Source organism: Haliotis cracherodii, unplaced genomic scaffold (genome assembly GCF_022045235.1).
Source record: "Haliotis cracherodii isolate W230 unplaced genomic scaffold, xgHalCrac1.p SCAF_11, whole genome shotgun sequence".
Lineage (NCBI taxonomy): Eukaryota > Metazoa > Mollusca > Gastropoda > Lepetellida > Haliotidae > Haliotis > Haliotis cracherodii.
This window is the reverse complement of record NW_027266266.1, coordinates 44,532,930-44,677,108: the sequence shown is the minus strand read 5'-3', so window position 1 is coordinate 44,677,108 and position 144,179 is coordinate 44,532,930. Positions and strand designations below refer to the sequence as shown.

General features: G+C 39.6%; 7 protein-coding genes and 2 pseudogenes across 7 annotated transcripts in view; 5 read left to right on the top strand and 4 right to left on the bottom strand.

The window, feature by feature from the left end:
- Positions 1–17,591, top strand: part of LOC139455850 (uncharacterized) — a 20,296-nt pseudogene extending 2,705 nt beyond the window's left edge.
- Positions 17,592–26,780: 9,189 nt separating this feature from the next.
- On the bottom strand, positions 26,781–35,948 carry LOC139455849 (uncharacterized protein 5-like). The gene is made up of 4 exons (XM_071237395.1): positions 35,892–35,948; positions 30,792–30,882; positions 28,965–29,153; positions 26,781–27,241 (listed from the first exon to the last, which is right to left on the bottom strand). The coding sequence occupies exons 1-4, from the start codon at positions 35,946–35,948 to the stop codon at positions 26,781–26,783; spliced, it is 798 nt and encodes a 265-aa protein (XP_071093496.1).
- Positions 35,949–54,971: 19,023 nt separating this feature from the next.
- On the top strand, positions 54,972–55,874 carry LOC139455126 (protein starmaker-like). The gene has a single exon (XM_071236688.1). The coding sequence runs from the start codon at positions 54,972–54,974 to the stop codon at positions 55,872–55,874; it is 903 nt and encodes a 300-aa protein (XP_071092789.1).
- Positions 55,875–62,396: 6,522 nt separating this feature from the next.
- LOC139455848 (uncharacterized protein 5-like) lies at positions 62,397–73,817 on the top strand. Its single transcript, XM_071237394.1, has 4 exons — positions 62,397–62,453; positions 65,526–65,616; positions 72,052–72,240; positions 73,357–73,817. The coding sequence occupies exons 1-4, from the start codon at positions 62,397–62,399 to the stop codon at positions 73,815–73,817; spliced, it is 798 nt and encodes a 265-aa protein (XP_071093495.1).
- A 14,043-nt stretch (positions 73,818–87,860) lies between these two features.
- LOC139455846 (uncharacterized) lies at positions 87,861–104,534 on the bottom strand. The gene is made up of 4 exons (XM_071237392.1): positions 104,226–104,534; positions 100,907–100,997; positions 97,674–97,862; positions 87,861–88,321 (listed from the first exon to the last, which is right to left on the bottom strand). Exons 1-4 carry the CDS (start codon positions 104,532–104,534, stop codon positions 87,861–87,863), a joined length of 1,050 nt encoding a protein of 349 aa, XP_071093493.1.
- On the bottom strand, positions 101,987–103,631 carry LOC139455982 (polysialic acid O-acetyltransferase-like). Its single transcript, XM_071237504.1, has 3 exons — positions 103,627–103,631; positions 102,504–102,858; positions 101,987–102,019 (listed from the first exon to the last, which is right to left on the bottom strand). Exons 1-3 carry the CDS (start codon positions 103,629–103,631, stop codon positions 101,987–101,989), a joined length of 393 nt encoding a protein of 130 aa, XP_071093605.1.
- Positions 104,535–120,493: 15,959 nt separating the features above from the next.
- On the top strand, positions 120,494–124,781 carry LOC139455845 (sulfotransferase 1C4-like). The gene is made up of 5 exons (XM_071237391.1): positions 120,494–120,653; positions 121,404–121,733; positions 122,430–122,536; positions 123,738–123,885; positions 124,660–124,781. Exons 1-5 carry the CDS (start codon positions 120,494–120,496, stop codon positions 124,779–124,781), a joined length of 867 nt encoding a protein of 288 aa, XP_071093492.1.
- A 7,316-nt stretch (positions 124,782–132,097) lies between these two features.
- LOC139455125 (sulfotransferase 1B1-like) lies at positions 132,098–138,642 on the top strand (annotated as a pseudogene).
- A 4,299-nt stretch (positions 138,643–142,941) lies between these two features.
- The window catches only part of LOC139456537 (uncharacterized), an 18,569-nt gene continuing 17,331 nt past the window's right edge, over positions 142,942–144,179 (bottom strand). Inside the window, exon 9 of the mRNA XM_071238306.1 lies at positions 142,942–144,179. This exon is cut by the window's right edge and continues 1,488 nt beyond it. The gene's annotated coding sequence lies outside the window, so the exon portion shown is untranslated.

Sequence of the window (144,179 nt, the reverse complement as noted above, 5' to 3'; positions counted from 1 at the left end):
ATTACATCATGTTAAAAAAGTTCAGATTTCCTAAACGATACTGTACAAAAAGGGTTGTTGTTCAGAAGCTACAATTCTTTAACATTGCGTTGTCCAGAGTGCAGTTAAGTGACTCTGTGACAGTATTATATAATAAAAATGGATGTTTCTTTTCTTGAGCAGAGTACTTGTGGGCTCAATTAGTATATGCTATATTTTTCATTTTATTTAAATCCACAAATTTATAGGCTCCTGCTCTTCAGTGGGATATTTTCCTTCCAATAGGGGTTGAAAATCAGCCATGGTGAGGAGAAAGTTAACGAACGCTGAAAGATGGCAAGTGATAGGCATGAAAAATGCTGGCATGCCATGCAGGGCCATTGCAAGACAAACGGGTCGTCATCACAGTGTTATCAATCGTTTGATTGTCAAACATGGTCAAACCAATGATGTCAATGACAGGCATAGGTCTAGTAGGCCAAGAAAGACCTCTAACAGAACAGATAGACGTCTTTTCAGGATAGTCAGACGAAATCCATTTGCCACTTCAACAGATTTAAGACTGCAGTGGGTTACCTATCAGAGACTCTCGACGATGACCGTAAGGCGTCGCCTCAGAGCGGCTGGTTATAACGCCAGAAGACCAGTAAAACGTCCTCAACTGACATGCGTAATCGTCTGATAGGATGTCGTGCCCGTAGTCGATGGAATTTGGTAGTCCCTCATTTTGACAACCATTCTCTTCAGACAAGACCTGTTTACATGGACGACAATGCTAGACCACACAGATCTCGGGCAGTTTTGGCTTATTTGCGTCAAGAAGCTATTTCCACTCTTCCTTGGCCAGCCAGTAGTCCGGATCTTAATCCGATTGAGCATCTATGGGACATTCTTGGCCGGAAAATCAGACATCGTGATCCCCCAGTTCAAAATCTTGCTGGACTTGAAACCACACTTCATGGAGAATGGATCCGTTTGTCTCAGAGAAGCATTCATGGACTTGTAATGAGTATGAGGGGTAGGGTTGAAGCTGTGGTCAATATCCGTGGATCATACACACGTTACTGACGTTTCTGTCTTGAAATAGACTCTGCACTCCCTGATCTGGTCTGCTGATATCATGACAGTTACATGACAAAAAAAAGTTTTTCAATATTTTCTAATCCTTCAATTTCTGGTCTTCGGTAAAATTCCTTTCTGCTCATATTCTTTGGAACACAAGATAAACCTGCTTTGGGACACCTTTGCATCACATGAGGTGTACATATACAGCTTATAACAATCGTACATCTCGTTATAATAGTCATCATTAAGTGCCAAAAGTAACAGCTCACAAATATGGTGGGTGGCGCTTAACTTTTGTGCATGTGTATATATAGGCTTGTTACACCAGGCAGGAGCATTCACTTATGTAGCTGGAACATGTGGTACGTATATATATTTTAGAAATGACATGTCCTATGTATTGTTTCAGTGATGGAGATGGACCTAAGGATGTCAGACCAGGAGATAACATGTGAGTTGTACCCCATGAGTGTTCCTTATCCTTCATGATACTTCATTCATTTAAGTTTCTGTGTGACGTTTGTCAATACATAACTCCAGTGTAATATTTCTAACAGTAACTAGAAGCTTAGTTAACTTTCCGGTCTGTCCGTTTGTGTTATTGAAATAATTAGAGGAAACAGCTTACATTTATTTGTCATGGTATAGGTAAAGGTATCACGCAGCCAGATGAATTTGATTATAAATGATGATATATGTTTCAGTAATTTGACTTTATTGTGAATCGGAGAGAACTAATTCTTGTTCACTACAATGGCATGTATTTGTATCTTTTATGAATTGTACTCTTCACACAGGCCCTATGCTGGAATGGGACTCGGGTACGGCAACTGATATTATAAGCGTATCTGGGCATGTAATGACCAACACCCCACCAGCAGTCACTCCTGATACAGGATGTCGGATTGAAGGAACCAAATCATGTCTGGCATCCAGACCTCTGATGGTCCGAAACAGTCCCGGTCAGCTTTACATGTATCAAGTAAACCTTAGGTTCTCTTTACAAAAAGTGATACTGGACAATAAGACGGCACTGGAGAAAGCTCTGACCGCCTCCCCTGTAGATGCTGGCTGGTGTCAAGTCACTGGACTGAGTGTACGTGTTGCTACATGCTCAAAGCACAATCAGCAGCTGTGTCTCCGGGTGTTCTTCAACAATACCCTCCTCACTGATCACCCTCTCATTCAAAATACAGTTGGACAATCCTGTGACCTACAACTGGGTTTCTTGTTGGATGGCGCCAATAACAAAATCCAAGTTCTTAATGCTACTGATAACACAGTGTACACCACCGTCACAGATGTTGCTCTTGACAGACCCATGTGGGTCAAGATGTATACTTGTTGTCCTTCAACCTTAAAGTCAAGAGTGGAACTGATATCAGGCCACAACATCACTGGATCCTTCACCGACTACAATCGGTAGAATAGTCTCCAGCGTCAGCAATACACTCTACATGTACAACACAGAGTCTGAAACCAGGCCATACGTATACGAAGTTTGAAGTTTTCAGGGTAGTCAAACATGATCGAAGTATGAAACAGATGTTGCATGCACTGTAATAGCGATTGTTTTGCAGTTAATGTAAATTTTAAAACCTGTCGTACAAGAACGAAACGAAATATTAACTATGAATGAATACAAACACATGTCAAAAATGGTTAAATATGATTCTTAATATATTACAGGTCTGTGGCTGTTTTTTAGTCAATATCATTTTAAAAAGTTATAACAGAAAGGTACAGTATGGATAAGGTACTCTTTTATAAATGAATCTATTTATGCTAACACTGAATGCGTTTGAGGTCCATGTGTGATTAGAGCCAGCATGCATTGATCTTGGTCATTCAAAGATTTACGGGCTTTGTGAAGCGATGCATCCGAGAATAATACACTGTTAGTCCTACTATCAACATGTATCTTTTTAAACATGTATGTAAATTCTCATTTCCCGACGAGTGATCACGACATTACATTTTTGTGTAAGTTGCATCAATATCTCTTAAGATGTAACAATGTAACGTTAATAACGTACATATATAGGTGTAGAACAGTACTATACCTGCAAACAGACATGGGTATTTACATCAACGTTCCTACTGTAGATAGCTCTTTGTGGGATTCATCAAACGATAACAGGCTGCTATGTGAACTGTTGCAATGGTTAAACTAAGGGAGGTTCCCCGCGACTTAATGCTGTCCAGGTTGACTTGCAGACAATTGTGTTTTCACTGGAATATACCAATGATTTTGTATCTGCCATTCACAGCGTGTGTGTATTTAGTTGACATACTTTTTGTGAATAATTTAAAATTGTACATGACTTTTTGGAGTGTCAAATATAATTTCATCTGTTTTATTATATAGATTTCAGGTTTTATAATCTTTTCACTTTGCCTATGACTATATACCTTTTTTATTAAAGTTTGAAATGACATAAATGGTATTGATGCCGCTTGTTATCTTGGCTTGTTTTTTTTCACTTGGAATATATGCTTTTCTGTTTTGATAACATAGTGATATCAGTAAATGTGCCCTCGCGTATTAATAGTTTATTCTGTCGATTCCTGAATCAATATGTTTTGCGTCAGAACATTTATTTAAACCCAAAAGGGACCTCTTAACACGGAGAAACACTATTTTGATCTTGTCGTAATTTCTAGAAATGTTTTATTCTACCCCCCATGACTCAACACTGTTAGTATCGAGTCTGGGGCGGACAATCCTGTGATTGACATCGTGAGCATCGATCCACGCAATTGGGATACGATGGCATGCATCCATCAAGCATTCTCATAGTTGTGAGAACTATTATGGAAATGTAAAATGAATACACTTACCAAAGGAAAAAACTCGTAATTTCGAGAAATGTTTATACTTCCCACAATGATTCAGCACGACCAGTATCCAAAGGCTGGAATATAGATACTCAGTATGTGATTAAGTTCAGTATGTATACGTCTCCTATATGTCCAGTCTGTTTCACTTTTAGGACATTGAGGTAGCAAATTCATATTGTATACTTACGTGATTTGTTTCATTTCTCAACCCTACTTACGTTCAATGTAATTTCAAATATAATATAGAATTAGCATATCGAGAAATTGTTTGCTGATTCTTGTGTCCGTGATGTTCTCTCTATAATTGTTATATCATTCCGCTCGTCTCAATATATCAGATATATAAACAGATTTGATCTCATCAACATTTCGAAAGATGAATTGAATGAAGTTTTTACAAATACCATCTCATAATGAAGTTATAGTTTTATTAACATTATGATTTCATTGACATTTATTTTTGCAGAATTGAATCTTTTGATTTGATTTAGCTTGTTTACTTTTTATTCACTCACTTTATGGTAACGGACATGGGCATACACTCACTTATAGTGACCGCCAAATTGTAAAAAGCAAGAAATGTGTAAATGTGGTAAATCTGTAAATTCTCTACTCTCGACCAATGGGTTAGCGATCAATGGCCATTTTAGTTGACATTATAGTGAGTGAGTTTGGTTTTACGCCGCTTTTTGCAATATTCCAGCAATATCACGGCGGGGGACACCAGAAATGGGCTTCACACATTGTACCCATGTCGAGAATCGAACCCGGGTCTTCGGCCTGACGAGCGAACGCTTTAACCACTAGGCTACCCGACCGCCCAGTTGATATTATAAAATCAAGGTCGTATATATGTACGTACTTAGGCTTTGAAATTATTTTCAATAAACCATATTTGGTAGTATGCTGGATAGGTATAATTGATAATCCATGTTCCGGAATCTGGTATATTTAGGGAAATAAGTATCACAAGCATCGATAGGATACACTGTCGTTGAAAGATAAGTTACATTCAATAAGTCCATGCAGCGGGAGGCTATGGCACAGATTCAGTTTATTCGCCTTAGGATGGAATTGGAGGCATTCAGGTTGAGATGATGTTTTCCAGGTGCATGCACGATCATGGGGAATATAGGATACGTATGAATGAAAGTGAAGTTGATCTGGGAAATTGTCAGATACGAAAATGTTTTGTCATGATGATGTCACCAACATGTGTAAGTAAGAGCGCCCCTCGTGGGCTACTATCTGTAGAGTAGCATTCACACAGCCCCCTCGTGGGCTACTATCTGTAGGTTAGCATTCACACAGCCCCCTTGTTGGTTACTATCTGTAGAGTAGCATTCACACAGCCCCCTCGTGGGTTACTATCTGTAGGGTAGAATTCACAAAACCCCCTCGTGGGCTACTATCTGTAGAGTAGTATTCACACAGCCCCCTCGTGGGCTACTATCCGGAGGTTAGCATTCACACAGCCCACTCGTGGGCTACTATCTGTAGGTAAGCATTTACACAGCCCACTCGTGGGTTACTATCTGTAGAGTAGAATTCACACAGCCCACTCGTGGGTTACTATCTGTAGAGTAGCATTCACACAGCCCCCTCGTGGGTTACTATCTGTAGGTTAGCAATCAGACAACCCCCTTGTGGGTTACTGGCTGTAGTGTAGCATTCACACAGCCCCCTCGTGGATTATTATCTTTAGGGTAGCATTCACACAACCCCCTCGTGGGTTACTATATGTAGTGTAGCATTCACACAGGCCCCTTGTGGGTTACTATCTGTAGGGTAGCATACACACAGCCCCTCGTGGGTTACTATCTGTAGGTTAGCATCAACACAGATCCTAGTGGGCTACTATATGTAGGAGGGCATTCACACAGCCCACTCCTCGGTTAGTATCTGTAGGGTAGCATTCACATGAAACAAATGTCATATCAATGCATATTCCAACATAAGACTGAAACAATATCTGCACCACCATTACAATAAATAGGTTTATCCTCACATGGAACATATACAATATTAATATAATGATTCTTATGTACACAATTACTAACTAATTGACAGAAGAACACCTATACAAATATAGATACATACAGTAAGTGACAGTAAGCACAATCATCGCGGCCAGTTGACACAACAAAATACAGACGAATGGTTTCTCATGTTGTCTTGTTTGCACCGTAATATTACTGGGGTGCTTTCCAAAACGAGGCTAGCCGCAACTCACCCACTGATTCAATTACGATGCTCATTCAGTGATCATAAATACATGCCAGAATATTTGTATCATGTTCTTTCAAAGCTGACAAATAACATATTCAGCGACGAAATTATCACTCTGAGAACCCGAGGATTCCAGGCAGAATGTATCCTTAACATTTCTTGCAAAATGCGATAATGTTATTAGGACAGGGTGTGCAATATGTAACGTGGCTGATTGTGTTCCATCTTTGCTAGGGCTGGGACAAGTCCAAATTTACTACCCGGGTACTCGGTTACTATGAGTAGGGTAGCATTCACACAGCCCTCTCATGGACTTCTATGTGTTGGTTAGCATTCACACAACCCCCTCGTGGGTCACTATCAGTAGGGTAGCATTCACACAGCCCGCCCGTGGGTTACTATCTGTAGGGTTTCATTCAAACAGGCCCCTCGTGGGTAGCTATCTATAGGGTAGCATTGACTCGCTGACACAATTACGATGCTCATTTAGTGATCATAAATACATGCCAGAATATTTGTATCATGTTCTTTCAAAGCTGACAAAAAAAAACATATTCAGCGACGAAATTATCACCCTGAGGACCCGAGGATTACAGGCAGAATGTATCCTAAACATTCCTTGCAAAATAGGATAATGTTATTGGGACAGGGTGTGCAATATGTAACGTGGCTGATTGTGTGCCATCGCACCTCCACTGACTGGATCGTTGCTAGGCTGGACGAGTCCAAATTTACTACGCGGGTACCCGCCCCCTATTACCCTACCCTACCCGGGTACCAACTCTAGGTCTCAGGAGATGTCTCAAAATGTCCGATTGGGAACAATTTTAACATAGACCTGGCAAAACGTATGTCGATACATTTATCAAACAATCCGGTCATGCATACACTGAAGTTGACTTAAGTTATATCTTTATTCAACCATATGAAAAATCAGAAGGAATAGGTGCATAGTCAGAAAGAAAGCGAACATTAATGACTTGTAGTGTAGCCATAGAGTTCCAGATAATTGTCGTCATTAGACAATATATCACGTTACTAACCATGTGTCCGGGTAGTCCTGTGGGTACCCGGAGCTGCTCAGTACCAACATGATCCGGGTACCCGAGTTACCCGTCCCAGCCCTAATCGTTGCTCATGCTGTCAACCAATAGAGTGCCCAACCCGGATTCGATTATTCGATTATTTGCAGGCGTGTTCAGCTGCGACGTCTACAAACACGACTACGTCTTGGTGTAGAGAGTGATGCGGCATTTATAACAATCTCGGAGTTAAAATCCATATGACCACTAGATCAATACTAGTTATTGGAATAAAAGCGACAAAATCCTTTCCACAATCACAAATATAAAATACCAATGCCAGAGAATAAATAACCAGTCTAGATTATCCACCGAAACAGATCCATTTGGCGTAAAGGGCAAACTAACTGTGAAAGTTGTGTGAATGGACCACTGAAAATCAGTGATGACACCAGGAGTAAGCATGCCCTGCCCTACCGGAAGCCATTCTCACAATTTGAATGAAAAGGTAAGTATTTATTATCTCTCCCAGGAAATATCCACCAACAGCAGTGTCCACTGTACGATTCCGACTATATCATAAGCATGTGTTTATGAACCACGATCAATTAGTGACGATACCATTTGTTCGCGAAAAGGTAGGCGTATCCTGTCCCAACGGTGGCACCCAAAACAAACACATGCAAAGGTAAGTCAAGTATTCACGTGTTCACATGTTCATCCAGTCATGTTGTTGTTTTACTCTATACCCCATTTTCGTATTTTTCTTAACCATGCATTGCTGGAGTACAAAGTTCATCTGTTCATCTGTTTGTTTTCATTTCAATTCTGTAAAGGGGCGGAAGGGAAGGCTAGTGGTTAAAGCGTTCGCTCGTATAGCCGAAGACCTCGGTTCGATTCACGACATGGGTACAATATGTGAAGCCCATTTCTGGTGTCCCTCGCTGTGATATTGCTGGAATATTGCTAAAAGCGGCATAAAACCATACTCACCCACTCACTCACTCACTGACTTCAATTCTGTAAACAGCTGAAGTTGAAGGGACCTACGTCAATACCTCGAGTTATCTGAGGTTCGACACAACCGAAAATAACGGATAAAGACCAAATACAGAAATCAAGCTTTTACTTCGAGACAAGCGTTAGTTCGACACAACGGTGTTTTAACTGTATTTCATTGTTAAATGAATGGAAGTTTGTGTTGCAAACTGATTTGTTGATAAACCTTGCCCATTTGGAATGGAAATCCTATTGACTCGTCACTGTTTAACGAGACATCCATTAAGACGTCAAAGAGATATGGCAATGATGAGTTCAGGAACGCGGTATATTCCTTACTTTCGTTATTTATATTGAAGGCACTGACAGCCCAGTCATCCACGATGCTGTACGCAGCTGTGCAGAATTGCGCCTCTTGGGTTTGCTAGGATCCGAAGATAACCATCACTTGTGTGGAATTAGAATTAACAAACTATTCACCATAACTTATGTAAACAACAGAAATTACGGAAGAATTTGTATTTGAGTCTGTGAATTGGTTGATATTTAATTTGAAAAACGTGTTCAATACCAGTACAAATACAAAACCTAAAGAAATTAAAAAGGGTTTTGAATCATGCTCTTCTTAAAATTCACAGTACAGTTGGCTAAAGCACAAACCCAGTTGTATTTGTCAAGGTATATTTCCCTGGGTCTGAGTTAACCTTCGATCTTGACCACAACACCTGCAGCACCAGCTTCAGATCCGCAGTTGACGATGTTCCACTTGTGTTGCGACAACTGATGCTCATCACCTTCCAGAGTACTAGCTGGCATGTCCTCAATAACGAGCCTGTCATTCTTAAAATGACCCCTCTTGTTCTCAGATCTGAGCAAAGTCAGTTTCTCACGCTGTCCCTTATTACAAATAATTACCAGAAACCGAGAAAAAACAATGAAAAACGTGAAAATAGCAAAAAGTACCCTATATTTCCAATAAAACTTCGTTTTAAAGGGACGATATGTACGATATTAATCCTTAATGTAAAAAAAACTAATTGTTACATTAAGGGTTGTGGGTTGTTACTCTTAATGTAATATTTTTTTATATTAATAGTTAACGCGTAAACCTTAATGTAACATTTCTAAACATTAAGACTAATTTTTACATTAAGGGTTGAAACACACGTCCCACCTGCACGAACGCTATCGAACCAATACATGCATGATCTTCCCAAACAATCACTATCACTTCTCTACAACCGGACAAAAATTGTTGACTTGTACCAATAGAGTTCCATAATCATAAGAAAAATCTGCCAAAAGCAGAGTCCATTTATTGTAAGATGCAGACTAAGGAAAGACTTCTGCCCGTGCGCGCGCGCACACACACACACACACACACACACACACACACACACACACACACACACACACACACACACACACACACCTCCACACACACACACCTCCACACACACACACACACCTCCACACACACACACACACCTTCACACACACACCGCCTAGAACAAATGTAATTAAAAGAGCTGAACACATATATAATTTTTGGAATACGGGTGGCAGTCTTTTTCCGACGAAATCATGCGCGGATGTTCGCAAAAAGGCGGCGTCACAAACTCATGCAAAGGCAAGTAAATTGTCCACCTAAAACGGGGACATATGGTACAAGTCAAGGGAATTGCACCGAACAAGCATTATTAACCCTATAATCTAGCCGTCCACACAATTACTATCCACTCAAATAAACACTCTCAATTCATAGAAGAAGCAAGGAAACGTACACGTTATGACTGTCATTAAAAATAGAAGTTACTTGAAATCAGTGACTGTGTCGTATGTTTCAGCAACCCCCTTGTACGTTAAATACAAAATGACTGTTGAATACACTGTCAGAGTTACATTTCGTTACAATATAGATATCCTAGTTCAATGTAGCGATGAGTGGTAATGTCCTAATGACCCAAATGTATATATTTAAAATAAACAAAATAAACCCTTTCTTCTCTGTATTTATTTAATCGAATTCCTGACGGAAAACGCCAAAAACATCAGCAAGTGCCAGCATATCCTGAGAGAGAGAGAGAGAGAGAGAGAGAGAGAGAGAGAGAGAGAGAGAGAGGGAGGGAGGGACTTTATTTAGCTCTTTATCTATTTATTATGACCCATTGAGTGTGACTGAGAAAGACTGTGAGACTATATGAAAAGCATGCGTTTATGAATCACAATAAAATAGTGTTAGATGTCATGATTGATTCTATGTTTGTATGTGTGTAGAAAGAATGCTCACGGACAATGCTTCTTATTTACAATTTCGATAAACAGTATGTAATATCCGACTTACGGGTGTTATTGAGTGTTTGATCCGTGGGGACATCGGTTCCATTTGAACAAAAGTAATTCTCACCACCTACAGGTGGCGGGTACACCCTGGATTTGGGGGATCGCATCCATGCTGCTCCAGTGTACGACGGGGACCATATGATCATGAGTAAGTTCCATTTACTGACTCTACAATCACAATACGTCCTCGACAGAAACGCGAGTGAGACAAATTTACGTGGGACACTGTTGGTTAAATGCTTACCTCAGTGTTATTGATAAAGAAGTATCCTCGCCATGTACTCACTATGATGTAAATACCTCCGAGGCCAAAGCCACATTCATAGCAAACTAAATTTAGGATGTGCAGTACTTCAGAAAGACAGCACCTTTTCTCTAATTACACTTTTGTGCCCCAATCAATTTTATAAGCGGGCTATTTTACTGTCGTTATCGGGTAAATTTGATATATTAGAAGATTATTGCATTCATACATTGGGTACTGACTTTTAAACCATTTTAAAGGCTTTCCTTTTTTGTCTGATTTGCTTTTTATTTTTACTTGCGGCTTTAAAATATGTACTTGATCATGAAGCAGGCTCCTAATCATCACATTTACATTACTCACTTTTCTCTTGTCTATCATTATTTGTTGTGGTCGGCGCAAATATATCTTTAATGATCGCCCTAAAACTGAACATCAACCTACCTACACATACACACATTGTCATTCGTCACTGAATGCTGCTCACCTGATGACACTGGTCTAAGGGGGGCAACTCTGCACAGTTAATTGCAGCACTGAGCAACCTGTGCCGGAACACCCAACGGGATCAGACATTAACAACCACCCCTTTTTCACATCTGACATTTTGTATGCGCATTGCCTACCAAGATAACATTTTGAATTTATTGTTCAAGTAAAAATAATAATGTTTTGTAGACAGGGATTTTGATTTTATTGGTAGATTGGGCCTCCTATCACTGAGATAAGATACAAACATGAGTTTATTTTCATCTTTTTGAAACAGCGACACGTCTGTTCATCTGAAAGAGGCGATATTGTGTAGATATATAACGCCCTGTGCCAGCCAGACACACACGGAGTGATCGAACTACACTGTTTACGGCTGACCAGCTTTTCTGTTGTATGAGACTGCACATGAATCACGGATTGTCCTTAAAACGAAAGTAGCTACTGCGCGTGTACGGAAAGGTGTTGTTCGAGTCCTGTCTGTGTACGTGTATATAGACGCCTTCTGTACAAGCTCTCTCTTCTGTCATTTCTCGTACGGTAAGTACGTTAATCGGTCTTTCTGTGATCGATTATGTTTGTTTAGGGATTACACAATGTTTGTGATGTAGCAATGGATTTTGTTATGTGCTGGAATAGTGAGTTAGATTAATGTGAATCTAGAGTTACTTCCTGGTTGTTATCAACACCTCAATGATATAGGCCCCCCTGACCCACGTCAAAGTCTAATACTCTATCTTCGTGTTGTCAGAAACATCGACACGAGAATGCCATGCGACCTTTTTTCGCTTTTCATGAATTGCCTTTGAAATAGAAATAAAATAAATTAGTCATGTGTTAGATTTTCTGTTTGACCAGTACTTTAATAACTTGTTTTTAATATCTAGTTACTTCCTGGTTCCTATCAATATCTGAATGGTACAGGTCACCCTGGTTCCCGTCAAAGGTTGTTTGATATATGGAAAGTTCATTTCAGTTCATATATCATGATCATTATGTCTTTTCCCAGACAAATATGTTGGATCTTGTCTCAGTAGCTGCGATCAAGGAACTTCTGACAGAGTGTCCAATATGTACAGAACACTTTGATGACGCAACACGAATTCCCCGTCGTATGCCATGTTGTGTACAGTCCATATGTCAGCCCTGTCTGGAAACCTACACTAGAGGTGCTGCAACCCTATCCTGCCCCATGTGTCGACAGCGACATAATCTGCCTGGTGGGGTGAAATCTCTGCCCAAAGAGACTCTCATCCTGAAGACTCTGGACTACCTCAAGATCCAGAAAGGTCTCCATCTTCCATGCACAGATTGCCCTGACAAGGAAACAGCTGTATCACAGTGTGACAACTGTGGGGTATTTCTCTGTTCACTCTGCTTGAATGCTCACAGAAGGAATATAACAACAAAGGCACACACTATAAATACCTTTGATGAGATGAAGGGCCGTCCTGTGCAGAGCTTCCGTCGTCTACATCAGTGCAGTCAGCACCAACACCCTCTAGAGTTCTACTGCCACACTTGTGACAAGGTCGTCTGTGTGTCCTGCACTGTAGTAGATCACGATAAAGGGAAGGGGCACAACGTTGTGTCTGTGGATGAAGCACACCAAGAATGGTCAAAATCCTCAGATGACATTTTTGTCAAGATGAAAGAGAAGTCAGAGAGATTGGGAAAAGCAGAAGCAGAATTAATGCAGATGATAGAAAATATCGAAATGTCAAAGAGGGTAGCAATAGATGATATCAACAAATCCTTTGACAACCTGATAAGTGAACTGAAGCAACGAAGAACAGTTCTGCTATCGGATGTTGAAAGAAAATCTGCTCAGAATCTTAAGCTGACAAAGGATGCCTTGGAGTCAACAAGAGATTTGCAGACTAGAGTTTAATCTTCCACTGATTACACAAGACAAATGAGAAGTAAAGCTGACAAGAAAGAGGACCTGCAAGTGATGGGGTCATCAACTGCCTCCTTGCGAGCCATGTTGGGGGAGACGCTACAGAAGGTGCCCTTTGTCAGGACTGGCGTCAACTTTGTCCAAGCAAATATAAAACATCTTCGGGATAATATCAAGGCATCAGGAATGGTCAGATCAGTCACGTTCTCCCCAACAGAGAGGCCGAATGATATGAAAGATACTGCAGTGTGTAACGCCCTAATTCTGGAGCCTGCAGAGTTCCCTACAGGTAGGTAGTAGAAAATTAGAACATATCTTATGTCTTATCACCCAAATGTTGCCAGTTAGTGCATCCAGCCTTTGTAGTATGAAAAACGTAATGTGATTGGTTCAATCATATTGGATTTTGTATACTAACTGGTGCCCCAGTTATCTGAGATGTTTCAACTTGTAAAACAGTGTTATATATCTAAGCTCTTATTTGACGATGTGCATGCACATGGGTATGTGTGTGCTTGATCTAGTCCGGGCCAATGACAATTGAAAAGTACTAGCTTCCTCAGATACGGTGCCACAGTTGAACATGAATATCCCACTCACACACAGCATACTGACTTCGAGCCGACCACTGTTTCCGTCCTCTTTAATGTTGAGCGCAAGTCTGGGTAACAGGAAGTAGAATCCTGTGTAAACTCCTTCCCCTTTACACTATGACATCATTCTCCCACAATCCACCTTATGTTGACGACACATTGTCTCACCCCGATACTGGTTACTTCATCACTATACTTTCTTCTTGCATTTCGCTGCTCTTGGTATCTTCGCTATCATCTCTATCCTTCACATTTCGATTATATTTCCCTGCCTTGCCTAATGTCAATCTTCAACTGTCACTGTCCATTTCCGTGTATGTATTATATTATAACAATGAATGTTTCGCTTCTTGAGCGGAGTACTTGTGTGCTCAATTAGTATATGCTATATTTTACATTTTATTTAAATCACCACATTTATAGGCTCCTGCTTATCAGTGGGATATTTATTAATATCACTATTGCTGCTCGCGAGACTAGTCGTCCATCGCTTGTGCTGCTGCTGCTGGCAACTCCAATAGCCCATTTGAATACCTTTGCTTAACTACCCACAATTCCTGTCTCACCGAGGCCTTTAACCAAACTTATTCTTCTCTTGTTTCTTCGGCCTGCCTGGGCAACATGTCCTTACAGACCAGTTCGGGGAGGGTGTGTTTCAACAATCCAGTGATATCACGGCGAGGGACACCAGAAATGGGCTTCCCACATTGTACCCACGTGAGAATTTGAACCCGGGCCATTGATATGGAGAACGAACTCTTTAATCACGAGGCCACCACACCGCCCCTCTTGTCGAAGAGTAGTATACATAGGCTTGTTACACCAGACAGGAGCATTTACTTATGTAGCTGGAACATGTGGTACATATATTTTTTGTAGAAATGACATGTCCTATGTATTATTTCAGTGGTGGAAATGGACGGGAGGATGTCAGACCAGGCGATAACATGTGAGTTGTACCCAATGAGGGATCCGTATCATTGATGATAATTAATTCATTAACGTTTCTGTGTGACGATCTTAGCGCTAAGATGATCGTAGCTCCCACACTTTAACATAGGCTTACAATAGTCGTAGTGCTAAGATTGCTTTGTGCAAGTGGGCCCAGATCACTCAAAGTGAACATTTCCGATACAAATCATTCGAAAACTCCGTGATCGAAGTGTGCCTGATTTCTGATTATGTGGCCCAAAATATCCCAAAGGTGAACAATAACATTCCCTATCTCTAGCGTAAAACGCTGAGTAGATCACGGTCGTCTTTTCATATTCCGGTGGTGACCTTGCCCTTCGTTCGAAGCTGTCACTGACCTGCAAGCAGACTTAAGCGTGTTGATTTTCACGTCTTCAGTAAAGGGTGGTACAGTAAACATGAATGTCTTTGGCGAACACTCTGATTTCCTTCTTCCAAAATGGTACGGACATGATAAAAGTTCAGCTGATAGATCAAAGAAACCGAACCATTTGGAGTGCACAGTATATACATTAAGTACATATTTATAGATATTTGCCATCTGAATAAACTACAAACGAAAGAGTTAGAAATGGTATTAAACTACTAGGCTGTCATATGATATTGTGGGACGTGATATCACAAATGGTTAAGTATAGTTATATGTATATGAAATGATATAATGTGACATGACATGATGTGATATGATATGAAGTGATGTGGTGTGAAATGATGCATGAGGGGATATGATGCAATATATTATGTGTATTATAGAAATTGTGTAAATAATGTTTTTTTAGTGTACATATTATATGGCTTGCGGTCTTCCAGTGTTGAATAAATATTGATTGATTGATATGAAATAAATTGGCATGGAATGACATGGCATTATATGGTATGATATGATAAGATAAGATGGGACAAGCTATGACATTGCTAATGTGTTGTGTGATATGACATGTTGAAATGTGATACAATATAGTTGTGATATATGGTACGATGGTATGTATAGTATGTTATGATAATGTTATATGAAATAATACTATATAATATGATCTTATAATAATGATACAATATGATATGATGTTATAGAATATGTTGTATGATATAACAAGATGTGATATGGTAATATAGAAATTATGAAATTACAGGGTATGGTATTGTACTGAATGTGTGAAATTATGTGACTGCGTTGAAATGCGAAGTGGAATGACGTGAGGTGATCTGGTGAGATATGTACATAAATTGTATAAAACTGTATATTCTTCAACTTGTACTATAGGCCTGTGGCCTCTTCAGTATGTGAAATAAAGAAATTCGAAAAAAAAAAATTCGAGTGCACAGACGGTCCACAGACGGGACCCTGACTGTTGGTCCGACATTCAAAGCATGGTGCTAATGTGACTTTTCAAATTTTCGAATACAACTGCAGGCGCATGTTGTTGATGCGTATGCATAGGAATTTAAACAATGCCCATGTTTGGGCATATATCAATATTCATGCGGGACCAGATTTTGCAACCGGTTACAGTTTGGTCTGTCAACGGACAAAAGTTGTTATGTATTTACACTTACATACATATTTAACGTGGGTAATAAATAATCTCGTTAGATACCAATTTTACCTAACTCGTGAACTTTCTATGATATCTGACCTCGCTTTTGCTCGGTAATAGAAAGTCCACTCGTTTCGTAAAAATGGTATCTAACGAGAATGAGTGTAGTATTCTCTATACATAACTCCAGTGTAATATTTCTAACGGTAACTGGAGGCTTAGTTCACTTTCCGGTCTGTCCATTTGCGTTATTGAAATAATAAGGATCCACAACTTACATTTATTTATCCTTTGTCATGGTACAGGTAAAGGTGTGACGCAGCCAGATGAATTTGATTATAAATGATGATTTATGTTTAAGTAATTTGACTTTATTGTGAATCGGAAACAGTGAGAACTAATTCCTGTTCACTAGAATGGCATGTATTTGTATCTATTATGAATGTTACTCTTTACACAGGCCCTATGCTGGAATGGGACTCAGGAACGGCTAGTGATGGTATAAACATATCTGGACATGTAATCACCAACACCCTATCAGCCGTCACACCTCCTGATACAGGATGTCGGGTTCAGAGAATCAACTCATGTCTGGCATCTAGACCTCTGATGGTCCGAAACAGTCGCGGTCAGCTTTACATTTACCAAGTAAACCTTAGGTTCTCTTTAAAAGAAGTGATACAGGACAATGTGATGGTATTGGAGAAAGCTCTGACCGCCTCTCCTGTAGATGCTGGCTGGAGTCAACTCACTGGACTGAGTGTACGTGTTGCTGCATGCCTAAAGCACAAGCATCAGCTGTGTCTCCGTGTGTACTATAATAACACCTTCCTCACTGATCACCCTCTCATTCAAAACAGAGTTGGACAATCCTGTGACCTACAACTGGGATTCTTGTTGGATGGCGCCAATAACAAAATCCTAGTTTTTAACGCTACTGATAAAACCACTGTTACAGATGTTGCCTTTGACAGACCCATGTGGGTCATGATGTTTGCTGATCTTCCCTCAACCTTAGAGGCAAGGGTGGAACTGATATCAGGCCACTACATCACAGGATCCTTCACTGACTACAATCGGTAGAATAGTCTCCATCATCAGCAATTCACTCTGCATGTACAACACAGAGTCCAATGTCTGAAACCAGGCCATACGTATACGAAGTTTGAAGTTTTCAGGGTAGTCAAACATGATCGAAGTATGAAACAGATGCTGCATGCACTGTAATGGCGATTGTTTTGCAGTTAATGTAAATTTCAAAACCTGTCGTACAAGAACGAAACGAAACATTAACTATGAATGAATACAACATGTCAGGAATGGTTAAATGTGATTCTTGATACACTTAAAGTCTGTGGCTGTTATTTTAGACCATATCAATTATCGAGGTTATAACAGAAAGGTACAGTTTGGATTAACTACTATTTTATTATTGAATGTATTCATGCTGGCTGTGAATACACTGTACTATCGTTGGCATGCATTGATCTCGGTCATTCGAAGATTTATGGGCTTTGGGAAACGATGTAGCCGAGAATAATACACTTTTAGTCTACATATCAATACACTGTTAGTCTAAATATCAAGAGATTTGTTTTTTTACAAGTAGTATGTAAATTCCCATTTCCCGACTACCGATTGATCACAACATTACGTTTTTGTGTAAGTTGCATCAATATCTCTTTAGATGTAACGTTGATATATGTACATATACTGGTGTAGAACAGTACTATACCAGCAAACAGACATGGGTATTTACATTAACGTTTCTACTGTTGATAGCTCGTTGTGGTATTCATGAAACGATAACATGCTGTTTTGTAAACTGCTGCAATGGTTAAACTAAGGGAGATAAGCCGTGAAATACTGCTGGCTAGATTGTATTGAAGGCAAGTGTGTTTACACTGGAATATAACAACGATTGTCCATGCTATTCATAACGAGTGTGTATTTAGCTGACATATTTTTGTGAATATCTAAAAATGGTACATGTGTTTATGGAGTTTCAAATATATTTAAAAGTATGTTCTATATATATTTTTTAGGTTTATAATCTGTTCATCTTGTCTTAGACCTTTTGGTCATGTGACAACCGTTAGGAATACCTTATCTATTTAAGGTTGAAATAATATAAATGTGATAAAATGTGATTGTTTCCACTTGGTATCGTGGCCTTGATTTATTCACTATTTGGAATATATGCTCTAATGTTTTGATAACATAGTGATAACTTGCCCTTGTATATTAATAGTATATTCTGTAGATTCCTGAATCAATCAGACCTATTTTGGAAATCCCAAAGGAATACATTTAACAAAGAGATAACTTCTTCTGATCCTGTTGTAAATCCTAGAAATGTTTTATACTTCCCATAATGACTCAACACGATCAGTATCCAAAGGCTGTAATACAGATACTCACTTGGTGTTTATGTTCAACATGTTGACATGTCCAGTCTGTTTCACTATAGGTTTGGTGTTTGTTGTTTAACGCCGCACTCAGCAATATTCCAGCTATATGACGGCGGTCTGTTAATAATTGCGTATGGACCAGACAATCCAGTGATTGACATCATGAGCATCGATCCACGCATTTGGTATACAATGACATGCATCAACCAAGTCAGCGAGCCTGACCACCAGATTCCGTTAGTAGCCTCTTTCGACAAGCATAGTCGCCTTTTACGGCAAGCATGGGTTGCTGAAAACCTTTTTTACTCTGGATCTTCATGGGTCTGATTAACTACAAAGACACTAAAGCAGCAAAGACATCTTGTATAGAAACATCAAGTGCATATTGTGTTGTAAGATAAAGGCGTTATAGTCTATCTATCTATCTGTCTGTCTGTCTGTCTGTCTGTCTGTCTGTCTGTCTGTCTGTCTGTCTGTCTGTCTCTGTCTGTCCATCCATCCATCCATCCATCTATGTTTACTTTTGGGAGGGGTTCATGTCATACTTAATACTGGGACGGGTCGCCAAAATACACCATTTTGTCTCTGCCTTTATTGCATGAAGCCAAACCGAGGCAGTTTTACAGTTGATATTCACTGTCATGCGACCTAGACAGGAAGGAGGCCTTGTGAGTATATTATTGTGTTATTTTAAGGATAAATATGTCGAATGGTTACTTCGTGTTTAATTGTAAATAAGGTTTGCTTTCGCAAAAATGTTGTACATTGCAGGATATTATATATATGTTCTTTTCCATGTTCATGACTTCTTGTAATATAATAAATTATAGTAGTCATCAAGTAGTTTGTCATGTTAGTGATAAGTGTGATTGCTCGTACTTGTGACCCCTAACTCGGATATTCATCACAGACCTTTAAATGGGACACCTCTGAACAAGGGGAACATGTGTAAAGAGGACATTTGAATGTTACTGTGATGGTTTTCAACTTTAGTGTGAAACAATGTTATATTGATATCTTGACCCTGTAGGAACAGTGTCTGTTCTCACTGTACTGCTTGTCTTTGTGAAACAAAGGGGAACTCGCAACACTATTGGATCTTTTGTATTATAATGCCATTTAACCTGATGTAAATATTGCTAGCTGTAATATATGTACATGTAATCAACCTAATGTTTGTTCGTTTTTGTTTTGTAATAATCTGGTGACTTTAACCGCTGAATTCTGTATGTCTCCAATTTTTTGCTATGGGCCGCACAAGCCTGACATGTTATTTGTTAGACAAATATAGCTTTCCAGGTTGTATTTGCTGTTGTATAGCACCCTTGTAGCCCTGGTGTTGCAGATTGGGTACCTCTGCAGCGTCATCATTGTTGACTCTCGATAGCCGGTGGGGATCAGGGGTGCGGAATACAATTATCACACCATGTCAAAAAAAGTTCTGGTACACTGAAAACCAATAAACGTCATGTGGACTCATTGTGATCTTATGAAGATGTATCTCAAGATGTTTCTAATTCTTGGCCAAGGTTTATAGTTATATCTAACTAAATCCTTTTGCTGTCTCCGAGGGCATTCAGAGTGTCTGTTGAGAAGTAAAACTTGTGACCCGTCTCAGAAATAGTTCACTTCTTGTCGAATGTGCACGGAGACAACAAGCTGTCAATCGGCTGGGTCTCCAACACTTTGTTAACACCCAGGTTGTTGTTTCAGTGCACAAGTTTCTGAACCCCTGTAAGAGGAATTGTTCCTAGCATCCCCTCGTGTCCTCAGCACGCATGTCTGATGCAACCAACTTTAGCTACAGGCCAGAGAGAGGAACCCCAATGGTGTGGCCGTGTCCTACAAAAAGGTCACCACTCTGTGTACTCACAGGGGCGGTCGGGTAGCCCAGTGGTTAAAGCGTTCGCTCATCACGCCGAAGACCCGGGTTCGATTCCCGACATGGATACATTGTGTGAAGCCCATTTCAGGTGTCCCCCGCCGTGATATTGCTGGAATATTGCTAAGAGCGGCGTAAAACCATACTGAATCACTCACTGAGTACTCACTGCGATGTAAATACTCCCGAACCATTGAAACATGATTTAATGAAAGTAAAGTACTTCAGAGAGAGCTCATGTTCTCTAATTACACTTTTGGGACTTAATATATTTTGATGTTTCACTTCAGCAAGCGTCGTTAGACTCCATTGGGGCAATTTGATATATTGTAGAATATTAATGTATTCATACATGTATTTATATTTTAACAGTTTTCCTTTTTTTGTTTGATCTACTTTTTTATGGCATGAGTACTTACTTTCAGAAATTTAATATTGTTTTCTTGCGGTTTTAAATATACACCAGATCATGAAGCAAACTGCTTAATCAACACATTATCAATACTCACATTGCACTTTTTTAAAGTGATTTGATGTGTTTGGGGGAAAGATACCTTTATCTAAGTAATAAGGGCGTATGGTCACATTGATCAAACAAAATGAAATACAGTTTTCGAGATAATAAGGAAATGTAGGTATATTTGTGGGTACCATCGGTAATGGTGACGAAGTTTTGATAAGTCACTTGCTTGGTAATTTTGCGATTTTCGTTTACACTATTTTGACTTGCAACACAAAGTAAATATTTCACCTGAACATTGCTTTTTTATAGTGTGTATATGTTTTTACTGTCAAAATGTGTAACATTTTCAAATTTATTAAAAGTGACTAAAAAACATTTCCATTTGTATTATTATGTTAACGAATTCCAAACATTTTGATGTTTAATGTCACCACCAAGAGACTGAAAATGTTACGTTGAAAAGTACATGTCTATGTTGTTTGGCTTCTAATCCTACATAATAATCTGTTGTGATGTTTGTAGGCCCTGTTGATCATCTTAATCAATCTGGACAGATTTTTTAGTCAAAATGACTGAAATATTTACACATTTTATAAATTGCCTGAGAGAATCACATTTTACAAATTGACGGTAATATATACACGCTTACAAAGGAAAAGACCTGTGAAAACAACGCCTATCGTACATTGAAGAATTTCCCAACCAAGACGTTGAGAAACAAGAACGAATCGGTTCAAATGAAGGAAAACAAAATGCAAATACCATAATTGCAACCTACCAAATTTATGTGTATAAATTTTAGGAGCTTCCTTGTTCGAGCAATGTATCCGTGAATATCCACACAAAAGAACAATATCCCACTCGCCTGCAGCTGTACAAAGACACTTATTCGATGTCACGTGTCTCTGTAACAATCAAATATTTTAAAAGATATATATCGTTTCGGGATATTATAACCCGTGTTCGTTTCTCAACTTATCACTTGGATTGTGTCAGGCATTCACATAGGTGTCAAGTCTCAAGGGTCGGCTGAGAAAGCCCACGTGACAACTATTTTCATAACGTCCACGGTTCCTAAAAAATCCATTAAGTGATAGATAACAATGATCAATCAATCAACGTATTATCAGTTAACCCTTTGAACAAAGTATGTTGTTTTTACATCGGCACTTCACGCCATGATATGAGTGTATTCCCTTTGTTTTAGTAAACCTAGACATGTAAACACTCACTTTTGACATATCCACTGTGCATGATAACAGTTATTAATCAATCAACGTATTTTCTGTTAATCCTTTGATGACTTGGAACGATCCGTTGATTTACAAAAAAAAGTAAATCAATTGATCATTCACCTCTTGCTGGTCTGCCACGTGCATATTACATAACACACATTTCACCTCACTTCAAACCTGGATTTAGATTGAATGATTACCCCAGACATAATAAATGCCAAATGGGAACCTTTGTCAGGTAATCTGTGTGGTGCTACCACTAATTGTACCTGTAATAAATTCATTAACTAAGCATCAAGTGAATGACGACAAATACACAAGTGTAGGGTTATACCAGAAAACGTGGATGACAACAAGGGAGTAGTAGTCGTATTATCGACGCAATCCGAAATCCGAAAATGCTTTCACTGCATAGATACTTTTTTTTAGTATTAAACTATAACCATCTGGGGTATTTCCAAATCCGATGAGCTCCGCCTTTCTTTTTGTCTGTTTGTTGATGAGGCTGAAGAAATTAATTTACATGCGCCCTTTGTCGAAATCTTTATAGATCACAGTTAACCAATCAGTGTTTATGCAAAAATTCGTAAAACAAATATTGCCTCCAGCCTCCAAGTGTATTTAGCTGTCCTTACAGACGGTAGCCCAGTCTCTGGTCACGCTCAGTTGCGTTGCGTATCATCCGGGTACTCACGGGGGAAAAAACAATAACAAAGGCAACAACCATTCCGGGGAATTGCGTTTGATCAGTGCCCCTTTAATTGTTTGATTGGCCTGTTTGAGGAAAAATAAAGGAAAATGTACAACTTTATTGATAACAACTTCTAGTTAATTGCATTTAGCGACGTTTTGATTTAGATTCTTACAGTTGTCAAACTGGACTGTTGATAGTGTTAACTGCCTCGTCTCCATGTAGACGTCTTACTAACTGTTTCATTGGCTTTCTAGAAGTTGGCAAATAATTTAGAAAAATGTACAACTTTATTCATAACAACTTCTGGTTGTCTCCAGCTTGATAACGTCGTAAGAATCTACATCGAAACATCGCTATATTTATAAACCAAAAGTTGTTATCAATTGAGTTGTACGTTGTTAGATATATTTGATTAAAAATCTGCATGTTAATTCCAAATAACTTAAGCGCAGCGCAACCAGTACCGGAACACCTATGGGAATGACAGTAACAGGGTTCTACGATGCCGAAATATGAGGTGCAAGAAACTTATTATCGTGGGTTCGAATCCAAGATTCGTTTTTATTATATTTCTAGTAGCCCCCTCGGAGTGAGCCGCAACCCGATCATTGTAGGTAATCAAGTCTGTGAAACTAAGTTAGAAATGATACACATAAGGAAGAGAAAAGAGAATTTATAAATGTCAACTTCTTTATTATGAGGAACACAACGTTTCGGAGTATATGCTTACTCCTCCATCGTGTGTGTGTGTGTGTGTGTGTGTGTGTGTGTGTGTGTTTCTCCGAGCCGACCAATAATTGTTTAGCCCCTTTATGCCGAGTGCCAGGCAGGATAACAACAAGTCCCATCTCTTTAGGTCTTTGGGTATGACGACCGCCTCCGTGGTCTTGTGGTAGAGCGTCCGCCCGGATAGCGGAAGGTCCGGGGTTTGCTCCCGGCCGCGTCATACAAAAAAACGTTGAAAGATTGGGCTTGTTGTTACCCTGTCTGGCGCTCGGCATTAAGGGGCTAAAACTGCGGCATGATATCTCAGTGAGCTAGCACTATACATCGGCATCAGTCCGGACTAGTACAAGCAGCCACACACATACACGTGCATGCACGTCGCTATAAAAGGGCAATAATCTTGGACGTGACGTTAAACCCAATTTCACCTCACCTCTTTGGGTATGACGCGGCCCGGAATCGAGCCCCGGACCTTCCGCTCCACCACCAGACCAGAAGGAGGCGGCCTAACTGCAGAAGACGAGTATCATGTGCTGAGGGTATGTAAACAATACGAAAATATGAGAGGACTATCTTTCCCTCGATATATTTTGTATAATCCATGTGTGGACAATTTTCAGTGTTTGTTTGTTGTTCAACGGCCCACTCAGTGATTTTCCATCTTATAACGGAGGTCTGTAAATAATCGAGTCTAAACAAGACAATCTATCAGTTTTTAATGTATATATTTATATTAATACTGGATGAGCGATATTCGAAATATATGACGGTGGTCGGAAAATAACTGAGTCTGGACCATATGATCTAGTCATTGACATCATGAGCATAGATCTACGTAATTGAGATACGATGACATGTCGTCAAGTCACCTAGCCTAACCACCCGATCCATTTAGTCGCCCCTTATGACAACCATAGTTTGCTAGGGACCTCTCGTATCCTTGCTCGGACTCCTCACGGATCCGAGGATGAAAGGATGAAACCTAGCTGCTTGAACACTAGCCCGGACTTGAAATGACGTGGCCAATGGAACTAACGACCGTCCACTCTCCCAGCAGACCCTCTGTCCTCCAGACCACTGAGACGTTCTTGTTTTTATGTGTAAGTTCCTATTTTGTCTTGTAATATATGTTGTTGTTGTTTTTTTAAGGTGAACAATTGACTTGCTATTGCATGTGTTTGTAACGGGTGCAACCAGTTGGGCAGAATACGCTCATCTTTTCACGAACACTTGGTATCATCACTACTTGATGGTGATTCGTGGACGCATGCTCATGGCATTAATGGTATATAACTAGGATGTAGAAGCAGGGGAAAACTCATGATTGGCTCTGATTGGAGTAAAGCAGGGTAGTGTATTTGCCCCAAATCTGTTTTGAATCGTCTTCGCAGTAACGACAAGCTTAAGACAAACGGGTGGGACCAAGGCGTCGAGCAGCCTTCATCGATCTCCATCAACTTCTAAGAGTGAGTGAGTTTGGTTTTACGCCGCTTTTAGCAATATTCCAGCAATATCACGGCGGGGGACACCAGAAATGGGCTTCACACATTGTACCCATGTCGGGAATCGAACCCGGGTCTTCGGCGTGACGAGCGAACGCTTTAACCACTAGGCTACCCGACCGCCCCTCAACTTCTAGGAAGCTGGAGGTGGTAAACCAGTTCACTTACCTCAGGTCCTCTATCACAGACAATCTGTCCTGAGATGCTGAGATCGACAGGCGACCACCACCTTCGCCAGACTGACAATGAGAATGTGGAAGAACATTCTCCACACCAAGGTTGCTGTCTGCAGAGACTGTGTCTTAAACACATAGGTGTTCGGCAGCGAGTCTTGGTCTCTCTCCTCTAGACAAAAAAAGGAACTCAGTACGTTAGCATCCTCGAAACTAGCTAAACTGATGGTGTCACAAACACAGAAGTTCTTTCCCACGTCACGATCCTTCGTCTCTTCTTCATGCCCCAACAGCACCGACTTCACTGGCTCAGCCATGTCCAACGCAAGAGGACGGGAAATCACCGCTGGACTTCGTGTACTGCGACCTCGCCTTCAACAAAAGGGAACCTTCAACTACGTTTGCAAGTTTGATTTGAGATCACTCGAAGTTGAGGCTCGGGGAATTCGCTGAAGAAATAAAAGACATGACTTTCTAAAGAAGATTTATCGATTTTCTTATATTTATTATTGATTTATCTCCCAAACGTCTACATCTGAGACAGTTGTGTAATATGTATGCGTGCAAGTAGTCTACGTGATGTTTTTCTGTGGATGCCATAACAGAGAAGTCTGATCTTTGTCGTCTGAATGTACATGATTTCTTCAAAAGTGGAATATTAATATCTCTATATGTATGTTGATTGTTTCTTCTTGTTCTGGATTGACAAATGTCTTTCCTCAAAGACGGTGGATGAATTTTTTTAAAGTGTACCTTTTACACACCCACAAGAAATCAATAACTGTTTTTGCACGATATCAAGTTCAATGTTATTATAATCTAACGAGGTATATGTTGGCAGAAACGTTCATCAAATATATATGTACAGCGCATATGGTGTCTGAGATATTGTGTCATGTGAAATAGCAAGAAATATATTATATTCCGTAGAATATAACGTTAAATGATGTAATACAGAGGAGAGATGAGGTGATATGGGGTTTAACGTTTGTTTTTTAAACCAGCATATATAATTAAAAACTTCCGGTACCTAGCCCCGGCAAATATGCCAAGATGTCCCAATGTTTATTCAATGTCATTCGTAGGGAATAAGCTCACTCACTATTTCCAATTACTTGGACTTGTGGGGAAGTCACCAAGCTTCAATAATGGTGAAATAACAAAAGGTTCACGCAACCTGTTGAGTTTTACATCATAGTGAGGCAAATAAAAAACTGACCTTGTATCAAATGTATTGATCAATCATGTATTATCGAAATAAAATTGTACATGTGCAGGACTTTCGTCAAGTATAACATAGAAGGCATCAGTGGTATCATCTTATTGTTTGATTGTTATTTAACGCTCAGCGAGCTTCATCTCCCGATTCCGTTAGTCACAAGTTAGGACAAGCACAGTGGTCTTTTACGGCATGCATGGGTTGCTGAAGACCTATTCTACTCAGGATCTTCATGGGTATTCAGAATACTGTACCTTGTTTGTGCTACTGCTCTCGGAATAGCCACAAAGCACGGTTCCTTATGTAGGCGCTAACACTAACGTGATTAATCACAATGGGACTACTTGGAACCCATTCCATAAAAGTCTGGTGTCCAACAATTTGTCCCTTGCCTACAGAGATGACGTCTTTCTTCCAACTGAGCCAAAATGGCCTATACTCATGGCAGGATAGTATGGACGGTTCTTTGGTAGAATCCATTAGTGGACACAAGAAGCAACGACGAATACAGGACAAAGTGTTTATCCATCCTCCGACAACAATCTCATAGGCATCAGTGTCGATTGTGTTGGGACGAGTGTGTAGGGCAATGTTGGCGTCGTTACAGGTCTTTACCAGAAACACAATGGACGAAGTACCACCGGTTATCTTCCTTAACCTACTCGCTGGTATCTGTTGGAAGGTGTAGGTGTTGCGAAATGGACTGTAGACTTTAACATAGGGTCCTGGAAAAGGAAGACAAAAACCATAAACTGCTTATAAGTATACATTGTTCAGATTGCTGCCCCATTGTCTCGGACGATATACGATGCAGTCGACACGTCAGCCGTTTCTATTATCTTCATCAATGCGTTCCTAAATCAAATACTACTGATTGAATAATTGGGAATCATCTCCAGAACTGAAAAGCCTTACAAAAGTCATACTGAAAGTGTGTAAAAATGTGGTGTCATCCCTGGATTTCTGTAATCTATTCATACATATGTCGTCGCTATGTCGCTTTAACGCCAAATGGAATCTGTTTCGACAGATAATGGAGGATTATTCTCATGTAGATATTTGGAGAAAACGAACTTTTCTACTTACAGATTAGCCTTGCCCAATTATGATTTGTGTATTATATAACACTAACACTGTAGCCCCCAATCCACTAATCAAACTCCCAGGATCTCCTTTTTAAGAGTCTAAGCCTGTTGCCTTAGGACAGTGACTGGGCTCCATTGAACTGAACGCGTAGTCAGACGGTGTTAGAATTCTCGAAGGCTACAGTTATATAACAGCAAACATATCCTTAATTGGATCTGGGTTTTGAATAAAACAAATAGACTACATAACGTTTCTGTCTGAAGATAAATTGTTCTTGTCAAAATTAACATCAGCTGTCTACCTGAAGACTAACATACCCAATTAAGGTAAAAAATGTATGGTACATATATTCCACATGATTTCACTGCCGCCTATGGGCTAAAAACGACAATCTAGGTCCGCAATCTAACAGTGAAAAGAGTTTACATATTGCAGCCGTAAATTGGAAGATTTTTGTGTTCCTTGAGATAATGCCAAATTCTAATGTGATTGATTATGTCCCATTTGTGGGGAAGTTTAAGTGCAAAGTATAGAGCAATTGTTCCAGCGACGTACAAGCATGACACTGCACAACTATTTCTATTGTATGTATTTTGAAATAATAACGTTAACCACCCGAAAAGAAGGTTGCCAAATATCAAGATGTCCGCAGTTTGCCACAATCTTTATCGATTTCTGACATAGATATTCATAGAATTATCTGACATTCGATACCATGCTGAGACATACTCCTTACATTTCAGATTGTTCATTTCAGAAAACTGCATACAGAAAACGATCACAAAGACTTGTATTTACGTGACTCGCCATGTCTAATATGTCAGGACCGCCTCCATGGTCTAATGGTAGAGCCTCTGCATGCGCAATCATATGTCCACATTGAATATCCATGGTTATTGTGTAAACTAAAACAATTATATTTTACTATAGTTCCTTTCTCTATTATGATATATCAGTGTTACACGAGAAGAGAGTGTAATATATACATCATGGTGAATTGATTTCATATTTACTGGGCAAAATTGTGCCAGTTTTGAGATTGTGAAGCTGGGAGCATGCAAATGTACACAGCCAATCTGACGACTCAGTTGTCCGTGCCATCACTTTGCCTGTTGAAGTTGCATGGGAGGCAGAGTTATGTCCCATTTTGTCGTGAGCCACCGGCATGTCATGTGAACAAAATGCTAGCAAATGAAGGGAAATAAATGAGTACATATCTGTTGTAATTGTAACTGTCATGTCATTCAAGGGTATGGGATGAGTTGGGTTTTCCCCATTCTCTGTCAAACATTACACATGTACTTCTAGGGGTATGCTATAGAATCGGTATGTGAACGAGGGTAAGTTAAGTAAAGGATATACCAGAGCAGTTAATCGAAGGTGTCGACCAACTGCCGTTCTTCATGCAAGTGTTGTTGACACTGAGGACGTCTCGAGGCACATCCAGGTAGTCGCTATGGCAGGTACAAGACCGAGTTCCCCCGATCAGTTTGGATTCGTAAGTGCAGGTTGCGTTCGGAACATCTGCTTCAGAACATACATAGACACCAACTGAGGAGAAGAACATAAACATATCTGATTGCCTATTAATACATAATATGATGTCGTTTGTAAAAACGATAACGGGTGTATCGAAATAAGATCAGTTATTGGCAGGACCAAACCCGAACGCGCTGGTTTCACTGTGTTAAACATCGAAGAACACGTGTCACTTCCGGGTTTGCTTGCTCATCAAGCTTTCAAGCCATGTTATAACTGAAATACTGTGCAAAGGGTCATGTAGTTCATGAAGTAATTTTTGTTTTAAGTGTGGCCTCTTTTCATATGGCCAATATCTCTTTGACAAACATTATGTTTCCTGCACAGATATCATGATTGCTGCACAAGAAAAATCACATTCACACATGCAAACTATTGTCTGATAAATTAATCATAATGATATTTCCAGAGAAATTCCATCGTAAGTTTGACTAAAATATTTATTAAATAAACGATCCTTTCAAGGTCCGTGGTTATGTAAGTTTGTAACATGATGTATTTGACATATAAATAATTAAGATATTGAACTTTCGAGACGATATGGAAACGAGCACATCTACAAGGGATAGATTTTCTCAAGAATAAATGTCTCTGAGAAGAAACTGGAATGTTTTCATCAACATCTTTTCATTTCTGTATTTTGTTTCTTCCTATCTCTTGTTGGTGGAGACACGTTTAATCAAAATATATGCTGCAATAATATCCTTCAATAAACAACAATCTATACATTGAGACATGATGACATGAAATCAGCCAGGGAATGCATTTGAAACATCCAATCCTCTAACGACAAGCATGGGATACTGGGGAACTACAATGTATTCTACTCTGACGAGCATGGGATGCTAGGGACTACAATGTATTCTACCCCGGCAAACATGGGATGCTTGGGACCTACAATGTATTCTACTCTGACGAGCATGGGATACTGGGGACCTACAATGTATTCTACTCTGACGAGCATGGACTACAATGTATTCTACTCTGACGAGCATGGGATACTGGAGACCTACAATGTATTCTACTCTGACAAGCATGGGATACTAGGGACCTACAATGTAGTCTACTCTGAAGAGCATGGGATACTGGAGACCTACAATGTATTCTACTCTGACGAGCATGGGATACTGGAGACCTACAATGTATTCTACTCTGACAAGCATGGGATGCTGGGGACTACAATGTAGTCTACTCTGAAGAGCATGGACTACTATGTATTCTACTCTGACGAGCATGGGATGCTCAGAACTACAATGTATTCTACTCTGATGAGCATTGGATACTGGAGACCTACAATGTATTCTACTCTGACAAGCATGGGATACTGGGGACTACAATGTATTCTACTCTGACGAGCATGGGATGCTGGAGACCGACAATGTATTTTACCCGACAGGAATGTCGTAAGAGGAGATCAGGCTCAGTGACTTGGTTTATTGCATGTTATCGCATCTCAATATCGATGCTCATAATGCCAGTCATTGGATTGTCTGGTCCGGACCTGTACCTGTCGCCATCACATACCTGCAATATGGTTCAGTGCAGAGTTAGACAACAAACAAAGAAGCAAAACTTTATATTCTTAACTGATACCATTGTAAATAAACGGTGGTGCTGAAACTTGGTTTAGGTTATTGAATAAGTGCTTACCCTCCGTACACATTGCCGCTTTTGTCACACGATGCACACTACATCGCCTTCCAGGGGGACAGGCGTGATCTGCACATGGGCCCATCAGTTCCTTTTGACAAGATATAGAAGTTGTTTTAGAAAAACAATCTCTGGGATCGCATCGACAATATTCAGGATCAAACATTTCCTAAATGATTTAGCAATTATTTAATGTATTGGTTTGTGATGGGTACTAGTTGATAGGGATTCATAAACTCATACTCACGATATATTTGGAATTGTACAATGGACTGCTATCAGCAGAATATTCTTATAAATATTAAAACGTTTTCGTCGCTTTTCGTACGTGAAAGCACGGAATCGGTTGAAAGTAACACGATTTAAAAAGTCGTTGACCACTGATTGGCATCAAGATGACTGCTAACAATAGACGTTTCAGAATGGAGTGGATTCGGCGTTAATGCATCATTGGCACTAAAGAAGGCCGAAGTTGAGTTTGGAGCAAATGGAGTTTGGGTCTACAATGCACCATATCAGTGCAGAGCGGTGGCACAGTTCGGACCTGGCAGCAACTACAACAGATCGATCTCGCCTGTCAATCATGCTCATGCGTCAGTTTAAGCCAACCAAAAGGCCGGGCCCGCTTTGCAGAATTGCCAGATTTATTTCTGGGGTCAAACGATGCCTGTGAACCTATGTGCCACCGGCTCGCGCAATTCATACACCCTATATCCATTACGCATCGCTGGGATTAGATGCTTAACTTTCCCAAAACCCAAGCTGTCGAGACCAATGTGTCCGTTAGGCATCACAACAAGGTGATGACTGACTTACATTTAACGTCGCATCGGCATTATTTCAGCCATATAGCGACGAGGCCAAGTTAATATATTTACAATTTGGGCCCATCAGTTCCTTTTGACAAGATATATAAGTTGTTTTAGAAAATCTCTGGGATCGCATCAACAATATTATGATCAAACATTTCCGGAGCACCTGTAGAATATAGAACCACAACTTCTCGTGAGGACGATCTCTGCCGTAGGTCACGTGTCAAAAACAAGCATCAGTTTTTGAGAGAATCCGTCGAACGCGAACTTGTTAGCCCGACAGCTAACCGACTGAGCTACGCCCACACTGTTAAACTAAGTGCAAATTTACCTTGTCATGCCTTTACGGAACTGAACAAAAAGGGTCGAATAGGTGACGGACACTTACGACGGTTACGGGTAGGCATGGTGGCTCGTGCCTTTAGTCCGCGGACACTTACGAGTGATCCCGATGCCATTTGGAACATTCGTCCCATTCCGCAATCTACAAGATTGTGAGGTGTGGTGAGGAATGTGCCGATATGGCAATAACTGAAAATGGCTCCTGGCGTCTGAAGTCGAACTCGCGCGTACGCATTAATGACATGGAATTTAATCATTCGTCGGGTGATTTTTGTGACAGAAAAGTGTGGTAGGGAACACTGTAAGGATAATGTGGATAATTGTAAGGAACGAGGGAGGCATAAGCATGGCTAGTGACGACACAAGGGTGAGTTCGCTTTTGAATCAGTACTGAATCTATGTAGCGTGGCCTAAATATTCGACACTGAATCATTTCATCCTCTTTCTCGACGTTTTTGTGTGAAGAATATTAGGAGCAGCTATAGAATCCATTATAGCCACTAAACGGGTACCTAACCCTAATGATCCGAAAGAGGTGATTGATCGTAAAGGAGATCCAAGGGCTGAGGATAGAGTAACCTACCCTAACACCGGCGACATTAGGATGTGTTCAGCACCAATATAATATTACTTAATAAACTGCATTCCTGTGCATAAAAAAAATAAAACAATGAATCGAAAAATATCATATATACATATTATTTCCCATTTCCCATTCCCATTTATCGGTGCCCGTCCGATGTAAACGGAATCGTGCCGTGCCCATCCGGTCACCGGCCGATGCCCAGATGAACACCGCCCGTTTCCTGCTCTCTATATAAGGAGCCCGCTCAGTGCCCGGCCGATCATAGTTCGTGTTCGACGACTGTATTACATTTATAAATTTGTGGAGTCTGAAACTTCGGAGATGAAGAGTGGAAAGGCAAAGGAAGCTTTGAGCTCAAGCGTAGTGCATACGGAGCCAGGCCAGTGTATGTGAAGGAACAGGCTTCCTGAAGACATTCTAAGGGTACTGTCACGTGTGTGAAAAGTCTGTGGTACTGTATTCTAAAGGTAGGCCACAGTTCCTAAATGATTTAGCAATTGTTTACTTTGTATTGGGTTGTGATGGGTACTAGTTGATAGGGATTCATAATGCTCATGATATATTTGGAATCGTACAATGGACTTATGAAATGTCTTATGAACATCAAAAGGCTTTCGTTGCTTTTCGTATGTAAAAGCACGCAATCGGTTGAAAGTTACAGGATTAATAAATCGCTGACCATTGATTTTATCATGATGACTGCTAACCACCGACGTTAAGAATGGAGAGGATCGGCGTCATTGCACGATTGTCACTAAAGATGGCCGAAGTTGAGTTCGGAGGAAATTGGTGCAAACATGCATCATAGCAGTGGACGATGGTGGCACGGTTCGGAGCTGACACCAAATACACCAGATCGATCTCGCCTGATAATCATGCGCATGTGTCAGTTTAAGCCAATCGAAAGGCCGGGTCCGCTTTGTGGATTTGCCAGATTTACTTCTGGGGTTAAATGTTGCTTGTCAACCTATGTGCCACCTGTTCCTGCCATTCTGACTCGCGATATCTGTTTTTACAAATTCCTTGTAACTCTTTGCCATACTCTGGACAGGAATTACCATTGGTACCTGCTCAAATTAAATTCTTTATAGAAAATTATTGTTGACCGATGAAAATGAGTTTCACATTCACTTGTAGATTTGTTTTGCTGGAGACATAATGTATCTATGACATTTTCATTACTGTTTTTCAACTTTCGATGAGACATTACCAAATTTGAAAGCATATTTTGGATGACAATCAGTCAGAATGAACTGATCTGAATCTGTATAGATGTTTGTTTGTTGATTAAAGGAAATGTTAATATCTAAAGAATAGCAGGTGTCAGACTACCTTCCAGATACCCAAATATAACATAATAGTTTATGTCATGATTCATTTATCATTAAAACAAACTGTAACTAGCCATTGTAGCAGAGAGGGGAAATAATTTACTGCTTTGTTTTATTAAGAATACTTCAAATGATATTCAATTGCAATAAACTATCTCTGTTTAAATTTCACCGGATATAAAACGCAGGCAATGTGGTAACTGTCGACGATCTGTTAATAGATTTCAAATGAATTCAAACTTGCCCATGGGCTTGTGTGTATTTCAAGAACATTATGATGGAAAGAAAAACATAAAATTAAACAACCCTGCCAACGCATTAACCAAAAAATATTGACTTTTCCTCGTCTGGCCTGACATGCGTTGCTCGAGGTACTGCACTTTTGACTTTAAGCAATCATGACTTCGTCACTGACTGATACACATAAACCACATTTTCAACAAACCATATACAATGTAACAGCTAATTTAAGAAATAACTCAGACCAAGCCATCCTTTCTTTAGATTTTGTGACAAATGACTATGTTCCATAATATCTCAAACCCGATTTATTGCTCACGTTCACGAGTTTCGCTGGGTGTGACACCAAGTGGATTAGCAAGAGTGGTTGTCCCCCACTTTCGTCAAATACGAAGAAGAATTATCGGCCGGAGCTGGATCGGTTTCAGGTGACACCTGACTTGGTGGTCTAGTAGCATGGGGAGTATAATTTCGAACGGGATTTCGCCCACAAGACACACGTCGTGTTTCAATGAATGTTTTAATGAACATTGGGGTACTGTTTTGAGCCAAACCAAGTTAAAACATCATTCTGTTGGATGATCTTGGATGTCGTGAGAGCTTCACAATCTGGAAGGGTGTCTGCTGATTGAAAAGGATACAGTCAGGATCCTCATTTAGAACAGTCCCGCTCATCGTCGGGCAAATACCGCACTATCGTATCTTTGAGGTTACATAGCAAACAAGTCAAGATCACGGATTTCCAGTCACTTGATACACTGTTGAGTACATATTCAAGTGAGCTACAGCTACACTATTATATATACCATTGCTGGGAATATTTTCACATAGATCTTCAGAAGAATTTCAACAGTAACAGTATTTGAATTGGGCGAAAATAGTTAAATACGTGGGTAGATGAAGGTCAAATACTGTATTTTTGTAAAAGATCAAACTTTCCACAAAACGCATAGTACCGAATTCCACACACAACTTACTTTCATTAGGATACTTGCAGAAATGGCTGAACAATGACAATTTGTTTGAAGCACCATTTGCTGGTATGACTCTTGCCAATAGAAGCGCAATAGACTATTTTCCATAATCATAAGCAATCTCTACTAAAAGCAGAGCCCATTATACGAATCCGAGTTTAAAGATTTCGAGACAACGACAGACGTACAGACTTGACATGAGCTCAGCTGACTTTCAGTTAGGTGAGCTAAGAAGAGCTGAATCGCATATGAGGTTCAATCTCTATTGTTGTTATGCTTAATGGTTAATTGACCACGTTTGTGTCGGGGGGGGGGGGGGGGGGGGGGGGAGACTTCAACCAAAGTCGGAGAAGACGTCAAACGTTAACAGACGAACAGGCGAAAGACATGGCACACCTTGTCAGAAGCTCATTGGACCTTCGCTCCAGATGAACACACAAAAGAGAACTGTTCTCACGTTTCAGTAATGGAACAACTGATGGAATAAAAAGAGTTAATATGCCTAATCACTGATTCGTCAAAGTAATGTTATTTTCTCCGAAGCTATGGTCATTTGGAACTTGAATTATCTATTTTCTTGACACAAATTTTGTAAAAAGATCTATTAACGCCACTGTCAATACTATTAAAACTACAGAAAGAAAGCGACACCAAGAATGTGCTTCTCACATGCGACCAACATGTATGAGGGAAATCGAAACCAGGCTTTCGGCCGGACTAGCTTTCACATTAACCACAAGGCTCCCAGGTCGTTCTATATTATGTATGGTAAATAAAACTACTTGAATCATTATGACAGAAGTATAAACATTTACCTTTGGCCACTGAGAAATATCACTATGTTTCCACCCCGGTTTTTCCACAAGGTCCATTGGTGCTGAATTACTGTCTTTCTTGTGCAGATGGCACAAATAAAGGGTAGGTTCGAATCCGAAGGACGAACAATCGGAATGAGACAGACATTCCACTGCACAGTCACGTTCGACAAAAACCCTTTCTTCAATGACGCCATAAAGGTTGTTTTCCAAATAACGGTTATCTGTTGTCATGTCTGCTTCGTTGATGCAAACTAAATGACCGGCTCGGATAAACATTACTGTCATGAGCAACATCGTAAGAGCCATATTCCACGAGCAGAGAAAATGAGTGCAATAAATCTCTGTGACGAGAGCTGCTTTGACTTTACTACTCAGACTAAGTTTACATTGTTCAATATCGATTTGACATTCCTGGCGTTGATTATGAACTATTTATTTCCTTGCCTTGACTTTTCTTAACGTCACGAGTGCCACGGGTGGGTAGGATACCTATTGTTTCCTGCAGCTTTCGTAAAAGGGCACGGGGGCACGGGTGGCACAGTCGTCTAAGGCGCCGCGAATCGCTGTGCAGAGTTGCGTCCCTTGGGCACGCCAGAAACCTATGTATTGTGGGTTCGAATACCGGTTCGCCCCGATTATGTTTCTAGGTTTGTCAGCACCAAACCAGCACTCGTGGGTTTCACCGAAGTGGTAAACGTCTGAAACCTGTATCTCTTCGGGCTTTCCTCCCACAGTAAGCTGACACCCCGTGATATAACTGGAATACTGTTAAAAGCGGCGTTAATTCAAACTCACTCACTCATCGTAAAAAGGCAGGGCAAACTACGTTACAAAAAGGGCACTTCAGCTTTGAAAAGGCAATCATGAAGAGCAACCTCCACGTTGTGAGTGATGAGTAATGCTAGTTGCTCATCCCCCGTACCTGGAAAACACAAGCAGTTAAATTCAGGGTATCAGGACCAATTTTGATAAATTACACTTATTTATTAATACAAGAATATAAGCTGTCAGCCATCTGTCTCCAAGAGACATACCTTAAACATTCAGAGACACTTGACCTAAGACAGTACAACTGTAATAATTTGTTTTCTCCTCCGGGCAATAAGGCGAATGGAACTATTTTAGTCAGACAGAACGTCATTCATAGTGCTGATCATTTAAATACTAATCTTCAGACTGTTGCTATCCGCCTTACATGAAACATTCACTTTGTGCTCTTTATATACTCAACAACAAAAGTACCCGTGACACCAATATTTTAGTGTATTTTTCAAACAAGTAAAGTTTGGTTTTCAATATTGTAGTACAAGTATGGAATCAAGTCCTTTGTGCGACGCCTGGTCCATTCCATTAGACGAAGATGTGTTGCTTGCATCGCAACCAGAGGTGGACACACACGCTACTGATTTGTAAATTGACATTTTGGCATGTTCATGTTATTTTTTATGAAATCACGCATCTTCAGTATGGCCAATTAAACCATTTGAACGCTGACAGGAGTCTTTTATCTGTTGCAAACCGAAATTGTTTCAGATTTGGTAAAAAACATAACTTTGCATTAAATCTTATTCAATGTCACAGGAACTTTTGTTGTTCAGTATACATACCACCTTCATCACCTCAAATTCTGATCTCTAGAATCTATATGATCAGCTCGGTCAGCCCTGCATCATCATGGGCGATTTAAATGGGAATAATTTCTAAAACAAAATAAGCGCACTTTTAGATATGTTTGATCACATATGGACGTCAGGTAATTTTCCACCTTCATTGCATAATGCCATTGTAGTCCTCATACCAAAACCTTGACGGGATCATGCAGATACCTCAAATTACCGCCCGGTATCTTTTACCAGTTGCGTTTGCAAAACCACGGAATGAAAGGTTAATAAGAGGTTAGTTTGGTGTCTTGACACCAGCAATGTTCTTGAAAATATTCAATGTGGTTTCTGGAAAAACAGAAGCAAACTTGATCATTCAGTACGGTTACAATCCTTTGTTATTGTCAAGATCACAGTGTATATATTTCTCTGAAGTTGGTTTGATTGTATGTGTTAGAGTGTGGTTTGACTGTTTGTAAGCTGTGAGCATTAGAGGTGTTTTGTAAGATTGCTTGGGTCAGGAGTGAACCTCTTTTGTTGTATGAGCTGTGTGATTGAATGGGTATTTAAAAAGACTTGTCAACTGAAATTCAGTGCAGTCAACGAGAATTCTAACCTTGGTTAGACGGTTTTGGTGCGTTATCCCAATCTTGTGGCGTAAGTTACATTTTATTTGAATATTGTTTATGCTTATATTCTTGTAGCTTGATAATGTATGTATTATCTATATAGTTTATATATATATGTAATAATAGAAAAGTAAACAATGTAGGAACATGTCTTTTCATAGTGAATTACGTCAATACATATGTTGAGATCTTGATTTGGCAGTCGTCGTTGTGTTGAAAACAACCACAATAATAATATCATCATGTACATTTACATTTGGTTATTCTAAGTTGTACTTGCTCAATGTATGTTGAATAACTCTATGCTTTTTTAGTTATACTGAGTATTGTACAGGCTTGATGTATGTTGAATAACCGTGTATAGTTATTCTGAGCATGCTCCACTGTTCATTTGTATGGTGAATAACTATGTGTGTACCGTTCGGGGTATGTAATACTCGATGTAAGGTGAATGGTCACTTGTATATAAACTTACGTGTAAACGTTTGTTGTATAGTGTCCCGGGACCCAGAGGGGCACCTGTATGAAGTATGAGGAGGCAGGGACAGTCATTTTATGAAGCCTGACCCCAGGACGACAGATGGCCAAGTACACAAGGGTGTTTACATCTAGATAGGAGCCCTGTGTGAGGCTCCACACAATGTTCAGTGCATAATGCAATCACGTGGAAGGAGGCGTGGCAAATGACTTTGTACATATTGTGTACATAATGAGAGAATATTAATTGTTGACATGCATGTATTGAAGTGTTAGAAGAATTAATGCCTTAAAGATGTTAATGTATTGAGATGTTGATGTTGAGATGTATTAATGTGTTCTGATATTGATGTATTGATGGATTGATGTTCTGTCATTGATGCGATGATATATTTATGTACTAGTCGAGATTTAGAGATAGATTATTAGTGCAAAATTAGAGTATGTGTAAGTAGGTGAAAACTGTGATGGATGTGAAGTGTATGTGAAGAGTGTGAAGAGTGTGAAGAGTGTGAAGGGTGATAGTGGAAGGTAGCTGAATGGGTGTGAGTGCGTTGGATACATCATTACCAACATAATTCTTATTTAATAAATATATTCTTAATCCATATTTGGGTTGTGTTATTACTCCGTGTTGTGACAGTTATAAATGCTATAGTAAATAAAGAACACATATTATCAATTTTCTTTGATCTGGAGAAAGCATACTACACTCCCTAAAAGCTTGACATTATAAAGGATTTGCATGTTTTTGACTTGAGAGGTTGTTTACCGCATCTTATATCACAATTTTTTACAAGAAATTTCAAGACCGAGTGGGTACAACCCTGTTCGACCATTAACATCAGGATCACAGTGTGTCCCACAAGGCAGTATTTTTTCGTTCACTTTATTTAATAAAAAAACTGCCCTGTGGGAGACCCGTGACGATCCGGGTTAGAATAGGTCTTCAGCAACATATGCTTGTCGTAAGAGGCGACTAACGGGATCGGGTGGTCAGGCTCGCTGAGTTGGTTGATGCATATCATCGTATCCCAATCAAGTGGATCGATGCTCATGATGTCAATCACTGGAGTGTCTGGTCCCGACTCGATTATTTACAGACCGCCGTCTTGTAGCTGGAATATTACTGAGTGCGGCGTTAAACAACAAACAAACAAACTGTGGGCAGGAACGAAATCCCAGAAACGCAGGAATCAAGTTTGACGAGCACAGTCATTCATCCAGCTACTCCTGCGACCAGTCTTGCTTGACTTCACCTGAGTTTTAATGTTCACATGACTTTGTTCTTCCTTTTGTTAATAAACCAAGCTTACAGAATGTTGCTCTGTTGTACTCCGACTTCAACTTTCGTCATGAATAAGTTGATGAACACTGGCTCTCCGTTCAAGAGCAACATACACAGCTTTTACACAAGGTTGACTGTCAAAAGACCTAACTAAATATAGGCCAGTGTAGATGAAAGGATGTTCGAAATTAATAAATTCAAGTACTGCGTTACCTTGACATAATACAAATATCTGTTTAACTTTATGCGAAGAGAAGACAGATTTTAGAATCTCATTCGTGTGGCCAAAGAAGCACAAGTAAGTGTAAGATCCTTATGGAAAGTGAGTGAGTGAGTGGGTATGGCTTTACGCCGCTTTTAGCAATATTCCAGCAATATCACGGCGGGGGACACCAGAAATGGGCTTCACACGTTGTACCCATGTCGGGAATCGAACCCGGGTCTTCGGCGTGACGAGCGAACGCTTTAACCACTAGGCTACCCGACCGCCCCCCTTATGGAAAGAGATGTTTTGATCCATGTTGTACTCAAAATTACACGATAATCAAGAACATAATCACAGTTACCTATACCTTTGTGTGTGTCTGGCTGAAAGTGTGTCTATGAGTGTCTGTGTGTGAGTAAGCGTGTGTTGATGGTCTTCCGCCGCACTCAGCAATATGGACAGCTTGTAAATAAACGAATCTGGACTACACAATTTAGTGATTGATATTAGGAGCAACGGCCAACGCCATCAACTACGGCTCCGAGCCTGATCACCAGATCCATTGAGTCGCTTCTTCGTCGCTGGGGACCAATTCTAACCCGGAATCCACCTCCCCTTTTTTTCAAAAGACGAAACAACACTAGGTCTGCTTCTGCTGGTCCCATATGACCCGACCCGTGAAGATTCCGGGGTAGAATAGGTCTTCAGCAACCCATGCTTGCCGTAGAAGGTGACTATGCTTGTCGTAAAAGGCGACTAACGGGATCGGGTGGTCAGACTCGCTGACTTTGTTGATGCATGTCATTGATCCCAATTGCGTGGATCGATGATCATGATATTAATCACTGGATTGTCTGGTCCAGACTCGATTATTTACAGACCGCCGTCATATAGCTGGAATGTTGCTGAGTGCGGCTTTAAACAACAAACCAACCAACCAACCAACCAACCAACCCATATGACCCACACCATACAGCTGCAACGCCATGTCACTTTTCAAAACAAATTAAAAAAGATCTATGAAATCAACAGACTGTATATTCTGAATTAAGGTTTTCATTTAACACATTAGAAAACTTTATAGCACTCCGATATAACTATTCCTGTACCTTTGACATTTCGTCTTCGTCACAGCGCACGGTAAACGCAAATAAGTGCTTTTAAACGGCTTGTACATCCTGAAGCAAAACGGTAATTTTCTTAGAGATACGTATTGTGAGGCAATGTAGATATGAGTGCTTTTTATTTTTTATGACTAGTCCCGTGGTTTAGTCGTTAAAGAGCACACTTTTATGATAACTAGTGAATCTCTTCTTACAATGTAACATTTGTGTTATATACATGTGTGTAAGTCGTCTTCATGTATTGGCTGACCTTTTTCTGTGAATGCAGTTACTGTAAAGTCTGTTCATCATCGTCTGAATGTATACGTACATGATTTTTTCAAAAGGTTAGTGACTATTTATGTCTCAATATGGAAATTTACTTTGTCTTCTTGTTCTTGATTTACATATGCCTTTTCTCAAAGACAAAGTATGGAACGTTTGGAAATGTACCTTGTGCACATCCAAATCACGTTTGTCGCCTTATATCAAGTTCAATGTTGTCTAGTTGTTGAAGCGGTCGTTCGTCACACCAAGACCCTGGTTCCATTCCCCACATGGGTACAACGTGTGAAGCCCATTTCTTGTGTCCCCCGCCGTGATATTGCTGGAATATTGCTAAAAGCGACAAGTAACTGTACTCACTCACTCAAGCTCAACGTTGTTATAATCTTCCGAGATAAATATTGCAAGAATACTTTCATCAAATAAATATGTACAACGCATATTGTGTCTGAGAAATTGTGTCATGTACAAACAATAGTTCATAGAATATAGTATTAAATTGTGCAATACAGGGTCGACAAATGTCATCTTGACTTCCCTCCTGCTGAATGTAAACGTTGTTTCAATAGCAAGGAAGGCGATGTGTAGTGAAATTGGGTTTGTTACATAAGTACTAGCGACAAGATTCTTTTAGTTCAATGCGAAAATTACAGATATTTGTTTAGTTTCGGTCACTTGCGTTCAGCAGTAACATCTATGCAACACAATAATCAGATTATATTTATAAAACTTAAAGTAATACACAGAATTTTCAACTAGTGTTTAGGAAGAGGCCTAATTTGAAGCACCAGAAGTTGCGCCAATATGTCACGTGTATCAACATAACAATGCACATAAGCAACTGATAAATAAGTAACGAAATATGCTAGATTCTTTGACCTACATTAGGCCTATCTAGAAAATATTGTACTTATGATAAACGGAAACTAAAATACTCATATTCCAAGATAACCTATGGATTTCCTTTTCTTTCATATAGTTTTCACAAAAAAATGTTTTTGATCATTAGATCCACACTTGTCCCATGCACTTTATGTTTTAAAAGTTTTAAAATAGAATCTAAGAACACTTTCCGTTTTGCCCACACCAATCCTTCATCTGCTGCTACGTTGAATATCCGTTTCCTCCAGTCCGAGAATCTACGATCTCTCCAAATAATTCGTCAAATTAGCTCAGACCAGAAGTATTGGTAGCACTGTTTTCGAATCGACGAATTTCTGCATCATGGTGGCCACACCATTCCCTAGCAGCGATTATCTGTGCTGTGTCACGCATGGTTGACAAAAGTAGTGAGAACAGACATATTCGCCTTCATTTGGTCCCACAATGAAATCTGTCTGTGACGCCTGATTCACTAATCCTAAGTTTCTGTTGCACTTGCAAGGGCGGGAAGAGATTTGTCATCTTGTTGATTTGAGTTGACGGTCGGAATGATATCATCGTGAATTGGAACTTTCTCCACTTTAGTGTCATTAATGTCATGATCGATATGACCAAAGGCTCCCCTGATTATCTCGAACAACTCTCCGTCAAATTAAGCGTCACACGAAAATGTTTTGTGGCTCATATTGAAGACAAGCGAATTTGCAAAGTTATTGACTGTTGTAAGCAGCAATTCGACTCCGATGCGCTCATGGGGCGTGGTTGCCAGGAGATCGCATGGTCAGAAAGGGGGAAAACAAAAAGTTCTAGAAAATAATCTGAAGAAATCTGCAGTGCAATCCAAAAATACCATGAACAGCCTGTTTTTTAATAAATGTATTCACGCAAAATGCAAATAAATTTATTAATTCATCCCAAGGACATAACCCTGATCACGTGGTTGGGTATTTCCAGGGAATCTTGTGAACAAGGCTGTGTGTATTCATTGTTGAAATCAATTGACCAGGACGGTTGTCGAGGCATTGACATTATGACAGATGTTCGTCATGGATGGAGAAAAAATGCATCTGAGAGCAACATTGTTGCTTTGAGCTGCGAAACCAAATACACTCTTCAAAAAAAGAAACGGACAGGTAGATCTTTTAGTAAATTCATTGAATCTCATAAAGTCGATATATTAAATTTAATATCACAGATACAATATGAAACTTTGGAGTCAAATGTTGTCGTTGTGCAAAGGCATTGAAAACTGTTCATTGTCATGTCACATAAGGCCACAAGGTTGCGCTGAACTCACTATCTCGTGTGACCGCCGCGGGCAGAAATCACGGCTGTGTTTTTCCTCGGGAATGACTTGATAAGTGTAAGAATTCTGTCCTGCTGAATTCTGCGCCATTCTGCTTGTAACGCGTTGGCAAGTTGTGGGAGTGTCTGCGGCGTGTACTGACGTTGACGTACACGTCGATCGAGTTCATCCCAGAGGTGTTCGATGGGGGTGAGATCTGGAGATCTCGACGGCCAGGGCAAGACGTTGATGTTGGCATTATGAGGGGTGTCTAACGTGACACGAGCTGCGTGCGGTGGAGCGTTGTCCTGTTGAAACAGCTCCCTATGGCGGTCAATGATTGGAAGCAGGTGAGGTTTAAGAATTTGATTCATGTAGCGATTTGCTGTCAAATTTCCTTGAACCACAACCAAGTCAGATCTCGTGGTGTAGGATAATACCGTATATATATACCGGATTGTTTCTGTAGTTAGGTTCAATCAACTACATACTACCTGTTTTAAGAGTTTATGTGTACATGCCAAAGTAGTTTACAAGAGAGGATGACCAGTGTTCTGTTTGTTTGTTGTTTAACGCCGCACTCAGCAATATTCCAGCTATAAAACGGCGGTCTGTAAATAATCGAGTCTGGACCAGACAATCCTGTGATTGACATCATGAGCATTGATCCACTCCATTGGGATGCGATGACATGCATCAACCAAGTCAGCGAACCTGACAACCCGATCCCGTTAGTCGCCTCTTGCGACAAGCATAGTCGCCTTTTACGTCAAGCATGGGTTGCTGAGAGTAGCCAGCCACCTGAATAATTTTGATGAAAATAATGATGAACTCCATGACAGAATTAATATGATCAAATATTTATCTGAATATCGTTTCGAACTATGTGAGGCTGTCCGTATTTTATCTGTGTTCTCCATCACCATTGCGACGTGAAATAATATAGTTTTCTTGACTCAATTTTTCCTTCCGCTGTGGAAACTTTTTCACCGATCAAATAAAAGAAATACCAGTAGATCAAGATCTACGTACTATCGCGCCGTCATAAAAGAACAGGTCTGCAGTTGTTTATTAAAAATTCGTTTCAAAATAAAAGCGACTCAATCTACATCATAAATTAATTTGTAGACTTAATTCTAGAACCAAGTGTTTTTAAACTTATTTTAAAATGTCATAAAATAGCTTACACAATTGTTGAAAGGCTTTTTTTAATAAATTATATATTTTATTTCGTCCGTCCGCTCTCTAGTCAGTTGAGGTTTGAGGTCAGAATCACATACAAAAAATATGGATGCCTAATGCAAATGACCCTTGTCACGCCAATCAACAGGGAATTTGGGTCAATGGGACCCGCAAAGTTTCACGGATCGAGTGACGGTGGCATCAGGAGATTTCGGACTTGATGTCACTTTGCCAACACACATTGCTACTAGGCAATGAAAACATGTGACGGAAACGGCAAAAAACTACTTTCAACACTTAAAAATATATTTGACAATAACCAGGGTTTTCACGATCGTTGTCATCCCGATTCCAGATGAAGGATGAACACGACGAAAATATGAAACACTGTTGAAATCACCGATTGCCGTGTACATGTATATTGTACGAAATGCAATTCTTGAACTGCAGATATACCGTACACCACAGGATTACGATAGGTGCCGTGATACCCATTATGGTGTTAAATTCATAAACACTGCTCTTATTCATCCCGACAAACGTTATTCGTTCTCGTCCAGAGAATAGCGCAGAACTAATTTGTGTGTTGGACTGGAATAAAAACATAAATCGTGGATATTCCGCAGTATTATGTTATGAAGAGGTGAAGAGGACCAGGCAGGTAATTATTGAAACCAAAGACCTCCGCGTTTGCTAAAAAGTCTTGGAATCGTTTGATTGACATTTATTACCATTAAAAATTACGTCCTTGTTGTCAAACGGTCCATGTGGGTGGGTGTTTACATGACGTCACCCGTTTACGCCAATGAAATTTGTGTTAGCATGACGTGATATTGACCTGGCAGATCACTCGAATAAGCCCCGCCCACTGAGAGTGCGATAGTTCCTACCGAAAATGTCTCCTTAAGGCCATTCGCGAGGTACAAGCTCACTCACAATTCCCATATTCTTGGAAATGTGAGAAAGTCAGATAACCTGAATATTAACGAAATAACAGTAGGTTCACGCAATCTGTCAAATGTACTGATAAATGTTTTAATATCGTAGAAATATGATCGAGTTATTTTCGTTCTTTTCATAAATTGTACATGTGCAGGACTGTCGTCAAATGTAAGATAATTTGCATCAATAGTATCAGCTTGTAGACTGATAAACATTTTCAGCAAGTGACCATTTTCGATCTTCACTGCATATAATCTTCCGTCAAACAGACACCGTACCTGTTACATATTCACTGGAAGGTGAATTTCAACTCAATGTAAAGTCATAATTTACCATTATTGTTCTCAGAATCTAGTACCTCATGTAAACTACTGCTCTCGGAATAGCCACACAGCATGGCTCTTTTTAAAGGCGCTGACACTAACGTGATTAATCACAATGAGACTACTAGGTACCCATTCTATACACATATGGCCTCCAACAATCAAGCCCTTGCCTAGATAGAGATGACGTCTATTTTCCAAAATGGTCTATACACATGGTAGTATAGTATGGACGATTCTTTGTAAGAATCAATACATGCACAATTGGATATAGAATATGAGGAGTAGATTGAGCCTGATACTCAAGAATTGGATGTAGGACACAGGGAGTTTTCTGAAAATGAATTATAGGTTCAGAAAAGTATAATGATTTAAGAGAGGCACCAGGAGTTTTTTTCCAAATAAAGCTAAATATATAACTGTAATAAAATGACTGGTACTAAAACATCTGACGCACAATATTGGGGATCGTTCTTAACCTGACATTTTAGAAAAGAAAGTGAGGAAGAGGGGTTGAAAAAAACCCTTTATAATACATGATATGTTTGATCTTTTCAGAATCATTTTAATTCAAAACAAGGGGAGTCATTTGGGCCCAGTAGGGGAGTTAGCTGAGCATAGAGGGAGTGTTTTGAGCCTGGCTAGGGGAGTCGTTTGAGCCTACTGCACCGGTTATCTTCCTAAAACTACTCTCTGATATCCATTGCTGATATAGTATACTCAGTTCAGACTACTGCTGCGTTGTCTCGCATGGGTTGACATTTTACATGTATATATATTTGGAGAAAATGGACTCTTCTTCTTACAGATTAGCCTTGTCCTTTTACGTTTTGTGTATTATATAACACTAACTGCACTGTTCCCATCACCAGGCCTTTCCCCACGATCTCCTTTCTAAGAATCACAGTCGTCCTTGTTACCATGTTGCATTGACTGGTCTCATGTCTAACTTAAGCGTAGACAGACGTTGACAAATTCTCGAAGGCTGCGATTGTATAACACTACACACAAAATTAATCGGTCCTGGGTTTCGTAAAAGACATATAGATGAGTACATGACGTTCCGTTGTGACGAAATGTTCCTCTCGTCAAACTTAACCTCAGGAGTGGAATAGTATGTAGACTTACATTCTTAATTATGACAAGAGTATATGGAACATATGTACCTTTAAAGGCAGTCGCCTGTTGGCTAAAAACGCCTTCCGTCTACGCAAACTAAACAGTGTAAACAGTTTACATATTGCAGAGACAAAGAGAGAGATTTGTACCCCTTTAATTGTTTTATTTGAGAAAATGCACAAATCTAATGTGATTGGTTATGTCCCATTTGTGAGGCGGATAAAGTTCAAAATATAAGGGAATTGTTCAAGTGATGATACAAGCATGACACACTATTCCTATTCCTACTTTAAAATAAGATTTACCACTCGAAAAGTAGGTTGCCAAATAACAAGATAATAGTTTGCCGAGATCATTACCTTAAATTATTCATATGGTGCCAATTATACTTAATTCATATGGCTCTTAACTCTCGTTCAAATGGCAATACGCAATGTTATATCTACGGCTGTACTATATTGGAAACAATAGTAGTAGATATTAGAATATAATATGATTTTATGAGACTGCTAATTGCGACCTTTGGTTTGGCAGTATATATGTCAGGCTAGTGGACTTCATCAAAGTGCGTACGTCTACTCCCTGTGCCATTTGAGGCTGCCTGCCTCATTAAGCTGACACGCGTGAAATACAATATGTAATTCAAATACCTTTGAAAGATTCATTAAACACATCTCTTTCTGTCATTATCAACGAGTACCTACCTACCTACCTACCTACCCACGTCTGAGACCTGCATCACTTCTAGCTTTCCTCCCACATAAAGCTGTCACGCCGCGATATAACTGGAATATTGTTAAAATCAGCGTTAAACCAAACTCACTCACTCACTCACTGGTATGTCATGTGAGAAACTAAAATACAAACATAGCAAGAGGGCGGGGAATAAAGATGGGTACATGTATGTTGTAATTGTAAATGGCTTGTCTTTAGGTGTATGGGAAAGGTTGGGGTTCCAGCATTCTGTATAGGTTATTGTAACATGATATAATATAAATGATTAAGATATTGAACTTTAGAGAAGATACGTAAACGGGTACATCTGCAATGGATTAATTTACTCAAGTATAAATGTCTCTGAGAAAAAAACGGCTACTCATGAACACCTATTCATTTCTGTATTTTGTTTCCTCCATCCCCTTGTTGGTATATATAGGTTTTGTTTTGGTTTGTTGTTTAACGCCAGACTCAGGTCTTCAGCAACCCATATAGCTGGAATATTGCGGAGAGCGGCGTTAAACAACAAACCAACCAACAACCAACCAACCAACAGATAATGAAGGCCAAAACGGCCGGTACATTAAACTTACATTTGTACGTGTTTATGGATGCGATCTAGTAATAATCGTTCATCTTAAGAACCGCACTGAGCTATCGTCTGCGGGCAAACAGGGTGTGGAAAAAAAACAGCTTTTATTCTTGATAGTTTACAAATTCATTATCACAATTTTTTCACTCATATTATTTTAGTATACCTGTTACCTGTGCACAAAGTTGATAAAGGTGATCGTTTACAAGACTGTTTACGAGTATATCGCGAAAAATTCAAAGGAAAATCAACCCTTTTCATAATAGATACGAGAAGAAACTGAGTGAATGACATGGCATTATATGGTATCATATGATAAGATATGATGGAACAAGCTATGAAATTGCTAATGTGTTGTGTGATATGACATGTTGAAATGTGATATAATATAGGTGTGATATATGGTACGATGGTATGTATGGAATGTTATGATATGATAATGGTATATGAAATAATACTATATAGTATGATCTTATTATAATGATACAATATGATATGATGTTATAGAATATGTTGTATGATATAACAAGTTGTGATATGGTAAAATAGAAATTATGAAATTACAGGGTATGGTATTGTACTGTATGTGTGAAATTATGTGACTGCGTTGAGATGCGAGGTGGAATGACGTGAGGTGATTTGGTGAGTTATGTACATAAATTGTATAAAATTGTATATTCTTCAAATTGTACTATAGGCCTGTGGCCTCTCCAGTATGTGAAATAAAGATTGGACTAACTGAGTACTACAGGGCCAAGACATCACTGATGAATTTGCAACAAATCAATTAGAACTTGCAATACAACATTTCCAAAATGAACTTCTACAGTGAACATCCAACACTGATCTACTGTCATCAAATGGTAATTTGTCATTTTTGCACCATTTTTTTGCATGTGAAACAAGGAGGCAAATACCCCAGAACAAACATTAGGAACTAATCTGAGACTATTGAAAATCTCAAATGACTAGCTGTCTTCTTGAAAAAAAACAATACTTTTTGGTAAACATGTGTAATAAAGTAATAATTATTTGTCTGGCCTCAATTTAGACAATAGTTAATGAGATACTTACAGTCATTCACAGTCTAGTATGAACTTACTTGGATTAAGTCATGTAAATATTGGCAAGCTTGTTTTTCATGCTTTGTCCTTAATTTGTGTAACTGAATGTTACCCTTTTTTCAACTCTACTTTTGCCAATTTCCTTTGAACTCCTTTTACTTCAAGAGAAATGAAAACCTGTGTGATGATGAGCAGGTATGTTTCTGATCTTTGAGTTCAATAATATTACGTGTAACCTAACCTTCGCAACTGCACTAATATGTTTGGTCTGGCCCCAAAACACTTTTTTGGAATGGATGTAATCTGGATAACATTGATAAGGGAGATAATCTGATTTATATCGATGTTTTACTGTTAATAAATGTTGAATTTGAAATTCAATTGTGGATTTATTTATTATCCCCTGCTATGAGGTGGGAGGGGGACATATGAATTAGTGCTGTCTGTCTGTCCATTCACATGAAAAATGCCAAACTACTGGAGGTGTTTTTTCAATAAATGTTGGCCATTTTCGTCATGCAAAAATATTCTTATCTTTCATTGCTATAGATGCATCTATACTGATAAATTGCAGTGGAGACAGTGGGTTTATACCACATCAACTGGACACATAATAATACACACATCCTTTTACACAAGTCAAACATTTTGGTACACAATCACATATGTACATATAATCACATATAATACACATATTCATTCATGCATCCAATTCACACCACGGTTCATAAGATGTATCATCTTACTGAAGGTATGTTTTAGTCATTCGTCAAAACAAGCATCGGGTATGGGGACTAAATCTTCCATTCCATATATCAAATTGATTTATGAAAAGAATGACGGGCATATGTAATTTCTGACATTAACACAGTCCATTCATTAGGAATGTGGGGGCACGGGTGTCCCAGTCGTCTAAGGCGCCGCGATTTGTTGCGCAGAATTGCGTCCCTTGGGCATGCCAGAAACCTATGATTGTGAGTTCGAATCCCGGTTCGCCCCAATTATGTTTCTAGGTTTTTTAGCACCATACCCGTGCTCGTGGGTTTCACCGAAGTGGTAAACGTCTGAGACCTGCATCACTTCGGGCTTTCCTCCCACATTAAGCTGACACGCCGTGATATAAATGGAATACTGTTAAAAGCGGCGTTAAACCCAACTCACTCACTCACTCACTCATTAGTAAAGTTGACATTGACATTGGAAATTCCCATACAATCAGGGGGTTTATGATGCAAATTAATTATGTCCTTCCTATCAATTCCTATGTTGTGAAGTACTACGCATGCTGTGATAATTCGAGAGGTACTCGGGTGATGTAAGCCCATTAAGTAAGCAAGAAAATCGCCGCTTTAAGATGCCAAAGCTTCCTATTAAAACTGTGGTTCATGCATGGATTTGCAGTGGTAGGCTGAATCCCCTAGCAAAAACCCTTTGTATGTGCCTGTAACATACAAAAACAAGAACATATGACATATCAAATTCTGTCACCCAAATAATGATTGCAATGGCAGGGGAGATACTTGATAGACATGATCACACTATACACATGGGAACTTAAGTGTGTCACATCATAATGCTTTATGTCTGCAAAAGATGCCAGTATATAGTGAATGGTGTTTTTACATTTCTTCATGAAAACATTGTAACATGCCAGCTCAAGTCATATTTAACAACGTCAGTGGTTATATATATATGATCATAATACATTCTGACATGCCCAGCTTTGAGAAATAACCACAATATGGTACTTCAAGTTGTATTTTTTATTTAATGGTCATTTGTACCCAAGTTCACAGCAACTACAAAGTCTTGTAATCAAATGTGATACCTACCATTTTCAAATGCAACACGGATTCTGCTATCGCTGAATATCCTGCTGTCATGTACACTTCCTGGCCATTTTGCTTCACAGTTGATAAATCGGTGTTCTTAATCACGGATGACCTAAAAGGAAGCAGAGGACAGCTTTTCATTGGTATTGAAATATAATTTCATTTGGAAATAAGGACATAAAATTCCGATTATTTTTTAGGTATCATGTAATCATACTGAAAACCTTTTTTGTTGGTGTAAAGATATACATAATCTATGTGAACCTTTAATATACGTACCTGAACATTCAGATTTTAAGATAGCTTTTACGATTCAGGTAGTCACCTTTATTCATCTTTGGGTCTATGATTCTAACAAATGTGCCCTCTACACACCCTAGCACATTTGGAAATCCTGAAAAATGTGTCTTGGGGAATTATATTTGTGTAAAAAAGTTCACCCACCTAATTAAGGCTAAATAAAGTGAACATGATATGCAACAGCATAATTCTTGTAGATATTTCTCAAATATGCATGTAAAATTTAAGCTTTTTGAATACACTTACTGATATGATCAAGGGAAACGCATAATACTTTTGGAAATGTCAGATAGTTCAAATACTTGTTAATGATTTATTATTTTATAAACATACCAAACATTCTTCATTTTTATTGGTTAAAACGATGATGGTGGATGATAATCTTATACACAAAGACACCCATATTTCTGAACCATGACAAATGGCAAAAATCATGGCATGGGATGACTGACCACAGGACCTTGGCGATACCAATATCATCGAATAGAACAAACATGTGATCACAAATAAAGAAGATATTGGTGAGTTGTGATTGAAATTTACTGACAAAAACATCATGGTAACCCAGGTACTGTTTTTTACCTTAGACAATACCTAAAAAGGAATGGAGCGGCAGAATTAAGTAAACGAGTTACTTGACGTGTCATGTGAAAATGTCCTTAAAGTCTCTACTTGACGTGACACGTGAAACAGATCAGTAGCGGATATAACCGCCACGTGCCGGGATGACGTATTCCACCCTATGTCTCATGCCTCCAGTCAGACGTTCGAATCGCAAAGTGTAATAAACTTGGTGAATGATGCTGAAAGTGTTCAATTGGCACCCGTATCTTGCTTATAAGTTCAATTAGGAACACAAACGGTATTAACGTTAAGATTGGTCGTCATCATATCTACTTCGGATGTAAAGTTGACCTAACATTGGAATCGTTTCAAAGTGTAATGATTATTACAAAACGGGTTGAGAGTCTTACTGTAAAGTGAAATGCACATAGCAACCCGTTTTGTAATAAAGTTGCAAAGTGTAATACTTATTTCAATACGGGTTGAGAGTCTTATTACAAAGTGAAATGCACATAGCAATCCGTTTTGAAATAAAGTTGCATAGTGTAATAAACTTGGTGAATGATGCTGAAAGTGTGTAATTGGCACATGTTCTGAAGGAAGTTTAGTTCCAATGCAAAGTGGCATTTGGAACTGGTTGTTGTTTTGCATTTGGAGTCGCTTTGCTTTCGGGAATAACTTGATTGGAAACAGTTGTTTCTTTCAGTCTATATCACGGGTCGCATAAACGCAACTTCTGGTTTGTCCAATGAGAAAGCTTTATGAGTTACAGTCGTGTCTTTCAGCCAGATGAGATTTGGCCGTCGTTGCAAGAGGTTGACTCTCGTAGCTCCCATAGCATAGTCAGATGCGACCTGGTTGTTGAAATGAGAGGTTGTTTATTGACGCTCTCATTACTTGAAAAGATGCAATTTGGCTGTTAACGTTAGAGTTTATCTTGTCGCTCTCAATTTGGTAGTCGTAGTGATAGATTGTTGTCTGTAGCTATCACACTTTAGATATTCGCGAGTTGGCCGTTAATTTCACCACAATAGTTGACTTTTATAGAAATAAATTCTCTCTCGTGCCCAGGATATAGTTGTTGTCATTACCAGGATACATTGGTATTGCTTGGGATAGTGTTTGTCTGTCATTTCACATTGCTTAACTTCCAAGTTGAATCACTGAACGTGCGGCCCGTGAGCGAGCAAATCTATTGTGTTTTAGTGGAAATGTTCAAAAAGCTGTGAGAGAGAGGCTACGCTTTGAAAAGAGTGCTGCAATACTCTTATGGCCACACAGAGAAAAACTGTCATTGAAGACAGTAAACGGTAAAGATGTTTTACTATATGCTGGAAACACGTTAAACAAAATAACTTACAGGGTATGGTGAAAAAGGGAAGAAAGGACATGAAAGGCGGCGGAGCTCGTTCAGTTGCATATAAAATGAAGGGAAAGTACGAGAGCGTCAGCGAGAGAAGTATCAGGAAGGTTTTGGGAAAAAGCAAAAGCCATGGTGAAGTGCATGCAGAGGTTAACAATAAACCTCCGTTTAAATTTGTTAGGGGAACGAGTTCAAATTGACCTGATGGCAATGGGTGAAGTTGAATCAGATTGGAAATGCTTCAAATACATTTTGACTGCAGGAGATGTGTTTTCCCGCTTTCTGTTTTGTAAAGCTTTACAGAGAAAGTCTGCGAAACATGTTGCCAGCGCTCTTAAAGAATTGTTTTACGAGCATGGATGGCCAGACAGTATCCAGTGTGATAATGGTCCTGAGTTTTTAGGGGATGTTGATCATTTGTTCAATAGAAAGAAAATCATAATCTTCAAGAGCACGCCTTACCATCCACAGAGCTAGAGAAAAGTTGAACGCCAAAAAAGGATAATTCGGAAGAAAATTCGCCATGAGTTGTGCAGGCGGGGGAAGAAAGGTTTTTAACTGGAAGGCAAATCTACAAGAAACTGGAAATAGTATAAATCATCAACCGAAGGATAAAGTCCCTTCACCGTGTACTTTGGACGAAACGGAGAGAAATCGGCTGATGAGATCCAAAGAATAGCAGGTCACGCTTCAGAGAGATGCAGCCGACGAACTTTTGGATGGATAATGAAAAAAAAATGAATGTTCTGTATATGAAAGAGGTGCCCGCGTTCTGGTTAGATATCCATTTGGGAAAAGAGTGCCTTACAAGAGGTACGTTCTCAAAGGACGAGTTCTCAAACAAGGGCGTCGTCTAGCAAAATATAAAGAGAATTTTAGAAAGCCAGATGGAACAATGGTTACGCAGTGGGTTGCAGTTGAAAATCTGACCAGCAGGACATTGGAAGAGGAGAAAGCAAGGCAAGTCAAGTCCTATGCTTTATTCCAGAAGAAAGAACAAATTCGACAACACAAACACAAGTATTATCTGAAACTTCAGAATGAGGAAGTCACTCCTTTGACAGACATATCACATGACTCATTTTCAGACAGCGAAGTCGAAAATTTGAATTTTTTTGTTGGAAATAAACACATTCTTGTCACTGATGACCCCAAAGAAGTTGTCGGCAATTGCCAATTTGAGGCTGTGAGTCATCAAATCAAACGAATTGGTATTCACAGAAGCGGCATGCAGCTGAGATAAATGGCAATCGATCACATTCAACAGAATAAGATTGATTATGCATCTTTTGTGTCAGGGTCCATAGACACGTACTTGGACAAAATGACTGACCAAGCAACTTTCGGTGACAACATAACATTAATTGCTTTAGCAAGAGAACTGAATTGCCAGTTTATTGTTCTTAACTCGCAAGGGCCATTGCACCACAGAGTCATTTCAAACACAGGCATCTTTGATCAGGATATGGTGAACTTTACTCTCGGCTTCTACCCTGAGATACACTATGTTTCAAAAGAAATTTCACATTCCGCTACATTTCAAGACATTTTTGAGTCATTTCATTCGGAGAAAGCGACAGGTGAATATGACAACATTAATCATTGTGACAGTGATGCTGACAATCTCAGTGCAGACACAGAAGACAAGTCTGTCGTGGATGAAGAAGTGGATGAGGAGGACAAATATGAAAAGGATACTGAGGTAGATGAATCCAGTGATGTTAGTGAAGGCGAATCATGGGACAAAGATGTTGATGGAGATGAGTACAGTGACAAAAATGTTGTAGGAAATGAGGGTGGTAGCCAATATGTTGATGGAAGTGGGGATGAGTACAGTGACACAGATGTTGATGGAAATGAGGGTGGTAGCCAATATGTTGATGGAAGTGGGGATGAGTACAGTGACACAGATGTTGATGGAAATGAGGGTGGTAGCCAATATGTTGAAGGAAGTGGGGATGAGTACAGTGATGCAGCAGATGTTGATGGAAATGAGTACAGTGGCAAGGATGTTGGTGGAGATGAGAACGGAGACAAACATGTTGGTAAGGATAAGTACTGTTTCAAAGATGTTGGTGAAGAAGAGTACAGTGATATAGATTTTGATGGAGACAAATGCTATCGCAAAGATGTTGGGGGAGATGAATACAGTGACAAAGTTGTTGATGGAGATGAGCATGTTGGTGAATATGAGTACAGTTACAAAGATATAGAAGGAGATGCGTAATTTGATACAGATGATGGAGACGATGATGCATTGAATGACAAAGAAGATGTAGACGAGACTTGCAAATGTGAAAAAAGTTGTGATGATCCTGAAGAAAAGTTGTTGGGGCAAGTTGAGGTCCGAGATAGAGATAATGGCATCAATATTGTGGATGTTGTAGAAAGCAAAGACGAGGATAATGATGGGGGAAGTAGCAGAAATTGTGAGGTCTACAGGGAGGAGGATAGAGTTCAAGTTCCGGCTTTACCCTACCTAGCTCTCGAAAGAAGAGTAATCCATGCTGTCAGGTTATCGCCTTTAATGCGCTATACTTTACAAATGGTGAGTCCGGCCTTTGCTGAAATTGTGAGGAGCGTTGGATATCCTCAAATTTACCTCCAACCATGCCAAGCTATTAGCATACCAAATCCAGTCAGCGTGGCGAGACTAGCCCGTATTTATGGACGCCAGATCTAGAGTGGCCTTCTGTTGAATGTTAGACAGCTGTTATTGGATGCAGGAGGCAGATGGTACAGGGCATGGTTATCTCTAAGGGAAGTTGGGTATGGATGGTACGACGTTGTTAACGTGGCGTGGAGGTAGATAAGTCCTGAAACAGCATCCTCGTGTTTGAAACCAAAAGATGATAATTAAAAAAACAACAAAGTAAAATGTTTAAAGATAATGATAAAAAACAAAACAACAACAACAAAAAAACAAAAAACTTGCCAGATGGTTTTCGACCTTGACGTGGTTGGCAGGCTTTAATCTAACAGAAAACCATTTAGAAACAATAGAGACACTCAATACTCCGTAGTAAGTAATGTGAAATTCAAAATAACTACCTTTATCACAAAAAGTTATTGTGTTTTTAATACAATACTAGTACATGTTACAGTTTTACAAAAGAAATTGTCATATATTATTATTGTCACTTCACATCACTTATATACCAAATACATTATTGATTGATCTTTCCATGGAAACTCTTTGTAATTCATTCCCATGTAACAAAACGAGGGGTGCTTAACTTTTTTTACTGTGTATATGTTAACTATAACACATAAGATAATATATATATATATATATATATATATATATATATATATATATATATATATATATATATATGAACTTATAAGAAAGATATGGGTGCCAATTGACCACTTTCAGCATCAGTTTATTACACTTTGCAAATTTATTACAAAACGGGTTGCTATGTGCATTTCACTTTGTAAAAAGACTCTCGATCCGTTTTGTAATAATTATTACACTTTCCAACTTTATTACAAAACGGGTTGTCATAAACCACTCCTGGTGCAATGCTGCTTCCAGTTGGCGTCAATCTTGTACAGGAGGATCTCGTGCCTGTATGCGCCGCCCCAGAATATCCCAAACATGTTCGATTGGGGTTCAAATCTGGGCTCATTGCATTGGCCCTCATGTACTCCACGACTGCATGAGAACGATGAGGCCTGGCATTGTCGTCCATGTACTGAGGTCGAGTAGCAAGAGGGTGGTTGTCAAAATGGGGAACGACGACTGGCCTCAAAACGTCCGGATACACCGAGCCCCTATTACGTTGCCCCTGTATCATGCGAGATACACCCCCAAATCATTACCGAGCCCCCGCCGTATGCAACAGTCGGTTGAATCTTCCTGGGGGTGTAGGCTGTCTTTTGGTGCTTCCAAACTCTTGATCTTCCATCAGTGACGTGGAGCAGAAAGCAACTTTCGTCTGACCAATGGATCCGTCTCCAAGTTCTCAGATTCCAGTTCTGTCGCGCAGTACACCATGCTAAACGAACAGCTTGGCGGTGATCTCTCAACAATGGACGCTTTATGACTCGTCTAGCCCTCAGTTCTGCTTTCAGTCGGTTCCTGATCGTTCTGGTGCTGAAAGGACGATTGGGCAACCACAGCTATTTCAGACGAGTACTTGTTAAAAAGGGTTCTCGGCGTATGAGATGAATATCCCTGTCTTCGCGATGTGTCGTCACAGGTGGTCTTCCGGATCTGAGACGGCCCTGTACATCACCGGTCTGAACATGTTTCTCGACAAAACGGCTTACGACAGTGTGATGATACCCCAAATTCCGGCCAATGGCATTACAAGACATTCCTGCGTTATGCATGCCGATTTGCCATCTTGTGGCGTTTGATAATCGCCTTCGTGCCTTGGCCATGGAATAACTTTAAAACCGAGCTTAAGAAAGCAATTTTAACGTTTGGATATACTGCTTTTAGAGATACTCGAGGGTAGCATGCTGCACGGGCATACCATGCATGGCACGTGAGCTTTTGTCACGCATGACTGATTATATCATCTCGAGAAAACATAATTCTTCCCGTAATTATATCTTTCATGACTGTTACAAATATTGGGACCAAACAATAATGAAATATATTAGGGTGTGCTTAACTTTTTTCTTTGTGTATATATTGATTCATTACTGAACATTTTACACTTTACAAATTCAGAATTAACATTAACATTCATTAACATTCATCATTTTAACGTGCAATTATATTTAAAAAATGCTTGAACTTTCGAAATTTTATATGTATCTAATTTACTTGTTGAGCAGTTAACAGTAAAAACAAATCATCTTGGACTATTCATGAACATTCTAATTTTAGTTGGTGTTCAGTTTCATCGCAGTCATCACAAGTTTCATTTTTTCTGGACGATGGATCATTGGTAGCCATGGCAACAACAGGGGCGAACATTATCTTCGATCCTATCAATTGTCGCCAACGTTGTGCTGGACTTTCAGACCTAATTACTGGCGGTTCGTTAAGTGCTATGGACTTATAATTTTCGGGGGCACGGGTGGCCCAGTCGTCTAAGGCGCCGCGATTCGCTGTGCAGAGTTGCGTCAGTTGGGCACGCCAGAAACCTATGATTGTGGGTTCGAATCCCGGTTCACCCCGATTATGTTTCTAGGTTTGTCAGCACCATACCCGTGTTCGTGGGTTTCACCGAAGTGGTAAAGTCTGAGACCTGCATCACTTCGGGCTTTCCTCCCACATTAAGCTGACACGCCGTGATATAACTGGAATTTCGTTAAGTCAGAGGTCTCATAGCCTTGCAAACATATGTTAAAACATTTGTAACACGCAGTGGGATTGTGAACTGACAGTTGCTTAAGACTTGGTGGTGAATATGGGCCTCTGAGCAGGTCTAGATACATCCCTTGTGACATGGAGAGTTTGTTTGATTGTTGTTTAACGCCACACTCAAAACTATTCCAGCTTTATGACGGCGTCTGTAAATAATCAAGTCTGGACCAGACAATCCAGTGATTGACATCATGAGCATCGATCCACGCAATTGGGATCGATGACATGTTTCAACTAAGTCAGCGAGCCTTGACCACCCGATCCCGTTAGTCGCCTCTTACGACAAGCATAGTCGTCTTTAATGGTAAGTATGGGTTGCTGAAGACCTATTCTACCCCGGATCGTGACATGGTGTGAACAAGCCCAATCACATGTTTCAGATGCCCAGATATAACAGTTTTTGTTTTGATTCATTTGTCATTAAAACAAAAGATAATGACCAATGTAGCAGAGAGGGGAAATAATTTACTGCTTTGTTTTATTAAGAATTCTTCAAATTACAATAAATTACAATAAACTAACGATGTGTCTTTCAGAGTATTGGTTTAAAGTGCACCAGATATAAAACGTAGGCAATGTGGTAACTGTTGACAATCTGTTTAATGAATTCTAACTTGCACATGGGTTTGTGTGTATTTCCATAACATTACAATGGAAAGTAAAATGCAAGATGAAATTACCCTGTCAACGGATTTATAATAAATTATTGACTGATCCTCCTCCTGCCTGACACGAGTGGCTCGAATTAATGCACTTCTCAATTTCAGCAATCATGACTTCGTCACATACTGATACCATTACATCTCACTTAAACCACATTTTCACAAACCATGTAAAAGCTAATTAATTAAATAACACCCAAACAAACGCCCCTCTCTCTTTAGATTTTTTGAAATATGACTATGTCTTAAATATCTCAAACCCCATATCTTGCTCACGCAAATCAACGTTTCGTCAGGTGGAGTAACAGGGGATCAACTCCTGACTATATTTTTGTGTGAGTGGCCTCTTGTACGACCACTAGCGCTCATTTGAGGGATATTTCTGTATCCATCCTTTCCAGCAACCTATACCTACTGTCAAATTGCACAGGATCTTTGAGACATTCGTTCAGTTTAACTTTTCTTTTTTGCAGTTTCGAAAGTTTCTATTGCTAAAGCTTTTGAAGTTGATTCTGGTGATGTTGATAGGGATGCTTCTTGCGTTGATATTAGACCTGTAACATTGTCAGATCAACTGACAACTAACAATGAACTGATGCTGTTTTAACCGTGTGAACTGTTTAAATTGCAGAAGCATGAGACTGTCCTGTTGTGTTGGCAGATGCGACCACTTTTTCTTGTTTCCTGGCTTCAGGGTAGCTGATGTTTTTATCTAATAAATAATATTTAATTTTCTGTTCAGTGGATTGAAACGTGTATTCACTGCAATCAGTTGAAAATGACATATGATCACCGTCACAGTTAAAGCATTTCAGAGACTGAGTAAATTCTGCAGGAATGGAAGTACGGCTGGTGTAAGGACCTGTTTGATATAGCCGTTAGCGTTGAGGTTACCGTTTATAACCACCAGGTCGGTCTTGGTGTCACCGCAAATACCTCCCCAGATCATCACACTGCCAACGCCATGGGGGTGCACTTCCTGAACGCAGCAACGTGACGTACGTTCGCCTCTACGCCGGTAAACTCGCAATCGGTCGACAGCACTGAAAACCTGGAACCTACTCTCATCGGTAAACAGCACTCTGTCACAATGTCGTCTTTGCCAGCGTTGCACTGTACGAGCCCACCTCAATCTGTTCAGTCTATGTTGTCGGGTCAAGGTCATTCCCTTCAAAGGTCGTTAAGCTCTCAAACCAAAATGGCGGAGACGTCGGGCTACAGTCCTTCGGCTGACGGTGTCTTGGAAAGCATTTTGTGCTGATGACGTCACAGTGAGGAATCTGTTACGTAGGTGCAACATACTCAAATAGCGGTCTTCGTTGGGCGTGGTTACTCGTGGTCTTTCACTTCGTGGTGTCTGATGTCCGGCCAGTATCTCTAAAACGTTTCACCAGTCTCTCGGTGGTGGTTTTGTGACAGTTCATGATTTCTGGAACTCTGGTCTGAGTTTCACCCATCTGCAACATTCCTATTGCTCTCTCTCGCTGCTCAGAAGTCAAACGTGGCATTCTTGTAGGTGAAATCTAAACGATTCAATGCTACAGAAGGTTTCTGTGCACAATTTATACCTAAATCTAGCACGAAATTTTCCTTATGCATTTTTGACAAAAAAAGGGAAAAAACGTATTTCTCCGAAAATCATGTGCTGCATATACGCCACGACCCCTAGGAAATAATTGGTGCGTTTGGGAGAATGTTTTTATATGGTATCGAATCATGGTTTTAGGTTTTGATCAAAACTGTATCAATGTTTATAAAACCAGCGTTTCTTTTGCCCGTGAGTTTACATGTGTTACCATCATGATCAATTTGACCACATCTGAAGCAAGTAGCTTTACGTGCACATGAATTCTGCACATGTCCAAATTTCTGACATTTAAAACAGCAAGTAGGTAGATAGGAGGTCCACAGGCATGGAGAAACTACAAACTTATTGAGACTTGGTAGAACTGTTGTGTCGAAAGTCAAAAGATAATTAAGTGATTGAAGAAAACGTCCTCGCTACGATAAGTGAATCGTTTGACTTCAATGACACCTTGACTGCGAAGTTTCGATTCAATTTCGTCGATGGTCTCGGATTATGCATTTACAGAAATTGAGTGTCATGTGAGCAGAACAGCCACCAGGTATGTCAGCCAACTTAGTTGACGTCATCAAATTTTGATTGCTTGTGTTTACCTAGTACGTGGGAAGAGCAACTAGCGTCACCTGGCACTCACAAAGTGGAGGTTGCTCTTCATGATTGCCTTTTCAAAGCTGAAGTGCCCTTTTTGTAAAGTAGTTACCCTGCCCTTTTTGGAAGCTGCAGGAAACAATAGGCATCCTGCCCCACCCGTGGCACTCGTGACATACAGAAAAGTCAAGGCAAGGCAATAAATAGTTAATAGTCAGCGCCAGACACTGAAAAATCGATATGGACCAAACTAAACTCTGAGAAGGCAGCATTAAAATTATAGCAGCCCTCGTAACATATATCTATTGCATTCATTTTCTTTGCTCGTTGAATATGGCTCGTATGATGCTACTCGTGACAGTAATGTTTATCCCAGCAATTCGTTTACTTTGCATCAACGAAGCAGGCCTCACAACCGATGACCATTTCTTGGAAAACAACCCGTATGGCGTCATTGAAGAAAGGGTTTTTGTCGAACGTGACTGTGCAGTGGAATGTCTGTCTCATTCCGATTGTTTGTCATTCGGATTCGAACCTACCCTTTATTTGTGCCATCTGCACGAGAAAGACAGTAAAACAGCACCAATGGACCTTGTGGAAAAGCCGGGGTGGAAACATAGTGATATTTCTCAGTGGCCAAAGGTAAATGTTTATACTTGATACTTGATATATATGTCTTTATATACTTCAAGTTGATTCATGTAATTGTTTTTTCCATACATAATATAGAACGACGTGGTAGTTTGAATTCATTTGAATATCTATAAACACATTGTCAACAGTTACCACATTGCCTACGTTTTATATCTGGTGTACTTTGGACCAATAATCTGAAAGACACATCGTTAGTTTACTTTAATTGAATATATTTGTTAATAAAACAAAGCGGTAATTATTTCCCCTCTCATTAACAGTTTGTTTGATAAATGAATCATAACATAAACTATTATGTTTTATTTGGACATCTGGAACATGTGATTTGGCTTGCTCACACCATGTCACAAGGGATATGTCGAGACCTGGGTCCACTTGCACAAAGCGATCTTAGCGCTGCAACTATTGTTATTCCTTAAGATCGCGAACCTTCAGCTACAATCTCCATCCACTTGCAAAAAGCGATTGTAGGCTAAGATCATCGTGAGCTACAATCGAAACTTACAATTGGTCCGGATTGGTCACATTAGTTTCAGTTATTTTGTCTTTAGTTTACCTAAATTTATTTATAAAAAAACACAAGTTGAAGTGCAAAATCATTCATGTTTAAATCTGAAATTGAGTGGGCGGAGAAGAGAGGGTTTTAATATAACAAAAGAACACATTACAAGTATTCATCAATCAAGTAAATACACATGATGAGACATTAGAAAAAGTGAAAAAAAAAATTCAATATAATTAATACCCAGAGAATATATATAAAACAACTGCTTTCTCAAAGTATTATTTATTATTCTTATTTTCCGCCCATGTATTCCCCCGTCTTTCTGTTTTGAAAGGTATCCATAACATCCTTTGTTATAGCGACGAAATGAAAATCGATGACGATCATACATTTACGTGTTATGTTACTACGACATATCATTATTTTTTATTCTTATTTTCATAAGACGTATGTCACTAAATCTAGAGCCAATTTTTGAATGAATGTATTCGTATTTTCACACTTTAATAAAACATGAGTAGTTATTTCTCTTGTTGCAATATCAAACAATTCCTAAATCACGACAGTATCAATGCCGAAAAAAAAAATGTTATCATTCTAGTTATCGTTTCCCTCAAATAATTTGGACTTTTCTTAAAACTGTGCAAGGTGCGATGGAGGGAGGTCATGTTGTGTGTCGGTACCGGTTCCACTTATTGTATGCGCAGCAAGCTTTGCGCGTTTGCAGTAAAAACAAATGTAAATTAGATACAAATAAAATATCGAAAGTTCAAAAAAATTTCCAATATAATTGCACGTTAAAATCATGAATGTTAATGATTAAAAAGATATCATTGTTTTTTTGCGTATGGGTCGTCCGCGTGCCTGTAGGACATTAGTGCGAGTAGTATATGTTTCATTTTCCGAATCAGAGAAAAACATACATATGACAAGTGTTTCGTATACATATGTAACATAATATATTTAGATGGATTTCTTAGGAAGGTTGACACCTGCTATTCTTTAGATATGAACTTTTCCTTAAATCAACTAACAAACATCAATACAGATTCAGATCAGTTCATTCTGACTGATTATCATCCCAAATATGTTTTAATGTTTGGTAATGTCTCATCGAAAGTTGAAAAACAGTCAAAAAGACATTATGTCTCCAGCAAAACCAATCTACAAGTGAATGTACGGTGAAACTCATTTTCATCATAATCATTACCAAATCTAGAACAATTTGAACATAACCAACATCCTTGAAAAACACAAACCCAGATCAGTCGTCAATGATTTTCTATGAGGAATTTAACTTGAGCAGGCACCGAGAGTAATTCTGTCCAGAGCGTGGCAAAGAATGAATGTGTGAAAACAGAAGCAGTGTTGAAGACAAGTTGTATATGTTTATTATTTTAAAAAGAAATATGTCACACAGCAAGAGCCAAGAACAAGCTAAGTTTTATACCAAGTGGATGTTGCATTTATTTGAGTGTTGATTTGCCTGGTCCTGCAGCTAAATCATATTAATAGGACTTTGATTTACCTCATTTACCTTATCATGCAGGAAGCAGAGGTACTGTAAGTCCCCATGATCCCGAGTGAGGTCGCCTAGCTTTGGTTACTGGTGGCCTATAGCCCGTGTTTTAAAACTGTATATATAATATTGTTCTGCTAAAATATGTTTCATAAATTGTTTCTAAATATAGTATGCTCAAATATGTTTCACAACTTGTTTTAAAATAAAACTTTGCATAAATATCTAAATTGTAAATATATTAACTTGGTCTCGTCGCTATATGGCTGAAATAATGCAGATGCGACTTTAAATTTTAACTCACTCACTCACTCACTCACTCATTTACCTTGTTGTGATGCCTAAGGCACACATTGGTCTCGACAGCTTGGGTTTGGGGAAAGTTATGCATCTAATCCCAGCGATGCGTAATGGATATAGGGTGTCGGAATTGCGCGAGCCGGTGGCACATAGGCGCACAGGCATCGTTTGACCCCCGAAAAAAATCTGGCAAATCCACAAACGGGGCCCGGCCTTTTGATTGGCTTAAAATGACGCATGAGCATGATTGACAGGCGAGATCGATCTGTTGTAGTTGCTGCCAGGTCCGAACTGTGCCACCGCCGTGCACTGATATGGTGTATGGTTGACCCAAACTCCATTTGCTCCAAACTCAACTTCGGCCTTCTTTAGTGCCAATGATGCAATAACGCCGAATCCACTCCATTCTGAAACGTCTGTGATTATCAGTCATCTTGATGCTAACCAGTGGTCAACGACTTTTTAATCGTGTTACTTTCAACCCATTGCGTGCTTTTACGTACGAAAAGTGGCGAAAACCTTTTGATATTTATAAGAAAATTCTGCTGATAGCAGTCCATTGTACGATTCCAAATATATCGTGAGTATGAGTTTATGAATCCCTATCAACTAGTACCTATCACAAACCAATACATTAAATAATTGCTAAATCATTTAGGAAATGTTTGATCCTGAATATTGTCGATGCGATCCCAGAGATTTTTTTTCTAAAACAACTTCTATATCTTGTCAAAAGGAACTGATGGGCCCATGTGCAGATCACGCCTGTCCCCCTGGAAGGCGATGTAGTGTGCATCGTGTGACAAAAGCGGCAATGTGTACGGAGGGTAAGCACTTATTCAATAACCTAAACCAAGTTTCAGCACCACCGTTTATTTACAATGGTATCAGTTCAAGATGTGATCATGTTTCAATGGTAAAGGTATATTGAGTTAGTCATACATGCGCGTAGAAAGTCTGCCTGTATGCGTTGAAGTCCATATACAATTAGGACTTTTTGAAGTGACGGAAATATGGTGATTCGCATTGATCCACCCAATTGAGATGCAATAACATGCAATAAACCACTTCACTGAGCCTGACCTCCCGATACATTTAGTTTCCTCTTATGACAAGCTTGTCGGGGTAGAATACATTGTAGGTCGCCAAGATCCCATGCTTGTCGGGGTAGAATACATTGTAGGTCGCCAGGATACCATGCTTGTCGGGGTAGAATACATTGTAGGTCGCCAGGATCCCATGCTTGTCGGGGTAGAATACATTGTAGGTCGCCAGGATCCCATGCTTGTCGGGGTAGAATACATCGTAGGTCCCCAGTATCCCATGCTTGTCGGGGTAGAATACATTGTAGGTCGCCAGGATACCATGCTTGTCGGGGTAGAATACATTGTAGGTCCCAAGTATCCCATGCTTGTCTGGGTAGTATACATTGTAGGTCGCCAGGATCGCATGCTTGTCGGGGGAGAATACATTGTAGGTGCCCAGTATCCCATGCTTGTCGGGGTAGAATACATTGTATGTCGCCTGGATCCCAAAAGAATTGCTAAGCAGTTGCAAAAGAAATTGCTCAGCAGTTGCTAAAATTTGCTAAACAGTTGCTAAAGTTTGCTAAACAGTTGTTCAAATTTGCTGAGCATTTGCTAAAGCTTGCTAAGCAATTGCCTAAGCAGCTGATGGGTCAGTTTTTTATACAAGTTTAGAGTGCTTCGTTTCCGCTAACAGTTTTCTGACTATCTTGCTCCAGCTTGGTAGTAATAACATCCTTTTCGCGTAGACATTCCTCAAATTTCGGTCTTTGCAATGAAACAGGGCAACCCATTTGGTCTGGTTTCTGAGATCTTTCAGGACAGAGTTGTATTTTGAGTAAGCACCCAAACGGTATTATCCATAAGTCATCCGGAGAATGCTAAATATGGAAGCATATCTTTCTTTTGGGTAAGTTCTTTACTCGCACTACAGTGGTCTATTTTGAAAAGGGTTGATTCTCCTTTGAATTTTTCGTGACATACTCATAAAAAGTCTTGTAAACGATCACCCGGATCAACTTTGTGCACCCTGGGACATTTCATTACCATATCTCTTGATAGGTATGTTTTATTAACGTTTATAGTCGGGTACAGAATAATAATATTGGCGAAAAAATTGTGATATTGACTTTGTAAAATATCAAGAAAATACCCATTTTGCCGCAGATGATAGCGCAGTGCTGTTCTTAAGGTAAAAGATTATTACTAGATCACTTGCATAATCTTTCATTTTGTGTATTAAGTTGCGCAACCATAATCACGTACAAATACATGTTTAATTTACCAGCCGTTTTTTGCCTTCATCATTATCTATAGAGTAACATCCTCAGTAGCATTCTTGACTCTGAAGATCCGGGATAGAACAGGTCTTCTGCAACCCATGCTTGCCATAAAAGGCAACTATGTTTGTCGTAAGAGGCAACTAATGGGATCGAGTGGTCAGGCTCGCTGACTTGGTTGATGCATGTCCTCGATCCCATTTGTCTGGTCCAGACTCGATTATTAACAGACAGCCGTCATATAGCTGGAATATTGCCGAGTGTGGCATTAAACATACAAAAAAAACACTAGCATTCTCTTTTCTCCTCCCACTACCGTGTAGTTGGTCATCATCTGTGGGACCCGTGAAGATTCCGGGGTAGAATAGGCAACCCATGCTTCCCGTTAAAGGTGACTATGCTTGTCGTAAAAGGCGACTAATGGGATCGGGTGGTCAGGCTCGCTGACTTGGTTGATGCATGTCGATCCCAATTGCGTGGATTGATGCTCATGATATTAATCACTGGGTTGTCTGGTCCAGTCATATAGCTGGAATATTGCTGAGTGCGGCGTTAAACAACAAACCAAAAACAAACCATCATCTGTGGTCCGTCCTCATGTCGAGCCATACCGCATACTTCGAAGTAAGGAATTCACCCAGTGATACATCCCCAAGAGCCAGCTCTTTTGCAATCGCATTAACTTCTGGGCTTCGTCTTATAGAAGGGAGTTTTATAATCTCATCCCACTGTTGATACCTTGACTTTATAGTTTATTTGGCACACACCCGATAGTCAATTCTACTTTTGTAATCTTGGGGTTGTAGAATGCCTTGGCATCTCTTGAAAATGGTTCAGAAGCTTCCTCGAACAACATTTAAATACCCTTCAATGATATAGCAGGCGCGTTTAGATTGATATTCCACGTTGTATCACTTTTGTCTCTGGAAATCTTTTGGTGCCAAAACATGCGATCATACAAAATGGCTAAACTTCCACTATACTGGTTACGAATTTGTCAGGCTAATTCAGGATCTGTTATCATATCTGTTACTCCAGTAAGATATTATCAATGGAATAGCGACACTCACCTTCAGTGGGTTTGATTACTCTGTGGTAGTCATTAAAAGTGAGTTTATATTCTAACCTATCACCTTGATAGAAGGGCATGTGATTATCTAGTAATTCAAAGACAAACGGAATATAGAACCGGTTACCTAATACATCAGCAACAGCCTTATCTTCTAGGATGGTATTATCATCATTATCATCACCCACACGCAGTCTCATTGAATTTATATTATTATTGATTATTACGATGTCTTACACGAAGACAAAAATACGTTACTCCTGTTGGTCGTGACTATTCCAGTTTACAATAGATAGTAAAGGAATATTGTGACTGCATGGCTCACCAGATACTGATCTTATGAAATCTCCTACTCATAAACCCCTAGCATTGTCTACAATAGCTGGGTGTTGTGGCGGCATCAACATAATTCGTAATGAATTAGGCCTTGTAGACTCACAAGCAAAACTTTCTGCAAAGACTACTTAGGTTCTTCAGACTGTACGGACTGAACTTGGTGCAACAGCGGCTGCCACAGATAAAGACAATTTTGAAGACATACCACAACACGCAAAGGATGCCACTGATGGTCTCGAAGAAATCTTGGCAACCTATGATATTTCCACATTACAGGGACTATCCTTGGAGTACTGTATTAGAGAATTACGAGGTCTTCACAAGGCAATGCAAACAATGTGGGGATCACACATCAATAATATAGCCAAGCTAGATGAACTTGACAATACTATAGCTTATTTTAGTATTTCAACCGCATTGGGATTTATCATATCAACTTTGATCCTCGCGTTAACTGGGGGTACAGGCGATGGCACACATCCTGGTGATAAGGATGGTGTAAAAGAGTGGATAAATTAGCACTTAAAGGCAGTAGGAGAATTACTAGCGAAGATCGCAGGGAAAGCCGCGTCTGCAGGGAGTAATAGGGAGTATTATATCCTGGCTCTTGAATTTATTAGCCATGACCACGACTTGGCTTAGTCAGTCAAAACTTGTGGGCAGTCACTGTTGTGTGTAACTGCTAAAGACTATTTATCCAAATCCTGTGACTCCACCTACTATAAACTCAACATGTGGCTGTTGTACTTCTGTTTTTGACTTAATTACAGTAGATGACTGTGACTTGACTATTCCTGTTTTGCCTGTGTTTGGTTGCATTATAAATACAGTGTTAAGATCTGAATTGAAACCTAATGTTTGTTTATCGGTAGCAACCACAATTATATTATTATAACCTACCACTTGACCAAGCTTAAGTTGCATGTTACTCGGTGACATGTACAGGCCTATACCAAAAATATCGTCTACTTTAGACTGGTGTTTGTGACTGAGCTCCAAGGAGAGTCCATTAATACTTTCAACGCCAGGATGAGTAAAACCTGATTTATTTGAAATGAATTTTTTTCCAAGTATTTTCGGCATCATGTGGTTATCCAACCTTTTGGAACAAGAGGTCATTAAAGAGTTCATTTAAGATCGTTACAATATGTACAAAGGTAAAACTTTTAAAACTTCTATAAAGGTAACATCCAGCCAAAGGTACATTTTAAATAGTAATTCAATGATATAATATTAAGTATTTTTCACATGATACACTATACTTTGCACACAATTAGTTCATGCTTCAAAGGGACTGATAGGAGGAACTCGGTCTTGTACTTGCCAAAGCAACTATCTAAAATGTGCCTCGAGACGTCCTCAGTGCCAACAACACCTGTATGAAGAACGGCAGTTGGTTGACATCCTTGATTAACTGCTCTGGTAAATCCTTTACTTGACTAAATTAAATTGCATCAGTGACAAAAGTGATGTCCGAAGCAATTCCCTATTTTGATTTGTACCCATGTTTGTTTAGGTGAACAATTGACTTGCCTCTGCATGTGTTTGTGACAGGTGCCACTGGATTATGTTTATGCAGAGATTTCTGTTGGATCTGGAAAGGGTTGTGGCGCCTTATTTTCATTCGTTCACATATCGTTCCTATATTAGACCATGTTTCCTGTATGTGTAAAGTTTGACAGAGAATGGTGAAAACCCAACTCATCCCATACCCCTGAATGACATGACAGTTACAATTACAACAGATATGTACTCAGTTCTGTTCATATTCTAGTATTTGTTCACATGACACCCCGGTGGCTCACAACAAAATGGGGCATGACTCTGGCTACCCTGTAACTTCAACGGGCAAATTGAGGGTACGGACAGCTCAGTCGTCTGAGGCACAGCAATCCGCAGTGTAGAATTCCATCCTCCCAGCCTCACAGTTTGCCAGTAAATATGTCATCAATGCACCATGAATTGGAACTGTAGCACTTCTGTTTTTGGCTTAATTACAGTAGATGACTGTGGCTTGACTATTCCTATTTCGCCTGTGTTTGATTGTGTTATCAGTACAGTGTTAAGAACTGAATTGAAACCTAATGTTTGTCTATCGGTAGCAACCACAATTATATTTTTATAACCTACCACTTGGTTGCATGTTACATAGTCTACTTTAGACTCGGCATACTGTAGTACAGCTTGGTATCGCCTGATAGGTCAACAGGTGATGAAATAGCATCCACCACGTTCGCAGTAAACAGCTTGTGTGCATCAAGAGCTGTCCCCACACCAATGATGTTTGATCGTGTTTGTGACTTAAGCTCCAAGGAGAGTCCATTAATTCTTTCAGCACCAGGGTGAGAAAAACCTGATTTATTTAAAATGAATTTTTTCCAAGCATTTTCGCCATCTTGTGGTTGTCCAATCTTCTGGAACAAGAGGTCATTAAAGAGTGTATTAAAGATTGTTACATTATGTACAAAGGTAAAACTTTTAAAACATCTATAAAGGTAACATTCAACCAAAGGTACATTTTAATTAGTAATGCAATGATATAATATTAAGTATGTTTTACATGATACAATATACTTTGCACACAATTAGTTAATGCTTAAAGGGACTGACCAAAACATGGGCGAAATATTATAATAACGCCACAAATTAGTAAAATTAGGTTAAAATGAGTTTGATCATGTGTCATGTTGCTTGTAGACAAACCTTTATGTATTTTGTTAAAGAAAAACATGAGTTTTGAGCAAAGGAAAATATTCTCGCCCATGATTTTACATTTGTTCTTCCTTTTTATGTACCCATGAGAACAGCATATTCAATTTTGTAAATACCTTTACCTTTGACAAATGGGTTTCCAGAATTAAAAATGTGACGTGTTGCAAAGGTATTTTACAAGTTTGGAGATATAAATTTTTGAATTTTTTTTGCGACGACACAAGCCAAGTGAGATCAGTTTCCCTAACTGTGCTTGTAACCTTTTCAACAAATTAAAACAGTTGGATTCCGCCGAAACATGTTCGGCTTGTTACCTTGTTTCGTTTTGTTGCTGTGTGTCCATCTGACTGCACATCGTAACGCTATGACAGGACAGGCCGACTGTCAACAACGTCTGACGGTGGCCGTGACGTCTCATAGACCAGGGTAAGAGCAGCTTCCTTTTATTAATTGGCAATTACCCTATCGGACATACTGATGGATTGCCGCGAAAGGCAAGTAAAACAATTTGTGTAGGCAATTGTTGTTTGGCATAAATGTAGTTACACGACTGTATAAGAAACAGGTTTCAGTTAGAACTATATTGGCTTCTGTCTCTGTCCGACTGACACATCACACTACCCACGTAGCATATATCAATGCGCACTTTCCAGGAACGATTGCAATGTTAAGGTAATGTTTGAGAGATGGGAAGAGATTTTAGAGCACAGAATTGAAGAAGGACAATATATGATAGAGAGGTTAAAAGACTCGCAAAATACAATGTTTATTTCTTATAAAGGATATTTACCATCCCAAACACGCTCGCGTGATAACGTATATTTATGATGTTCTCCACAGTTGGTGTCTATGTATGTTCTGAAGCACATGTTCCAAATGCAACCTGCACTTACGGATCCAAACTGATAGGAGGAACTCGGTCTTGTACCTGCCATAGCGACTATCTGGATGTGCCTCGAGACGTCCTCAGTGTTAACAACACCTGTATGAAGAACGGCAGCTGGTCGACACCTTCGGTTAACTGCTCTGGTAAATCCTTTACTTGACAAACATTTTTAGACATGTCGAGGACATTTCCAAATTCGATGCATCAGTGCCAAAAATGATGTCCGAACCAATTCCCCATGCTGATTTGTACCATATGTTCCCGTGTTTGTTTAGGTGAACAATAGACTTGCCCCTGCATGTGTTTGTGACAGGTGCCACTGGATTATGTTTATGCAGAGATTTCTGTTGGATCTGGAAAGGGTTGTGGCGCCTTATTTACCAGTATCGTACAGCAGACCCTACGCTAAGCAGATATTCCTTATGATTGCAACAAACATGAAGCTATAATATATTTGATTGAAGAAATTACACCCAGCACTTCCATATGGCGCGCTCGCACACACACACACACACACACACACACACACACACACACACACACACACACACACACACACACACACACACACACACACGTGTCGTACTATAGGTGGTATACTCCATTTCTCCCTGACCTGTGCTACAAATGTTATAATACAAAATGTGTGACCATATGTTTAACATGGATACCCTATTCAGATGATCACACTGACTCCAAGCCAATCCGTCCTTGTTTTATCCCCTTAATGTCGTGCGCAAGGCAGCGTACTAAGAAAACCTTTTTTGGTATGACCCGTCCAGGGTATCGCACAGGGCACACACTCTGTCGACAAGACCACGGATCTAGTTCCCATAACAGAGGTGTCATTTCACAAGTTTTTCAGCCACTGTTAACAACATTTAATAGCATTTTCGCGCAAGCTCCGACGTTCATGCAATTTGGCCCTCACTCAATGAAGCTTCATATTCCAATGAACTAACACAAAAGTGAAGGTCAATTCTTAAAAAGCAGCGTAATATATATGAATAGATCACTGAAATCCAGGGATGACACCAGATGTTTACACACTTTCAATATGACTTTTGTGTGGCTTTTCGGTTCAGGAGATGAGGCCCAACTCTTAAATCAGTAGTATGTTGTATTTGATTTATGAACGCATTGATGAAAATAATAGAAACGGTTGTCGACTGCATTGTATATCGCCCGAGTCATTGGGGCAGCAATCTGAACAACGAAAACTTAATCAGCTGTTAATGGTTTTTGTCTTCCTTTTCCAGGACCCTATGTTAAAGTCTACAGTCCATTTCTCAACACCTACATCTTCCAACAGATACCAGCGAGTAGGTTAAGGAAGATAACCGGTGGTACTTCTTCCATTGTGTTTCTGGTAAAGACCTGTCGCGACGCCAACATTGCCCTACACACTCGTCCCAACACTACCAGTACTGATGCCTATGAGATCGTTGTCGGAGGATTCTCAAACTCTAGATCCTGTTTTCGTCGTTGCGTGTGTTGTACATGCAAATGTCTTTACAAAGAATCGTCTATAGTATCCTGCCATGAGTATAGACCATTTTGGCTCAGTTGGAAGAAAGACGTCATCTCTGTAGGCAAGGGACAAATTGTTGGACACCAGACGTTTATTGAATGGGTTCCAAGTAGTCCCATTGTGATTAATCACGTTAGTGTCGGCGCCTACATAAGGAACCATGCTATGTGGCTATTCCGAGAGCAGTAGCTCACATGAGGTACTAGATAAATGGTAAATTATTCCCTAAACCCCGACAGTGTACACAGGACAGTAACAAACATATTGACTATAACTTTCGTTCACCTTCCAGTGAATGCGATATGTGTTTGACGGAGGATTTTATGTAGTGAAGACCGACAACGACCACTTGCTAAAGTGTTTGAAAAAAGTTTATCAGTCGACAAGCTGATACAATTGATGCCATTTATCTTACACTTGACGATAGTCCTGCACATGTACAATTTTGAAAAGAACGAAAATAAATCGATGATAGTTCTACGATATTATATGATATATCAGTACATTTGAACCTACTGTTATTTCTCACTTTTCCAAGTATATGGGAATAGTGAGTGAGCTTGTACCTCACGAATGACCGTAAATCAACTTTGGGTCATATTGTTATATTTGCCTGGGTTAGGATACTTTATTAAGTGTTGAGAAAAGACGAACTGTCTGCAGGCCGGAATGAAACAAATATCGTATTGGGCGAAAAATGTTGTATACACATAACTTATTTAACACTATAAAAGCGGCATAAGTGCAGGTAACCACACACACACGCACGCACGTACGCACGCACGCACGCACGCACGCACAGGCACACGTCGCTATGCACAGTTAAGTCCGGTTAATCCGACATGGCTGGTTGCATATGATTATGGCGGATTTACAAGTATGTCGGATAAACGAAATTAAGTAGTTTCAACTTTCGTGATTGAAAATTGGACAACTGCGCGATAGATAAGGACACAAAGAAGTAATAAAAAATATATCTCAGCTTCTTTGTGCCTTGTACATATTAATTTGATGAAAGTATTTTTGCAGTATTTATCTCAGCAGATTATAACAACATTGAGCTTGAGTGAGTGAGTGAGTATGGTTACACGTGGCTTTTAGCAATATTCCAGCACCATCACGGCGGGGGAAACCAGAAATAGGCTTCACACATTGTACCCATGTGGGGAATCGAACCCCGGGTCTATGGTTTGACGAGCGAACGATTCAACAACTAGACAACATTGAACTTAATATCAGGTGACAATCGTGAATATTGACAGTAGCGGGTGGCCAAGCTGACTGTCATTAATTGTCCCGATGAACGTAAGTATGTTATGTGATTACGTTGTCAATCGGGCGGAGACATACAGAACTACTTCAGTGGAATTCCTCAATGTCTAATACATAACATTAAAAATCAATAGGGAAAACTGAGAGAGACAACGATTCAGACTATGAATGATGCAGGCTTTGAAGCTGGACAGATCATGTTTATGTCGGGTCACCGAAATGAGGCGTCCATTCGAAGCTGAAACAGAGAATGCCCGACTTACCAAAAGCAATCACTGAGCTCCACACCGTCGTGTATTGCTTCGGGAAATCCCACCGCGCTGCTCTAAGCGGTAGTCCCCGTCATCAGCAGCCGTAGTATGACTCAAAAACACACCCAAAGTTCACAGAAAGTTAACATCAATCCATTTTCAGCATCAGCCGGGTCTGGATTTCTTTCCAATGCCAACTTTAGTGGGCGCAACCTTTATTTCAAGCGGATAACATTGCCGTAGCCGCCATTTTCAGCAGTTTGTAAAATCAAGGGATGTCACTCCAAATGGAATGTTTGGGACGGATGACATCACGATGTCACATGAGGCACTGTCTTCATCAGCTGATGAACGACAACAAATACTTCAATCCTTAATTGATTTGATTTGGGTGTGCACAAGGTACAACGTGTCATATTTTGTCTTTGAGGAAAGGCATATGAAAATCCAGAAAAAGAAGACCAGTAAAACATACATACAAATCACTTATGTGCACATTCAGACGATGATGAACGTTCTTCGCAATAACGGCATTCGCAGAAAAAGGTCAGCCAATACATGAAGACGACTTACACACATGTATAGAACACACCTGTTACAGGTGTGAGAACAGATCGACAGGTCACTAGGTATCATGAAAGTGTGCTCTTTAATGACTAGACCATGGGTTACCACAACATGGACACAATATCAGCTGTATTATATTTAGTAGAACCTACACTACAAATAGTCAATTTACACATCTTCTTTCATAAATATTCATATCAACTAATCGAGCATAGACGATCCATCTACAGAGTAACCAAAGAAGTAACTATACAAGCACGATCGGTAGCACAATCAATACAAGACGATTGCACAACATTTTCAACGTGGCTTTTTCGACAGACTGTATTCAATGTTGATCCTGTGATAAAGTTGACACCTATCATTTCTCCTCCATGAGGAATTGCCATGGAGGGAATGCCAACATATATCATGTCCCACATGGGTCTGTCAAAAGCAACATATGTAACAGTGGTAAATACTGTGTTATCAGCAGCTTTAATAACTAACAGTTTGTTGGTGGCTCCAGCAGGAAACACAGTTGTAGGCCATGAGACTGTCCAATTCTGTTCTAAGTGAGTAGGAGGTCAGTGAGGACAGTGTTATTATGGCACACCGGGAGACACAGCTGCTGCCTGTGGTTGGGGCATGTAGCAACACATACACTCAGTCCACTGCCTTGGCAAAGCTTTCGATTTTGTAAAAAACGCAAAAAAGGTTTACTTCTTACCAAAAGATGCAATGGAAAATTGTTTCTATTCATAAAAAAGAAGTAATTTATCGTTACAGGCTTCTTAAACTTTCGTGGTGTACGCCAGGGGTGTATATTAAGTCCAGTTTTGTTTTTGTTTTTTTTCATTATAGAGTGAGTAAGTGTGTTAATGTTTAAACATATATATCAGCCATATCATGACGAAATCAAATTTGTATTAATGATACACAAAATTAGACTATAAAACCTGTCGACGAAAACAACTAGATTATCACAGAAGTAGATTTAAAACTACCATGTAACAATAAAATTCAAACTTTTCATTCATGAACTATCACGGAAATATATAACGAATGCCTTTGTGTTATTATAGATTTAATGTTACTTCTATTTGCTGGTGATATTATAATGTTTTCACACTCTGTTAATGATCTACAGAAACTATTGAATGTATTACATTCTTTTTTAAATAGATGGGAATTGGAAGTGTATTTATCAATTGATCAAAAACAAATGTAACAAAAAAAATTAAATGGAGATAACTTGGACATATGGTAATAGCGCCTTAAAATTTGAAATTTCTCATAAATATTTAGGCTTGACGCTATCATCTAAACTATTATGGTCAGTTGCATGCAAAAATTAGCATCGCAAGCATCCAAAGCAATTATGCCTCTCTGTAATTTTGTCACGCAAACGATACATGTATCATTTTCTACAGCTTGTGCTTTATTTGACGGTAAAATTTCGCCGATCTTGTTACACGAAGAAGAAATAAGGGAAGCAAATTAAATAAGGCTTTTGAAAAAGTACATTCCTCATACTTTTAAAGCATTTTAATGGTTAGAATATTTGCTTCCAATGGAGCTATTTTAGCTGAAACTGGACGCTGTCCCATTCATATATTAGGTCAACTTAGACCTACATATTGATTACAATTACTGAGGATGGGATCGCAAAGATATCCTGGCTAATGCTATGAACTACAGAAAGCTCTAGATGACAATGGCAAAACGAACAGGGTGTCCAATGTCAGATATTTATTATTTTCATGTGGTTATTCCTTTGTGTGGATTTCCCAAGTTCTTATACTCTTTTAATCAAAGGTTTCAGGACATGTACAAAAAAGTCAAAACTGGCATGAAAGTATATCTTCTTCACGATTCTTCAGCCATAACAATAATATCAATCCTGCTAAAGAACCAGAGAAGTATGTTAGATGATAAATCGCTTAACATTATGTAAATTCAGAGTGTCATTAAACAATTTCGATGTAAATTTCAGACTTCAGAGTAGTTGAACTGGGTATCTGTAAAAGCTGCCAATTAGGAGAGATTGAGGATGAATTTCATGTGTTATTAGTATGTGATAAATATGAACATCTTAGAGAAATGCATATTCCGAATTTTGACAATGTGCATAAAAACAAGAAGTTTATCATCAGTCTTATTAAATCCATCAACTCTGCTGTTATACATTCATTAGCTATATTGTTGAAATATATATTCTGTCAGATAGATTTTGTATATCTTGTACATCACGTGACTGAACAAATAAACTGAATGTGTCAACTGTACAAAAGGCCATGTGGCCTTAAATACCAAATATAATGTATATCTGTCTCTCTGTCTGTCTGATTTTCTGCTGCGCAGGTATACATATTTCGGTGTAATGCACTCTTTCTCATTTGCCCACCAAACAAATAATGATGGATTACGGCGACATTACACATCTGTTTTCGAAGATGGATTAACTGATGATGGGCTCAACTCATTACTTGCGCAATATTAGATGATTATATAACACTTCACAAGCAGAAAAAAATATTCAGTCAAACTAGGCTAAAAGATCGTCTGCTTTCCTAAAGATTCAGCAAGAAATATATTGTTTCATAAATATATCAAGCTATTGGCTGTCAAATTAATTACATATTTAATTGAACTTATTGGCAGATTTCTTTGAGGACATGCCACCGATCATGACTCCTTAACGGAGGATACACAAACATCGACATTGAACACCGAAGAAAAGCCTTCAGTCCATATAAACATAGCCACTTTGGGTAATTACTCAAAATGTCATGCTTGTACATTACTTGAACAATTCCAATATAATTTGAACTTTTTCTGCCTCTCAAATTGCACAAAGCAAAAGACGCTAGGTTTGTGCTGTATATCAAACAAACCAATGGAAGGAACACAAAATCTCCCTTTTGGGTCTGCACTATGTAAGCTGTTTCCACTGTTAGTTTCGGCAGCACGATTAAAGACCTGCAAGAATTAATGCCATTATTGCCCTACACTCTCGTCATGACACAAGCGACACTGATGTGTATGAAATCGTTGTCAGAGGACACGAAAACTCTAAATTGTCAGAGAGCAGTAGCTTAGATGAGGTACTTCATTCTGAGAACAATAATCTTAAGCGCAACTTTAAATCCCGTTTCACCTCACCATTCAAAACAATGATATTTCTACCCTTCATCTGTGACCAGTGGGGATTCCGGGCAAGAATACAGGTCCCTAGGATGTCTTAAGAGGCAAATAAACATAGCTATGTGCAATTTGAGAGGCAGATAAAGTTCAAATTATATTGGAATTGTTCAAGTAATGTCCAAGCATGACAATTTGAGTAATTACCCAAAGTGGCTATGTTTATATGGACTGAAGGCTTTTCTTCGGTGTTCAGTGTTGATGTTCGTGTATCCTCCGTTAAGGAGTCATGATCGGTGGCTTGATCTATTTACATAACCATATCTTTCTTGCTGAATCTTTAGGAAAGCAGACGATCTTTTCGCCTAGTTTGACTGAATATTTATTTCTGCTTGTGAAATGATGTTTATATATGCAAATTCATCATTATTTGTTTGGTGGGCAAACGAGAGAAAAAGCATTACCGTGAAATATGTACACCTGAGCAGCAGAAATACAGACAGACAGACAGATATTCATTTTATTTGGTATTTAAGGCCACAGTTGACATGTTCAGTTTCATTTGTTCAGTCACATGATATACACGATATGCAAAATCTATCCTACAGAATATGGGTAATAAATGTATAACAGCAGAGTTGATGGATGTTATTAGACTGACATTTAACATCTAGTTTTTAAGCATATTGTCAAAATTCGGAATATGCATTTCTCAAAGATGTTCATATTTATCACATACTAATAACATACAGAATTCATCCTCAATATCTCTTAATTGGCAGTTTTTGAGATACCAAGTTCAACTTCTCTTAAGTCTGAAATTTACATTGAAATTGTTTTATGACACTCGTAATTTACATAATGTCAAGCGAATTATCATCTAACATACTTATATACTTCTCTGGTTCTATAGCAGACTTGATATCTTGTTATGGCCGAGGAATCGTGAAGAAGATATACCTTCATGCCAGTTTTGACTTTATAATATTAATTATACATGTCCTGTAACCGTTGTTTAAAAGAGTAGAAGAACTTAGGAAATCAACACAAAGGAATGATCACATGAAAATAATAAATATCTGACATTGGAAACCCAGTTCGTTTTGTATCTTACACAGATCTTATAAATGTAAGCCATAGTTGTTTATGATTTTATCTGAAGACTATCAAGGACATAAGAAGTTATCGGGTTTTTTAGCCCTTGGCAATAGGTAAATAATCATCATAATCAATTATTATATAATCTACCTGATTTCCAGTCCTTGCATTGAACTCTCCACACAAAAAGAATGTAAATAATTTGTCGTTCAAGCATATCAATTCCACTCGTTTCTCTGTTTGCATATGCTGGTAAACCCTCAGTGTTGATGTGAACGTTTGTTTACGTTGTGTTTACTCATGCTTCACCCTGAATAAAAGAGCATTATCGGACTGGCCGAAAACTCTCCCAAGAATTGGGTGAGTGAGAATGGTTTTATGCGAGCTTTAGCAATATTCAAGCAATATCACGACGGGGGATACCAGGCGTTGAACCCATGTGGGGAATCGAACCTGTGTCTTTGGCGTGACGAGTGATCGCTTAAACCACTAGACCTCCCCGCCACCCCAAAGAATTGGTGACATACTGTTTTTGATAATATAGAAATCCTTCCAAGGGACCAAAGATATAGTCGTTAAATAGATTTTGCAAAATTTCACATTGTCTCTATTACACAGAAAATATCATTTATTTTTCGACCCGTGAAGATCCGGGGTAAATTAGGTATTCAGCAACCCATGCTTGCCGTAAAAGGAGACTATGCTTGTCGTAAAAGGTGACCAACGGGAACGGGTGGTCAGGCTCGCTGACTTGGTTGATGCATGTTATCGTTTCCCAATTGCGTGGGTCGATGCTCATGTTATCAATCACTGGATTGTCTGGTCCAAACTCGATTATTTACAGACCGCCGTCATATAGCGGAGTATTGCTGAGTGAGGCGTTAAACATCAAACAAACAAAACAAAGCAAACATTTATTTTCCTAAGGACAGAAAAATCCGAGTATACTTTTATATCTAGCCATTAATATTCCATGAGCATATTGTTGTAATCAAATCTGTCGTATCAAGTTGGGATCTAGACACCACTACATTTATTTGCTGGTTCCACAATCTGTTGTGCAGACGTCTGGTCGTCACATCTATCACAATGTGCGAAATTGGTATTAGAATCCAGGTTTTAGTACATATACTTAACAGTTTATCCGGGATTATTGTCTATGACAATCAACAGCGCTAGACTAAGTGTCACTGGAACCATTGCCCTATCGCTATCCTAGTGACTGACTGGGCTAGAAGTGGCCGAGTTGCAAGGTCTTCCAACCTGGCGAATATCAGAGACTTCATGGTCGTATATAAACACCACATCATCTATAACCATCTTGTCATAGCTCATTTAGGAGACTCTTTTGTCACTCGTCGCTGCCATCATGGAGGGATTCCGATCTAATCTGTCGCATTCGCTCATCATCACTATATCCATCTTCGAAAACAGATACACTTTTGACAGAAGAACAAAATGGATTTAGACCCTAAAGGAGTTGTATAGATCACTTATATGTGTTGTGTAATATACAGAACAGTAAATTGTGTAATTAATCAACTTTTGTATGCTTTGTTGACATGCAAAAGGCGTTTGACACTGAATAGACATTGTTTGTGGTATAAATTAATGAAAATTGGAATTTATGGTAAGCTTCTTAAGGCTAACAGAGCCTATACTCAGGTTATCACTGCCGTGTTATCATTAATAACTTTTATACAGAAGTATTCCCAGTATCTCTTTGAGTAGAACAGGGATGTCAGATGTCACCAACCCTTTTTCGATCTATATCAACGATCTTGCTGATGAAATGATTAAGTTACAGTGTGGTGTGCAATTTGACGAAGCTACCCTATCAATACTGCTTTAAACAGATGAGATTGCCCTCATTGCACCGGACGAAGTGTCACTACAAAGAATGCTGGATGTTCTGGAGTAAATGGTGTCAAAAATGGAGACTGGTAATCACCAAGGACAAAACTAAGGTTATTCACTTCAGGAATCGATCTATAAAAACAACACATGTTAATTTTCACTGTGGCTCCGATGACACTGACAGCTATAGATATTTCGGTATATGGCTTAATGAACATTTAGATATGAAAAAGACAGACCCAATTATATTGTTCTATGGTGCAGGAATATGGGGTGCAAATGTGCACAAGGAGATCTAGGTCATCCAAAATAAAACATGTAGATACTACATTGGTGTTGGTAAGCATTCTTCTAATCTTGCCACAAGAGGAGATATCTGATGGACATCTGGTTCAGTTCAACAAAAAAAACAGTTATTTTGCGTTTAAACGTTTAAAATCGCATCTTGGCGGAATACAGACTACCTCGTAAAGTGTATAACTGGTCAGTTGCAAGAAATAAATCATGGGACAGTAAAATAATAAAACTTCTGCATTATTATAATGCTGGGTGGATTCTGACGGAAGATTGGAGAAACCAGGTTTCTAAAAGTGATTGAGTGAGTGAGTATGGTTTTACGCCACTTGTAGCAATATTCCAGCAATATCACGGCTTCACACATTGGGCTTCACCCATTGTTCGATGTCGGGAATCGAACCCGGGTCTTCGGCGTGACGAGCGAACGCTTTAACCACTAGGCTACCCGACCGCCCCAGGTTTCTAAAAGAATTTCTGACATATGAAGATCATCTGAAATGGTTTCAAGATGTCTGGGATGATTCAAGATCAGAAAATGGAAATAAATTAAGAACCTATAGAACTTTTAAGCATAATTGTAATCTTAGCTGCTATGTAAAGAGCGTGAAGCGGCGAGGAGCTAAGTTCAGAGCGGGATAACTCCCTGTAGAGACTGGTCGGTACTCCAAGCCTCCCATTCCACTACATGATAGAAGGTGTAAATATTGTGCTGATAATACTACTACCTTAGTAATAGAAGATGAAATGCATTTCCTTATTGAATGTTATCAGTTATAAGATTTGATTTATTCAGTGATGTCAATAAATCCCTGTTTTGTAAATTATGATAAAACAACAGAAGTTAGCATTCCTTGCTCAGTGTGACATTATACAGCCGCATCTTGCAATACCACTGCGACTGTGCTTCAAACGGAGAAACCGCTAGATTTTATGTGCGCTTCAGTGCACTCATGACTGATATGGTCAATATGATTTTATTCAGGCTGTTATTGTAATAGTTTTGTTTTAATGTGTCTCATAGCCTTGTTGGCTTGGCATCATATCTAATTTATTGTATTTTAAAATAATCATGAAAATGTAACACATGATGTGTGACACACAAATAATATATTTTTCCTCTTCTTCTTCTCCTCTGTGTAATTTCCGACAGCAAAATCGCCGTAATCCATCGTTGTTTGTTTGGTGTTCGCCATGTTGGTGGTCAAACGAGAACGAAGTACATTAAATGTGATTATAAACCTCTGATTCATTTTAATTAACCAATCAGATTCAAGTATTTACTCAAGTTATGGTAAAATGTTCAGTAATTCCTTCGTTTGGTCTTGTAGCACTTTCAATATAGAGCTTGTCAGTTCAGCTCGTGTATCCTCCCAAATGGTCAATGGGCTGTGTGTCATCTGGCCTTGTCTTTGATTTTCTGCATGTGTACTGTCCATTTGGTTTACACAATTGTTCAAATTTGATGTTTGAAAGTTTCCCATGCCTTCATGATCAGTTTTGCGCTTACTTATACGTTAATGGTTTAGCATGTTTTATGGGACGCATTTGCGAGAGCTTTCATCCCTAGCGTGTTTACCAAGCGGGAATTTCAAATATATATTGTTTGTTTGTTCGTTGTTTTACGCCATGCTCAGCAATAGTCCGGCTATATGACGCAGTCTGTAACTATTCGAGTCCGGACCAGACGTTCCAGTGATTTACATCATGGGCATCGATTTAGTCAAATGGGATGATGACAGACATTGTAAACCTATAGAAAGTGTGTTCTGTGTTGTGATTGGCTAATTTGGGTCACATGACCAAATGTCAAAGGGTGAAAATATGATTTGAATTCCCTGAAGCAAGCGACCGAATCACTGTGTAGGAATACATAATTAATCAGCCTTTTTTGCATACTAATAAACAATGGACGCAAATTGAAATACAAAATTAACATTCATAACAAATATTTTGATTTTCTCTATTCATGGGAATTATTGGGATTTTAAATTTTTAATTAAAAAAATTATAATGAAATAATTACCAAAATCAAATTCACCATAGTGACTAACGGCCACCTGGCGAATCCTCAGATATCACTGTTCTGTATATCAAAGGGCATACAAAATTTCCAAGACAAAGCCAATTCTTCAAGAAATGTGTGCATATAATTTAACGAAAAATAATTCGATTTTGGTTAAGTTATATCGTCAGTTTCAGTTATAAAATATAATGAAACGGCTATTCATGGACACTATTTATACGAACTTACAATATTGACTATTACACTCCCTAGAAATACATACAAGATGAAATGTAAATGTACATGTACCTGTCACATGTACACTTGTTTAAATTAAAGAAATATCGACACCTCAACTTCATATGTGAACATTGTTCAAACAAACAGGAGATTATCAAACGTTCATATATGTTGTGGCCTATATCTACGGGTGATATCATATTGAACAAAGTGAAATTAATTGTGTGAAAAAAATGTACAAAAGATATGCAAGATCTACATCATGAAACAGTAAAAAGCAGTTAACAATGATCGTGTGTACTTTCATTCAAGGACCTTCACCTCAGAAAAATGACCAAATATGTACAACAAATATGTTGAAGTTTGACATCACTACCGGTGACCGAATTTTGCAAAATGGCGTGTTGACTGTCAACAGTGCGCGGGATTTTACGAGGGGACTTTCGTTGATTCAGGGTTCGTATATACATAAATGTGACATGTAAGTAATCAGAAACATTCTGACAATCTGTGTACTGTTTTTTGTTGTTGTATTTTTCATTGAAACCAACGAAAATAGTAAGAAATTCTGATAAATACTGTTGTCGTTGTGCGTGATTTTGCGTCAGTTATGGCGTCACACAGGACGGGAACTTCGACAAGTTCTGTTGAAAATATCAAATTATTGCAATGTATATATGTTTTATTCCCTAATTCTTCCTACGATTCTCTTCCCGTGTATATTCTGAAAATGAAGATCTAGAGCCAATGTACTCAACGAATAGACGAATGGCTTTGTTTAAATTTCCAACAAGTGCAGTTTTTTCAGCGTTCGTTTTCACACCTCATTTATTTTGCTTCATTACATCCAGACAATTTGTACTGGTGACAAAGACCATTTGGCATTTGATTCTAAAATGTATGAGGAATTCAAGGATGTAGGTATTGCAGCTAAAATATACGTGATGGTATTTGCGTCTCATTACCGATGTACGTTAATTACCAAAATCACAATCACCATAGCAACAACAGAACGTTCGATGTTGACGCCTCACAACCGAGTAAGTACGAGGTGTTAAAGAGTGCGCATGTTTTTTTCTAAATAAAACAATAGGTTTACAATATCGATAAACACTATGTGTGTGTCTATTTCCGGGATTGTATCGAGTATTTGCATCTTGGAAATATTCATTCGAGCCCCTCAAGCTAACGCTTTCGGGTCTCGAGATGAATTTCCAAGATGCAAACACTCGATAAAATCCCGGAAATAGACACACACATAGTATTTATCTTCTAATTGATCAAGTAAGCGAGCCTGACCAATTTATCCTGTTCTTGAATGAATTGTTTATTGTTAGGTGATTTTTACTGGTCCCCAAAATTTCAAACTGACATGTCCACCATGTACACCATGAAGAATCTTACTCTGACATATATTGGATGTTATCTTCACATTCAAACCACAACATGGGTAGAATATCATGGATATGCTTAATATCTTGTTTCAGTGTTAGTGATGGGCGGGAGGATCTCTGACCAGATTAGATGTGAGTAACCTGGAAGATTCCCCTTCCTTGACTTCAGGAGCATGTAATCCCCACCCGAACCGTCCCTTCTGCTCGCTCGGGATGTCGGATCTGTTAGATCAGACCTGACCTCGGGTGGTCAGATGCATTCATGGGGTTCTATTTCAAACATTGATTATGGAAAATAGAGTGATCCTGGAGACAACCCAGACCCAGTCTTCAGCCGGGAACCAAGGCAGTGGACTGAGTGTATGTGTTGCCACATGCCCCAACCACAGGCATCATCTTTGTCTCCCGGTGTGCCATTATAATACCGTCCTCACTGACCTCCTACTCACTTAGAACAGAATTGGACATTCTGATGGCCTACAACTGTGTTTCCTGCTGGAGCCACCAACAAACTGTTAGTTATTAAAGCTGCTGATAAAACAGTGTGCACCACTGTTACATATGTTGCTTTTGATAGACCCATGTGGGGCTTGATGTATGTTGGCATTCCCTCCATGGCGATTCCTCATGGAGGAGAACTGATAGCTGGCAACTTTATCACAGGATCAACACGGAATACAGTCTGTCGAAATGGCCACATTGGTGACGTGTCAGAACAGGAGAGATCACTCCTGGCATCTTTAAGTCTTGAATTGATTGTGCCTCCAACCGTGCGTGTCTAGTTACTTCTGTAGTTAACCTGTACCCTGTAAATTGATTGTCTGTACAAAGATTATTTGTTGTAGTGTGTAGTTTAGTGAATATAATACACCTGATATTGTGTCCATGTAGCGGTCAACCGTGGTTCAGTCGTTAGTTAGCACACTTTTATGATAACTAGTAACTTCTCGTTCTGTTCTTACACTTCAGACAGTTGTGTAATATGTATGTGTGCAAGTAGTCTGCATGTATTGGCTGACTTTTTTCTGTGCATGCAATTATTAAGCGCTCAGTGCGTTCAGCTATTGTCTGAATGTATACGTACATAACTTCTTAAACAAGTTAGTGGACCCATGAAGATCCAGGCTAGAATAGGTCTTCATCAACCCATGCTTGCCGTAAAAGGCGACTATGCTTGTCGTTAAAGGCGACTAACGGGATCGGGGGGTCAGGCTCACTGACATGATTGATGCATGTCATCGATGCCATTTGCGTGGATCGAAGCTCATGATATCATTCCCTGGATTGTCTGGTTCAGACTCGATTATTTACAGACCGCCGTCATATAGCTGGAATATTGCTGAATGCTGCGTTAAACAACAAACAAACCAATTCCTCAAAGACAAAGTATGAAACTTACCTTGTGCATACTCAAATCAAGCCTGAGAAAAATGTTGGTAGAACCTTATATCAAATGAAGGTGTACAGTGTCTGAGATATTGTGTCATTTACGATTAAAAGCAATGTATATATTATTTCAGAGAATATAGTATTACATTATGTAATACAGAGCTGGTTCATTTCAAGTGACAAATCTCATCTTAATTTCCCTGTGCGTACACAGCAGTTCTTAGTATGTGCCCAGTCGTCCGATACGACTGCAGGTACTTCTTCATCTCTTCTCCAAACTTAATATATCCCAATATCCTAACGCATCCAAATATAATACCAATTGACCAAAGGGTGATTCAAGGTCGTTTGCAAGGTATACGCTCTCACTACTCCTATATTCTTGGAAATTTGAGAAAGTCAGAAAACTTGAATAATTATGAAATAGCAGTAGGTTCACGCACTCTGTCAAATGTACTGATAAATTATTTAATATCGTAGAGTTATAATAGATTTATTTTCCTTCTTTTCACAAAATTGTACATGTGCAGGACAATTGTCAAATGTTAGATAAATGGCATCAATGATATGAACTTGTGATCATTTTCGATCTTCAGATAAGCGTACATGGTACGTATTTACTGGAAGGTGCATTTTCACTCAAAGTGAACGAAAGTTTCAGACAATGTTTCTGTCTTCTGTACTCTGTCGGGGTTAAAAGCACCATTTACCATTGTTCTCAGAATCTAGTACCTCATGTAGACTACTGCTCTCGGAATAGCCACAAAGCATGGTTCCTAATGTAGGCGCTGACACTAACGTGATTTATCACAATAGGACTACTTGGTACCACTTCCATGAACGTCTGGTGTCCGACAGTCTGCCCCTTGCCTATCGAGATGACGTCTTTCTTCCAACTAAGCCAAAATGGTCTATACTCATTGCAGGAAAGTATAAATGATTCGTTACAAGTCGCCCTGTGTGCACACGTCCTGCAACGACGAATAAAGGATCTAGAGTTTCCGTATCCTCCGACAACGATCTCATAGGCATCAGTGTCGGTTTTGTTAGGATGAGTGTGTAGAGCAATGTTGGCGTCATGACAGGTCTTTACTAGAAAGACCAAGGTAGAAGTACCACCGGTTACCTTCCTAAAACTACTCGCTGGTATCTGTTGGAAGGTGTAGGTTTTGACAACTGGACTGTAGACTTTCACGTAGTCGCCTGGAAAAGGAACACAATAGATAACAGCTGATAAAGTATACGTTGTTCATATTGCTCATGCGTTGTCTCGCTTGCGTTGACGTTTTTAAGAACGTCTATACGTTTTTGACGTCTATTTAGGAAAAAGGAATTTTTCTACTTTAAGATTAACCTTGTCCAATGAACTGTCCTGTTCCCCTTATCAGGCCTACCCCCACGATCTCCTTTTTAAGAATCACAGTCGTCCCTGTTACCATGTTGCATTGACTGGTCTCATGTCTAACTTAAGCGTAGACAGACGTTGGCACAATTCTCGAAGGCTGCGATTGTATAACATATGATTCATTGGTCCTTGGTTTAGAATAACAACATATAGACGACTACATGCCATTCCATTGTGACGATTCCATTCTCGTCAAAATTAACATCAGCAGTTGAATAGTATGTAGACTTACATTCATAATTAGTGACAAGAGTATACGGTACAGATGTACCACATTATTATGCAGCCGCCAGTTAACTGAAAACGCTAATCATTCTGCGCGAAATAAGCAGTGTAAACAGTTTACATGTGGCAAGGAGAGAGATTGTGTTCCCGTTCCTGTTTGAGATAATGCACAAATTAGTCCAGCGGAATTGTGGAAAAAAAACCTGTTTTGGCGTCATTATGAAGCTTTTTGATTGATTCATCATCTCTGAACTATCCTGAACCAGAATCAGCCGGGTGCCAGACTGGCATCTTTGGGGAATATTGTTTAGAGGCGAAAAACAAGATCGCCACCGCCGATTTTCGATTAATTCTGTTTGAGATAATATCTTCACTTCTAATGCACTTACAAACACAATTATGGTGTCTAATATTATGTTTTCATGGCCAAGGAAACCGATAATGATATAATTAAAAGTGTACAAATAACATGGGTGTCATATTTTCTATATATATGGTCGAAATCGTATTTCATCGTTACACTGGTGATTGTTCAATTCTGTCTTTTTTTCCTGGTGATTGTGGCAGCAGCAGTTATGGCTTCTTCCGAAGAGATTACAGGTTGCTTTGTTAAAACGTTGTGCCGCGATTTGGTGGAATGCACTTCCTAATGAAGTTCGTCGGAGCCGTGGGAACTGCTTTGAGTAACACAGGATTTACTGAAATCATGCAAATTTGGTGGTGTCCCAAACATGCTCACATGTAAGAAATTTCAGCAAAACAGAGCTTTTGAGGCCAATCATTGTTACAACCGATGATTAGAAACTCTTGCAGTTTACCCTCGATGATAAGGCATGCCAGAGCAAAACTTTGGATTGATAACTTGATCAAGCCAATCCTCCTGATGGTGGTGTTTCTAAGAGCTCAATCTATGGGCAGTTGCAGAGAGTATTCCCTATTTCTTTGCGTCCAGTCATTGGAACTATGTCAGGTACGGTCTGTACTATCTTCGATCAATGGAGCATGTACCAGACGAAGAAGAATCAAGCTCAAAGAATTCATGCACTGCCATTATAAACAAACAACATGCAGTGTCTATATTTTTCGATCTAGAAACAGTATATGACACTACATGGAAGTATGGCATTTTAAAAGATTTACATGATTTTGGTTTGCGAGGCCGTTTGCCTCAATTTATATCCAAGTTTTGAACTGACAGGCAATTTCGAGTCCGCGTGGGTTCAACCCTGTCTGATCATTATAGTCAGGATCAGGGTGTCACACAAGGAAGTATTTTGTCTGTCACTTTGTTTAGCATTAAAATCAACAGTTTAGCAAAGGTTGTAAACGATTCAATTGATGGATCGTTCTTAGTGGATGACTTTAATGTTTCTTACCGTGGTAAGAACATGCATACGATTGAGAGGCAAATGCAATTGTGTTCAAATAAAATCCAAAAATGGTGTCTAAAAAATGGCTTTAAATTTTCCAATTCTAAAACTAACTGTATTCATTTTTGCATAAGATATAAACCTCATCACAAAGAATAATAATTTTAAATAACACCCCCATTAAAGTGGTAAAAGAAGCGAAATGTTTGGGTATAATTTTCGATCATCATTTAACCTTTTTACCACATATCAAATACTTAAGGAATAAATGTCTGAAAGCCCTAGATTTGTTAAAAGTTGTCTCTAATTCCAAATGGTGAGAGGATCAGAAAACCCTCCTCCAACTATACAGAGCTCTTATACGCTCTAAACTTGTTTACAGCTCCATCATCTATGGTGGGGCTTGTAAGAGCAATTTAAAACTATTAGACACCATTCATCACCATGGCCTGAGGCTTTGTCTTGGATTGGAGCCTTCCGAACTTCACCTATTCACAGTTTGTATGTGGAGGCTGATGAGCGATCCCTTAAACACCGACGCACTAAATTATCTTTACGGTATATCTCTAAATTACGTTCTACTGAATCCAATCCAGCATATGACTGTGTTTTTAATCCTCTGTACAAAAATCCCTACAATAAAAAGACATCTCTTATTCCACCACTTGGAATAAGAATACAATCTGATGTTTCTGCTGCCCCAATCAATCATGAAACCATAGCCCCCACTCGACTGTTCACTTCTCCACCATGGCAGTTAGTGAAGCCCGCAGGTATACCTAACATTAAGTAAACTAAAGAAATCCGACACAAATCTATTAATTTATCGACAGCAATATAATGAATTACGAAGCACGTATGATACTCATAAATCTATATTTACAGATGGATCCAAGGATGGTGACGCTGTTGCCAGCGCCACCCTCAATGGATCCAGAACTATCTCAACCAGATTTCCAGATAATTGTTCTATTTTCACAGAAGAAGAAAATGCTATTGTAACGGCTCTAAAATACATCCACAGCCAAACTCAAGATAAACAGTTCATTATTTTTTCAGACTCTCTTTCTTGCATTCAAGCTATTAACTTTTAATGGAAATTGTTTCATTGTTGAATTGTTTAATGAATTTGCTACTGGCCAATACGACACCGTTTTCTGTTGGTTACCAAGCCATGTTGGAATCACTGGTAATACAATGGCCGATCCTGCTGCAAAAGCAGAACTCAACAAATCTGTGACAACACTTTTGATCCCATATTCGTGATCTGATGCAAAAGAAGTAGGACACCCAAGTAGGTATCAATAAATTACATGAAATAAAACCAACTATTGGTTACGCCTACTTGGGATGTCAGTCCTGATTTGAAGAGGTCATTAAACAACGATGTCGTATTGGACACAGCATGTATACTCATGAATATCTCTTGAAAGGTGAGGATCCTCAATTTTGTATCCCTTGTGATGAGAGAATCACAGACAAGCATGTCCTACCTGACTGTATTGATTTTGCCATCACAAGGGATAAATATTTCAAATTGTCTTCTATCAAGGATCTTTTTAGTAGTATCACTTCTAGTTTAATCATTGTTTTTTTTTAGGAAATAGAGTTGTTTGGAAAATTTTGATTTTGTCTTGTAAAATATAAATGTTTTATGATTGGTAGATCAAATTAACAACTGAGATTGTTAGTGACTGTATCCTCGAGGGGTATGGTGATCTCCCTTCAGTGGCTGACGATTTCTAGCCAATTTTTATATTGTGTTGTTCACTGATAATTATGACTTTTATATATTCTCAACTAGTTTTCAATCGAATATGTGATATTCTAGTTATTGTACTGTCCTTCGTTGACAGGTTTTAATAAGTCTAAATCTACGTATTATTAATGTACTTCTCGTCACGATATGGCTGAAATACTGCCGATGTGACGTTAAATCGTAACTCACTCACTCACTCACTCCAGTCCAACAGTAGTTATTCGACAATTAATGAATCACAACATCAAAATATCAACAAAATCCTGACATCTTCTATGTCCACTCCACAAGCGCGTTTGTCAAATCCTCCCAGAATCCCAGATGCACCAGTTTCGCTAAAGCTCGGAACTTAAAACATTAATTTCACTCGTGACATATTTTCCGTAATCACTCGTAGCTCGTGGGTTATTCTATAACTGTCTACCAATTCAGTTGTTGAAGTACTCGGTACTCGGTCATGTCAGCCAAAGACACATATATAAAACACACATGCCAAACATGCAGTAGTGGAGGACCAAAATAGACCTCATGTTCGAGGAAAAAAACTATTGCAGTAATATCTGACACCTTGGTTTTGACAAAACATAGACAATCCTTTATAACGACTGAAATTTTCATTGAATCCAATCTTTTGTTTACGGGCCTGGAGAAACAAGATGCTGTATGACAAACATTGAAAATGTATTGGTCCATTGCCATATATTTCTTCAATGTTATCTCATGATAGGAAATGTTTGTGATCAATGTGAAGCATTGCTTACGATAATTAGATTCAGCATGATAGCAAGCAACAATGTCCACACTAAAACACACGAAATCTTGATAAATATTAACTTGTAGGCAAAATTGACAGCCATATTGAAGTTTTCACCATTCATATTCCTATGCTTGCATCATTATTTGATTTTGATACAATGATAACTGCATCAGTATTGTCTAGTTATACTCATTACGTGTATGTGTTTTGTGGGTGGTCTAGTCGTCTGAGGCGTCGCGATTCGCTGTGCAGAGTTCCGTCCCTTGGACACGCCAGAAACCTGCGCTTGTGTGTTTCACCGAAGTGGTACACGTCTCAGGCCTGCATCACTTTGGGTTTTCCTCCCACATTAAGCTGACACGCTGTGATATAACTGTAATAATGTTATAAGCGGTGTTAATCTCACCTCACTCACTCACTCATCTCATCAGAAAAAAGTTTGGAACTCAGTCTTGACAAGTATCTCATAGATAAGCAAGCAAATTTCATTCACGTGATGTCAGTTGTTTTTGTGAAAAATGTTTTCCCCATTTTATCCCACATCTTCCCCATTTTGTAACAACAATTCTAATAGCTTCATTGGCAGAATCATCCTTAATATTCATAATGTCAGCTTCAAACCTGGAGGTATTTAGAAATATTAAAGAAAATGATATTAAAAGTTGCTGAATAAGCTATGAATCATGTCATAGGGACCACTTCCGTGGTCTAATTGGTAGAGTGTCTTCCCGGAGATCGGAAGGTCGGTGGTTCGACATTCCAAAAGGACATTTAAAGATGGTACTTTTTGTTACCTGGACGGGATCACGACATTAAGGGGACAAAACAGAGACTGGTCGACCCCGTATAAGTTTACAGTGTTGGGTGTCTGCTTGTACTATTGAAGGCTTATGCTGGTTTTATGACCACTGTAAGTATTAAAGCTCAGCTCTTCAGGATGAATTAACCTTGTGATTTTAGTGATTGATCATTTTAATTGAATATTACGGGTTCCAAAGTATCGTAGCATGCAAATGTACTGTTTTACCTTAACTCCTTAGATAAAATGTTTTGGACCCTAAATACATGTCAAGTTCATCTTTAGGGGTAAGAAAACCAATATTGGATTCATTAAAGCTCTTGTAAAAGTTACCTGGGTCATGTTTCTTTATACCAGCACTATCATAATAATATTCATTTTGGGAATTTAGATAGGGTCCAGTGTCTTGATTGTTTTATGTTGACTTTTAATTACATAGTTATCCAAACGTGTTTACTGGTTAAACACTTTAGAAATAATGTTGTAACAATTTGTAGCATTTTGGAGTTCGTAAAGCACATGTTCAAGAGAAATGTCTGTTGCCTTTTCATGTCACTCACCGTGGGAGAAATCACAATAAATACGATTATATACTAGTAAAGGTAACTGTGTTTATTTAAGAATTGGCCTTCACTTTGTGTAAGTTCATTGGAGTATGAGGGGCGCTCGGGTTGCCTAGTGGTTCAAGCGTCCTCTCGCCACGCCGAAGACCCGGGTTCGATTCCCGACATGGGTAAAATGTGTAAAGCCCATTTCTGGTGTCCCCCGCCGTGATATTGCTGGAATATTGCTGAAAGCGGCGTAAAACCAAACTCACTCACTGATTGGAGTATAAACCTTCATAGCCTGAGGGCCAAACATTGTATGAACGTCGTCGCAAGCTCCGACGTTGCGACGACGTTCATACAATGTTTGGCCCTCACTCTATGAAGGTTCATACTCCAATGAACTCACACAAAGTGAAAGTCAAATCGTTTAATTTTTTTATCACAATTTCTTACCTCAAAGTATGTAGGCCAAGATCTAAACACAATTTTAGTACGTGTGACTTCATGTTTACACTGACAGCCATACAACAACCAGCTATATCGCGGAGTAAAATAGTTCCTCAAAAAGAGAGGTGACATGGGCGTATGGATGCACAACTTGCTCTTCAAAAACATCTTACGCAAGTGTTCAAATCATATCCTAATAAGATGAGAAAGGTCTGTAAAGAACTACCTCAGTAAGTCAGTCACAATGACAGAGCGTCGTGATACATTTACATCAAGTACAAGACTTCAATATGGCCGACACGCTAAACGTGACGGGAGTGATTTCCGAAGTTGTTAATGAACTGGTGGCGGTTACATGTGTTAGTCTTCATTGATCAACTGGCCGATCATTGAAAGGTTAATAAAGATGCGTCAAACAGACACTAAGGTAAATTCATAGATTGCTGGAGACGGCCAATGTCAGCCTAGGCACGGACTGAGTCGATACTACGATAGTTTAGATGTGCATTTCTTCGTTTGTTCATTAGGATGGGCCGCAGCGAGGATATTCGTGAACAATCATGTAGTCACGCAGACATTTCGCAATATATACTGAAACGCTGTGACCAAGACTGAAGGTTCTAAATGATCGGAAAGAACGCTTATGTATGTTTTCATGCTGGGGAATTCCAAGGGGTTTCCCCGGGAATGTGAGAGCGGAAGGTCCGGGGTTCGATCCCCGGCCGCCTCATACCAAAAGACGTTAAAAGATGGTACTTGTTGTTACCCTGTCTGGCACTCGGCATTAAGGGGCCATAACAAGGAATGGTCGGCTCGGAATCAGTATATTGTGTCTGAGTGGGGTATTCATGTTAAATTGCGGCATGGTATCTCAGTGGGCTAGCGCTATAAATAGGCATCAGTCCGGACTAGTACAAGCAGACACACACACGTGCATGCACGTCGCTATATAAGTGCAATAATCTTGGACGCGACGTTAAACCCAATTTCACCTCACCTCACCTCACCTCACCTCACCTCACCTCACCCCGGGAATGTGGAAGTAATCCCTCATTGTTTGCCTCAATTCAAAAACACGATCTCGTGAAACCCGTATGAACGTCAAATTGTATCGTTCATACAATTATGAACGTCAATTTCGAGGTCATGTGACCGACCTGTCGTCCAATAGAAAATCCGTATGTCGTGTAAACTTGAAATTAAAAAAATATATAAAGCTCAATAAAACTATATTTATCTGAAAATAAATAATGCATCTTTCAATACATATTCATGATGACATCTCATCGAATACATGATCCTGATTCACAATTGGCACGTCCATGTTATGCAGGGCGCATTTCGATGTTTGCGTGTTTGTTGAGAGCATGATACTCATACACGTGGCTTGCGAATGTGAACAGCATACAATGATTGTGCAGCTGTCAGGTGCTCATGAAAACAATTCAGATGGACAAAAAAAATTTTTTTACGCAAGTAGCCCAAAGCGAAATTGAAATCGAAACACAATGCCATCTCTTTTGAGACGTTATCTACAGGAGGTCAACACTACGGAATTAATACCAAACTACCCATACGGCCAATTATGCTTCCACGTCAGTGTCAGGCTGGCACAGCTTGGTAGAGACAGCATCTAAGGTTCACAGATGACTCCAGGTTTCATTTGGACAGCTCAGATGGTTAACGTTGTGCAATGGTTTACAGGCGTCCAGAACGTTTTAACGACGCCTGCATAACTCGAAGTCGTTAGTGTTGGGGTCGAAGTGAAATGGTATTGGGTGGCATCCCATTTCATGGGAGAACATTCTCAATTGCAATTGGAATGGCATACGTTACCGGGACGACATCGTACGAGATTATGTTCTACCCTTTGTGCAAACAAAGAGACGTAACGTCACGTTGAGGCAGGATAATGCCCACCCCCCAGGTTGCACGTGATGTAACAGACTTTTTGAAGCAGCTATTAATGTTGTACTGCCCTAGCCGGCTGTTTCGTCAGACCTCTCCCCAAAGACCATGTGTGGGAAGGGACGGAGCGACGCCCACGACAGGACCAAAACCATTCGGTAACTCTAGCTCAGTTTGGTAATCTATGGTTTGCAATTAGAGAAACATCCCCCAGGCTGTTTTCAATCAACCAGTGTCTTCAATGCGCCGCCGCTTCTTCGCATGTATCAACGCAATTGAATTGTTACACACCTCTCTTTCAGGACGTCTGTCTCCTGTTACCAGATATGGGTTTTGTTACGGTTTTGGTTATAAGATATGTTATGATTATATATTGTTAAAACAAATATTATGTTATTATGTTCAATAACATATCCTTTTACATCACTTAATTGGAGCGCAGCTACTTTTGTCCGTTAGTATATATCCGGAATGTAATCAGGAGGCTGGGGCAGCTGCACTAGCTAAGATCAGACACCAGTGAAGTGGAACCCGATATGTTCCTGAGAATCATGTCAGAGTGAAAGACAGGACGGAAGCAAGATCACTCCATGGTGTATCTCTGACACAATAACTTTAAGGGCTACTTTATTGCTGGATGACTTTCTCTTGACCCAGATCAGCTTGATGACAGCTGGACCAGCTGTGAGTACATGTACATCAGTGAATCAATATTGTTTTATGTAATAACGCCGTAAAATGTAAACTCCAGGGAAGAGAAATAACATTGGGTAACATGTATTACTGCTGTGATGTGTAATAAACATTAAGAAAAATAATAATAACTGCACTGCGGTGAATTGTAATGACCCCTGATAAATGTAAATGAAAATTATTACAATTTATATATAGTAATCCTTATCTATTCAATGACTGAAACTGTTCTCTATTATTTTCCAAATAGCTTAGCAAGTGCAGATTGCGTTTGGAACATCTGCCTCAGAACATACATAGACACCAACTGTGGAGAAGAACATAAACATATAGACAGCCTGTCAATACATAATATGATGTTAAAGATTGTTAAAACTATGACGGGTGTTCGGCACTGAAATAAGATCAGTTACATTCATACACGCAAATAATTTTCCGATTTGATTAGTCATAATGATATTTCCAGTATGATTAGATCGGAGCTTGGAGTGATATATTTATAACATGAACAAACCTTTGCAAGACTTTTGTTACATGATATATTTGTTATATGAATTATTTATTATTTAAGCTAACTTTACCCGTGTTGTACACGTGGTATCCTATAGCAGCGATGTGTGAACGAAAGTAAGTCAAGTATTTACCAGAGCAGTGAATCGAGGGTGTCGACCAACTGCCGTTCTTCATGCAAGTGTTGTTGACACTGAGGACGTCTCGAGGCACATCCAGGTAGTCGCTATGGCAGGTACAAGACCGGGTTCCTCCTATCAGCTTTGATCCGTAAGTGCAGGTTGCGTTTGGAACATCTGCTTCAGAACATGCATAGACACCAACTGTGGAGAAGAACATAAACATATCTGACAGCCTATCAATGCATAATATAATATAATGTAAAAACTATGACGGGTGTACGGTACTGAATTATGATCAATTATAAGAAGGACCATGCCCGTGCACGCGGGTTTCAGTTTGTTATACGTCTTAGACCACGTTTCGGGTTCGAGACACACATCGAAATTTCACGCCTTGCTATAACTAAAATACTGCCAAGCGTCATAAATTAATAATTCGTGTGTGTGTGTGTGTTTGTGTGTTTGTGTGTGGTCACGTTTCATATCTCAGAAGGGCCAATACGTATTAAACAAACATTATGTTATCAAGCGTAACTGCCTCAGAGAAGAATCTCGATGAATGTATTCATGAACAGATATTCATTTCTGTTATATTGTTAATATCCCTTGTTGGTGTAGTTCCTGTAATCACTGAAAGGGCAGTAGAACAATCTTTTCAACATGAATAAGTCGTAAAATATGATACTGCGGTGAATTGTAATAAACAATGCGGCAACTTGTAACAAGTAGAGATTGCTGCAGTACATCAATTGTTTCCGGCCATATAATGTCATATGTCGAGGAAGGAAGTGTAAGCAATGAGAGGAGAGGGTTAGTGTAAAGTTCAAATTGGTTGTTGCTAATGCAGGTATATTTAGAGAGCACAATAAAAGAAACAGTGTCTTTAAATGGTCAGCGCAAGGAAAACATAACTGTGTCTGTCAGGCAAAACTTGGTATATACAAGTCATATATAGATAATACAACAAATGTCATTGTTAAACATGCTCTGCAAGCAAATATCAATCTTTCTGGACAAAATGCTGCCTGGGTTAAATAAACAAACTTTTGAAATAATAAACTCAAATAATGTAATTAATCAACTGTAAATAAACTTCAGTCTAAATGTTAATATGTTCAAGCATTCATTTAAGGGATTCCCATTACTCCAACAGCAAGTTAAGAACATACAGGTTGGTCAAGTCATAAATATTGAGAATTATCTACTTATTGCAAACGCGTAGGTCATATCTCTTACAACTTCTGTCAAAAGGATAAATTCTTAATAATTTTTACCAATAGGTATCCAGAAACAATGTCCAAGATCTGTTATCATATCTACAATTATAAACAAATTCCTTGTACGTATAACAATACCATAGTTTTGCTCAATTCTCATATCATTTCCATATAATTTTTATACACGTGTTTTTTTTAAATACAATTGTTATAATGTACCTCCTTTGTATGTTCAATGTACCTGCGTATTTTGCACTTATTGTGCAAATATTTTGTAGTTTGTGATAGTGTTATGTTGCCTGTGTTTCTTCATGGAATGTTACGCAATACATATCTCATCTAAAACATCTTTGTTCTATGAAAATGTATTATTGTTGAGTGCGGGGTCAGGCCTAAGGTGCTGCAGTTTGTAATGCAGAGTTGTGTCCCTTGGGCACGTCAGAATCATATGACAGTGTGTTCGAATTCCGGTTCGCCCCGAATATATGATCAGCACTATACCCATGCTGGGGGCTTTCACCTGCATCACTTCGGGCTTTACACCCACATCAAGCTGACACGCCGCGATATAAGTGGAATACTACTCAAAGCGACGTTAAACCTAACTCACTCACTCACTCATTACTCTTGTATACGGTTCCGTTTGGTTAACTGGGTTTCTTTTTTTGCTTCCGGTTTAGATTTGAAGTATGTTTTGAAGAATGTCAGTATGTTCAACCCAAACCTTGTGAATACACCATGCAACCGTATTTTTAAGGAAAATAATTGCAAACTACAGACCAATCTGTTGATTGTCTATGTATTCAGTGGTAAAGAACATATAATCTCTGCCGGAAGTTTTATAAAACCCGTCAAAACAATAGTAAGTAAGGTAGTATGTTTTTACGCCGCTTTCAGCAATATTCCAGCAATATCACAGCGGGGGACACCAGAAATGGGCATCACACATTGTACCCATGTCAGGAATCGAACCCGGGTCTTCGGCGTGACGAGCTAACGCTTGAACCACTAGGCTACCCGACCGCCCACCTCAAAACAATAACTATGTAGAACCGTAAACCCCCGCATGAAACGGTATGAATCATACATTACATACAGTGAACTACTTGAAACAATACTGTGCTCAACTGTGCACAGTAAGCACCATACATGTGATTATGAAGACAATTAATTGCTAATTTCCCATGTCAAACCCGTTGTTTTACATGTGTTTTTCATTGAACAACTTCATACTTTATAGAAGCCTGGTATTTAATCATGTTGAACAATAAGTTGCAATAGCAGTGTGAATGGAGAAAGATTGAGTGCGCGTTATATGTTTGACCGGAATTCCTCCCTAAACCTTTCCTGCTCGCTGTCTGAATAACATACGATACATTGCAAAGATGGTGCGCTATAGGGCTATTCGGGTAAGGGAGATAATCACTCACTCTCAGTAATACAACTTGAATAAGATACGATGTGTGTGTGTGATAAAGCTCCATTATACGCCTATAGCTAAAGGAGATGATCTCTAAATGCGCAATAGTTTATTCTTACAAAATATAGACTGATTAACTTTATCGAAAGGAGATATATTTCCCTTCAACAATTTTAGCCCTTTTAAAAAACAAAATAAACAAATTGCATAAATTATCTACATTATGAAACATTTCATTTTAAAAACTATATTTAAAAAAATATTTTTTAGAGAAACCAAAACGGAGTTCTCCTTCAATCAAACAAACTAACCCTTATACTTCCCCGCCTTCAGGGCAGGGCAAAAGTTATTTTTCTTCAATGATTCAATGCTTGAAAAGGCTTTCAAAACTATTTCCAAATAGCTAAGTCGGACATTTTTGATTTACTGTATGTTTCCTTGTACGCTAGCAAATAAATACCATTTTATTACAATTTATGTCAGCTTAGTTTAAGTTATTACAATTTGCCGCATTTGTAATTACAATTCACCGCAGTGCAGTCATTACACAGTTGTTACTACTATTCACTGCATTATTACAATTTAGCTTCCCAGCAACCTCTGCTTACCCTCCGTACACATTGCCGCTTTTGTCACACGATGCACACTACATCGCCTCCCAGGGGGACAGGTGAGATCTGCACATGGGCCCATCAGTTCCTTTAGACAAAATATACACGTTACAGAAAACTATGGGTTTAGCAATATTTCAAGATCAAAACCGTTCCCGTTCACACACACACACACACACACACACACACACACACACACACACACACACACACACACACACACACACACACACACACACACACACACACACACTTGCTTATTATAGATAATCAAAGTAATGCACTTAATTAGAAAATTTCAACACTCATTCCGTTGGTTGTCAGGAGAAAATAAAGGGAAACAACATGCCTCGCCCCTTAATGATAAGAAGGTATGCTATAACAATTCATTACTGTTTTAGTTATGTAGTTTTATTCGCATAGAACACACGTCGCATGCTGTCCCTATGGGGGCGGAAAGGGGATTTAATTTTATTGCGAGAAAGTGATAAAACGAACACACGAGACGAGAAAGTGATGTACTACATTGCTTTCTCGTCCCATGCTATAGCTTTTTAACCCCATGCTGTGGCTTTCTCGTCTCGTGTTATCACTTACTCGTCTCGTGTTAACCGTTTCTTGTCTCATGATAACGGTTTCTTGTCTCATGTTAACGGTTTCTTGTCTCGTGTTAACAGTTTCTTGTCTTGTGTTAACGGTTTCTTGTCTCGTGTTGATGGTATCTTGTCTCGTGTTAACGGTTTCTTGTCTCGTGTTATCATTTTATCATCTCGTGTTATCGCTTTCTCGTGGCCGTCCCTGAAGTCGCATAATATCATATTCCACACTTCACATATATAACGTAACAAATGTTATATTTGCGATAACACTTTTTTCAGTGAAGCTCAGATTCTACACACACACACACACACACACACACATGCTTGTTATAGATAATCAAAGTAATGCACTTAATTAGAAAATTTCAACACTCATTCCGTTGGTTGTCAGGAGAAAATAAAGGGAAACAACATGCCTCGCCCCTTAATGATAAGAAGGTATGCTATAACAATTCATTACTGTTTTAGTTATGTAGTTTTATTCGCATAGAACACGTGTCGCATGCTGTCCCTATGGGAGCGGAAAGGGGATTTAATTTTATTGCGAGAAAGTGATAAAGCGAACACATGAGACGAGAAAGTGATGTACTACATTGCTTTCTCGTCCCATGCTATAGCTTTTTTAACCCCATGCTGTGGCTTTCTCGTCTCGTGTTATCACTTACTCATCTCGTGTTAACCGTTTCTTGTCTCATGATAACGGTTTCTTGTCTCGTGTTAACGGTTTCTTGTCTCGTGTTAACAGTTTCTTGTCTCGTGTTTACGGTTTCTTGTCTCGTGTTAATGGTTTCTTGTCTTGAGTTAACGGTTTCTTGTCTCATGTTTACGGTTTCTTGTCTTGTGTTAATGGTTTCTTGTCTCATGTTAACGGTTTTTTGTCTAGTGTTAACAGTTTCTTGTCGCGTGTTAACCGTTTCTTGTCTCATGATAACGGTTTCTTGTCTCATGTTAACGGTTTCTTGTCTAGTGTTAACAGTTTCTTGTCTCGTTTTAACGGTTTCTTGTCTCATGTTAATGGTTTCTTGTCTAGTGTTAATGGTTTCTTGTCTCATGCTAACGGTTTCATGTCTCGTCTTAACAGTTTTTTGTCTCGTGTTAATGGGTTTTTGTCTTGTGTTAACGGTTTCTTGTCTCATGCTAATGGTTTCTTGTCTCGTGTTAACGGTTTCTTGTCTCAGGTTAATGGTTTCTTGTCTCATGTTAACAGTTTCTTGTCTCGTCTTAACAGTTTCTTGTCTCGTGTTAATGGTTTTTTGTCTTGTGTTAACGGTTTCTTGTCTCATGCTAATGGTTTCTTGTCTCGTGTTAACGGTTTCTTGTCTCAGGTTAATGGTTATATTTGCGATAACACTTTTTCAGTAAAGCTCAGATTCTAGTACTTATTTATGTTGTGTCCGGAATTAGAACCCACACTGCCAGAGAAGCATCTAATAGCCAGCACACAAAGTCAGCGACCTAACCCACTCAGCCACTGAGGCGTGTGTCTTAAGCGACCCATGCTTGCCGTAAAAGGTGACTATGCTAGTCGTAAAAGGCGACTAACGGGATCGGGATGGTCAGGCTCGCTGACTTGGTTGATGCATGTCATCGATCCCAAATGCATGGATCGATGCTCATGATAATCACTAAATTGCCTGCTCCATACTCGATTATTTACAGACCGCCGTCATATAGCTGGAATATTGCTGAGAACGGCGTTAAACAACAAACCAGCCAACCAACCAACCTTTACATAATAATCACAATTTAATATATCGGCAATGTTTCAGTCAATAAGCGACTTGAGATGCGGGAGAGAAAAGAGCATGACGTCAATGTAATACATTATTCACTTGACATAGTACAAAGCGACCTGTTCACTGAAGTTTTCAAAACAATCGATATAAGTGCGATGCGTATATCTGAAACCAATTGCAGTGAGTGAATCCTAACAAAATATTAGCTCTCATATCTTTTAAGTAAGATGCTATCTATACATGTTCCAAAATTGAAGAATATTTGTTTTCACTTGAGACAAACATGCACATTCAAATATAGGTTCAGCTATCTGGATTGTGTAGTTTCTTAAATATTTTACAATACTATTGCTACACATTTTTGACAAAAACAGATTATAACCCCATTGCGTTGACATGTATCATTTCACTGCTTCAGATTCCTTGGGATAGTCGTGTCTAAGAACAAGGTTTGTCACGATTGTCAAGAAAGGCACAACACTTTGATCTTAAGGCGGTGAGTAAATGTGATTCATATTACGGTACTAGACGTCAACCAATTCGGAGAATACGTCAAAATTTAACAGACGAACGGACGACGGATAGCGCCTTCGTTCCTGATGAGCAAATGTAAGGGAAGCTGTTCAATGTTCGTAGTTATGATACAACTGACAGCATAGGCAAAGGTGATTCCGCATAGTCAATTGTTCAATCAAGTGTATGTTCTTTTCTCCGGTCATCTGGAATTTGGTTTATTTAATTCCAATTACAAAAGTCATCTGATATATATGTACGCCACTTTGAACACTGTTCAAACTACATATTGATAGGACACATCAAGAATATGCTTCTAACATTGTACCAACATGTATGAGGGAAATCAGAAAAGTTTTCGGTCTGACAAGCTATTAACCACCAGGCTACCCGGAGGCCCATTATTATATACTGAAAAGAGAACTACATGAATCAATAAAGTTTAAAGATGAAAGTATAAACATGTACCTTTGGCCACTGAGAAATATCACTATGTTTCCACTCCGGTTTTTCCACAAGGTCCATTGGTGCTGAATTACTGTCTTTCTTGTGCAGATGGCACAAATAAAGGGTAGGTTCGAATCCGAAGGACGAACAATTGGAATGAGACAGACATTCCACTGCACAGTCACGTTCGACAAAAACCCTTTCTTCAATGACGCCATACAGGTTGTTTTCCAAATAATGGTCATCGGTTGTGAGGCCTGCTTCATTGATGCAAAGTAAACGAATTGCTGGGATAAAAGTTACTGTCACGAGTAGCATCATAGGTGCCATACTGCAAGCGCAGAGAAACTGAATGCAGCAGATCTCTGTGATGAGTGCTGTTACAGATTCAACTTCGCCTATTCACTATTGATTTTTCAGTGCCTGTCGCTGACGATTAACTATTTATATTCATTGCAGCTAACACATACTGCAGGAAACATATATATTGAAGACCTATCACATCAACACCCGTTGTATATAGCAACCCATCTGTGGGTTCATTTATGATGAAGAGACACATAAGAAATTATCGATACGAGTCTGCCAGCATACATCGGGATGAACAGAAATATTTCCATTTATGTCTACCAATATTTCCATTCTGAAAGTCCTTTGCATCAAAGTTAGGATATTAGTGAAAATATATCATCAATTTAATAGCCTTAAATGCACTCCACCTTTTAGATTTTCCAGCGAAAATCTTTGGATTTGGCTGTTGTCTACAGCAATGCCATGTGCTTGTAATGACATAAAAGACGTTGGCAGTCTATCTTACCAACGAAATGCAATCGGCAATATATTGGATCTGTTGAGACTGCAACCCAATCTGCAAAGACGTCGACGCAGCCATGGTAACAAGAAAAGGCGAAGGCAAAATGATACCATTCATTTGGAAGATTGATTGCCTCTCCTTCAGGAACCATTGGGACAGTAAAAAGTAAGAACAAGACTCTGTCATTAAAATACAAGCGGCAAAACCCTTTCCATATTCTTAAGAAAGTAGAGTAGATTGTACAATTAATTGTTGGAATAAACCCATTCTGTCCAAGCCAGCTGCTATCCAAAGTGTGGCTGCCCTACATGAAATGTCTGCAGTTTATTTTTTTTATTTTTTAAATATTTTTAATTTAAAATGTTGTTCCCACTGATTCCACAGCACCCCATTGCTGGTCGTACCAGGCGACCGAATTGGGCAACCTGTTTGCCGTGGGTTGCGCCCCTGTGTCGGTGGAGGACGGGATTCTGGGGGTTGGGGGCGATGGAGCCAGGAACCGGTGTTCCTTTTGGCCAACACACCACTTCGACCCTTACTTCACCTAGACGGGTGGTCGAATTGGCCCGATTATATCAATCGTCTGGTCACGCCATGCCCTGCGCATGGAAAAGTGCCACTTTAGATATATATCATTTTTAACAATTTTTATGATGTAATCTGATATTCCAACTTATGCCAATATAATTATTGCCTCGAGTCGGTGGCGGTGGCTCATGGGCCAATCTGGTGATGTCAACCTCCGAATTCTATATGTCTCCAATGTTCTGTCAGGGCCGAACCAGCTGGACATTTCTTTTTGGTAGACAAATGTAGCTATTCGTGTTGTATTTGCTGGAGTATACCACCCCTGTAGCCCTGGTGTTGTAGACTGGCTTCCGCTGCAGCATCGTCCTTTTTGACACTCGATGGCGGGTGGGGATCAGGGGTGGGGATCAGGGGTGCCGAATACTATTAACACTCCATGTCTCACAACCAAACTCCTGGTTCTTTGAAAACAAATAAACATCGCCATGTGGACTCTTTGTCGTCTAATGAAGATGTCTCTCCAGATGTTGCTAATTCTTGGCCTAGGTTCATAGTTATCTCATCTTCTGATGGAAACCCTCTAAAACTAAATCCTTTTGCTGTCTCCAAGGGCATTCAGAGTGCCTGTGGAGAAGTAAAAAACGTAAGTCGTCTCCGAAATGGTTCGCTTCTTGTGGAATGTGCACGGAGACAACAATCTGTCAATCTGCTGGGTCTCCAGCAGTTCGTTAACACCCAGGTTGTTGTTTCAGTGTTTTCATGTCTCTGAACTCCTGTCGAGGAATTGTTAGAGATCGAGCAAAGTGTCTGTCTGACATGACGGAAGAAGAAATTAAAGCAGCATTGACAAATCAAGGCGTTACCTCTGTGAAACGTTTCACTAGAAAACAAGACAATAATATTATCAAAAAAAACACCTACCTGTTTTCTTTCAGACTCTCTACTCTCCCCAAATCAATTAAAGCAGGCTATTGTAACATCGGTGTGGGGGTATATATGCCAAGACCTGCACTCACAAAACTGTCTGCATTCGTTGCAGTTGTGCTCATGAGAGCCCTGAGTGCAGAAATGAAATCAAGTGTGCCAATTGTGATGGACCACATTTGGCATCATCAAAATCCTGCCCAAAATTTGAACATCAGTCGCAAATCCTCAAAATTAAGTACACAAACAATGTCTCTTTGTTTGAAGCAAAGAAATAAGTCCCTCCTCAATCTTCACCTCATACTTATACGTATTCTGCTGCAGTTTATTCTTCTCCTGCTCCTGTTCCAACTGCTCCCAAGGTTACAACTTCTATTTCATGTCAAACAGACATATCTTGGGTGACAGATCCACAGGTCACACTTGATGAGACGCAAAATAGACAGACGAGTTCATCAGCCTCTCAGACAGAGAATCCAACACCAGATCCATCTGAACCACCATCTGACCCATCTGAACATGAAATTTAGACAGTACCCATGACAAATAAGAAAAAGAAACAGTACAAAGAGGGAAAAAATCAGGGCACTCCAGCATGTGGAGGTGCCTCCGTTTTTAGAAACCCCTGTAACGGTTCACAATTCGTTTGAACCGCTTGATATGGACGTCACTCCATCACACCCAGTAAGTGGTAGTGGCCATTCGACACGTTCTAGATCCCCAGTTGAGCCTCAATGAGTGGCTCCCTAAATTTGATTCAGTAGAATTGCAGAGAACTCAGGAAGAATGTTAATGAGATACAATTGTTGGTACAAGATTTTAGAACATCTGTCTCCAAGAGACATACCTTAAGCACACCAACAACTTTGATTTGCGTCAGTATACGTCATATCATTCATTTTCTCCACCGGGAAATAAAGCTACATGTACTGGAGGATCTACGATTTTAGTGAAGCAGGGAGTGATCCACAGCCCTGTTTCCCTTCATACCAATCTTCAAGCCTGTGCAGTACGATTAACTTTGCACCTAACAATTACTTTGTGCTCTTTGTACATTTCACCTTCATCTGCTCTTCAACAGTCTGATATTTAAAAGCTATATGATCAGCTTCCAAAGCCCTGCATCATCATGGGCGATTTAAACGGGCATAACCCTTTATGGGGAAGTGCAAGTACAAACAATAATCATTGAAGATTATTGAACCCATTCTGCACTTGATCTATCCCGCACAGATTCAGATATTTACAATGAATTTGAATGGTCCGTACATGACGATCTTTGTGGTACTGATCACTTCCCTACTGTTCAAAAAGCTGTAAAACCGAATGATGACCCACCTTCATCGCGGTGGAATTTTACAAAGCCAAATTGGTCTTTGTATGAAATATTATGCATAGAACAATTAAAGCCTGACAATTTCAGCAGAAATGTACCAGATCCCATACAATTGTTTTCGGCTCAACTCAATGATATTGCTGACCAAACAATTCCTAAGTCCTCTGCAAATCCTCATATTCGTAAACCATGGTTTACTAACGACTGTAAACATGCAAGAAAGTGTAGGAAGAAAGCGGAAAAGTATTTCCGCCAACACCCTGCTGTTCATAATTTGAATAATGTCAAAATTACTAGTGCTAAAGCTCGACGAGCTTATAAGAAAAATAAGCGCCAATCTTGGAGGAACTATGCCTCCAAATTCAATTCACGTACACCCATGTCCAAGGTATGGAACATGGTTAAAAGAATAAAAGGCAAAGGTTCCAAATCGTCTGTACACCATCTTAAAGACGGTGATAAATGTATAACTGATAAAATTGCAAAAATTCGTCATCATTAAATTATGTTCCTGAATTTCAGAGATATCCGAAAAAACAGGAAAAGAAAAATGTTAATTTTGATTCAAACAATGGTGAAGATTACAATGAAGTATTTTCATTGCACGAGCAGGTGATGATATTATCCACTATCAGTTATTAAAGCATTTGCCTAAATCATGTCTTGAGACACTTTTAGACATTTTTGACCAAATATGGACTTCAGGGAATTTTCCTCCTTCGTGGCATAATGCCGTTGTAGTCCCCATACCAAAACCTGACCGGGATCATACAGATCCCTAAAATTATCGCCCTATATCGTTAACCAGTTGTATTTGCAAAACCATGGAACGAATGGTGAATAATAGATTAGTTTGGTATGTGGAAACCAATAACCTTCTCACAAATATTCAGTGTGGTTTCCGGAAAAATAGAATATTGATCATTTAGTACGGTTAGAATCCTTCGTTAAATATGCTATTGTTAATTAACAACACATAGTATCAATTTTCCTTGATCCTGAGAAAGCATATGATATACTACCCGGAAGCATGGCATTTTAAAGGATTTACATGATTTTGGCTTAAGAGGTCGTTTACCTCATTTTATATCTCAGTTTTTAACAGACAGGTAATTTCAAGTCCGAGTGGATTCAACCCTGTCTGACCATTACAATCAGGATCAGGGTGTCCCGCAAGACAGTATTTTGTCTGTCACTTATCAAAATAAATAGTCTGTCAAAGGTTTTAAGTGATTCAGTAGATGGATCACTTTTTGTGGATGATTCTATCTTGTTGTAGGAAAAATATGCAAACAATAGAGAGGCAGTTTCAAATCTGTCTCAATAAAATTCACAAGTGGTGTCTAGAGAACGGGTTTAAATTTTCTAAATCTAAAACTAATTGTATACACTTCTGCAGAAAATATAAGCCGCATAAGACCCTGAATTATTTTTGAATGGCACCCCTATCAAAGTTGTAAAGGAGGCGAAATTCTTGGGACTCATCTTTGATAGCCATTTAACTTTCTTACCACACATTAAATCACTTATAGTTAAATGCCTGAAGGTGCTCGATTTGTTAAAAGTTGTATCTAATTCAAAGTGGGGAGGGGATCAGACAACCCTCCTTCACTTAAACAGGTCATTGATCCGTTCAAAACTTGATTACGGCTCCATCGTCTATGGTGGAGCATGTAAAAGTAATCTAAACAAACTAGATACTATCCATCACCAAGGACTGAGGCTTTGCCTTGGAGCCTTTAGGACGTCTCCAATTCACAGTTTGTATGTAGAAGCGGATGAACCTTCTCTTGAACAACGCCGTCTGAAATTATCTTTACAATATGTCACTAAATTATTTTCTAATCTGTCAAATACAGCTTTTAATTGTGTCTTTAATCTTCTTTACCAAGATATTTACAATAAAAAAATCATCTCTCGTTCCACCAGTCGGAATAAGAATCCAGTCTGCCATGTTTGTTTCTAATATTAAATTGCACGATATTGCTGCCTCTCAACTGTTTTCATCACCTCCTTGGCAAATGGTAAGGCCAGAGGTAGACCTCACATTAACCTAATTAAAGAAATCAAACACTAATCAACTTATTTACCAACAAGAATACAATCAATTAAGAAACACTTATGACACTTATAAATCTATATGTACTGATGGATCCAAGGATGGTGGTGCTGTTGCTAGTGCCACTGTCATTGGACATTATCTTCGCGTTTACCAGATAACAGTTCCATCTTTACAGCAGAAGCAAACGCCATTTTTACAGCACTAAAATATATCAAAAACCAATCTAAACATAAACAATTCATTATTTTCTCAGATTCTCTTTCGTGCCTTCGGGCGACTAAAAATATGTCATGCAAACATCCACTTTTAATCCCAGTTCTTGAATTATTTAATGATCTTGCTACTGGCCAATATGACATCGTCTTTTGTTGGTTACCAAGCCATGTTGGAATCGTTGGTAACACAATGGCTGCTGCTGCAAAAGCAGCACTCAACAAATCTGTGACACCACTTCTTATCCCATACACTGATTATAAACCAGTTATTAGATCTTACATCAATGATGTGACGCAAAAGAAGTGGGACACCCAAGTAGGTATCAATAGACTACATGAAATTAAACCAAATATTGGTTACACCTACTTGGGCTGTCAGTCCAGATTTGAAGAGGTCATTATGCGACGATGTCGTATTGGCCACTCGAGATATACACATGAGTATATATTAAAAGGTGAGTATCCTCCGTTTTGTATCCCTTGTGATGAAAGAATCACGGTAAAGCATGCCCTGCTTGATTGTATTGATTTTTCCATCACAAGGGATAAATATTTCAGTGTAAAAGCAATGAAGGACCTTTTTAGTAAAGTTAACTCTCATTTAATACTATGTTTTTTTTAAAGAAATAGAACTTATACATAAATTTTGATGTAGTTGCTGTATTGTTTTAAAAATTGGTAGTGCAAAATTCATACCTTAGATTGTTAGTGGCTGTACACTCGAGGGGGGTTGAAGTAGCGTAAAATTATTGTCCCCCTAAGAGGGTATGTAAGTCCCATATCATTCGAAGTATTTTTCTGCATACCAGGCTTTTAAGCGTAGAATATTCGTTATTTTAATCTTTGGCTTAATTGATACACTGTCGCCAGGGACTGAAGGGATCATATAAATCCTGCTGGGGTCCACACAGGAAGCAAAGGCACTGTAAGTCCCATAGTCCCTAGTATGGTGATCTCCCTTTAGTTACTGACGATCTCTAGCCCATTTTTATATTGTGTTGTTCACTTATACTTATGCCTTTTATATATTCTCAACTAGTTTTAAATATACTCTGTGATATTCTAGTTAGTGTACTCTCCATCGTTGACAGCTTTTTATATTGTCTAAATATGTGTATTATTAATGTACTTCTTGTCACGATATGGCTGAAATACTGCCGATGTGACGTTAAATCTTAACTCACTCACTCACTTTTGTACTGGATTCAAAAGCTCGATAAAAAAACATCTGTACACAGAGAGATATATTGCTGGGTCCAGCAAATGTACCACCAAATCCCTGTCTCAATGATTAACCATAATCCTTAATGCAATCAAGGAATGACTTTCTTTATATTTTCACAGAAAGCATTTGAGGCAAGTGAAATTAATACTATGTGGATTCTCAAAAACTCAAAGGATTTTTACGATCTCAGAAAAGAACCAGGTTCAATTCTTTCAAAACTTTGATTTTTTCTGTGTACACAACTATCCAACATGACAAACTTAAGGGGAATCTTCATTCCTTACCCCATGGCGTTTGTTACAAGACGTGGTGACCAGATACAGTTACATATCTATCTTTAGGGCAATTTGTTTGAAATTAAATCATTTGCCATCTGAGTAAGTGAGTTGGGTTTAACGCCGCTTTTAACAGTATTCCAGTTATATCACGGCGTGTCAGCTTAATGTGTGAGGAAAGCCCGAAGTGATGCAGATCTCAGACGTTTACCACTTCGGTGAAACCCACGAGCACGGATATGGTGATTTGCCATTTGAAGTTAAATGAGAAAGCAATGTGTGAAAAGCTGTAAACATGTATGTAAAAACTGGATGTAAGACATTTAGGCAAAAAGTAGGCATCCCCATGTGCGCCAACTGTGCTACCCTTCTTGTTGATGTTTTTCTTTATGCATTTTTGCTTGGAGAGGCAATTTCAAAACAATGCAGTTTGGCCAAGATGTTTAACTTGATCTTTAGGAATATACATGGCCGGAGACCGTCAATTCCGAACCAATCCCCCCCCCCCCCCCCACACACACACACTTATGCACCCACCTGAACTAGAAATAGAGGAGACCAGTGAGACTGCCTCATCTGTTTCGTATTAGATCTAAGTATCACCATTCAAGTGACAAGTGAGTGAGTGAGTTAAACTTTAACGTCACATCGGCAGTAGCTCAGCCATATGGTGATACACATTGAAAGATAAATACCTGTCACAAAGGACAGTAAAACATCAGCATGACATCACAGATTGGAATCTAATAACTAACACATTCTAATACTAAAACGTCTAATCAACACATATACTTTACATTTTATACTATTAAAATACCTTGCCTCCACCGCATCCCTACCATGGATACATCAGGCACAATCCAAATATGAAATGTATTAAAATTCTTGTTCTCTGCAATGTACTTAGATATTATGAGGATTTATGTGTCACAATCAGGGGACAATGATTTTACTGTACTTCAACACCATTTAATGACACAACCAGAATAATATAAATTATCAATTACATCTAAGTTAACACACATTTATTTAAAAGCTATTGATCAGTCCTATTTCCTTTAAAAAATCTATAATGAAATCTGAATTTACTTTGATAAAAATATCCCTTAAATTTGAAACTTGATAAAAAGTATCCCTTGTGAGAGAAAACTCTACACAGTCAAATAAAACGTGCTTGACAGTGATTCTCTTATCACAAGGAATGCAAAATGGAGGATCCTCGCCTTTCAATAAATACTCGTGAGTATAACGACTGTGGCCAATGCGACATCGTTGTGGAATGACTTCATCATGTATTGACTGGCAACCCAAGTAAGTATAATCTATAGTTGGTTTTAGCACGTGAAGTTTGTTTGCACCTAACTGGGTATTCCACCTCGTCTGCATTTACTGCCTGATATAATTTCTGATATAAGGTTTATAATCAGAGTACGGCATCAGAAGGTGGGAGTCAGATTTATCCAGGGCTGCTTTAGCTGCAACATCAGCTTTTGTGTTTCCGGTTATGCCGACATGACTCGGTAACCAACAATAAACCATGTCGTAATTGCCAGTAGAAAGATCATTATACAACTCTAAAATGTCAAGAAGATATGGATACGTGGAAGACACATTTTTAGTGCCTGAAGGCATGACAGGGAATCTGAAAAGATGACATTGTTTACATTTTCATTGATGTTGAACATATGCCAAGGCAGTCAGAATAGTCTTTGCTTCAGCAGTAAAAAATGAGCTACAGCCTGGTATTCGGAAAGATATATATTTTTTATCCAACGACAGTGGTACTTGCTACTTTGTCACCGTCCTCTGATCCCATATGTAAATATTGAGCGATGTTAGTCATATTTTGCTCTCATTTGTAGATTTTCATGTCGAAAAACCAATTGTTGTTGTTGTTTGTTGTTTAACGCCACACCCAGCAATATTCCAGCTGTATGACGGCGGTCTGTAAATAATCGGAACAGATACTCCAGTGACTGATATTATGAGCATCCATCCACGCAATTGGGATCGATGACATGCATCAACCAAGTCAGCGAGCCTGCGATCAAAACTGAGTCCCAGGAACATGGCTTCCTCTACAACTTTGATAGGATTGGCATCTAAAAATAGTTCGGGATCTTTATGGTACATGTACTTCCTACAAAAATGAATACAGCTGGTCTTGGCTTTAAAAATTTAAAGCCATTTTCAAGTGACCATTTCTGAATTTTTTTAAGACATAACTGTAGTTGTCTTTCGATAGTAAGCATATTTTTGTCACGACATAACATATTGAAGTCCACAAAAAAGTGACCCATCAAGCGAGTCATTTAAAACTTTGGAAAGGCTATTGATCTTTATGCTAAATAAAGTAACAGATAGAATACTGCCCTGTGGGACACTCTGATCATGATTACAATGGTCAGACAGGGTATGACCCACACGAAATTGAAACTGTCTGCCTGTTAAAAACTTGGATACCAACTGAGGCAAACGATCTCTCAATCCAGAATCATGTAACTCTTTAAGAATATCATGCTTCGACGTCGTATCGTATGCTTTTTCAAGCTCGAAAAAGATGGATACAGCATGTTATTTGTTGACAATGGCATTTTTGACGTACGATTCTAAACGTACCAAATGATCAATGCTACTTCTGTTTTTACGGAAACCACATTTAATATTTGTAATGAGGTTGTTGGTTTCCAGGTACCTTATTAAACGATTATTTACAATCCGTTCCATAGTTCCACAGGTTGTTAATGATATTGGTCTATAATTTGAATGATGATCAGAATGATCTAGTCCAGGTTTAGGTATGAGGATTACAATGGCATTATGCCATGATGGAGGATCATAATCTGGTCATAAATGTCTAAAAGTGTCTCAAGACATAACTGAGGCAAAAGGCTTCAGGAGCTGATAGTGCCAAGGGCAGTATGTAGCTAATGGAGTGAAAACACTTCATTATCTTTAGCAGAGGACTTTGTTATCGTTTCATCAGCAATTTCATTCAGTTGTTCCGGGAACAGCTTAATAGCGTCAGGAGCATTCCTGAAAATGTCACGTGTTAACTTGTCAGGTTTTGAAATAAAGACCAGTTGGCCGTTCCACCGTGATGAGGGCGGAACGTCAGATGGGTTATTAGTTTTCAGAATTGTAGGGAAATTGTCGCTTCCACACAAATCGTCATTGACCCACCAAGTAAATTCATTTAACAAGTTAGAATCTGATAGCGACAGATCTAACGCAGAATGCGTCCTAGCAGCAGGATGTAAAGTTTTATTGGAACCATAATTATAACTACATATGTTATTATCCGAGATAAAAGTTTCCCTCTAGAATTTAGATTGACGCTTCCCCATAAAGGATTTTGACCATTCAGATCACCCATTATGATACAGGGTTAGGAAGCTGATCATATAGAGATGCTGATTATGTGTCAAGATACTGCTCTACAGCTTCAAAAGAAAATAAAGACCTTGGAGAAATTCCGTGATGATACTGGCATGGAAGTCAATCTGAATAAGACTAAAATAATAGTATTTCGGAATGGAGGTCCTCTTCGCAGTTATGAAAAGATAGAAGCTGTCAACATGTACAGATATTTAGGAATAATTTTCTCACCAAAGTTATCTTGGACCAGAGCCTAAGCATGTCTAGCAGCCCAGGCAAGGAAAGCACTTTTATCAATATATAATTATCAAAAACAATTTGGATACATTAATCACCATGATCTTTTTAATATTTTGATGCTATGATTTCACCAATCCTATGTTATGGATCAGAGATCTGGGGAACCAGCTACTGTAACATTATTGAGAGTGTCCATAACAGATTCTGCAAATCCTTTTTGAAAGTAAGGTCACCAATAACAACATGGTTCCAGGAGACTGTGGTAGGATGCCCCTACACTATAACTACACGACAAGAGAAGTCAAGTACTGGTGCAGACTAATTCAGATGGAACAACACAAGCTACCCATCCAAGCTTATTATATACTAAAATCTCTTGATGATAATGGTAAAATTACATGGGCATCACATATTAGAATGATTTTATTCCAGTTTGGATTTGGTTTTGTTTGGCTAAGCCAAGACATTGGTAATATTCAACATTTCATGACAGATTTTACGACTGCCTCACTCAAATTGGCACTTTTCCCTGACATCATCAACGAAATGCAATTACTACTCACAGTTCAAGTCATTACTAAATATGGAATCATATATTACTTGTGATATGTCTTCTTACCAACGTAGACTTATAGCCATGTTCCGGTGCAGTAATTTCAGACTTGCTGTTGTACTGCGGCGTCACAACAACATCCCATATAATGAACGTGTCTGCACTTTCTGTTTTTCGATGGGACATAGCCATGTTGAAGATGAATTCCATGTTCCTATGATTTGTGACCAGTATTCTAGAGCAAGAAGAAACTCTTTCCCCAATCGTCTCGTCACCCCTCCCGCTATTGAGAATTGTATAAGACTTATGTCAGCTGAAAACGAACAAATTATAAAATAAAGCTCAGGTAAATTTCTCTTCCAAGTCATGAACATTCGAACGGAAACACAGTGTTGGACGGTAAATCATTATTAAATCTACTCAGCATGCAAATATATATATACAGTATATTTCCATTGTATTATGGGCCGGTGGCCTGAAGTACCGAATACAATTGTCTGTTGTCTGTCATATGGAGATTGTAGTTCAGAACGGTTAAGATTAGAGCAGGGAAGAATACAGAGTTAGCACAAAGTAAATGCAATGTGCAAAGTAAGACGTATTGCAATAGCTTTGAGATAGAGACACAGGACTGTGAATCACAACCTGTCGCACCAGGATGAAAGATCCTCCAGTGGCTTTAACACCCGGAGGGGAAAATGAATGATATGAACTAACGAAAGTCAAATGTATTTGTTTGCTTAAGATATGTCTCTTGAAGACAAATTGGCTCAAGTTCCTGTACCAATAATTGAATTTCTTTAAAATTGGACCTAGCTTTATAGACCTCTGCAAGTCCACTGAATTAAAGAGTTATAATTGTTCATGTTATTGGCGGTGGAAGCACTGGAGATCTACTTTTCCCTGCCTGAGGTGACTTGCTTCTGTTGCGAGCTCGAGGATCGGGGAGACATTTATGTCTTACAGTATCTGAAATTCATTAAAAAGCTGCACAGGATCACGAAAACCCTTGGGCACTCGATCTGACCGTTTTGAATAGTCTTCTTTTTACTTGCATGTTTCACAATGGGAGATGAAATTCTTGTTGGATGATCAGTCGGAGATTCAGTTGATGCAATAGCCTCATCAACAGTTGAAGTTGATTTGATAGCTGTGTACTTATCTGTGTTTGCCCAGGTGATGTCAGTCTGACTTGCTACAGACTTAACTGATTTTGGTAATCGGGCGGGAAACAATTGCAGATTATGACATACCAGCTTTTGCAGGGGAGGTTGCATTGAATAAAGGTTTGGCTTCATGATAAGTAATACTCTTTTGAATTTTGAATTTGTTTATTTCAAACACATACTTCCAGATTGGACATGATTTTGATGAAGACGTATGCTCTCCAAAGCAATTAACACATTTTGGAGGTGTCAGACAATCTGAACCTTCATGTGCAGCTTCACCACATCGGAAGCTTGTCATGCGATTTCTACAAGATTGGGCACCATGGCCAAACTTCTGACAGTTGTAACATCGAAGCAGATTCGATATATATTGTTCCACCTTGATATTACAATAGCCAGTTTTGGTGATAAATGTTAATAGTTTCATAATATGATATAAAACGGTTTCCGAGTAATGCTCGGGTAGCCTAGTGGTTAAAGCGTTCGCTCGTCACGCCGAAGACCCGGGTTCGATTCCCGACATGGGTACAATGTGTGAAGCCCATTTCTGGTGTCCCCCGCCGTGATATTGCTGGAATATTGCTAAAAGCGGCGTAAAATCAAACTCACTCACTCCGAGTAATGCTATGGAAACCGATGATATGCGTATTTAAGTTTTATTCCAGTTTGTTGCTTTGGAAACACACAAGATATGTTTTCAGAAATACCAAAACATGAAAAAAAAACAGTTCAGCACACATTTCTATATCCCCCTCCCACTTCGCGAAGGGAATAATAAATAGAAAGAAGTGACTGCATTTACAGACTACGTATAGTTCTGATGTATTCCAAGCAAAAACAAATCCAGATTTTCATGTAGTGCACTGACACTCTAATTCAGGAACACGCGTCATCCTGACTCGCGAGGCCGCATATTGTATGGACATAAACGTCACAAGCTCTGCACAGAAATGTCTCATTTCCAAAGCGGAAAGATCACGTGCTGAACTAGATTCCTAACAGAGACTGGCGACATTATAAGGTAGTATGGGTTAATACGTGCACACGACCGACAATCTCGGATTAAGTGTGACATCTTAACTGCCTTTGGCCTTTACTTACAATGAAAAATCCAATTAAATCAAAAACATTTGACATTCGCCATCGCTGATAGTCTGGTCAAATCAGGATATCCCCTTTCCTTCATAATTATCCGGGAAGCGTTGTATTTGTGAAATAAAATGACCTCACTGCATTTATGAAATCCCACCACATCATACTCTCATGATATGAGGGTAGATTTTGATATCTGTTTTTTGTTTTAACATACATTTTGTTTTGATATCGAGCAACCCTTTTATAATGGTCATTTACGACTGTCGCCACAGTATGTTGGCTAGTGTGTGAGACTTGTTATGATCATGAAAAGTGTTTGGTTGCTTTTATTGGAAAGACTGCCGATGCGTTAGAACGTCTCACCGCTCTCACTCTGTGCTGTATCTTCACAACTTGGAAGTGACCAGATGAATCTGTTTGATCATAGCCCTATTGAAACTGACCTTACCTCAACATCTATTGGGACTTGGCCCGTAACACAGATATTTAAGCACTTAAAACAACATTGTTTGTTACATAAGCATATTCCGGATATTCTAGCACCGCAGACTGGAACCAAGGGGATACAACTAATCCCTTTTCCCTTGTCTCCCAAAGAGTAAACTGGAGCAAAATGTATGATTGTACCTCCCACGCCCCTCAAACCCATAAACAACTAACTCTATTTCCTCAAGATCTGCAGTACACACCTATCCGCCCACTCACATGTTCTCCTGACCAGTGAAGATCCGGGGTAGAGCAGGTCTTCAGCAACCCATGCTTGCCGTAAAAGGCGACTAACGGGATGGGGTGGTCAGGCTCGCTGACTTGGTTGATTGCGTGGATCGATGTTCACGATATGAGTCACTGGATTATCTACAGACCGCCATCATAAAGCTGGAATAGTGCTGTGTGCGGCGTAAAACAACAAACCAACCAACCAACTAACAACATGTTCTTCCACTCAAATTGAGTGGGTGAATATTGGTTACGCCGCGTCAACAATATTACTGAGGAAACAATGTCGGGAATAAAATCTAGACCTTCGGCTTGATGGGTGAAACATTTGCCCAACGGCTACCCATTGTCCTTTTACCTCTGCAAACCTTTCTTCTCCTTTTACCTCTTTCTTCACACAGAGAACTTACGCCCATACGAACCGCCCCAAACACTCCCAACATCTCGCCCAACATACCCACTTTCCTGGCCGTCAAACTCTTTCGATAATCTCACCTCTGTCAAAACGAACGACACCCCAACCTCTCCTGCCCTTCCCAGCGCTCCAATAACATGCTGAAACACGGTTTCGATACGGGTCGTAATTTCACGGGTCAGTGGATTGTCGCATAGATAAAACCCCGTCCACAAACACATCAGACAGGTGAAACGCCACTCCCCTCAAGGTAAGACAGCTATGTAAACTGCTTCACTACAATCTCTATTCAGGAACAACTGTCGTTTTCTGGTGAATTCGAACTTGAGCTTGATATTTGACATGACGTGACTTTTGCATGCGCTGTTGAAAGCTATTTGCTCAAACCAAAACTATCATATCACTGTGACTTCGTCACAGGTGCATAACAATGTATTTACGACTTATCAGATTAGATTATGACTGGTGCCACTGGCAGGACAGGATGCGATCAACTTTTCGCGAACACCAGGTATCGTCACTCTTTGTGATTCATAAACACATGCGTATTATACAGTCGAAAATTCAACAATGGACTCTGCTTAAGCAGAGATCTTTTATGATTATGGATGGGGAATCATCGCTTTGGACAGTGTGGGTTGTATTGTGCTGAAAAGTTAGAAATGTTTACTTACTAAATTAGACAAAGATGTAATTTGCGTTCTTGTTGAAATGTGTTTTCTGTCGCAATGCGAACAAAAAAAAACAATAGTTGACATTTATTTTCGTACCAATAGTTTCATAATCCTTTGCCATGTTGGAATTCTGGGGCACAGCTGGTAACCCTTAACATGATTGTCGTAAAAGCCTATTTCGAAGTTGGTATGGGGCACTGGTGGCCCAGTCGTCTATGGCGCCGCGATTCGCTCTGAGTTGCGTCCCTTGGGCACGCCAGAAACCTATGATTGTGGGTTCGAATCCCGGTTCGTCCCGATTATACCCGTGCTCGTGAGTTTCACCGAAGTGGTAAACGTCTGAGACCTGCATCACTTCGGGCTTTCCTCACACATTAAGCCGACACGCCGCGATATAACTGGAATACTGTTAAAAGCGGCGTTAAACCAAACTTACTCGCTCGAAGTTGGTAGGTATAAGACACATTCGGCATTTCCGACAGAGCTGCATTTAGAAGGATATACTTTCGATGGCATATGGTTTATTTGTGGATATTTTGAAACCAACAAAAACAGGCACACATACTCCATGATGCACTGTCATGACTTGTATGGTCACATTTTGTATGCATCTTGCAAATGTGAATGTCCTTCATACATATGTATTTTTCCATCAGCCGCTTAAACAGCATGTCTGTTGTCGAGGACCATGACATGGGAGGTAACTCTATCAGCTTCTTGGAGGTCGATGGCTTTCGGTATCCTCTGGTTGACCCGGAAACAATCAAGGGTTTGCCACAGATGAAGGTCAAAGGCGACGATATCTTTCTTCTTGCATATCCCAAATCAGGTAGCTTTACAGGTTATAGTGACTTTTAGCCACACACACACACACACACACAAACACACACACACACACACACACACACACACACACACACACACACATATATATATATATATATATATATATATATATATATATATATATATATGGAGCGATGTCCCAACCACAAAGTTTACAATCACGTCATAATACTCAATGACGTCATTTGTAAATGTTTTTGCTGAACACATCGGCGAAACAATGACATGTGACGTCAGCCTAGCGTCCTCTCTGGGATATATTATCTCTGCACGCAATGTCTTTGAATTAGCCAAGGGATGTTGAGAGTTTTCAATATTTGTTAGTGAAACTTCTTCCAGCAGTATATTTCCACCCGCTTCGGTATTAAGCACTGTGTTATACCAGCTTATTGTTATTAAACGGGTGATCTCTTTACGGGCGAGTAATAAGAATAATTGTGTTTGAATAGTAACAATGCTACCATCAGTTTGAATAATACTCGATTCTGATTTGTCATTCAGAGGTATCAAATCACAAAAAACACTTCTGATTGAAACGGCATCACTAAAGCATCACTAGAGGAATACTTATATTTAATATTATATTTAATATTTGTAGAAAAGGACACAAAACATCAAACAAAACAGACAAATGAAAGAAAACATTTTGTACCAGGGAGTTTAAGCTGTGTTTTATTGTAGTACAAAAAAAAGCAATAACAATACTCATACATTACATTTCAAATGATCTCAGGTACCCACTGGCTCTGGGAAGTGACATCCATGTTGCTCCAGGGAAGTGCGAATGCCATCCCTCACAGCAAGAGTGAGCTCATGGTGGAATTCCAGACACAGGAAGTCATTGACGCCTTCCCAGCATCCCCTCGTGTCCTCAACACGCATGTCCGGTACAACCAACTTCCGTTACAAGCCAGAGAGAAGAAGTGTCGGCTTATCTATCTCTTGAGAAACCCTAAGGATGTTGCCTTGTCCTACTATCACCACCATAGGTCTTTCAAGAAATTTTACAGAGGGTACAGTGGATCGTTTAACGATTATCTCCCTTTCTTCCTGGCTGGCAAAAGTAAGACATTTTATCCACAGAGGCTTGTAACTAAAAAAAACCCAGTGTACCATATACATGTAGCTGCTCTTTTGAGCGTTACAAATCCCTGTGATTCTATCTGCATCATATTTTAATTCGGGCTTGGGAATATAGATGAAATGGGTAATGATTGTCAAGGTACTTGTTTCTCACCTCCCGCCGCCAGCAAATTTTCCTCTGGCCAACAGATTTTGTTTTGCTTTTTCGAAAAGCAAGGTCGAATATAGAAATGCAACTTACGTAAGTAAAGTGAACTGTAGATACCTGGAATGGAAGCAGCTCTCGGTTACGTTTATTTCTATCTTGCCATATAGGATTCGCTTCCACTATAGTTCACATATTAAGTGGGGGGCTGTGGGGAATGTTAGGGAAAGCATGAAGACCATCAACGCATTGAGTTTGGACCCGTTCTTCACCCTACTGCGCGCCTGCTCCCATCTGTGAAAATTTTGGAGGTGGTTAAACACAAAAATAAGTAAGTGGAAGCGACAAAACCTTTCCTGTAACTACAAGACATCTCCACTGTACGACCATATAATTAATTACTATGAACCGTGACAACAGGGGGTTTTCCACAATTGTGGCACCTGTCACGAACACATGCAAAGGTAAATACATTGACGTATACATTCATAAGAATTATGTCTTATATAAATACACTTCATCCTCTTGCAGCGGACTACGGTTCCTGGTTCGACTCTGTTCTCCAGTGGGAGGAGGACATCAAGATCCAGCGAGACAGACATCCAATACACATTATCTCATATGAAGACATGAAGGAGGTCAGTACGTTCACAGCTGCTTGGAATACCTTCACAGAAATTATGTTATGAGTACAATCAACTCCAAAACAAACAAAGTTCAGTACAACAAATAATCCGCTACGCCAAACTAATTTATCAACTCACAGTAGACGCAATAAAGTAGTACCGTTACTTGTCCATTCCTAAAATATAACAATATGGTAACACAGAAATATGAACGTAAAAGAATTTAGTGGGAAACCAACAGACAACCAACGCATAAAAGCAAAGCACAGTTCACAGACTTGCCTTGGTTGACGTTAAAGGAGATAGGCCAAGCTTCGGGTATGCTCCTGGTCGTTCCCACCCAAACTGCAGCAGACAACTTCTTCGAATTCGACTGAGTCCACCCCAGACAAGTCATCAGCAAAGTGGTACTGTCCTCAAACGTCCAAGATCAGGCCAACCTCCTGTAAAAACACCCAGACAAGATCGGCCTGTGCGACGTCAAAACATCAACGATCTCTTCAGACACTCAGACAAGCACCGACACGGGCTGCAAACACCAGTGGACGTCAAGCCCCCGAATTACACTGATTCGACGACTGAGAGCTGCAGGATTGCGATGTCGCCGAATCTTAATCGTGGAAATAATCAGCCTAGTGTGTAGGCCGAAGAACAGAAACGACAGATTATTTGCTGATTCATAACATACTTAATATACGACAGTGCTGAACTGGGGATAACGTTGAAATTTCCATGACGTATTCATATGGATTTCATCACTATTTTATCTTTTACGGCCAAAAAAATCTGTTTCAGCAGAAACCGAGACTGATTATTTGACGTTTTATATCTAAGAGGAAGTACGTAACTGTTTTTTTCTTGTAGGCGTGTAATGGCGTGGGGTCTCGTAAAGTGATCCCTTTGTCGTAAACGGTACTGCAAATGTCAAGCACAACGTGGGTGACTGTCATCCTGAGCCATTGCTAAGACATTTTCAACGTTCTCGACGTCAGCTTTTCAAGCTATTGGCTGCCAGTCTTCTGGTAGTCATGAACACCGTTGTTGTTCCTGTTACTGTGGACGTCTCGTCCCAGTTCACGCGACTTGTCATGGTATTCAGTGTGGTAATAACAAAAGATACAACTGTATAACTGTTATTTTTCTCAAGAGTTAAATCCACTTTGAGTTAAAAAGTATATAAAACTTTTGTGACCTGACATTATATTGTCTCCAGAACCCCGTGGAAGAGATACGGAAATTGGCAGGGTTTCTGGGAGTATCTGGAGATGATTCACTGTACAACGCCGTGGCGAACAAATGTTCTTTTGAGGATATGAAGAAAGAGAAGGAACCGTATGAACCTAAGTTCGTTTATCGGAAAGGCAAGTAAAAGACCCCATTGGTATACATAAAAATCAAAACAAAGACGCTACAGTCATGTCGAAAATGGAAAAGCGGCATATCTATAATCGTGAGAAATGTCTGCTAAAAGCAAAGTTTATTGTTCATTTATGACTAAATCATGGGTATGTGTTTATAATTCACTATCAAATAGTGATGATAACAGCTGTTCGCTAAAGGGTGAGCGTAAACCGGTAAACATGGGACTCTATAATTGTTATCAATTGGACTTCATGTTCAGAACACACACACATACGCACACGCACACACACACACACACACGCACGCACGCACGCACGCACGCACGCACACACACACACCAAGTGAGTAGTCTTTTAATTCAACAATATCTTCATGTGTGTTTGTTCCTAAGAAAAATAATGATTGCGGCCTGTAAATAATCGAAAAGAAAAATAGCCAGCTGTTGATATCACGTGCACGACGGTGTCCATCAGGGTATAATGACACAACCGAGTCATCAAGTTTGACCAAACAAACCTTTTTAGTCAAGTCTTACGACATTCATTTCATACCAGGGGTCATTTATAATCTGGAATGCCCACCTGGATGTCCTGGTGGTGGTGTACATGTTCTGGCACAGAAGCGTCAGCTGTGAACACTCTACGTTGATCATGTACCTCGTTATGTTCCAGGCGATATGTGTCATCACCTGTATCATTGTGCAACTACTGAATGTAATTAACAGCATGTTGCCTGCGAACACTACACTCATTATTTACCCCGTTATTTTCCAGGGGAGGTGGGGAACTGGCAGAACTGGTTGACACCAGATCAGAACGAGATGTTTGACAAGCTGTACCAGGAGAAGATGAAGGACAGCAAGTTCAAGGACAACATCAGGTTCACTCTACCGTAAACATTGATGACACTAGGGTGTGTGAGTTTGATCTCTGGTAAAGTAACCAAGTATAGTAACCAAGAGCTACGATGCAATTGGACTGCATGCACATAGCCAAAGCAACACACGGGACCCTTAAGAAGATTTAGCTGCTAAACTGTAGCCATGTACTGCTCCACAAACAATACTCAGAAATCGGCATTACGTTAAAATCACACTGAACAAGCAATTGAAATGTGAAATTCTGCTGAAGACGTAAGTTATATTGTGCAGTAGCAGGTAGAGTATATTTACAAAATGTACCATATACATTGTGATTTTCTGATAAAATGTTAGCACTTACATACCGTTTCATTCTTAATGGGATAATTACATTTACAGATCTTGAAGCATATTGTTTGGTGTTTGTGTTTCAGCAAAAATCACAGGATAACATGTTTGTGTGTTATTCTCTGCCTTCGTGTGGCGGTTGAGCTGTCACTGCCATAATGAAGGATAGGGAGAACGCCCTGCTCAGAGTGTAGGTTGAATAACGGAAACGACAGATTATTTGCTGATTCATAACAAGCTTTTTATAAGACAGTGCTGAACTGGGGATAACGTTGATATGATAGCACACATGCCCAGGACACAAACGACGTTAATGGAGTATTGCACAGAATGAGTGAGTAAGTAAATTGGGTTTAACGCTGCTTTGAACAGTATTTCGTTATATCATGGCGTGTCTTGATGTGAGAGGAAAGTCCACAGCCAATTGCAGCATCTCAGACGACTGTGCCATCCTTGCCCCTATACGGGTTAGATGACCCAGAGTAATAACTTTTCGGTATTTGCACATGTCATTTTGTGATTCTTGGTGTTGATTGGACAGCTTTAAATAGACAATGTTCCATTAGAAAGCGGGACTGGTTTTATTCTCACCGGTGTTCATTCATACATGTTACATGGTACACGCATGTACATGTACTTGCTACACTCTCATGTGTACGATATTTCCATCAAAGATTCCATCAACGAAGAAAAAAATGAAGTTTGTTTTTCATTAATTCATCAAATGCAATTTCGAAATTGACAAATAAAGATTAGATGTTTCATAAACGCTTGTGAACAAAAATGGCACCCAACAAAGCAGACAACTTCGTTAAAGTGGACGACAGCATAACCAAAAGAGGTGTCCGTAAAATCCGCTGTTGATAACATTTCACATTTTGTTGTCAGTTTTGTACAGCGTGACATTTTAGTACATTACCGAGTTGGAGTTGCCACATCAAACAAAGCACTGGTGTGAACATCCGAGTTGCGGCACCAAAACAAGCACCGGTGTGCACATCCGAATTACCACACCAAAACAAGCACCGGTGTGCACATCCGAATTACCACACCAAAACAAGCATCAGTGTGCAAATCCGAGTTGCCACAACAAAACAAGCACCGGTGTGCACATCCGAATTACCACACCAAAACAAGCACCGGTGTGCACATCCAAATTACCACACCAAAACAAGCATCAGTGTGCAAATCCGAGTTGCCACAACAAAACAAGCACCGGTGTGCACATCCGAATTACCACACCAAAACAAGCACCGGTGTGCACATCCAAATTACCACACCAAAACAAGCATCAGTGTGCAAATCCGAGTTGCCACAACAAAACAAGCACCGGTGTGCACATCCGAATTACCACACCAAAACAAGCACCGGTGTGCACATCCAAATTACCACACCAAAACAAGCATCAGTGTGCAAATCCGAGTTGCCACAACAAAACAAGCACCGGTGTGCACATCCGAATTACCACACCAAAACAAGCACCGGTGTGCACATCCAAATTACCACACCAAAACAAGCATCAGTGTGCAAATCCGAGTTGCCACAACAAAACAAGCACCGGTGTGCACATCCGAATTACCACACCAAAACAAGCACCGGTGTGCACATCCAAATTACCACACCAAAACAAGCATCAGTGTGCAAATCCGAGTTGCCACAACAAAACAAGCACCGGTGTGCACATCCGAATTACCACACCAAAACAAGCACCGGTGTGCACATCCAAATTACCACACCAAAACAAGCATCAGTGGGCAAATCCGAGTTGCCACAACAAAACAAGCACTGGTGTGCACATCCAAATTACCACACCAAAACAAGCACCGGTGTGCACATCCAAATTACCACACCAAAACAAGCACCGGTGTGCACATCCAAATTACCACACCAAAACAACACCGGTGTGCACATCCGAGTTGTCCCACCAAAACAGGCACTGGTCTGAAAATCCGTGTTGCCACACCAAACCAAGCACCGGTGTGAACATCCGTGTTGCCACACAAAACAAGCACTGATGTGAACATCCGAGTTGTCCCACCAAAACAAGCACTGGTGTTAACATCCCAATTGCCACACTAAAACAAGTACTGGTGTGAACATCCGTGTTGCGACACCAAAACAAGCACTGGTGTTAACATCCCAGTTGCCACACCAAAACAAGTACTGGTGTGAACATCCGTGTTGCCACACTAAAACAAAACCGGTGTGAACATCCGAGTTGCCACACCAAAACAAGCACTGGTGTGAACATCCGAGTTGCCACACCAAAACAACACTGGTGTTAACATTCCGGATGCTCTACCAAAACAACACTGGTGTTAACATTCCGGATGCTCTACCAAAACAACACTGGTGTTAACATTCCGGATGCTCTACCAAAACAACACTGGTGTGAACATCCGTGTTACCACACCAAAACAAGCACTGGTGTTAACATCCAAGTTGCCACACCAAAACAAGCACTGGTGTGAACATCCGAGTTGCCACACCAAAACAAGCACTGGTGTTAACATTCCGGTTGCCACACCAAAACAAGCTCTGGTGTTAAGATTCCGGTTGCCACACCAAAACAAGCACCGGTGTTAACATTCCGGTTGCCACACCAAAACAAGCTCTGGTGTTAAGATTCCGGTTGCCACACCAAAACAAGCACCGGTGTGAACATCACAGTTGTTACACCAAGACAAGCACTGGTGTGAACATCCGAGTTTTCACACCAAAAGCTTGAGGAATAAGTGTGGAACGCTGCCCTGTCCTTGCACATGCGCTATGCTGATTCATACCTTATAGATATAGTGGCCATAACGCACTATTTTACTTGGCAACAGATACCAAAACTGCACCCTCACTGACACATCTTTGGCTCAAGCGACGTCAATAAACATGGGTCCATGATTAAAAAACCCCAACATGGCTACAATTGCATAACTTGAATGCACTAAAAGGTTGACGAAACATTCAAAGCTGCAAACATAGGTGGCGTGTCCAAGAATCGCGGCGCCTTAGGCGACTAACACCAACATAGTAAACATTGGAGACCTGGATCGTAGGATCACTTAGCATCAACTCGCTAAATTCAATTTAGCGGGGTTAAATCTACAAGTAACCTAGCTCTACATTGAAAACACAGTATGTTTATCTCCATTCTACCATGACTAAATAAAACTCGAACTCTTTGGTGTTAGCAAATATACTGAGTGAAGCGTCATGAGTTGAGTTCAGTGTTTTGAGTGGGTTATCGATCTGAATTACGGAATCACCGAACAAAATATGGTTTGTTTACACCGTTATACTTCACTCGAACATATGACAGGCATTGAAATCATATAAGCACGGCAACTTTGTAAGCTAACATGAGGTGGGCATCCCTAAAGAAAACAAAGCTTTGCAAGTCTCTCGCTCTACATCGCGCGTCACCACTATGACGTCATATCGCTCATTGTGACGCAAAAAATATGACATCACAGTCGTATATAGAAAAGCGCCAATATTCCAAGCTCTCTGTTGTCTCCAAAACGTAAATACATTCCCTTTGTTGCTTTCTGTCGTGTTTTTTGCACGAAATGTATTGCCACACATCCTTTGAATATTGTAGTAACCGCATCTGTGCATTTTGTAACCTGTAGTTGTAGATATAATTATTTAAATATGCCTACCGACAATGACTGAAAATAGTACTATTCTATGAATATCAACTTCCGCGGTGATGCGGCTGTCAAACCAGCTGTTTCAATCAGAGCCCCGGGGTTTAATGTGATTTAATAGCCTCTGACTGACCAACCAGAATCGAGTCAATTCCAAATTCATGGTAGAATTAAGGTTGTCCTCCCACATAAAGCTGACACGCCGCGATATAACTGGAATACTGTTAAAGCGGTGTTAAACCCAACTCACTCACTCACTCACTCTTTCCAAATTCAATACTGACTATTGTTTGTTTTCATTTTGTTTGATAAAGAGTGAGGGAGTATTGTTTTACGCCGCTTTTAGCATTTATCCCAGCAATGTCACGGCGAGGGACTGTCACGTCACACCAGAAATGAGCTTCACACATTGTACCCCATGTGGGGAATTGAACCCGGGTCTTCGTCGTGATAAGCGAACGCTTTAACTACGAGGCTACCCTACCGCCCATTAAGAGCAAAAAGTAACGGATTGTAGAGAGGTACTTATTTGAACTTTTGACTTGATGCTGTGCTATTGTAAAACCACTGTTGAGTATTTTTGCCTTCTTTACTATCAGACAGCAACTATCATAGCTAGAATAATTATTGGCAAAACTCCCAGCTAAGGCCAACAATAACCTTAATATCCTGATCAGTTTCAGTCTGAGCACCTTTAGATTATCAACATGGTAAGTAACTAGACATGTGTATAAAAAATTGCACTCATATCTATCCCGATGTAGCCTTGCCTCTCATGGTCAGATCCCCGATGACACACGGGGGCACGGGTGGCCCAGTCGTCTAAGGCGCCGCGATTCGCTGTGCAGAGTTGCGTCCATTGGGCACGCCAGAAACCTATGATTGTGGGTCCGAATCCCGGTTCGCCCCGATTATGTTTCTAGGTTTGTCAGCACCATACCCGTGCTCGTGGGTTTCACTGAAGTGGTAAAAATCTGAGACCTGCATCACTTCGGGCTTTCCTCCTACATCAGTCTCTACTTCCAGTCAAAGCCCCAAATAACCCCCCCACACACACACGCCCCCTCCCCGCCACACATACACAAATCAGACATTCACTCTTTCAATTTTTCAAGGTCAAATTACATGTATGTCGCGTTGTAACCTCATCAAGAATGTGTAAAAAAGGCGTTAAAATGCCCGACAATTGGTTAATTTTGACACTTTTCCTGTTTTTTTTGAAGGGCGACCTAACACAAGCCAGCTGCAGCTACTCTATATGTAGTCGTATAGAGGCATTTAGAAGTTGAAAGAACTTGCATCCATGTGTGACGCTTTCAACCAAGACACCAAACCTGCCAGCCGATCCATGTGTTGCCTGTAGCGACCATAGTCTAACCTATTCAAACCTATTAGAGCTGATCCACACGGGGTTCACAACGTAGTAAAACTTGCTGTGTCATCGTGACCTCCGACTCAGCACTGGCCATGGTGACTCAGCGCTTGGTTTGTTTTGTGTCATCGCGACCCGACTATTACTTGCTGTGGTGTCATGTTCAAGGTGAAATATTCATGGGGTTTTATCGGAAAATAAAACTGAACATAATGTAAGCTTTAAAAGGAAATTGCTTGCCACAAACATTACATTATTGCAATGTGAGTTTCTTTTTTTTAAATTCGTTAATAAATAAAAAATATCTGGTTTGGTAGCTGTAGCTGTAAAAAAATATCTAATCCTGCATCACTTCGGGCTTTCCTCCCACATCAGTCTCTACTTCCAGTCAAAGCCCTAAATAACACACGCATCTTTCCCGACACACCAACAACCCTTAATCCCCAAACCGCTTCCAACCCATGCCCTTTATGTATTTTGCAAACTATTGGACACGATGATCTGTTCAATTTTGGACTACGGGTCCTCTATATGGGGTACGACGGTACATTCATGCGTGAAAGCAGTGCACTACAGAGCTATACATTTTTAATGTAGGCTAGGTAAATATGCACCCAATTTAGCTATCAACGGTGATTCGACAATGGATGGGTGCTACTCGACAATGGTCCCGGATGGCCAATACTGAATACTGAGTATTTTTATGGGAAGACCATGCAGTAAAAGGGAAAAGAAACTGGAGTTTTAGACTACATGTACATTTTAAACGAATGCATTTGCAACATTTGTTCAACGCGCATATTCCTACCGAAAAGAAGTTGAAAAATGTCATGTTCACAAATTACAAGTCTGAATGGAAAGATATTATGAAAAATGAGGAAAAAAATCGAAAACTTCGATCCTACAAGACGTTTAAACACCACTTCGAATGCTTGGTTTGGTTGGTTTGTTGTTTTACGCCGCACTCAGCAATATTCCAGCTATACGGCGGCAGTCTGTAAATAATCGAGTTTGGACCAGATAATCTTGTGATTGACCTTATTAACATCGATCCACGCAAATGGGATCGATGACATGCATCAACCAAGTCAGCGAGCCTGACCACCCGATCCCGTTAGTCGCCTTTTACGACAAGCATAGTCGCCTTTTACAGCAAGCATGGTTTGCTGAAGACCTATTCTACCCCGAATCTTCACGGGTCCAACTTCGAATGCGAAAAATATGTCAAGTCCATTTGTCACACAAGCAGTTGAGCGTGCTTGCTAAATTTAGATGTTGTGTAGCCCCAACAAGAATAGACTGGACGCTATGAGAATATTCCAGCAGATCACAGAAACTGTTTTAATTGTGTTAATTGTGTACAGGATGAGGCTCATTTGTTGTTAAGCTGTCCTTTATTTGCGGTTTTATGGTTATTTTTTAAAGAAAATATGGCCCGGTTTTAATGTGTTATCGACAAGTCAACAACTTGCCCTACTTTTAGCAAATGATGGCATGATTTCTTCTGTAGCCAAAACCTGTTTCCATATTTCAGAGCATAGGAGTGGTTTTATCATCTCTCATAAATCGCCGGCGATTGGTCGCAATTTAGTTTTACTGAATAGTATATACAATAATTATGCTCTATGTAATTGTAAGTGAGATGAAAATAAATTATTCGGTCTGTATGTCTGGTATAAATTATCTTGTTCTGGACAGGCTATTGTAACACAACAAGTTTCTTTGTTCAGGAATAAAGGGGTTATTAACTGCAGTACAAGTGGCTCTGGCTCTCACACGGGACCGTTTCACTTTGTGCTGCTGGTGATGTTTGCTTGTTGGTCCACCCATGTTCCCATGGCTCTGTCTGCCACAAAGTTGTCGCTCTCGGTCTGCCGTCTGTCTCTGTATGTAAGGTGTAATAGAGCTTAATAATAGAACATTATATAAATTTTATTCTCTTTTCTTATGTACATGTCATCCATGCACATTTCTTCCGTTTGCGCAGCATGTCTATTGTCGAGGACCATGACATGGGAGGTAACCCCATCAGCTTCCTGGAGGTCGATGGCTTTCGGTATCCTATCGTTGACCCAGAAATAGTCAAGGGCATGTCGCAGCTGAAGGTCAAGGATGACGATATCTTACTACTGGCGTATCCAAAATCAGGTAGCTTCACTGGCAACTGCGTAGCATAGCCCCTCATCCGTTCATCGTCTGATAAAAGTTTATCTACATAACACTATTGGGGGCTAGAATTTGTCCCGTTAGAAACGTCTGACGTTGTACGCTGTTGGATTTACAGCGCACTTCTACACCTCCAATTGATAAGTGATGTATATTCTAAAACAAGACCCTGTAACGTCCACCCCCTGTGGCTACACCTTTAGTCGACGACCCAGGCAAGCCTTACATGAAAGTATCTAAAAGCCAGGGTGCATATGATCTCCTGCTCATGCTGTTGAGTGACATGATAACCAAGGGATCATGTCAACATCAGCGTGTCTTGCAGTTGTTGGAACCCCCTGAAGACCCCTTAAATGCCTCCTGTGACCCACTGCAACAACGTACAGGTTATAGACCAAAGGGTTACCCGTCCATGTGAGCTTACAAATACTACCATTCAAACCATTTTCATCGCTACCATAATCGTCTCAAAAGAATGCTTGAAACACAGGCGACCTACTTTTTATTGGTTGTTCTTTTATCCAGTTCGCCACTCCATCTCTCTGCCCTGCCTTGCCCCACCTTGCCCCACCCCGCACCTCACACACCGACCCTCAAACGCCGCCCCGCTTCCTTCCTCTTCCTCTCACTCCTCCGCGCAAACCCAGCGCCCAAACCAAATCCTATCACCTCCCGCGAGATCCCGTCACCTCCGGCGATATTCTGGCTATTCCGGTGAGATTTTGAGATGCATAATAAATCCCATTGCGTACATTGGCATTCTTTTCGAATGTGACGATCCGAAGTTCCCATGGCCAGTAGTGACATAGAATACTGATATCAAACAAGAAACCGATGAGTGGATGCAGTAACCGCAGCTACCTCACCGGTAATAGTGACTGGTTTTGTTGGTTATTGACAAAATATAACCGCAAATTAGAAGTGATTATCGCTCATGCACCAATTGAAATTTAGAAAAAAAATCTCACCAAAATACATCATCCTTCAATGTCATGGCAGAAATAATATCAATTATTGACTTATAATGAAACTACATACTTGACCAGCCGCTAGAGGTCTTTCTACCCAAAACAGAAACAATTGCTCATATTCTATATGTTGGTTTCATGGCGTCTTTTTTATAGGGGTGTGTGTGGGGGGGGGGGGGGGGGGTGCTATTTAATATTACGATGACGATTTAGCTTTGATTTATAACACCAGTCTACATCCGTCAAGGGAATATTGTCCCACTGAGCGAGTTATTGCCATGTTATACGGTACTTCCAAATACCAGTACAATACTCGAATTAGATGCCTGATGTCCCCAGGTACACATTGGACCTGGGAGATCACGTCCATGCTGCTCCAGGGTAAGGCGGAGACCATCCCTCATTGGAAGAGCAAAGTCATGGTGGAGTTGCAGCCACAGGAAGTCATAGACGCCTTCCCAGCATCCCCTCGTGTCCTCAACACGCATGTCCGGTACAACCAACTTCCGTTACAAGCCAGAGAGAAAAAGTGTCGGATGATCTATGTCCTTAGAAACCCTAAGGATGTTGCCGTGTCCTTCTATAACCACCATAAATCTTTCGAGAATCTGTACAAGGATTACAATGGATCGTTAAACGATTATCTCCCTTTCTTTCTGGCTGGCAAAAGTAAGACATTTGTCATTTGTTTGTTTGTTTGTTATTTAACGCCGCACTCCAATAATATGCAGCTATGTGAGGACGGCCTGTAAATAATCGAGTTTGGACCAGACAATCCAATGATTGTTATTGTAACCAAGCATCCCACTGTCGCCATCAACCATGTCACCGAGCCTGATCATATCATTCACATTTGATATTGCAATCCCCTTGAAGTCAGATCAATTTCTCTGATTAGACATCTACCTATTTCTCTGATAAACCCTCTCTCACGTCAGGTGAACCTAGAGTAGACTTTCACCACCAAATGTAAATAGATTATGAATGGGTTCCCGAGATAATCTTATGTCAGTTTTCCAAAACGAGATTGAACCTATGGATTTGGAAAAATTGGCTTCTACAAATGAACCCCTATAAAAAAAATCGTTTGCTGTTTAACGCCGCTCTCAGCAATACCCCTGTACGTAATCTGATCTGGACCAAACATCCAGTGAATTACATCAGTTGCATCTATCCATGCAATACGTCAGGAAATATCCCACGCAATCGGTAACGTGTGATCAACCCACCGAGTCTGGTGACAAGCATAGGCTTCTAGTGACCTAAACCTCCTGGCAAATAAATTATACAGCAATGTTTGATGGTGACTAAAAATGAAACAAGACGAAGGAATTGTAATGTGATGTGATGGATTTGATACGAGTATCAACGTTATGTTTTGGACCTTAAGTTTGTAGTGTTGCGGCGACCGTTTTCAGCCGATTAACGTGTCGATAACGTTTGAGATTTGTCAAATCGAAAATTTCAATGGTGGAACACAGAAATTTGCTTCACACATTGTACCCATGTCTTTAACCACTAGGCTACCAGACCGCCCCCTCCTATCTTGATAGAGAGAGGCATCGCATCGGAGGAAAAGGTCAACTTGTAATGTGATTGATTCAACTTGGAATGGGGACTCAAGTGACGATTGTAATATTTCATCTGCCATTTCCGTGTTCAAGGTGTATTATACATCAACAATACATACAAATGGAAACGAGATGTTGTTGCGGACTAAGGATCCCAGCTAAAGGCTCGACCATTTGAAATTCTGATGACCAAATAATTAGAGCCAGCAACTGCTTTTTGATGTATAAAAGATTTCAAGTCATATATAGGAGTATGTCATCCTCTTACAGCGGACTACGGATCCTGGTTCGATTCTGTCCTCCAGTGGGAGAAGGACATCGAGGCCCAGCGAGATAGACATCCAATACACAATGTACTATGAAGACATGAAGCAGGTCAGTGCTTTGCAGGTAACGTTCACTGAAATAGAAATGGGGTGGGGTGGGGAGGGATATGAACAATTTGATGAATAACGTATGCATGGACTTGCTATTGTCTCCAGAACCCCGTGGAAGAGATACGGAAGTTGGCAGTGTTTCTGGGAGTATCTGGAGATGACTCACTGTACAACGCCGTGGCGGACAAATGTTCTTTTGAGAATATGAAGGAGGACAAGGAACCATATGATCCTAAGTTTAAGGGCAAACCTTTGGTTTACAGGAAAGGTAAGCTAAAGGGGTCATGGGGAAAAATAACGACATAATTGTTTTTGTTAGTTTCACTTGTTGTTTAACGATACTCTCGCTTAAGTTTTAAGAGACTATGTACTATTTCCAACTGTGCCAAAGGTCACCTTAATATCTTGCCCGATGATGAGGGAATGTCTCAAAGACATGTTTATAAATTTAAATGAGTATTGAAATTAAATATGATTTAAAATACCTCAGTTTACATAAAACACCTTCCGAATAGCTGAAAGTCAGGACATTTCATTAAATGTTCCGTCGTCGGAAAATCCGTGTTTAAAGTTTCCGTTCTTCTTGGCGTTAAAACAGCCCCTTTCGTTAGTCATCTGTAGGTTTTAAACGCTTATCAGGGGATAATGCAAAAAAAGTCCAACGAGAAATACTTGTGTAACAAGAAGAGATATCAAGGGTGTTTCGCTTTTTAATTCACGTTTCAAAAACACCATACACCAGTCGAATAATATTACATAAGATTTATCGCCTATACCGATACCATTGGTACGACCAGAGGTGTCGGGTAACCTAGGGTCATGCATGCCGCAAACATGTTTGACACACATTACGTCATTATTTTGAGATGTTAAACCGTCTTACCCTTCACTACGTCATGTCAACAGTCACAAACTTACATGAAGAAATGAAGAAAATATTTTTGTTCGGACATGAAATATTACAAAACTAGTATTTTTAGTTCGGTCAATGATTATTATTCGATAATTAACAACTGTCGTTGCGTGATTGCGTGGTTAATGGAAAACAATTTTGAAAAACTGGGTGCCAAAATGATGGTTGACGAACTATAGTCAACATCTTTTGTTGACTGAAACATATAAAGACTATGTCTCTAGCTACAGTTTATAAAACGTGATAAGCACCTTCGGTTAAAACATCCCTTCCGGTTTAGAAAAAAACCCCGCATGACCAATGCCATACAACTTTGAAACAGAAACGACTTTACCTTCAGCAACATGATACATGTTGCTAGATGTTGCATAAATTCTGGTTTGGTAAAACATACGCCCAGAGCAGTACGACTTTGAAGCAGAAACTGCTATGCATGAGGCTATCGTTACAAGAAGTATAATAACCGATTTTATGACCTTGACCTCCAGTCCCAACCAGGGAATCTATACTCCTATCCAGTTATGCTGATCCCAACTAAAACATACAACTAGAAATGTACATATTAAATACGCAGGATACCTTTTTTGTAGGTTTGTAGGTTTATAATATAATCTAACAATAACCTTTTTAAAAGAAACTGATTATAGACCGGCGAACCTTTTCTCAATAGTATAAGGAATACTGACTAAATTGAGGCCTTTGGGTGTCAAGATCCAACAACCCATGCTTGTCAGAAGAGGTGACGAACGGAATCTGGGGTCATGCTCGCTGACATGGTTGATGCATGTCATCATATTCCAATTGCAAAGATCGAAGCAGGAATCCGGAACAGCCCAGAGATCATTACACACAGTTTGGTCATTTCCAAACAATCATTGCTCAAGATAGCGTCTGCAAAAGGTTTTAGGGGGACCTGGATCTTCAACGTCATCAAATCACATTGCTTGTTGAAGACTTGAATTCTCCAATTCACACTGCTAATAATTTCTGACATTTGACAGAAACGTGACTTGATTTAAAATCTCGTGAAATTTGAACCGGGTTTCATACACTAAATACTAAAGGCAGGTCACCCGAAAGTTTCATCAAATTCCTTTCTTATATACCTGTCGTAACTGCTTTCGGGCGTCCAGTGCGACCCTGCTACAGTTACTAAATGTATTGCCGTTCGTGGTCCTTGTGGTCAGTTAAGCCAGGACATTTCCCTCGCCTTGTCCACCACGGCTCGGCTCCGTCAAGGAGTGATTGGCCTAATGACCCTTACTCCAAGTTGTCTCTATCAGCATTCATACTCACATAATAAAGAAACGCAACACCAGTTTATACTCACATAATTTTACTTACTCTCAGCCCATCTATCAATACAGAACAGGATCAGACTGGTCAGGCTCGTCACTAACTGGGGGAAACTTAGAACGATCGGGATTCGACTCGATCGACTGCAAACCGCGCTCCCTCTCCTAATGTTGAGGGTATCATTTTATAGTGTTGGAGCCTGACCTGTCCTTGTCACATGTCTCAATACCTCCTTTTGTTTCGTTACAAGTTTAGATCTGACCATGAACTCATGTGTGTCGCCATCGGAAAAATACCAAAAGCCTACGTGCCAGATTACTCATCTCTCTATTGATTCTGTGACTCGCTCCGAAGCTCCACATGGATTATACCTTGTAATTCCCCATTTGTTTCATTAACTCCTGGACGATAGCCAGAGACCAATCCAATGATAAATGTGAAATGTCCAGAATACACTTGTGATAAATGTGAAATGTCTTTTCTCTATTGATTCCTTTCCAACTACAAGTTCTGTCACGAACTATATCTAATGCAACTCCTCATTGCAGCTATAATGGTTCTATTTATTATCATTCGTTTCTGAGATGCATTTTTAACCTTATAACATACCCAAGTGTACACAACCATTAATACTGTCTAGTTCATACTTGACCTTCAATTCTATCCAGTCATATTTCAAAAGATTTCCCCAGTACTGTAAAGGAGGTATATGAGGTATTGAGTCTCAAACAATGGCATGAGCATGTTACGAAAACCATTGCGGCTGCGGCGCTGCTCAACGTCACGCTAACACATGAAGCAGCATCCCTCACAGGGGGATGCTTAATCATTAACTACATTGTTGCCAGAGTAAACTCGACAGTCACTGAGGGCCACGGGGGACCCAGTCGTCTAAGGCGCTGCAATTCGTTGTGCAGGTTTGGGCACGCTTGAAACCTATGGTTGTGGGTTCGAATTCCGGTTCGCTGCGATTGTGTTCAACGTCTAGGTTTGTCATTACCATTTCCCTGATCCTGCTCTGAGATCTACATTACCTCGGGCATTCCTCCCACATTAAGATCACATGCCGGGACAACTGGAATACTGTTAAACCCAACTCACTCTACCATTATCGTTCCAGGTCAAGTTGGTGACTGGCAGAACTGGTTAACACCAGATCAGAACGAGATGTTTGACAAGCTGTACCAGGAAAAGATGAAGGACAGCAAGTTCAAGGACAACATCAGATTCACTCTGACCTGAACAGAAGTGACACACATGCGCGTAATATAAGAATACAAAGACGGACTCAAATACTCAGAAATCAGAACTCGATTGTCCAATGCAAAAGCATGCGACTGTATTCAAGACGTTGTTTCGATTCGAGTACAGTTGACTGCCTTGCGCTTTGTAACTTTCTGTAAAACAAACTGAGATTGGAAAATATATATGGTCTTATAGCTGGAACTTGGAAAAACTGGACGTTGCATCATGCATGTTTTAAGTCAATGTAGACTTAAAGTAAGACAAGTTCTATGGATGAACAACTTCTTTATTGTAATAAATAAGTTGTTCATCCATAGAACTTGTCTTACTTCATCACACCAAATTCTAAAAGTCAATGTAGACTTGTCAGTTATAGGATCAGATTTTTGAGAGTGCATTGTAAGCATTACCCGCATTAATATTATTTAATGCTTGAAAGTTTAGAGGATAATGGTAAACAAAATTGGTTAGCTGAGGTATTTTACAACTTGATTCTCCTTTTGTTTTATTTAACATGATGTTGGGGAGTGCGAGAGATTGAAAATAACCTTTTTAAAAGAAGCTGGCTGAGCATTGTGATTGTCATTTGTCATTTTATTACATGCGTAAACTGCACCGGCGAACCTGTTTTCCATAGTATAAGGAATACAGACTAAATATGTCTTACTCGTCAAGTTTGCTTGTCGTAAGAGGTGACCAACGGACACGGAAGCGTGCTCGCTGACATGTTTGATGCATGTCATCATATCCCTATTGCAAAGATCGAAGCTCATGATGTCAATCACTTGATTGTCAGGTCAGGTCATATAGCAGGAATATTGCAGAGTGTGGCGTCAAACAACAAACTTGTCCTCAACAACCGCCATGATTTGGTATGGTTACCCAGCAGTATTAATACTGGCCAAACATCCATACTAACCATAAGTGTTTGTCCCCAACGCTATCCGATGGATGGTTTGTTTGTTAGGGGACGCTAGTTTTATCGATACTCGAAATAAACATGTTTTTATCCTGAAGACCTAACTTGTTAACTGAGGGCAGCCCTTTTATGCAGTCACATTTGTGGGACACCGAATCATTTAGACACCTGTCTGTTGTACATCTCCATTTTAACAGTAGTCACAGCACTCTGTGTGCGATAAACGCTTCGGTTCCCCGTCCAAGAAGGGGACTGAGTTCAGTGAAAACATAACGAGCGTGCAACCTGAACATATATATATAGTTATTTAATATTGTCCAGTTCTGATAACAGACAACATGAGATTGGATGTTTCATCTTGTTCTCCAATTACATGTTTTGTTCAGTTGTCCAAGACCTTCCTTGAAAGACGAATGAGTGACATTGATAGTCACAGATAGTCTCTTCAGATGCGTTTTCCGTATCGTCAATTCTAAAGTAGAAATCTCCGAATTTCGGCTGAAGTTTCAAAAACAAATAATTACGTTTGTTTTCATCATTAATCTTTTATTAAATGGCGAGATCTCAGTGTATTTCCTAGACTTTCTCTGCATTTAATTTGTCCCAGCAAGGTTATAAACGATATGAGAGGACACCAGAAATGGGTTTCATACATTGTACCCATGTCGGGAATCGAACCCGGGTCTTCGGCTTGACGAGCTAACGCTTTAACCACTAGGCTACCCGACCGCCTCCGAAGATGAAAGAGCAGAAGTTAGATCACTATGGGAAAAATGGTTCATTCATTCTGGAGTTAACCAGTGTTGAAATTCATCATGATTTCAGACTAAGCATTCTACTGCCAAATTGTTGGTGCCTAAGACTGTAAAGGAATGTGATAAATTTTATTATTGTTTGTTCAGTCAGGATACTATTGTTCTATGTGATGCTTATGAAAATGTTGACAATGTGCATGTACTTATTTCTATCTGAGAATAGTTGTGCCGTACACTAAGCCAGCTGTCATGGTCACAACAGCTATCACAGAAAATCATTTCATAGCCAATGTAGTTCGTCAACTGAGAATGTCAGTCCCAGTTCGAAGGTGACCTACTTGACTAATGCTTATTCATGCGTCAATCAAAAACAAACAGTGTTAACACAGATGACGACGACGAAAGACTCAACTACCTAGTTTACAATTGAGAAAACTCGCCAGATGTCAAAGGATTTGCTTACCTTGATGCCAATGTGGGTTATCCAGCAGCTCTTAAATAGCTTCAACAACGTTTTACCACCAGACAACCTAAAGGGGCTTGACGAATTTGCTATTTTCTAGTGGTTATGACATTCAAAGAATAGACGCTGTAAAGGTCCGACAATTTGCAGAGAGCATATCTATGTTGATCAGCAAACTGCCCTTCCGCTATTATAAGTGGTGACATATTGTTATCTGAATTCAGGAATGATCTGCAGCTGTCAAGTCCAATGCTCCTGCACAGTTAGTGACGAAGGAAACCAGAAAGGCCTGTCATCATACATATGAACATGAGGCTTTAAGGACGACGGAACACATATGTTGGACTAGTTATGAATCGGCAGATTAACAGTCAACAACCTCTGAAGCGAACTTAGCAACATAGATGTCTGGCGCCAACAACTGAACCCGGCAACACTATTGATCGATCAGTATAGCAGGACAGATGGACCCCGCGCTCCAAACAATACATATGTACAGTAATTAAACATCTTAGCCAATAGGGACATTCGACTCTTCCTCAAAGCTACCAATCGCCGTGAAATTGCTTGAATATTGCTAAAAGCGGTGTAAAACCATACTCACTCACTCAAAACTACCTCGTACTGAAAGAACAAACATTTTGCGATTCAAAGGTATGTGGTTTTGATGATAGAAAAGAGGTCGTGTAAACTAGGAAGGTCGATCAAGAGCAACCTGTTCTTTCTGCAATCTTCGACATCCAACTGTGTTCCACAATGACATAGGGTAAGGGACAAGCAAGAAAATAGGTTCAACCACTGACACCCACATTGTAAGAGGACAAGGCTCCGTCTCATAACGAAGTTTGATCTTTATCAGCTGTATCACGAGGCTAATGGTGGTCAGGCTTGGTGACTTGGTTGGTTGCAATCTTCGACATCCAGCTGTGTTCCACAATGACATAGGCTAAGGGACAAGCAAGAAAATAACCCCAAAAGGTCCAGTTGATCCCTCAACCTCCATGCATTCACTTCCACCCAGATCTCTGTTCAGTATTTTCATAGGAGGGCATACAAGGATATTTTGCAGTTTTTCAAACCACACTTGACCGGGAAACATCTATCACAGTAGTATGGGCTCTCCGATTCATGGGATGATTTTAGGTGAGGTGAGGTGAAATTGGGTTTAACGTCGCGTCCAAGATTATTGCACTAATATAGCGACGTGCATGCACGTGTGTGTGTGGCTGCTTGTACTAGTCCGGACTCATGCTAGCCCACTGAGATACCATGCCGCAGTTTAACATGAATACCCAACTCATGAATACTGACTCCGAGCCGACCAGTCCTTGTTTTAGCCCCATAATGCCGAGCGCCAGACAGGGTAACAACAAGTTCCATCTTTTAACGTCTTTTGGTATGACGCGGCCGGGGATCGAACCCCGGACCTTCCACTCTCCGGGCGGACGCTCTACCACTAGACCACAGAGGCGGTCCGATCATTTTATAAGTTTAGGAGAGCAAGGATGATATAACCGTGGCTAGTCATAAACATTGCTAGACACGGCCTTGCGTCTGCTGACTACTAATCTGGACATCAGTGAAATCAACAATCAAGGAAACTATTTATTTGTGAAGCAATGTGACATAAACAATGTATAAATAGATAATTTCATTCCAGACGCGATTGTTTACAGGCTTGTGACAGAAAGGTTGAATATTGCCGATTGTGGCTTCAATGTTAAGCTGGAGAGGTGAAAAGGGGTTTAACGTCGCGACCAAGATTATTGCACATATATAGCGACGTGTATGCATATGTGTGTGTGCGTGTGTGACTGCTTGTACTAGTCCGAACTGATGCCGATTTATAGTGCAAGCTCACTGAGATAACATGACGCAGTTTAACATGAATACCCCACTCAAACACAGTATACTGACTCCGAGCCGACCAGTCCTTGTTTAGCCTCTTTTTGCCGGGCGCCAGACAGGGTAACAACAAGTACCATCTTTTAACGTCTTTAGGTATGACGCGGCCGGGAATCGAACCCCGGACCTTCCGCTCTCCGGGCGGACGCTCCACTACTAGACCACGGAGGCGGTCGTGTGGCACACGGCTTGTTTTGCACTGAGTTGATGCAGCAAAGAAAATTTCCTGGGAGGCCGCCAGCCTTTTGAGGCCAAGTGGTCAAGAGTACTAAACAATGCTTTTACGTCAGCTTCTAGTCGTGAACAGAAAACGTAAATGTATAAAGCGTACATAAAATTCTTACAAGGGACATAACTCAACATTACAGTAATGACACGTGAAACAAGCTTCATGTCAAAAGCAACAGCCGTGATTTTACTTTGCTGCTCAGAATATAAAATATTTACAAGGTCTTGTTTACAATCTTGGTAAATACTTATTTCGCAAAATTATATATTTTTTACATTACATCCTATACTGCAGGTCCCCTTTGTGGTAGCTTTATTTGTAAATTGTTCAAAGATCTTCTAAACATACAGACTTATTAAAAATGGGTTTGGGTTGTAAATTGGAATTTACATCATCATAACTACATAGGACTATTGGTGATGTTATTGAATCATGCCAGGACAATTAGTCTGCTTTAAATGGTACAAACTTATTTATTATCTCCCACATTTTGGGAGATCAAAACATAACAAACCAGCAGAAAATCAAAAATGTCGAAGCTCGGATTCCCAACTGTTTTTGCCAGTGTCCTCTAGCTTTCAAGCATTATATATCATTGATGAGTATAAAGGTTACAGTCTCCCAACAACTGTCTAATCCAATAGCTAACTAATCTAACGTGGCAGTGAATATGTATACTGTGTCGTCGACTATCCCCAAGTGCAGCTTTATTTGAGGCACATTTACAAAGTAATTTCTTAAAAAAACTTATTTGGAATGTTATCAAAATCTTGGATGTATGTACACCCTATATTTCAGACCCATATGATAGAACAGGAGAAATGTTTCCATCAAACAATTTTGTTGCTGGCTTGAAAGGAAAATGCCTATTTGGTCTTGACCAATTTCTTAATGGGAACAGGATCTTTGACTCTTGACTGGCTAATCTTTTTTACAGATAGTTGACCAAATAAGTCTAGCTGAAAACATTATACCCAGACGTTTGTCGACAAATAGACAATACCACAATTTCTGAAAACTATAAATTAATCTTAACCAGGTGAACTTGTAGTCCAAATGTGTTTGAAAACATTTCTAAAATTTTCAACTGGATTGTTTACTCTGTGCAAAATAGAACTTTGGACTCATATATTAAATCATTTACAACCACCCACACCCTCCACCTTTTTTCCAAATTTATTGTGAATGTTTTTTCGTTACTCGTTAATGTTGAATATTGAATATTAAGCTCCCTATTAATGGTGTGCGCCGATCTGTTTAAAC

Coding starts and splice junctions, on each gene's coding strand:
- LOC139455845 (XM_071237391.1), top strand. CDS start 120,494: ATGTCTGTTGTCGAGGACCATGACATGGGAGGTAACTCTATCAGCTTC. Junction 121,734..122,429: donor TTTCTTCCTGGCTGGCAAAA/GTAAGACATTTT, acceptor ATCCTCTTGCAG/CGGACTACGGTTCCTGGTTC. Junction 123,886..124,659: donor TAAGTTCGTTTATCGGAAAG/GCAAGTAAAAGA, acceptor GTTATTTTCCAG/GGGAGGTGGGGAACTGGCAG.
- LOC139455126 (XM_071236688.1), top strand. CDS start 54,972: ATGACTGACCAAGCAACTTTCGGTGACAACATAACATTAATTGCTTTA.
- LOC139455849 (XM_071237395.1), bottom strand. CDS start 35,948: ATGGACCTTGTGGAAAAACCGGGGTGGAAACATAGTGATATTTCTCAG. Junction 30,883..35,891: donor ATATTTCTCAGTGGCCAAAG/GTAAATGTTTAT, acceptor TCTTGTCAAAAG/GAACTGATGGGCCCATGTGC. Junction 29,154..30,791: donor AGCGGCAATGTGTACGGAGG/GTAAGCACTTAT, acceptor TCTTCTCCTCAG/TTGGTGTCTATGTATGTTCT.
- LOC139455846 (XM_071237392.1), bottom strand. CDS start 104,534: ATGGCACCTATGATGCTACTCGTGACAGTAACTTTTATCCCAGCAATT. Junction 100,998..104,225: donor ATATTTCTCAGTGGCCAAAG/GTACATGTTTAT, acceptor TTTTGTCTAAAG/GAACTGATGGGCCCATGTGC. Junction 88,322..97,673: donor ACCCTCGATTCACTGCTCTG/GTAAATACTTGA, acceptor TTCCTTTTCCAG/GCGACTACGTGAAAGTCTAC.
- LOC139455848 (XM_071237394.1), top strand. CDS start 62,397: ATGGACCTTGTGGAAAAGCCGGGGTGGAAACATAGTGATATTTCTCAG. Junction 62,454..65,525: donor ATATTTCTCAGTGGCCAAAG/GTAAATGTTTAT, acceptor TCTTGTCAAAAG/GAACTGATGGGCCCATGTGC. Junction 65,617..72,051: donor AGCGGCAATGTGTACGGAGG/GTAAGCACTTAT, acceptor TGTTCTCCACAG/TTGGTGTCTATGTATGTTCT.
- LOC139455982 (XM_071237504.1), bottom strand. Junction 102,020..102,503: donor TTAACATGAGACAAGAAACC/GTTAAAACGAGA, acceptor CCGCTCCCATAG/GGACAGCATGCGACACGTGT.